The 105,383-nt window shown below is 41.3% G+C and overlaps 8 protein-coding genes and 2 pseudogenes across 17 annotated transcripts; 5 read left to right on the forward strand and 5 right to left on the reverse strand.

Annotated features, from left to right (window-relative positions):
- The first annotated feature begins 2,170 nt into the window (after positions 1-2,170).
- On the forward strand, positions 2,171-3,588 carry LOC103722658 (mannose-specific lectin 2-like). The gene has a single exon (XM_008813295.4). It carries the CDS (start codon positions 2,230-2,232, stop codon positions 3,352-3,354), a length of 1,125 nt encoding a protein of 374 aa, XP_008811517.3. The 5' UTR covers positions 2,171-2,229; the 3' UTR covers positions 3,355-3,588.
- A 9,097-nt stretch (positions 3,589-12,685) lies between these two features.
- On the reverse strand, positions 12,686-13,810 carry LOC103699277 (protein MIZU-KUSSEI 1-like). The gene has a single exon (XM_088702075.2). It carries the CDS (start codon positions 13,774-13,776, stop codon positions 12,946-12,948), a length of 831 nt encoding a protein of 276 aa, XP_088558201.2. The 5' UTR covers positions 13,777-13,810; the 3' UTR covers positions 12,686-12,945.
- Positions 13,811-34,855: 21,045 nt separating this feature from the next.
- LOC148702594 (putative receptor protein kinase ZmPK1) lies at positions 34,856-37,222 on the reverse strand. The gene is made up of 2 exons (XM_089924649.1): positions 37,097-37,222; positions 34,856-36,867 (listed from the first exon to the last, which is right to left on the reverse strand). The coding sequence occupies exon 2, from the start codon at positions 36,825-36,827 to the stop codon at positions 35,091-35,093; it is 1,737 nt and encodes a 578-aa protein (XP_089780775.1). The 5' UTR covers positions 36,828-36,867; positions 37,097-37,222; the 3' UTR covers positions 34,856-35,090.
- Positions 37,223-44,293: 7,071 nt separating this feature from the next.
- Positions 44,294-61,187, reverse strand: LOC148702595 (putative receptor protein kinase ZmPK1). Of its 8 annotated transcripts, XM_089924643.1 has the most exons (10): positions 61,051-61,187; positions 59,970-60,193; positions 59,764-59,851; positions 59,387-59,446; positions 58,936-59,019; positions 51,192-51,309; positions 50,993-51,096; positions 50,553-50,625; positions 50,088-50,461; positions 44,294-49,990 (listed from the first exon to the last, which is right to left on the reverse strand). In XM_089924643.1, the coding sequence occupies exon 10, from the start codon at positions 47,356-47,358 to the stop codon at positions 44,857-44,859; it is 2,502 nt and encodes an 833-aa protein (XP_089780769.1). In that variant the 5' UTR covers positions 47,359-49,990; positions 50,088-50,461; positions 50,553-50,625; positions 50,993-51,096; positions 51,192-51,309; positions 58,936-59,019; positions 59,387-59,446; positions 59,764-59,851; positions 59,970-60,193; positions 61,051-61,187; the 3' UTR covers positions 44,294-44,856. The 8 variants fall into 8 exon arrangements, with proteins under 8 accessions (XP_089780769.1, XP_089780772.1, XP_089780768.1 ...); XM_089924646.1 differs by having other exon boundaries at positions 50,553-51,096; positions 58,936-59,014; XM_089924642.1 differs by having other exon boundaries at positions 50,553-51,096; positions 51,196-51,309.
- LOC148702596 (uncharacterized) lies at positions 55,960-56,728 on the forward strand (annotated as a pseudogene).
- Positions 57,010-57,838, forward strand: LOC148702597 (uncharacterized; annotated as a pseudogene).
- On the reverse strand, positions 61,057-62,136 carry LOC103715693 (putative glycosyltransferase At5g03795). Its single transcript, XM_089924612.1, has one exon. It carries the CDS (start codon positions 62,134-62,136, stop codon positions 61,057-61,059), a length of 1,080 nt encoding a protein of 359 aa, XP_089780738.1.
- Positions 62,137-66,802: 4,666 nt separating this feature from the next.
- LOC103715692 (PRA1 family protein A1-like) lies at positions 66,803-72,216 on the forward strand. Its single transcript, XM_026807926.4, has 7 exons — positions 66,803-67,302; positions 67,791-67,831; positions 67,937-68,015; positions 71,309-71,395; positions 71,481-71,569; positions 71,680-71,751; positions 71,850-72,216. The coding sequence occupies exons 1-7, from the start codon at positions 67,145-67,147 to the stop codon at positions 71,951-71,953; spliced, it is 630 nt and encodes a 209-aa protein (XP_026663727.4). The 5' UTR covers positions 66,803-67,144; the 3' UTR covers positions 71,954-72,216.
- An 18,152-nt stretch (positions 72,217-90,368) lies between these two features.
- LOC103715691 (putative mannose-1-phosphate guanylyltransferase 1) lies at positions 90,369-94,084 on the reverse strand. Of its 3 annotated transcripts, none has more exons than XM_008803414.6 (5): positions 93,844-94,084; positions 92,476-92,607; positions 91,806-91,868; positions 91,459-91,698; positions 90,369-91,383 (listed from the first exon to the last, which is right to left on the reverse strand). In XM_008803414.6, the coding sequence occupies exons 2-5, from the start codon at positions 92,584-92,586 to the stop codon at positions 90,712-90,714; spliced, it is 1,086 nt and encodes a 361-aa protein (XP_008801636.4). In that variant the 5' UTR covers positions 92,587-92,607; positions 93,844-94,084; the 3' UTR covers positions 90,369-90,711. The 3 variants fall into 3 exon arrangements, with proteins under 3 accessions (XP_008801636.4, XP_008801637.4, XP_008801635.4); XM_008803415.6 differs by having other exon boundaries at positions 91,468-91,698; positions 92,476-92,610; XM_008803413.6 differs by having other exon boundaries at positions 92,476-92,610; positions 93,844-94,083.
- Positions 94,085-97,872: 3,788 nt separating this feature from the next.
- LOC103715690 (uncharacterized) lies at positions 97,873-104,702 on the forward strand. The gene is made up of 2 exons (XM_008803412.6): positions 97,873-98,310; positions 103,886-104,702. Exons 1-2 carry the CDS (start codon positions 97,971-97,973, stop codon positions 104,416-104,418), a joined length of 873 nt encoding a protein of 290 aa, XP_008801634.1. The 5' UTR covers positions 97,873-97,970; the 3' UTR covers positions 104,419-104,702.
- The last annotated feature ends 681 nt before the right edge of the window (positions 104,703-105,383 follow it).

Genomic DNA, 105,383 nt, shown 5'->3' on the forward strand with positions numbered 1-105,383 from the left:
TTGCAGCACTTCCATCCGATCCGAGCACAAACCATACCGCTGAACCAAAGATAAAGGGTACCATCAGGGGTTTGATTGGGTGAGCATGGGATAACAAGTAGGGATTAACCCTTCTGCTCTTGAACATAAGAAAAATGTCAGTGGGGGCCACCCTTTACTTCGAGATATTCGGGCTACGATGAGAGAGGAAATAGCCTTCCAGGCTAAACATGTATTCAGAGATGTAAACGGGACTGTTGAGTGGGTGACGTCTTACGTGGCCAATCACTTCGGAGGTATCTTGTAGGTTGGAAAGGGGAGCTGTTTCAGGTCCTTTTATTTTCTAACTTTATTGGATGTATCCGTACCAAATATATATGAATCATCCGTTTTAGCAAAAGAAAAAAAAAAAGAGAAAGAAACATAAGAAAATCATCCAACACAAGATGAACATAGGTATTCTTTCAATTTTATGTTGGAAACCGCTTGCAGGCTAAGTAAAGCAGTACAAATCCATCAGAATAAATGATGATGGTGAGCTTAGGATAAATGATGATGTTGGCTTCTATTGTCAGCTCGGGACTTACAATTACACCTCCAAATTGGCTCGACAGCACCTACTCCCCCCCACCCCTACCCCTAAAGTATCTCGGCATGCAAGCCTCTTCACACCAAAAAGTCCTCCAAAGCGGATTGGCAGTTCCATCCAAAAAATTGAATCAAAGCTGGCTTCTTGAAAAAGTAATCTACTCTCATTTAGTGGCAGGCTTACTCTAATCAATTCGGCCCTCTCGGCAATCTCCATCTACAGTACTCGTTTTACAACTTGCCGGCCTGGGTCATCAAGAGAGTAGAAAAATGCGGAAGGGATTTTCTTTGGAAAAAACAAGCTTCCTCTTCTGAAATTGCATCCAGAATTAACCAGAAAATGGTCTGCTTGGAAAAGGAAGGAGGAGGCGCAGGAGAGAAGGTTCTTAATTACATGAATTGGTCACTTCTGACTAAATGGGGATGGAGATATCTTAAAAACAACCCGGGTCCTTAGCAGAAAGTAAATTCATCGGAACGACTATAAGAAAATTAAGTTGTCTCTATATATGTTGGAAGCCAAAAAGGAGGTGCTCAAATCTCTGGCCTGATGTGATTAACTTACTACAACCATTTTGGAATAGAACCCATTATGAAGGTGGAAATGGCCTTGGCATACCATTTTGGAAAGATTGTTGGCTTTGTGAAATTCCATTGAAGTCATTATTCCCCACCTTATTCAGTTTGAGCAGGCAAAGAAATCTGGTTTGGTTGCTCCTTTTTTCACGCCCACCACTAATTCATGGAAGCTACACAGCCCTTCCTCGGCCTTATGAAGATCTCATGAAGAAATAAAGCTACTAGCCCTTGCTGTCTAGCTATTACTTGCATATCTTTTCTATCTCAACAAAAAAAGGTTTTCTTGAAGCATGAACTTGAAAGGCAGCATCGATGTTTTTGTCTTCAAGAACCCGCATCCCCGTATGTGGTGCTGAAAAAATTTACACAGACTTCGAAAATATTGTCGGGAAAATGTATCAGCCCTTACTGTATAAATGCACCCTTAAATTTGACCGATGGTTCATTTCTTATAATAAAGAATGAAGGGGTGGACATAGGCTCGATCTAAAGTTACTCAAACGTTGTGATGTATTCTTCCTGCTCCCTTTGAAGTCGTACTACGAGACACCTGAGTTCCTTTTTGGAGTGATTTTAATCTGAAGTTACTCATAAACGTTGCGTTGTATTCTTTCTGATGGTTCATATTTTTGAAAAACGTCAAGCATTTGGTCAATCCATCCATTCACTTTATTTCACATATATGGGTGATGGGTGATAGCACGCGTGCTGCTTTCAGATGCATTAAAGCCCATTATTTGTAGCCTTTTGAAGAAAAAGTATAGGAAGGACCTAGCTGGCACAATCAGGGAAACAGATCCACCAGCAAATGGAGTTTCGTAAGTAATCATTTTTCCCTTATTAAGGAAGAGGATTTCCACTGGCTTACACGAAAGTACCTATGGATGCAAATATGTATTTGCATACGTATCATGTTGATGGGGTATCAACGTGGAATGTGTCGATCATGACTGACACTGGTATATATATCTATGTACTTGCATATAATAATTGATGGATGTGTATATGTATGTATATGTTAAGCTGAATCAAAAGCCTTAATCTGTGGGGTCCAAGCCCAGCCCAACTTCGAGGTGGACGTAGATGCTTCAGGCAGGTCCTGCCCTCTTTCCAATCGCACCGTTTCAACGACTTTGGTGTAGTCCTGTCGTCCAGATCAAGCCCATAATTTCCACGAACTCCGATGGAGGTGCATATCGTACGATTTCGTATATATATCGTGTATATATACCATCGGATGCGAACACGATGCAGTGCATAAGGCTCCAGAAATGTTTTAAACACCACGGGCATCTTCCGCCACGATGCAGCCTAGAGCTCCAATCAATGAATAGAGGCTATAAATGGCCGACGCAGAACGAAGCAATTGGACGTATCCTTCCAATGGCAATTCTTATTCCTTTTGCCCTCCTCATCCTTCCGGCCATTTTTGGCCTTCTTCCTCCTCACGCCACGGCGGACCACGTCCTTTACACCGGCGAGGTTCTCATGGCGGGCCAAAACCTCACCAACGGGCAATACCGCTTAGCCATGCAATCCAACTGCGACCTTGTCCTCTACGAAGGCGAGACGCCGACATGGACCGCCAGCACTGCCGGCAAGGGCAACGACTGCTACCTCGGGCTGAAGCACAACGGAGAGCTAGTCGTCCGCCGGAATGTCCACTACACCCTATGGTCCAGCTCAAACAAATCGAAGAAAGGCAAGTATGCCCTCGTGCTCGACGGCCACGGGAAGCTCGGCATCTACGGCCAGAGACGGTGGGCGAGTAGCAACCAGAAGGAGACGGGCGTCCTGGACAGATCGGTGGTCTCGACGGAGTACGTGCTCTACTCCGGCGAGAGACTGGCCCCTCCGAAGAAGCTAAAGTATAAGCATTATGAGCTGGGATTTAAGAAGTGCAACCTGGTCATCAGTGACAGCCGAACAGGGAAGGTGCTGTGGCAGACTAGCACGGAAGCTAACAGTTGCTACGCGCAGCTGGAGGCGGATGGGGAGCTCACCGTCAAACATCGCAATAACCGTCTTTGGAGCAGCAACAAGAAGTCGGAGAACGGGCCTTACGTAGCCGTGCTTCGTTTCGATGGGAGGCTTAACGTTTATGGCCCGTTGATATGGTCCCTTGACAGAAAGGACGACTCGCTCTTGCCGGATGCTTCTTCTTCTTCTTTTCCTCGTACGGGAGATTTCATGGCGCCCAATGAGTGAGCCAGTGTACGTACCCGTTGGCTAAGAGGCAGGTATATTAATAAGATGGGGGAGCGCTCGTGGTTCGAGAGAATTTGCGTGTCGATTACCTGTTTGTGGTTTTCTATCAGTTAATCTTGTCTCGTAAAATAAATTTTATGATCCTTCTTTTTCGACCCGAGATGAACCTTGTAAAGTCAGGAATGCTTGCGATGCATGGCTTCAGCTTTAGAAGATTTTTACCGGTTTTACCGATGTAGCCTGTGTTTTTGGATTGTCATTTTTATTTTAAAAAATTGAAAACAGAAATTTTATTTTTATTTTTTATATATTTCTATCACCACTTCTACCAGGTTGTATTTAGCTTGTCACTTTTTTTTTAAAAAAAACCAGAAATTCTATTTCTAACTTTTCATATTTTTGATAATAAAAAATATGTCTGATTTTTTTTTTAAAAAAAACGATGGCTAATGTTATGGCCAACCGCCAACAAGCAAGAAAAGAAGAGGGGAGGGAGCCAACAATCTAGTCGAAAATGATGAAGAGCATTGTATTAGGCGGAGAGACAATTGAGAGAGAGAGAGGTAGCGGAGAGGAAGGAAGGATATAATGCGGTCGGGCGTGAGGGAGCTAGCGAGGTTTGGCGAGCCGGCACGGTCGAGCATAAGTGACATGACCCAGAGCAAGATTGAATGGTAGAAGAGGGGCTAGGAGAAGAAGTGTGAAAAATAGAATTTTAAGTGGAAGCACAAATTTTATTTTTATTTTTTTCCAAAAATAATAAAAATTATCTAAAAATATATAAGTAGAAACATAGCAACAAAAAAAAAATTTATAACATTTTTCAATTTTTATTTTTAAAAAAGAAAAAAACAAACAAATTCCCAACTACCGTGCAACACGACCAGTGAACTGAAAACTGATTCATAGCATAGTAAGAGGTTAAGAAGAAAAGATGCAGATCACCACCTGGCGCAAGATGAAGCAACATCTGCGTGGCCGTTTTCTTCCGCCTGACTACAAGCAAGCGCTCTACCATCAGTACCAGAACTGCCGACAGGGCCCCCGGACGGTGATCGAATACACTGATGAATTCAACCGCCTCAATGCCCGCAACAACTTGTCAGAAACAGAAAATCAGCAAGTGGCAAGGTACATCGGTGGGTTGAAGCCGGCCATCCGAGATCAGGTGGATTTATATCCGGTGTGGAGTCTGACGGAAGCTACAAGTTTGGCTTTAAAACTTGAGGCGCAGGCGACACGAAAGGCACACCAATTTCAGCCCATGAATAGAGCATCGTCCTCGCGCTCCACCATAGCCAAGCAGAAGACTGTTGAAGGGGCGGCCCCCTCGAGTCAACCACCACCGACATCCACGCCGAGAGGAACCGGAAATTTCAGCAAGCAGCAGGCAGCCCCAAAAAGTAGTGGCAACCCCTATGAGAGACCAATGCCTATAAAATGTTACAGATGTCAGGAGGTTGGGCATCGGTCTAACGAGTGTCCGAAGCTGTGGTCAGTCAATGTAGTCGAAGCTGAGGATGAAGAAGAAGTGCCGCATGAGGAGGAGGAGCATGAAGAGGAGCAGACCGACGATGAAGACGTCGAGGTGACGGCACCGGACTGAGAGTTCCGGCCTCCTTTGTAGTTCAGCGAATTTTATTTGCCCCGAGGAATGAAGAGAAATCGCAACGCCACAGCATTTTCAAAACTTGCTGCACTATCAACAAAACTGTGTGCGATTATTGACAGCGGCAGCAGCGAAAACATTGTTTCCTCCGCGTTGGTTCGTGCGATGGGATTGAAGACAGAAAGGCACCCGTCTCCTTATAAGATTGGATGGATTAAGAAAGGAGCTGAAACGAGGGTAGAAAATGTTTGCAGGGTGCCCTTGTCCATCGGGAGGTACTACAAGGATGAAGTGGTATGCGATGTGGTGGATATGGATGCATGTCATGTTCTACTCGGGCGTCCATGGCAGCATGACACAAATGTTACATTCAGGGGCCGAGACAACACATACTTGTTCCGATGGCAGGGTAGGAAAATTCTGTTGGTGCCCATGAAAGAGAAGCCTACCCCCAAAACTTCTCAAGTGGAGGGGAAGTCTTTCCTTGCAGTTTCTGGTGCGCAGTTCATGGCGGAACTCAAGAGGGCTGAAGAGATTATAGTGTTGGTTGTTATGGGGTCGGAGATGCCTATCCTGCAGCAGGTGCCCGAGGAGTTCAAAGAATTGCTGACAGAGTTCAAAGACATCACCCCTGCAGAATTACCGAATGGACTGCCTCCCATGCGAGATATTCAGCATCATATTGATTTGGTGCCTGGTGCAAGTCTTCCCAATCTGCCTCATTACCGCATGAGTCCTAAGGAGAGCAAAATTCTGCAGCAACAAGTTGAAGATTTAATCAAGAAGGGGCTGATTCGGGAGAGCATGAGTCCGTGTGCGGTGCCGGCACTTTTGACGCCAAAGAAGGATGGGAGTTGGCGCATGTGTGTGGACAGCCGTGCGATCAACAGGATAACAGTAAAATACCGGTTTCCCATACCCCGTTTGAATGATATGCTCGACATGTTAGAGGGAGCCAAGGTCTTCTCCAAAATTGACTTACGGAGTGGCTACCATCAGATCCGGATTCATCCTGGTGATGAGTGGAAGACGGCGTTCAAGACGAAGGATGGGTTATATGAGTGGATGGTCATGCCTTTTGGCCTATCCAATGCACCGAGTACCTTCATGAGAATAATGAACCAGGTACTAAAATCATTTATTGGGAAGTTCGTCGTCGTCTACTTTGATGATATTCTGATCTATAGTCGCAATGAAATTGAGCATAAGGAGCACTGGAGAGCAGTTTTGCTTGCTTTACGGGAGAATCAGTTGTTTGTTACTCTTAAGAAGTGTCATTTTGTTACAAAATGCTTGGTGTTCCTGGGATTTGTTGTTGGGGCTGATGGCATACATGTTGATGAAGAGAAGGTAAAGGCAATACGGGAGTGGCCGATTCCTACAAATGTTAGCCAAGTCCGCAGCTTTCATAGGTTAGCGACGTTCTATCGGCGTTTCATTCGGAACTTCAGTACCATCGTCGCTCCCATCACCGAATGCATGAAGAAGGGCCGATTTCAATGGAGGGAGCAGCAACAAGCAAGTTTTGAATTGATAAAAGAAAAGCTAACCTCTGCACCAGTACTAGCATTACCGAGTTTTGAGAAGTTATTTGAAGTGGAGTGTGATGCTTCTGTGGTTGGCATAGGGGCTGTTTTGACTCAAGAAGGGCGGCCCGTGGAGTACTTCAGTGAAAAACTTAGTGAAGCACGGCAAAAGTGGACAACCTACGAGCTAGAGTTCTATGCCATCATCCGTGCATTGAAGCATTGGGAGCATTACCTTATTCAAAAAGAATTTGTTCTATACAGCGACCATCAAGCCTTGAAGTACATCAATAATCAGAACAATTTGAACCGAATGCATGTTCGATGGGTAAGCTTCTTGCAGAAATTTTCCTTTGTGTTGAAGCATTGGTCCGGGCAGCAGAATCGGGTGGCAGATGCTTTGAGTCGACGCAATGCTTTATTGACTACCATGCAGGCAGAGGTCGTGGGGTTTGAATATTTGAAAGAGTTGTATGCAGAGGATGAGGATTTCAAAGATGTATGGGCAAAGTGTACAAGTCATCAAGCAACTGGAGACTTCAACATTCAGGATGGCTATCTATTTCGAGGCAATTCCTTATGTATACCCAGATCCTCACTGCGAGAGAAGCTGATTAGAGACCTTCATAGTGGCGGTCTTTGTGGACATATGGGTCGGGACAAGACCATTGCCAGTCTCACGGAAAGGTATCATTGGCCGCAGCTGAGAAGAGATGTTGGAAAATTTATTCAAAGGTGCTATACTTGCCAAACAGCTAAGGGGCAGTCGCAAAACACTGGACTATATATGCCTCTACCTGTGCCAAATGCTATTTGGGAGGATCTATCGATGGATTTTGTGTTGGGACTTCCCCGAACACAAAGAGGAGCAGACTCAGTCTTCGTGATGGTAGATAGGTTCTCCAAGATGGCGCATTTCATCCCTTGCAAGAAGACATCAGATGTATCCCACATTGCAAGGTTGTTCTTTCGAGAGATTGTTCGATTGCATGGAGTGCCACAATCTATAACATCTGATCGGGATTCTAAATTTTTGAGTCACTTCTGGCTTACTCTATGGAGGATGTTTGACACTTCATTAAATTTCAGTAGCACTGCGCATCCTCAGACTGATGGACAGACGGAAGTGGTTAACAGGACACTGGGTAATTTGATCCGTTGTATTTGTGGGAGTACCCCGAAACATTGGGATTATGCCTTGGCCCAAGCAGAGTTTGCTTACAACAATGCTGTCCATAGTGGAACCGGAAGGTCGCCTTTCTCCATTGTCTATTCAAAGGCACCAAAGCACGCATTGGATCTGGCGCGCCTACCGAAAATTTTGGAAAAGAGTGTGGCAGCAGAATATTTGGCAGAGGAGGTTCAAGCTATACAGTTGGAGGTGAAGAAGCGCCTAGAGGACACAAATGCTAAGTACAAATCAACGACAGATAAGCATCGAAGGCACAAAGAATTTCAAGAAGGCGACATAGTGATGGTTTTCCTGCGCAAAGAAAGATTTCCCGTGGGAACTTACAGCAAATGGAAGCAAAGAAAGTATGGCCCATACAGAATCTTGAAAAAGATCAATAATAATGCTTACGTTGTGGACCTGCCAGATGATATGGAAATTTCAAAGACTTTTAATGTCGCTGATATCTATGAATACCATAACCCGAAAGAGCAGTTATATCCAGATGCGAACTCGAGGACGAGTTGTGTTCAAGTGGAGGGGACTGATGCAAGACCATAATGAAACCCAGCCGTGGAGCCATGATTAGGAGTTCTTTTTTGTTTTAGAATTATGATTTGGTTGAATCAAGTGTGGAGTCTTTGTGTATTGCTTAATTAAGTTTGTTTTGGGTTTGGATTAAGTTGGGATTAGGAGTCTTGTTGGTTTGGGTTTAGCTTTCTTTGAGTCTATTTTGATTAGGATTTGATTAGGGATTTAGGGTGTGTCGTGAGTCATATAAAAGAGGGGAAAGGAGCCGCCGTTCCCTTGCTTCATTGTTATTGCTTTCCTTTCGGTGAATAGAAAAAAAAAAAAAAAACTCTGCAAAGCTCTGTTAAGAGCCCCAAAACCCCTGTTCTTCCTTTGTTTGGGTGATTCAATCCAGCCGTGGAACAGAGGGTCATCTTCTTCTCCACGCTTCCCCGCATCAGCCTCATCCTCCGGCGAGCTTATGCTGCGGTACTCCAACCCGATAGTAAGCTTACCATTTATGACCCGGAAGTCTGGTCCACCTCAGTCTTCAGCAACTGGTGAAAAGTGCCGGCCCTTTTTTTTTTTTTTTTTTTTTTTTTTGCTAAAGTGAGGAGCGTCCCTTGGTTAGGAAAAACTTTTCTCAGGCCAAAACCCTTCGTTGGGAACAACTTTTCTCGGGCCGAACTATGACAACGCTAATCCTGTCGGTATACACATGGCACAACAGAATGCTGTGTAGCCATAGATAACTATTATGAAAAGATGGATGATCACTAAACAAAGCAATCTATAAGGGCATGCTGTATCATACACAGTGCGTAATATTTGATGGCCATTCATCTTTTTATGGCGGCCATATGGGATGCACAACATTCTGCGGTGTACAAGCCACACCACTAATAGAGCATGGATCCTTTGTGGTGTATGTGCAGCATCGTAGAGTGCTGTGCAACCATGGATGGTTACCATTAAGACATAGATGGCTATCAAACAAGGCAGTTTATGAGCGCATGCCGTGTGATACATAATGCACATTGTTTGATGGTTGTCCGTCTTGTAATGGTGGCTATCTTGGAATGCACAATACTCTACGGTGTGTGGTTTGCACCGTAGATGATTCTGGCTGTTGTCATGAAGCATGGATCCTCTACAGTGTGCGTACAATTCTGTAGAGTGTTGGAGAAGGGCGGATACAATCCCAATTGGCAGCGGGACAAAGGGCAATAGGAGATACTACTTCTTAAGGCTTGGCCCCCAAGGCAAGATAGTTGTCAAGAACAATGCCTATCAGTTGTCAAGAACAATGCCTATCGAACTATGTATAGTAGCTCACCCACCTCGGAGGAAGAAGACTACATACTCGTCCTCCAAGCGAAAAAGCAAGCAGTCATCTATGGATCTTTAGTCTAGTGTATTGCTTCCAACCGTGTCAAAAATGGAGAGATAACTTTGTTCATCATAGAGTGAAGTAGAAGCATGTTCGTGTGCTAACCTAGATTTTCTATATGCTAGCAGAGCTAGGTGAAATTTTAATATAACATCAGAGTTAGATGGAAGTTCTACATTATTATATTGCTACAATGTCAGAACGTGTATTTTATTTCGAAGAGTTAGCTCGTCATTTGTAGTATTAAAATATTTACAAGAGAAGGGGAAAATAAAAAAGAAAGAGAGAGCAAGAGAGAAAGAACTTTATGTTTGATTTGTTCCATCATATTTGGTACATTTCAGAGGTTATATATACTAGTATATACACTCTATATAAGAAAAATAATACAGACTGATACAAAATCATGTTAAGAAAAAAAAAAAAAAATTATGGGTTATAACTATGTGATCCCTAAAATCATTTTAATAAGATCATGCTAATAAAAAAAATATTATAGCCTAATATAAGTTGTTATATTCATCAAACCATTTGAAGAAACAGATTCATGGGTTAGCTGTTGGGACATCAACTTTTCAGTTTTCATTAGAAAATATTGTGAACTTAGTATGTGCTATATATGCTAATGAAAACTAAAAAGTTGATGTCCCAACGGCTAACCCATGAATATGTTTCTTCAAATGGTTTGATTAATATGGACTCTCCATGAAATACTCACGTTGTATAATCCTTTAGAAAACCATTTCACACCAAATAACCTTCAATAATTTTTGGAGCGAGAGAAGAACAATTTATACATTTTCGACATGGACATAAAATTTTTCCATTCATATTAGCTTTCTCAAAAACAAATTTAATGAAATTCTAAACTCTATTCAAATATTCGTTGCTAGATCTCGACTTATTTTTCCAACTCTTGTCCATTCTATTAAAATACTGATTGAATTGCAACTTATCAAAATAAAAGATAAACAAAATTAAATATTTAATATTATATTTTCTATAAATTTATAAGAAAAAGGATTTAGCAACTGACATGCACTTTATAAACTTTGATTGCAGTATCTATATTAAATTCTCGACGCATGAGCCATTAAGTTGGTAATTGATGAGAGGACAAGAAATTTCATTCTTATCAACGCATGCCAACCACATAATATAAGTATCTACTATTTAACATAGTTCAACATATTCTGATGCATCCATATCATGCAATAATTATGTTTTTTTACAGGTAACTCTATGTCCCTCCCTTGTTTGTAATAAAGTAGGCCCAAGATATCCTTTGTTGACAAATGAAATGCAAAGGGCCCAAAAAGGTATATCAACCATGACAGAAGGGTACAGTGGTAGTGCTATTAATGTTTGCATGTTTCTTATGGCATTTAGCATCACTTAGTGATTGATCATTAACTTGTGATAGTTGTTGAACATAACCTTAGTGGGAGGCTAATTGAGAGCTAATTGAGAGAGAGAGAGAGGCTTAAGGAACCAGTAAGGCTGTAACAGCTTCTAAAATAATATTTTCTAGAATCTAGTGATCTTGCAAGTGTCAAATTAGTTGATTACACTTGTATAAAACATGGTCCTATTGACCTTGAGCATGGATACAGTTGTATGCTTAACATAACATAGATAAATGTTTTATTTGATTACTAATAGGTATGATTTGTCAAATCATATGCAGGTATGCTATGACTGGCCAGCTAACCCAGAAAAGTGACGCATATAGCTTTGGCATATTTCTTCTGGAGCTTCTGACTAGCAGGAAACCAGTGGATCATACGATGCCTAGAGGACAACAGAGTCTGGTTACTTGGGTAAGCTATTACTACATATATGACTCTTTATTGCTCGCATAACTACAATTATTTTTGTAGATAATATTATGTGATCAAAATAAAAGAAGTCTATGATAGGAGCATTTTGTGGTCCATGACCTACAAACAGGTTGCCATAAAGCGGTTTAAAACATGCTAATGTATATTTTTTTATCAATTCTTTTTTCTGAGGGACTAGGGCAAAACAAGACGACCTTAGTCTCCCAAACAACTGATTCAAAGACTATAACATGCTCCTACCCTTCTCATTTCTAAGGTCTTGAAATGGCAATGCACGAAGCCAAATGGTGGAAGAAATGCCATAAAATTACTCAAGAATGACTTTAGAAAACCGAAAACCAGAGGAAACCCGCTTCTACTTTGACAAAGCTTCCAACATCTAAAGCTATGGACTCATTTTCTAGTAATTCATATGAAATCTTCAAAGAAACAGTAGAGATAATGCTTAAAACTAAACTTTCTCCAAAGTACATGAATCCCGCTCAATCGAAACCCTAGCACCATCCAGATTGATTCAGCATGCGCCAATGCCTCTGACTTTGGAGCCTCTCCCGCCTTAAATCTCCAAGAAACCTCAAAAAAAAAAAAAACGAGCAGAAACCCCAATTGAGCAAAATCTCTCTTCCAAACCCTCTAGCTCAAAACCCACTAGATGAAGGAGAATGGGGAGAGAAGTTTCGAAGAACATTGCAGATTGGCGGTCGCTACGAGCAGAGAGGAGACGGAGAAGGACAAGAAGGATGAAGAGAAGCTTGCGAAGGAGGAGAATGAGGCTGGCGGAGAGTCAGAGGAGTAGAAGGAGACCGGTGGAGAGCTCAGTTCCATGGAATGGAGAAGAAATGGGGTTGATAGTGTGTCGGATAGGGATTTGAAAAATATATAGCTTCCAACAATGCTTATAACCGTCGTTTTGTTATTGGTTTCTGACGACACTTATTCATATCGTCTTATTATTGAATCCAACGACGCTCAACAAAAAACGTTGGTAGAAAACCCACTAATTTTAGGCTTCCAATGATGCTTACAAAAAAGCATCAGAAAAATCTCGACCACTATTTTTGGTGCTTTTAAGCGTTATAATCTATTGACGCTAATAAAAAACGTCAGCAAATTTTGGTACAGTATTCAAATTACGGACGCTTCTTTCTTTCTGGCATCGATTACAGTCACCATTACCCATATTTTCTATAGTGTAGGAATATTTGTGCATGTCATTAAATTTGTGTATTCAAGAATAAATTTGATGGACATTAATTACTCCGAATAATTTGGAGATAATCTGTATTTAATCAAGAAAGAATCATGAATATTTCAAGAATTTTATAATCTGCTGCACGCTGTTACGTACAAGTAATGTGAGCATGCATCTTCCCCCCATTTACAGGATAATATATGTATAATGTCACGGACTTCCCTGAATGCCACCGGCTAATGCATTACAAATGAAACCTAGCTTTGATACCCATAATAGCCCTGTAGATCTTGAAACTAAGCCACGCATGCCGGGCCTGGAAACCCCATCCCCATCATCGTGCTGAGATCGATCACCCACTCCGGAGCAAGAAGACGCTGAGCTCCTGAGCCGGGCTGCCCCCGGGGTTGATGAGGTGGTACGACACCGAGTCCCTTGAGCCCACCACCCGCTCGTAGGTGGCCCTCATGTACATGAGTTCTCCTAGCTCCTCCGGCCCGTCCCCGACCTCGCCGGGAAATAGCGCCCCCGCCCCCGCCGACATCGAGCGCACCATCTCCAGCACCCGCCGATCCTTCTCCGTCGGCCGCCGCCGTACCGCATAGCCTACCTTCCGGCCGTTGCAGTAGGCCTTCCACGTCCGCCTGCCGCTCCGGTGGCACTCGAGGGAGACGCGGAGGAGGCCGGAGCGCATCTCGCGGGCGAGGAGTTGGGTGGGGATGGAGAGCTCGAAGAGGAAGGGCGGGGGGACGGCGGGGTCGTGCTGGACGCAGAAGGCGACGCGGCCGCGGCGATGGCCGAAGATGGTCCCCACGATGACGGACCTCGATGGGGACGACGGCGGTCGCTCGGCGGCGTCGATGAGGCTGTCCTCTTCTTGAGGGGGTTCTTCTTGGCGGTCCTTGAAGAGGTCGGCGAAGGAGGCGCTCAGCCGGTTCTTGATGGTGGCGGACGAGGAGAAGGTGCCGGCGGCGGCGGCGTAGGAGGCCTTGGCCTTCTTGGACTTGGGCTTGGTGGAGGAGGGGGTGGCGAGGCAGGAGCAGAGGGAGCGGCGGAGGTAGTCGATCACCTTCATGATGCTTTCTCTGGAGAGAGAGAGAGAGAGAGAGAGAGAGAGAGGATGGTTATTATTCGTTGGAAGAAAGCAACGGTTAAGATTCAAGAATCGCAGGATGATAAACATTTGGCCTTTTGGCTGCAGCGAGAGGCCGCGGGAAGTGCCACGCCGGTGTCAGCATGTACTTGAATACAGCTGGACTTTGAAAGTGGTGCTCTGCTTAGATTTTTCGGATTCCACGCCTCCGGTTAGGCGGTTACTCATACATTCTCCCGCATCCCTCGAGCCGCGTTGGAAACCGACAAAGCGGATACGCTAACCGGACCTGGGCTGGCAACGTACACGGATATTGGAGCAAAATTTGCAAAGAAGTAGATGGAGATTTCGGGCAAACGCCTAATCTAAATTCCTAGGTTTTTTGGTCTGCCTTTTACTGGACTTGGGCTTAGTCTTCCATGAACTTAGCCCATGTATAGCTGGAGAATGAATGCACGCACAAATGTTAGCAAAGCCTACGTATTTCCATATACAAGATATCAATTAAATAATTTGGTTGAAGGAAAAAGCCATATCAACTGCTAGGTTGGTTCAAGTCGAAGTTGAAGGTCCCTAATCCAAGCCCCAAAGTGTATGGCCTGTATCTATATGCAATAATTAAGAATCCAGCTTTTACTAGCTGGACCCATGTCCCGGTCCACGTGGGTCCAATGCAAGTTTATTCACACAAAATTCTTGAAACAATACATTGTCATTAACTAAAAAGACAGGGCACCCCAATAATTTATTTCATGAGAAAATTAAACAAAATCTTACAAGGAAAGAAATTCTCATCAACGCTTTAATTGGACAAGTGTTTGGTGGGAATCGCCGTACATGAATCGTTGCCTTCTTCACACAATTCCTGCACCGAGACATCCTTGGCAAATTCTAACTTTATATTTTCCCTGTGTTAACCGAGGCGAACGTATGAAAATGGGTGCATCAAACTGCGTTCTCAGGGCCCAAAGCATATGCCCTGGTTTTATTAGGTATGGCATTTTGTCCAATTTACAGCTCGTCGAAGAAAAAGTTAAAACAAGCTTTTTTGGTAAAGCCAGGTTAGAACTGCTCAAGATCATACGGCACTCTCGTTTCCGCTTCCGCTGTGTCGCACGTACATCGTTTTCATGGCATGATTACCTGCCACCACCTAGGTTGCTGTGATCCATTCCTGGCTTCCATCATTAGTCCCCCTGGCCGCTGCAGCCCCGGTGAATGGCTCAAATTATAGTGTCCTCGCATCCCGTCATCATAGCTCTGATCTCTGATATCTGGCATTTTCCCTAAAATATTGCCTTGCTTTTACAGCCCCAACCGCCTTCGCCGATGCATTTGTACCAACGGGCTTGCTTTTTACCTCACCACGCTGAAATTGTCCTAGCGGTAATTGACCCTTCAGTTGCCATCATCTGCGGAATCTCCTCCATCGAACCAAATTTGTTCCCCTCTCCCTTGAATATGGGAAAGAACAGACGTGGGCATAAACTTCATGTGTGGCTCAGCTTAATTACTGGATGCATGCAGCCAAGGAACCAGATGGAAGGTCATAATACCTGATGCAGTTGTAATGCATGGCCCGGATGATCGATCCACTGAAAATAAACACAGCAAAGAGATCATAGGCTCTAGATGTATTTCGGCCAACATCGTCTCCTAACGTACGTGAAGCAAATAAAACCAGACTGCATCTTCCAATACAAGTGCAGAGACGAATAATTTCTAACACCAAGCAGCACGAGAATAAGCGACATCTAACGCGCCTCGCCGAACTAATTCAATCCATGAAACCTCAATGAAGCAGCAGCCAGCAGGCCTTACCCCCTCAGTCAAACAATCACTCTCAGCCTTCGCCATTTTGTGGCGGCAATTCCTCGTCGCACCCGAGGAATAAATTCTAGGCCCTTCTTCACCTTCAGCCATTCCCTCATAATAATAGAACGTGCTCATTGAACACCCGTCCACCGCCTAGGTGCGCGGCTCGTTACGTGTCACGCCTAGCGGGCTTCTAAATGCCCGGATAGCGCCGAGCCCATCTGCGCACCCATGGACCCAGTGCTCTTTGCCTTCCGCATGCAACTAACCTAAGCACCCGGACACCGGCTATAAAAAAAGCCCCGCTACCTCTTCGGTTTTCGGAGGGGCAAGAATGGCTCTCCTAGAGACCATGTTTTGGTTAATAGTAGCGTCGGTGCTAGGGGGAAGTATCCAATCCGTCGGAGGTGCTTCAACGTTGGAGTATCTTCGTCTGCCTCCTTTCTCCTCCAGTCCACAACATGAACGACTGACACCTCCACCATCCTTCAATTGGTCACCTCCACCATCATACGGCCAGCCTTCTCCACCACAGTATGGCCAGCCACCTCAACCCAAGCACGGACAGCCGCCTCCTGAGTACTCGCCATCTCCACCACAGCGAGGAAAACCATCCCCGCCCCAGTACGGGCATCCGCCTCCCCCTCAACATGGACAACCACCTCCAGTACGGCACAAGCTGCAGCCTCCACATCGGCAGCGACCACCCTCTCACAAACCACCTCCAACACCGCCACCACATCGGCATCGCCCACCACCTCTCAAGTGCCCACCGCCGTCTCAACAGCATCCACCTCCACAGTACTCGTCCCCGCCATCTCATAAGCCACCACCGCCATCTCATAAACCACCTCCTCACAGGTGCCCGCCACCGTCTCCCAAGCACCCACCTCCTTCCCCGCAGCATGCACAGGCGCCGCCACCACCACGACACAGACAGGCATCCCCTCCAAGAGCACACCACAAGCACCCGCCACCCTCTCAGGGAAACCCTCCACCTCATCACAGACACTCATCGCCGCCCCTGTCACCACCTCCACATGGGCACCCGCCACCACACCATGGACGCACCCCGCCACCTCATAGAAATCCCCCACCTTACCACCTGCGCCAGTCGCCTCCTCCACCTCCCCGGAGACGAACACCACCCTCTCACGGGTACCCACCACCGCAGCATGCACAGCCACCGCCTCCATCTCATGGAGCAGCACCACCTCGCCACAGACTCACCCCCCCATCTCCCATGCCCCCCCCACCTCATCATGCTTACCCACCACCATCTCACAGGCTGCCCCCACCCCCGTCTCGAGGAGGTTATCCACCCCCTTCTCACCATGGGGGTCCTCCACCGCCGCAGCATTACGCACCACCTCCGTCGCAGATGCCATCGCCACCATCTCCATGGCAACTGCCACCGCCACCGCCGTATCTCTAGAAGCTGGCAACATGCTCCTGATCTTGTATTAAAAATACTACTATGGTTGCTGAGAGCCATCAAGCTCCCTTATTCGGTAAAGGCTATACGCCCCTGTAATCGGATGTCCGCTTTTCTATGTATGCTTGGCGCGGTTCGATCTATCGATCTTTTGCTTCTAGCAGATCGTATGATGAGAAATTAAATAAATGAGTTTCAAGCTGTGATCCCTCTCCCAACCGGACAATTAGGGAACATACCGTTAGAGCAAATTTGGATAGTCAAAATTTACTAGAAATTAACAAATAAGAATGTAAAGACATTGGTACACCCATATGTTCATGATCATGCAAAATATTTCCAGCAGCAGCCAAAAAAAAAAAAAAACCATAAGTTGAATAAATCGTGAATATTCTGAAAAAAAAAAAATCATCATAGGAAAAAAAAAGTTTCATGATTGGTATACAAATTGATTATTTCAATAACCAGAGAAATTTTCAGAGATCGTCCCTCAGATGGAAAAAAGGTGAATAATCCAAGTTTTTTCTAATAATTTGAATAATGTCGTTGGTACTTATTATGCTAGAAAGCACATAAAATAGAAAAACAAAATAATCTGAAATATACTCGATACCGTTTCTTTCACCGTAAAAAAAAATGATAAAGCTGCGACTTACTCATCATTCATTTCCAGAAAGAAGCTGCCATATAGAAGAGCATTTATACAGAAACTAGCATCTGATTAAATTTACAGCAGAACATGAGCTCTCTTCCCTGAAAGAAGCGGAAATAATCAGAACAAAACGCAACAATAAACCACCATAGCTAGCAGGAACTGATGCAGCATCAGCTTGTTTGTCCACAGGCAACGCCTCAAAGACTCAACCAGCGGTTACCACTCCGATTGAGGATAATCCATACAAGTGTCAGGGTAATAAGGGGAGAGGAGGAATAGCTAAATGGGTTTCTGTTGCGTAAAGAAACAGGTTTCTGAGCATCAAGATTGAGAATGATTGTTTCAGGGAACATCTCTTTATGCCGGCCATAAAAATCCCAAAAATATATGAACTCAAGTAACTGCACTTAATAAACTGTAGGACCAGACATAATCAGATAAAATTGCATGACTTATCAAAGACTTACCAGAGATGGACAGCAATGGCTATGACTTGAGCTATATACCAAGATCTGTGTAGAGAAGATTTGCAACCTAAATTATTGGTTTATCAATTTATCCAGCTGCTACTATCTTTGCTACAAAATATTAGTGAAACAGCACCGCCACAAAATCAGCACAGTCAATTTGCAAGCCAAGCAACATGGAGTGATAAGGTGGGGCTTGCAAATCGTAACAACCAATCCATCCAAAGAGAGGCGAGATGTATGATAAGATTGAATCAAGGCAAATCTGTCCCCAACAAAGTCGAAAATCGAGCCAGCAAAGAAGTTGCTCCAGCTCAGGAAAATCTTAAGGCAAATCCATTGAATGATTTAAATTCCAATTCAAGAGCAAGGTTGTTGCAACGGCAAAACCAGATGGAGTCCAATTCAAGAGTAAGGTTGTTGCAACCGCAAAATCAGATGGAGTCCAATTCAAAAGATCAAACACCATTCGATGATCAAGAAATCACAACTGTATAGGAATCAAATCTTGTAAAAATTTACATGTACTTGTACTTGTTAAATACTTAATGATAGAAACCTCTTGGGCTCACGTTTTGAGCATAGAAACTCAAAAATACAAGTTTTTCAGTTTGGTATCAGAGCAATTGTGAGCACCGAGAGTTCCATTCTTTTGCTACCACCATGGCATCCATCTCACTCAGTGTCAGCAACTTTGTTACCCTTAAACTCACCCTAGATAACTATTCCTTATGACGCAAGCAGGTCATTGCTCTGGCCGAAAGCCAAGATCTCTATGGTTATCTCACTGGGGATGTGGCGCCTTCGACCATGTACACTCCATAAACATCAACAACGGACAAGCCTTAGTTCAATGTAGATTATCTCCACTGGAGAAAGTCCGATCGCTTACTTTGAGGGTGGCACATTGGCACCCTAACAGAGGAAGCACTTGACCTTGTTGTGGAAATTCAGACCGCCAAACAAGTATGGGACGGTCTCCAAGAAGCCTACGCCCAGGATTCCCAAGAACAGAAATTCACCTTAAGACAACAGCTGGCATACCTCAAGAAGGATTCTGCAACAGCTCTGACTAATCACCTTCATGCCTTCAAAAAACTGTGCGACAGTCTTGCAGCCATTGGCCATCCAGTTCATGACAGGGAGAAGGTATATTCACTCCTCACTAGCCTTGGTTCTTGATATGAGACCTTTGTCACCACCATGCTCAAACCTCTGATGCTAGGCTACTCTGACATGGTGTCCCTTTTCCAAAGGTATGAGCAAAGAACTCTATGACAGGAACCACAACAAATGGCTTTCTATGGCCAACAACAACACCATCAGCATCGTGGGACCTCCAAAATTAGCAAAGTCGATTTCTCCTCCAAGGGACGCGGGTTCAAGCCGACCAACACCGTTGCTTCAGCATCTCGAGATGGAGGTAACCGAGCCACTGGACCTATCCTTCCAGATTGAACATGCCTCCAGCGCATGATACCTACAGAGCGAGAACGCTACTGAAATGAAACATGTCTGTAATGTCCGGGCCCAATACAGACCGGGCCCAATACTGTAGGGCCCAGTTAAATAGTATTGGGCCAGGGAAGGGTTAGCAGGCCTTGCAGGCCCAAGAAGAGTAGGCTGCCATCTCCCCGAGGGCTGAAAGGACAGTACCACCAGGTGGCCAACGGAGAGAACCCCCCACAGAGCATGCACAACAGAAAACCGCCACCTCCTCCTTCCCTCGGCAGCCGAGCTGTGAGCTGGCCGGAAGGGGAGGGCAGCTGGTGGCTCCCGGGGCTCTGAGGAAGGAGAGGATGCCACCTCTCCTTGGGGTCAAATCCTAAGCCAAGTTTTTATAGCCCTAAAACCTGCTAACCCTGATTTTTGATATACCCTCCTAAACCTCTAACCCCCTGGAATTACTGTGCCAGAGAGCTTGGCCCTGGAGCTGGAAGCAGAAGGTACCCCACAGCCCTAGGAGAAGAAGGAGGGACTTTGCCGAGAAGGAGGCACTGCCCAACCCCAGTCTACTGAATCAAGGTAAGGGCCCTGTAAGTAGGTCTCTAGGCAAGGGACAGGGTGGAGGTACCCCTCTGTGGGTATTTTCCCCTCTGTTTCATTGATGAAACAGAGGGGAGGAGACCGGCACAGAGAGGAGGAGACCGGCACGGGAGAGAGACAGGAGGGGGACTGTGGGCCGGACCCAGGGGCTGCGGGCCAGACCTACAGGCCGCGAGCTGGCCTGAGAACGGTCCGAACCCGAGCCCAACGCCACCCGGGCCGAGCCCAACCGGACTCGGCCTGCGGATGACCGGCCCCGGCAGGGACCGCCCTCGGACAGAAGGGCAGCCAAGGGGTCGCCGGGTCTAGCCGTACCGGCGACAGGCGCGGCCCCGAGGCCGCCAGCCTCAGCCGAGCCCCCCCCCTCTCCGCCGGCGAAGAGGTGGCGGCGCGGCTCCCACACACAAAAAAAAAAAGAAGAAAGAGAAGAAGAGAAAAAAAAAAAGGAGAAGAGGGTGAACGGAACTTACCTCGGACCACGGCCTTACCTCGCCGTGGTTGGAGCCGGTGAAGACCCGGAGGAGATCCGGCGTCGATCTCCCCCCCCCCCCTTCGGCTTTTCCCTTCTTCTCCGGCGTCACTTCGGAGAAAGGGAGAAAGGGGACCGGCCTCCCCCGCCGCTGTCCTGAGAAGGGAGCACCACTCCGGCCGGCGGATCGGAGGGCGCTCTATCTCCCCGGCCGCCTGCGAAAAAGAGGGAGGAGACGGGAGGCGGTGGGGAACCGGAGGAAGGGGGAGAGGGAGAGACGCGGGCGAAAGGGGAAGGGGCAGAAGCCTCTGGAACCTCCCGGAAGAAGAAAAAAAAAAAAAAAAGAGAAAGGAGGGCCTTAACGGGCTAGCGGGTCGGATCCAAGTCCAGATCCGAAACCCGTTAGGCCCAAATGGTTCAAATCGATTGGGTGAGCCCAAATGAAGGGTCGATCCAAGCCCAATCAGATTGGATGGGTCAATTAGGCCTAATTGGTGTTGGGTCTGAATCCGACCAAGCCTGAATGAACCCAAATTAAGTAAATTGGGCTAAATCCGGACCCAATTAAACCCAATTCAGCTGGGTCCGAACCATGTTCATAACAGGTTGACCCCAGCAAGCCCAATCAGCCCTAAATCAAGCCCATACCAGGCCCAATTAAATTGGCAGAAGGCCAAATTGGCTAGAAAAAGTGGACTTAACCACAAATCAGGCCCAACCTTTCCCTTAGAGGCCCAATTAGGCCTGGTAGACTCAAATTTACTTTAATTGGGCTAAAATTTATGATAATGTGAGTCTTATAAATGGTTCCAGGAATTAAAGACTCGTCGTCCGGATCCAAGAAATTTAAATACTACTTATTGTAAGTAACCTGATCTAATCCTGTTATGGATCATGTCATGTTATTAATGTTTCCTACGCATTTATTTTAAGTATATATGTTTCATGCATGACATGTTACTATGCATAAATAACTTGCATGATCTCAGAAGCTATGACTATGCATGCAACATGATGATGCTGATATTTTAATCATGCATGTAAGTTTATAAAGTCTTAGCTAGCCAAGAGGCACTATAATGGGCTCAAAGATGCTACTGCTCGAATGCAACTGAGCTGGCCTTGCTAGTGGCCGAGAATAACTTCGCTGGCCTTGCTAGTGGCCGAAAATGACTAGCTGGCCCCGCCAGTGGCCGAATGGACTTCGGAGTAGCATCCGAGAGAATGGACCACGGCATGCCGGGGGCACGGTTTCATATGCATATCTATGAAAATTTTGTGACTTGCACTGCTGCCTTGTTTAATTTGCATACATATTATGCCATGATGATTATTAGATAAATATGCATGTCAGCTTCTCAAACCCTGATATACATGTTTAGCGTACTAGTTGATCCGGTAGGATTATGCAGGATTACTTACTGAGCCGTGTAGCTCACGTCAGTTTATGCTTCGTTTTCTTTCAGATCCTCACCAGTGATCGCCATCAGATATGTTTTTGTCTATTTTGTTACAGAGCTTCGTTATTTTTGGAGAAGCTTATATACTTTTGTATATTTGAATAGCAAGAAGTTCTGTATTTTTGGTGTCAGACTTAAAGGTTGTACTGAAAAATATTTTAATATATAAAAGTTTGAATCCTTTTTGGCTACCTGTTACCCCTGTATGAGGCTGCGTGCTACTGTGGGCGATAGTCGGCAATAGTACGGCCGTGTCACGGATCTGGGTTCGGGGCGTGACAATGTCAACTTTGCGGGAAAGAAGGCCATATTGCAACTATCTGTTGGGAACGATACAAAAAAAGGTCTGTTCAATCTAAAGAAATTCCATAGGCCTTAAGTGCTCTCACACTTGATACATTAGTGCAGGATACAGAGTGGACAACTGACACAGGCGCCTCCAATCACATGACATGTAACTCAGACCTCCTATTCAATTTACATTCTTATTTTGGAAATGATTTAATTCTAGTTGGTAATGGGAGTGCTCTATCCATCAAAACAATTAGAGATACATGGATTAAACATGAGAACATGAATTTAACATTGCGAGATATTTTATTGGTTCTTCATGGGCTCGTAATCTTCTTTCGGTGAGCCAACTTACAGATCAATTTCCATTAAATTGTGAATTTTCTAATATGTATTTTTGTATAAAGGAACAAGAGACAGGTCGAATTCTGATGACAGGACAATGCAAGGGTGACTTGTATGTGCTATCACCTCCCCATGAAGCTCAATTTTCAAATCGGTTCGCAAAGACAATGGAGGAGGTGTGGCACCAGAGGCTCGGGCATCCACAAGCTGCCACCATCCATAATTTAAAGTCTAGTGGTTTAATTAAGAGCACTGGGTCAAATAAAATGACCACTCTCTGTGAGAGTTGTCAATTAGGAAAATTAAGCAAATTTTTCTTCAACCATTCTGAGTCTGTTAGTTCTGATTAGTTTGATAAAGTTCATTGTGATCTCTGGGGTCCTGCCCCAGAGTTATCAATTGAAAAATTTCGGTATTATGCATGTTTTGTTGATGATTATTCTAAGTACTATTGGTTAATTCCTCTGCGTCTCAAATCTGATTTTCTCTCTGCTTGAGCATTATATCTGCAGGCAGTTTGACAAGAAAATAAAAATATTTCATTCAGACAGAGGAGGAAAATTTATAAATGTAACACTGACATCACATTTCAAAAATGAAAGGATAATATATCAGATCTCATGTCCAAATACCCCGCAACAAATAGGTTTAGTTGAACAACGACACCGAGTGATAAGAGAACTTGGCATGACCATGCTCTTTCACAGTGGTGTCCCTAAGCAATTTTGGGTGGAAGCCTTTCATATAACAGTTTTCTTAATAAATAGATTACCTTGCTCTACAATTGAGTTCCATACTCCTTACTTCAAGTTGCATAATCGACATCCTGACTATTCCAGTCTAAGGGTCATTGGCTCACAATGCTACCCTTATACGTGGGAGATAAAAAGAAACAAATTTGACCCTAAAATAATTCTTTGTGTCTTTGTAGGGTACAATGACAACTACAAAGGTTACAGATGCTATCATCCTCCTACATAGAAATTTTTGGTTTCATGACATGTTACATTTGCCGAGAATATCTTCTCCATATCGAGCAACAATGCAACCAATCTCTCTTTATCCCTCAACACTATTAATATCTTAATTTAAAGATTTGATTGATCAACATGACACTCACGATAATGATTGTTTGTCTTCGCAAGATAAATCACACCTAGACAACCCACCTCTTATATCCCCCGGAGATATCACCATCTCAAGCACTCCTCGCCCATAAGCTCGAATTACTTCTCGTGAAGACAATACACCCATAATAGTTACCAGCGATATCTCCAACCTAACCGCAACTCCAGAAGGACATAGCCCTACAGCTGCACATGTAGACATGCTCGACACTTCACCAAATGATCAACAACTGCTGCAGTCGTGTGAAGACCAAAGTTAGATTTCTGATCCACATTCAGTAACTGCAGCAACTGAGTCACTTATAGAACCTTACCACCTTATGCCTGAGCAGCCAGTTTCAGATACTCCTATGCACCCCATGATCACAAGACTCAAAGCTGGTATAGTAAAACCTAATCCCAAGTATGCTCTCACTGTAGCTCGACATGATATTCCATAGAAACCCAAGACAGTCAAAACAGCACTGCAACATCCTGGCTGGTGAGCTGCAATGGTTGAGGAGCTAAACGATGCTTTGCATCACAACAAAACATGGAGATTAGTCCCTTGCACGCCAGACATGCATGTGATCGGTGCCAAATGGGTCTTTAAACCAAAGTTAAAAGCTGATGGTTCCCTTGAAAGATTGAAAGCTCGTCAGTAGGTAAAGGATATCATCAAGTTGATGGTGTCGATTACTCCGAAACATTCTGTCCCGTCATCAAACCAAGCACCATTCAACTAGTCATCAGCCTCGCGCTTGTTCATCATTGGAAAATACGTCAGTTAGATGTTAAGAATGCCTTCCTCCATAATTAAATCACCGAGGACATATACATGATTCAACCATCTGGAATGATAGATCCCGCCTATCCCAACCATGTGTGCAAACTTGAACGTGATCTCTACGGCCTAAAACAAGCTCCAAAAGCATGGTTTGATTGGTTCAGTTCTTTTCTTTTGCAATTTGGTTTGTTTTGCAGTCTGGTTGATCCGTCCTTATTCATCTATCACTCATCACATGGGACACTAATCTTACTTCTTTATGTTGATGATATGTTAATTATAGGTTCCAGCCCCGATTTGTTGACCCAGTTCATTGCAGTCCTGAGCCAAGAATTTGCTATGAAAGACTTCGACACACCACCACTTTCTCGGAAAGGAGGCTTTCAGAGGGTCTTCACTTATCTCAAACTCACTATACACTCACAATTTTGGACAGAGCACCAATTACGGACTATAAATCCATGGGGACACCAATGGAGACTAAAACCAGTGGCCTCAAGGATGACACACCACTTGAAGATCCGAGCTTCTTTTGTGGCTTAGTTAGAGCTCTTCAATATCTCACACTCACTCGACCAGATTTAATATTTAGTGTTAATTTTGTATCACAATTTATGCATGCTCCTTGCTACTCTTACTTAAAAATGGTTCAGCGTATTTTGTGATATGTGAAAGGAACATTGGATCTTGGATTAAATTTTAGCTCGGAGTCTACACTTGATCTCTTTGCCTTTTCTGATGCAGATTAGGCAGGCTATCCTACCATTGACGATCAACCACTTGGTATTGCACCTTTCTTGGCCATAACTTCATCTCCTGATATGCCAAGAAGCAGAATGCAATGTCCTGATCTAGCACAGAAGCAGAATACAGATCTATGGCTCATACACTGCAGAACTTACATTGCTTACCTTCATCCTGCATGACTTGTGTGTTCCTCAACGAGCTCTTCTAGTTCTTTTTTGTGACAACCTGAGTACTCTTTACATGATAGTCAATCCAGTTTTTCATGCCAGAAGCAAACACATTGAGCTAGATTATCACTTTGTCCGGGAACGGGTTGCTCTTGGTCAACTTGTCACCCGCCATGCCTTCTCTACTGAACAATTTGTTGATATCTTCATCAAATATCTCTCCAAAGTAGCCCATCGTCATCCATGCAGCAAGTTGTGTCTCACGCCCCGACACAACTTGAGGGAGGGTATTAAAGAAACAACACTACCACAAAATCAGCACAGTCTATTTGCAAGCCACACGACATGGAGTGATAAGGTGGGGCTTGCAAATCGTAACAACCAATCCATCCAAAGAGAGGCAAGACATGTGATAAGTTTGAATCAAGGCAAATCTGTCTACAACAAAGTAGTCAGCGAAGAAGTTGCTCTAGCTCAAAAAAATCTCAAGGCAAATTCACTAAATGATATAAATTCCAATTTAAGAGCAAAGTTGTTGCAACTGCAAAACCAGATGGAGTCCAATTCAAAAGATCAAACAGCACCCGATGATCAAGGAATCACAACTGTATAGGAATCAAATCTTGTAAAAATTCATATGTACTTATACTTGTTAAATACGTTATGATAGGAACCTCTCAGGATCACGTTTTGAGCATAGAAACTCAAAAATACAAGTTTTTTGGTTAGAAATGCAGTGTAAACATTGCCATTGACACTTCAAATGGAGAACTTTTATTGTGAAACACCTCTAAATTCTTTCTACTGATACAAATGCATGTCCAACAAAAAGAAAAAAGGTCCGGCATCACTTTCACATTTTATTTTCATCTGACATACAGAGAAGTAGAGAACCATCTCAGACAGAACCAGGAAACACATAATTAATGCACACACGATCGACGATAGTTTATGCTGCTACTAATTTATTGCGAGTTCCTCGCGGGAGCTGGGCTCATCATCGTATGTCAGGAGCGTATGGACTACAGAATCCATCGTCGGTCTTCGGTTTCTGTCTTCTTCCAAGCAAGAGACTGCTATCTCCACCATCTTCTCTGCTTGCTTGCAGTTGAACTGCCCATTTAATCTAGAATCCACCATCTCTTCGACCCATGATTCCTCTCCACTCTCCAGTTGAAATCTCAGGCCCATCGTATATGAGCCTGAGGACGTTATCGTTGTCGAAATACAAGCTATAGTAGCCAGAAGAAAGTGATCGTGGAGCGGCTCCAGATACTACATGTATGGTTTTAGTAATCGGTTGCGTAGGGAGAAGAGTGTCCGTGGGAGAATCAAAGCTTTGCCATAGAATGTTACCGCTGGGGTCCTTCACGACAAGATTGCCGGTGTCCAATAGCTGCACTCGATCTGCTTGCGTCGAGATTGTGTTGGTGCTCCACACAACCGTGCCATCGATGTCTGCTAGAACCATGTCTCCATCCTCGCGGAAGCTAATTTTTGATCCATGACCATTTACCGGATGATCCCGGTTTGCGGTCCATGCGACCGTCTTGTTGGCGAAGTCGGAGAACCAGATCGAGAAGGCATAGGCATTAGAACCGACGTTATAGAAGCCGCATGAGAAAGACTTGCTCGGGGAGACGAGGAGGATATCCGAGTCATCCCCTACGGAGAGAGAAGACCCGCTTGAAAGAGAGCTCGGTGCTGCTTGTGATGCAGAGGGAGAGAGCAAGAAGAGAAGGAGGAGGAGGAGGAGAGGGATGAGGATGCGTGTAAGAGGAGATGGATTCTTCATGGTCTTCTGCTGAATGGACGCGAGGAGAGCGTCTCGTCTGTTGAGCTGTTGGTTAAACTGGAGGATGGGGGGAACTAATCGTCTCCCTTCAGCCAGTAGAAAACTCTTGCGTCTGGTCCATCACCACCCAGTTTTCGGACATGACTCGAATGGACTGCTAAAATGGACCGCACAGAACTCTTACGTCTGGTTTATCACCGCCCAGTTTTCAGATATGGACTCGAATTGACTGCTGAAATGGACGGACCAACGGCCAAGCGTGCTTCGCGCGACGATCGCAAATGTCGGTAGTCGTATGCATTACCGAGGGAGTCGGGCACGGGCTGCTGAATTGCGTCCGGCCACAAATAATTTTCTCCTCGAAATGGACTGCTGAAATGGACCGATCAACACGTCTGCACATGGCCACACAGGTGGTCCGTGCAAATACGCCCAAAATTAATTCGAACCGAAGAATTCGATTCAGCTAACAAAAACCTAATTTTCCCACTCAAGCAGCCGGAATCCCTCCCAGACGAGGCCAGGCCCTAAACATGAGGGACATGTTTCTATTCTCCCACGCCTTGATTCTTTCCTTGGAACGTTTTTCTTACCCTGTTTTTTTTTTCAGGGAGAAAAAAAATTCATTTCTCGATATCATGCGGTGCGTGGTTTCAAATTGATGCTAATATGGTCATTCGCCATGACTAGCTAGAGCAAGAACCAGCCCAGTCATGCCTGAATATAGCTAAGGTCTAATCTAGTCCTTCCTCGCCATTGCTAGCTAGAGCAAGAATCAACGCCAGTCGTGCTTGCATAAACTAATGTATAATGTAGTCGTTCCTCGCTATAGCTAGAGCAAAAATCAGTGCCAATTATGTCTGCGTTTAGCTAAGGTCTAATGTAGTCGTTCCTCGCCATGGCTAGCTAGAGAAAAAATCAGCGCGGGTCATAACTGCATTAAGTTAAGGTCTAATCTAGTCGTTCCTCGCCATTGCTAGCTAGAGCAAGAATCAGTGCCGGTCATGCTTGCATTTAGCTAAGGTCTAATCTAGTCGTTCCTCGCCATTGCTAGCTAGAGCAAGAATCAGTGCCGGTCATGCTTGCATTTAGCTAAGGTCTAATCTAGTCGTTCCTCGCCATTGCTAGCTAGAGCAAGAATCAACGCCGGTCATGCTTGCATAAACTAATGTATAATGTAGCCATTCCTCGCTATAGCTAGCTAGAGCAAGAATCAGTGCCGATCATGTTTGCATTTAGCTAAGGTCTAATCTAGTCATTCCTCGCCATGGCTAGCTAGAGAAAAAATCAGCGCGGGTCATAACTACATTAATTTAATGTCTAATCTAGTTATTTTTCACCATAGCTAGCTAGAGCAAGAATCAGTGCTGGCCATGCCTGCATTTAGTTGAGGTCTAATCTAGTCGTTCCTCGCCATTGCTAGCTAGAGCAAGAATCAACGCCGGTCATGCTTGTATAAACTAATGTATAATGTAGTCGTTCCTCGCTATAGCTAGCTAGAGCAAGTATTAGTGCCGGTCATGTTTGCATTTAGCTGAGGTCTAAATTCTAATCTAGTCTTCCCTCGCCATGGCTAGCTAGAGAAAAAATCAGCGCGGGTCATAACTGCATTAAATTAATGTCTAATCTAATTGTTTCTCACCATGGCTAGCTAGAGCAAGAATCAGTGCCGGTCATGCCTGCATTTAGCTGAGGTCTAATCTAGTCGTTCCTCGCCATAGCTAGCTAGCTAGAGAAAGACTGGTCATGACCGCATTAAACTAATATCGACTAAATTTAGTCGTTCCTCGCCATGGCTGGCTAGAGGAAGAGTCATCGCCGGTCATGCCTGTATTAAGCTGAGGTCTACGGTCATTTATGGCAGTCTTCTGTTCAAGATGGTGTGGGACGGTGAGCCATCCAAGACCTGCTCAATTTCCGGAGAGAGGGCCCACTTGGGTAGCCTCGACCCCAGGGAACCGAAAATTGACCTAGCAGAGCCAGTCGGAGATGAATCGAGGCGGCAAACACCCACGCATATCGCGGAATTTCTCCTTCGTTCCATTCCGAATGTGATCCATGCGTCCAGTAGCATGCATGGCATTGTTCAAGATATGGCGCAAGTTTATCATCTCGATGAGCGGGTACATGTTTTTCTCCAAACATGGATACCATGAATGAGATATAAATTAAATATGGCCATCAATAGTAAGAAAAGTTGCAGGCCCGCAATCTTCGCACGATCATGCGTTCTTTTGCTTTGAGAAGGAACATGCTTGGTTTTTATGCACCGCAACAGTCCCTCATCTACGGTGGGCTGTGTCATCATGGACATGGACATGGGCATGTATCAATTAGATTATTTATATCAATAAGAGACATCTCATTGAGAAACGTACAAGAAGCTGGTCGGCGATGACTGTATGGTGGAGCTCCTCGTCTGTGCCAGCTGATTAAATGCAGAAGAGGCTAAGATCAAAAAATAAGCAACCGACAGTCACGGGAGAATGTACCAAGAATCTACGATGCACGAACAGATAGAGTCAACCAGATCCAATCATCTCTCATCGTTGGCGAGCCTGGTGATTAAGTAGCCTTTATTTAATTTCATTTTAATGCGGCAAAAAAAAATCACTCGTCACTGTTAAGAAACCACAAAATGAGAAAAAAAAGTGTCTGCTTTACGTCTTTGCTTGAATTAGCATGATATGACGGCACTCATATATCCCCGCATCATCCTAAGTGGCACCTAAATCACCTCATTGATGATGGTGAAAAGTGGTTTCTTGGCCATAATTTTGCATCGGTATCACGAGAAATTCTAAAGTAACTCAGAAAATTCACTTTTGCAGTCACTCGGCTGCCTTACACCGAAGGGAGCGATCATAATACGGCACACCAGAAGTTTTCTTGGGAAACAAACCTATGATATATGGAACCACCAGAATTGTAACGTAGGGTATCCACCGACGTGAAGCAGCTCGGGCATCTTTTAAATCTGAAGATTCTTGTATTTGCTACGTAGCAGGACTAATTCTTGTGGGCGGTTGTTTGATATTCAAGGAAGAATATGGAACAGCCAGCAGGCGGCATCGATCCGAATATGTGGGGGACAATGGTGGGCTGAGGGCGAGACAGGGGAATGAACCAAGAAAAACTAACGAGCCCGGATTGGGCCGACCGGAGTTGTCTGTTTATGCCAAAAATACATCAGTCCCGAATCCAAGTTAAACTTAATGTTTCATAATATTGCTTTAAAAATAAATAAGCTAGTTCAAAATTAGACTCTCTTCTATAACATAAGTAAATGATATATTATTATCAGCTAAATTTATTTTAATTTATCATTTACTTCTTTATTATTCTTTCTAAATAACAACATAAAAAATAAATCATTTGGACCTGAATTCGGGCTCTGCTTTGGGCCTTTTTCGGATTTGGGCTCGGGCCGAGCCAGGGCCGAGCTAATGGCATACCCGAGCCCGGCTCCAAAAACAAATTATTTCTCCACGTAAGCCCTAAAAGCATATAGCTTAGCTTGCAAAGTCAACTGGCAAACGGTATGTTTGCATAAGGGGGAAGTGGCGTAGGGATCAAGGATGTTGCTGGAAATTGGACCCGGGGGCCGCCGCGAAGCCGGAGAAGGAGGAGCTCCGCTGTTGCAGGAGGCGGACGGCGGTGCGCCGGCCGGCTGCGTCCTCCGCCGCGGGGGGTATGCAAGTCCGAAGAGGGGTGGTGCGTCCAGTCCTGTCCTGTCCTGCAAAAAGCCGGTGGCCGGGCTCCCCGGCGCCGGCCCTCCGATGCCTAAGTCAGAGGGGGCAAGTATGTGGAGAGAGCGGGGGAGAGGAAGTGTATGGAGAAGACACAGTATTTTATCAGATCAAGAAGACAAAGGGAATGATGTTATCAATTGTGTCTGTGCTTCTCGGAGGGTTCAGTCCCGGGGGTCTGTTTCCGTTTTTGTTGTCGTCCTTTCCCTTGGTTCTCCCAGGTTCCCTTTTATAGGAGGGGATTACGTTACCTGGGAGGTGACCGGGGGATTTATCCCTGTCCGTAATAATTGGGCACGATTTGGCCCATTTATGGCGTAGTGGAGAACGGGGCCGAATCAGACCGGAACCAGGGAGTTGTCATGGTCGATCGGACCTGTTGGAGTGGTTGAACCGCCGGCCGTGGCGGGCCTGGGGTCTGTGGATGGTAAGTGCATTTATTACCGAATGAACCGGCGGTCAGATAGAGCCATGCGCTCTGATGGTTCAGTGATCCGGAGATCGTCTTGGGCCGTGTTCATTAAATGCCTGAGTGCATCGGGGACTTGAGGGAGTCTCATGCATTAATGGCAGGTCGTGCCGAATGCCTGCGGAGATCTTATGCCTTGATGGCTTGGAGATAATGGCAGGTCGCAAGCCGTAGGAGTTGTCAAGTCCCTTGGACTTTAGGCGGAGGTTGAACATTTGGTTAAGGCATCGGCTCGGCAAGGGTGCCGAGCCGAGCTGGTCGCCCAATGGGGCGCCCTGTGGCGGGGCTGCTTTGAGTACTCCTGGTCGGCGCCCTTTAGGCGAGCACCTTCTAGCAGAGTGCCTCGGCGCTGTCTTTGGTCGACACTTTCTAACCGAGCAGCTTATTTTGGTTGGGCACCTCTTGGCATGCACTCTGGTCGGCGCCCTCTAGTCGGGCGCCTTCCTAGTCGGCATCCTTTGGCCGAGCAGCTCTCTGGTCGGCGCTCTTTGGCCAGGCGCCTTTTCGGTCGGTACTCTTTGGCCGAGCGCCTCCGTTATGGCATGACTTGGGGTTTTTCCCCCAACAAAGGACATTACCCAATTCAACAACACTTTGCTAGCGAAGTGGGGGTGAAAAGACCCAGGCCTTTGGAGTAAGCAAATTGAGCATGCCTATCATAAGAAGGTAAAATTGTTCATGAGTTGGAACTTGGAAGCCCCCACAGAGATGTTCAAATTTTTCGAACGACATCATCAGGACACTCCTAGCATTTTGTAATAGAGTCCACTTCCATATTGGAAACGGTTGAGGCACTTTGTTTTCGAAAGATAGCTGGCTGTGTGATGCTCCCCTCAAGTCGGTCTTCCCTGCCCTCTATGCTCACAGCTCATGAAAAAATAGATCAATGTCGGATTTCTTCAACCCAAGAACCATGTCACGGAAACTCAGATCATCATCCTAGCAATCTGAGGAGATAAGCTCATAGCTCAACCACCACTTGCTCTCCCTACATTCAATAGAGAAGAGGACAAAATTGTCTGGAGATCAAACAGTACAGGTACCTTCTCATCATCATCCCTCCATCAATTTACCAAGTCCAGAGGAGTGAGATGCAGGTTCGCATCTTCTCTTTGGAACCTCAGCGTACCCCTAAAGATAAAAAGCTTCCTTTGGCTATGCTGGAAGAGAGCTCAATAAAAAAGACATCCTTAGCCGGAAACTTGGAAAGAATATTGCTGGATGTGTTCCTTTGGCTTTCTTTTCTTTGTCAACAGGCAGTGGAATCTGTGGATCATATTTTCTCCGAGTGTGAATTCTCCTCTACCTTGTGGAAGTCTATCTGCTCTTTGCTTAGTGTTCTTCAATCCCATTTACCTTTGAAGAGTTGTGTCTAGAATGGAGAAAAAAGAACTTCACTAGATCAGCACAAGTAGTAGTTTTAATATTGATAGGGGCCATGACCTGGATGTGTTGGAAAGAAAGGAATGCTAGAGTGTTCTTAAATAGACTGGCCTCTTTAAGCTCAACTGCATTTGAAGGTATCCAGCTTTTTAATCTCTGGTCTTACGTGTGTAACATCGAATCATTGCTGGAGCATGGGAAGATCTGGCACAATGTGAAAAATTGTTTGATTTTCTGAATGGTGTTGGAGAAGTCTTTTGGTGTGATGGAGGAAGACGACCTACAATTACTCAATTCAAAGAAAAACAAACGCCGTTGGATAATTACAGAAATAAAGTTGCGGAATTTCATCTACTTCTAAGAAGCTAGAGTATCTATTATATTTTGTCATACTCTTTTCTCCTTGTAGCCTTACTAAGTGAAGAGGAGCTTGATGTCAAAGTGCTGAAGCATCTTCAAACTTTGAATTTTTGTCAGCATCTCTCTATTTCCATATTTTCAAACTCTGTTTTTTCCCCCTATTTGTAACACAACAAAGCCTCTTTTGATTGCTGCCAACTCTTGGCAGCAGCAGGCTTTTGTATTCATTGAATCAAATCAATAAAATATGGGTGGTTTTAACCTCCCTTTCAATCAACAAAAAAAAAAAAAAAAACCTTGCCGGAAGCACAATAAAACCAGTCTTCTTGCAAATGGTGAAAAGTGCAGGCGTTGAGGAGTGCCCCTTTGGTTAGGAACAACTTTTCTCGGGCCAAACCTTATATGGCAATGCCACTATAGCTTTATTAGGAGAGGACGGATCCTATGTGGCATGCATGTGGTACTGCAAAGTGTTGGATGGCCACCATAAAGAGATGGACAATTATCATACAAGGCAGTTTACAAGTGCGTGCTATATCATACACGTTGCATATTGTTGATGGCCATCCATCTTCTGATGGCAATCATCCAGGTATGCATTGTAGACTACACCATAGTGGATCTTGGTTGTTGTCGAGGAGCATGGATCCTCTAGATGCATGTGCAGCACCGTAGAGTGCTGTGCAGCTTTGGATGGCCACCATAAAAAAATAGATGGCCATCAAACAAGGTAGTCTATGAGCGTGTGCCGTGTCATACACTATGCATATTGTTGATGGTTGTCCATCTTTTGATGGTGGCCATCCAAAGATGCACAGCACTTTGTGGTACATGGTTCACACTGCAAAGAATCCTAGTTGCTGTCATGAAGCACGAGTTCTTTGCGGCATGCATACAACCTCATAGAACGCTGGAGAAGCGTAAAATACATGCATGTTACAAAAGGCAGGGCCACAATATGTGCAAAACTATGAGATTCTAGTTGCGATAAGCCTAAATTATGGTCAGCTCCACATTTTAACCATGTACACTTCTATTACTTAACAAGCAATCCTCTATTATTTCTACTACTTATGCCGGTCTTCATAATTTCAATGAATGGTTTATTCTGCGCAATCAAAAAAACCTAGCAACCTTTGAAAGAATTTGAAACAAAATAAAGAATATTTCTTGCTCTCTTTCTATTGTCTCTTTTTTATTTTGGTTCTTATTATTCATCCCTATTTTTTTCTAACTGATCTTGTCCTCACTTCCAAGTTATAAATTCTTTTATCTTTCTTAATGAAGGCCTGATGGCTCCTTTTAACCTCGCTTTTATCGTCAAAAGAAAGAAAAGAGAGAGACAATCCCTTGTCGCAGAAAACATTGAGAGAGATCGATGTATGAAGGGCAGGACGAAGGATAAAAATTTGAAAATATATATGCATAAAAATTGTTTGGTCTCACATCATGGTTTTTCTATGCTCGATAATTACTAATGCAGTTCCTTTTTCCTCAATATTGATGGATGTACTGAGTATGTTCCCATAACAGAGTTCTAGATACCCTTCGTCAAGCAAGTAACAGATGGGACATTGGCAAGCGAGATGCTTATTCATCCATCTACTGATGAAAATGACAACGAACAGAACAAGGCCTGCAACTTACACATAATTATAAGAACAATAGCGAGCTGGAGAAGCAGCATCTTCTGGATACATGCCTATCATGCAAGACTTGAGCATTAAGTCAACTATATTGAAATTTGCTAGGATGAAATGTAATGTATCCCAAATTTTCATCTGGCATACAGAGAAACACCTCGGAGAGAACCAGGAGACATAATTGCACACACGATCGACGATAGTGGATGCTGCTACTAATTTACTGCGAGTTCCTCGTGGGAGCTGGGCTCATCATCGTATGACAGGAGCGTACGCACTACAGAATCCATCGTCGGTCTCCGGTTTCTGTCTTCTTCCAAGCAAGAGACTGCTATCTCCACCATCTTCTCTGCTTGCTTGCAGTTGAACTGCCCATTTAATCTAGAATCCACCATCTCTTCGACCCATGATTCCTCTCCACTCTCCAGTTTTCCCTTCAACATCCTAACCAAACCTATCAGCGTTCCTTCAACCTCCTCTTGATCCCCACCAACCATCAAATTTGAAACCCTGCTTCCCTTCACCATCTCCAGAAGCACGACTCCATAGCTATAGACATCAACCTTCGAAGTGATCGGAAGATTTGTAGTCCATTCAGGAGCCATGTATCCCCTGGTTCCTCGAATCCGTGAAGTGTCCGAACCAACTCCACCTCTCTTCGACAGTTTCGCCAGTCCAAAGTCTGCGATCTTAGGCTCAAATTCACTGTCCAGGAGTATGTTTTCAGGCTTCACATCGCAGTGGATGACCCACTCGAGGCATTCATGATGAAGGTATGCCAATCCTTGGGCCACACCGACAGCAATCTTGAACCTCTCGCTCCATCCCAAAACACTTGCTGTGCCATGTTCGTCGAAGATGTGCTTGTCCAAAGAACCATTCGCCACATACTCTGTAACTAGCAGCTCGTGCGGACCTTCTGAGCAGAATCCCCATATTCTCACAAGGTTCTTGTGATAAATTCTCCCTATGAGACTCAGTTCAGCTCCGAGCTCTCCTTGGATCACATCTCCCAACCTCTTCACCGCCACCGCCCTGCTATCATCCAATACTCCCTTGTACACAACACCTGAGCCTCCCCTTCCAATCTCATCCATGAATTTCCGAGTTGCTTTTTTGAGCTCTTCATATGCGAACTGCCTGAATTGGCTGGATATCAACCTGTACCCTTCTTCCAGGGATGCTGGCTTCTGTTCTCTTCTGAAAAGAAACCACCATCCTGATGCGATAAACAGGATCTCGATGCCACCGAACGCTGATACGAAGCAATAGAAATACACCCACCTCGTCTTCCCGCTGCTGCTCGCGTACATACTGGAGGAACTTGCTGCTGTAGGTTCCGAGTCCGTAGCAATGCAAATGGGCTCATGCATTTGAGGAGCAGAGGACCCGGATGTTGATATACTTGCGGGCATCTTCAAGTACATGACGCCTGGGGTGCTCGGAGAAGTTCTCCCGTTAAAGAGAATGCTCTTACCATAGCAATAACCACTATCATACACATAATGCATTCCTTGACAAGAACAATCATCATCGCATATCTTCCTGCATGCCTGCAAGGAAATGGAGGTGTTGTAGTGGAGATCGTAACCCCAGAAATCGGTTTGGGGTAGCTGTAGATATGTAAATCGCTGAGTGGTGTTGCAGCTCACGTCGATCTTTCGCTTGCAACCTTTGCGCCAGTCGCTTGGATCGCTCATCTCGTAATGAGCAGGGCACGAACAAACCTCTTGGGATGGCGAATATGTGCAGATTCCGTTCCTGCCACACAGCCCGTGTATCAAGCAGAGCTGCGGAAGAGCTTCCCAGGTAACCGACCACGTTCCTATCGATTCATCTAGGCTGTAAAGCCTGAGATTGCCATCGTAGTCCAGAGTCAGCCTTCTTAAGATTCCAGAAGCCATGTCGGAAGCATTGAATGCGACCTGGTCGCTCGAAACGAACTTTCCCATCTCATCCAGCACTGCATATCTGCTGCTATTGTAGGTCGTCCTGCCGTTTTGAAACACTGTAAAATCAGGATTGGGCCAGTAGATGCTAGAAATCTCGGGCCCATCGTATATGAGCCTGAGGACGTTATCGTTGTCGAAATACAAGCTATAGTAGCCTGAAGAGAGGGATCGTGGAGCGGCTGCAGATACTACTTGTATGGTTTTAGTAATCGGTTGCGTAGGGAGAAGAGTGTCCGTGGGAGAATCAAAGCTTTGCCATAGAATGTTACCGCTGGGGTCCTTCAGGACAAGATTGCCGGTGTCCAGTAGCTGCACTCGATCTGCTTGCGTCGAGCTTGTGTTGGTGCTCCACACAACCGTGCCATCGGTGTCTGCTAGGACCATGCCTCCATCCTCGCGGAAGCTAATTTTTGATCCATGGCCATTTACCGGATGATCCCGGTTTGCGGTCCATGCGACGGTCTTGTTGGTTGAGTCGGAGAACCAGATCGATAAGGCATAGGCATTAGAACCGACGTTATAGAAGCCGCATGAGAAAGACTTGCTCGGGGAGACGAGGAGGATATCCGAGTCATCCCCTACGGAGAGAGAAGACCCTCTTGAAAGAGAGCTCGGTGCTGCTTGTGATGCAGAGGGACAGAGCAAGAAAAGGAGGAGGAGGATGTTTGTAAGAGGAGATGGATTCTTCATGGTCTTCTGCTGAAAGGGTAAGACAGGAGAATCCCTTCCGTAGAGCTGTTAGTTAAAAAGGAGGAGGAAGAAGAGGAGAAGCAGCAGAATGAGTTTCATTCTATGAATTCATCCCATGCGAAAGCACCGGACATTTGACTCTGCCGCCTCTAAAACTTTCTAGCATGTTTGAAAACTAATTTGTCCTTTGGAACTCTCTCTCTCTCTCTCTCTCTCTCTCTCTCTCTCTCTCTCTCTCGTTTTTTGTTTTTTTGGCTAAAACTCTCTCTCTCTCTCTCTCGTTTCAAGTACTTGACAAATTCGTTGTTTTTTTGCCCCAATGTAAGTTGCGGAAGGAGGACCTTCCCCAAATTTATTAATAAAGAATAAAACATATAGAGCGGACAAAGAAAGTTGAGAGGAAAAAAAGTGGAAGATTTGGAGATGACAGCTCATCATCTATTTGGGTCAATCCCTGCTTCAAACTTTCTGCAATTAAAAATTGAAGAACTCCAAATCCACTAGCCTAGCGGTGGATTAGCCCAACTAAAACGCGACAGATATTTCTATTCTTTCCTTCCTTCGCCATACAGAGTTATTAGGGTTATAAAATAATCCTTCCTTCTAGGGATTTGCCCGCTCTCTCGTCCTCTTCATGCTCCTATGGCCGCTACCATCACCGCATCCGCCCTTTTGACCTGCATCTTCTCTTCAAAAATAGAGAGCTATGTCCACAACAAGCAGCACGATGTCATCCATTAGGCCAACATGGCTGCCGCCCATATGGTGTTGAACATCGTGTGGACTAGCCTCAGCCCGTATAGTGCCACGCCCCGAACCCATTACGTAGGTCGACTATATGACACGGTTGTATTTGCCCTAAGCAATGCCCTAAAAATCATGCAAGACCTAAGATGAACAAAAAATCTAATAAATCCACAGTTAATCTATTAATCTAAATAAATAAATCTATTATATGCATATATTCAAATTGGTTTAGTTAGAAGATCTTTAAATGTTCATCGGTATCGAAGAAAAATAAACTAACTAACTGATAACTATGATACTTGAACTCTGTACCCAACCCATCCAAAACTATGCATTCTGCGACTCTAAAAAAAAGAAGAGAAGGCGCGAATTTTACGATCCCGTAAGAATTCTCACACATCCATACCAACACAATGATATAAGTTTAAAATAGCAAAAAATCGTCACACAAATAATAAAATCACAAACTGATTATCAATAATACTCGAATAAACAATATACATATGTACATCAAATATCAATAGAAATCCAGCTACTCAAGAGTGATATATCATATGATATCTTGTAATTCTTCAATAGTATCTTCATTGTTTTTTATTCAATTATTTTTTAACTTGATCTGGATTAATTATGTTTTCGACTTTGGGCTAAATTTCGGTCACATTTTCTGCACGTGACGGGGCCATCAATAGGTGTCACGTTTCCAGCTCGTGACAGGGCAACCGATAGTATCACATTTTCATCCTGTGATGCATGGGGCCTTCGAGGGTATCACATTTCCATCCTATGATGGGGCTTGAGATAGTATCACATTTTTAGTCTATGACGGATCTTCGATAGTATCACATTTCCAGCCTTTAACGGGATAACCGATGATAACGAGATCAGCCTAAAGTCCTTGTTCATTCAATCAAGTTCACACCACATATCAATTCTTTTTTTTTAGTTCCGACTCTAGACTAACCACGGTCACGTTTTTCGTCCGTGACGGGGTAATTAATATAACATTGGTAGTCCAGAGCACTACATCCATGAGTCCGATTATGCAAGTGTAAGTTATGCTCATATATGCATCCATCATACTATCGATCATAAGCATACATAATCAAAATATAATTTAATATAAAAATCATTATGAAACTATTCTTACTTCTTACTTATGTTGATCATTTTCATATCATACATATATATGTATAAAATATCTATATCATGTAGGTTAGTGTACAAGAATTCTTATATCTTTACTGACAATTTAAATAGACTAATCACCCGCCCACACCGCGATCTACAGATTAGGGTACACAGAAACCTGCTCAACGTTCTCTTGCCCAAAAGATTATTCTCCTACAAAACCAAATCAACATAAAAAATTATCCCAGGTATTCGATAATCCAGAACTCTCTACTGGTCCACTAAAGGATCCACCATCACATAGTAATCAGGACTACCCTCTGAGTCCTTTTAACCAAAATTTTCTCGTATCAAGCTAGAGAGAGAAAATACCAAGAGAAAGAAACAAAAAGAAAGAAAAATTAGAGTATAAGATCTCGTTGGGCTTCTTCGTGTCCGGATGACTATAGCCCCATATGAAACTAAGGTTGACTATGAAAATAGATTCATATAAGAAGATATACGAGGCCAACTAGATAATAACGCGTAATTATTCGAATCAGTCAGCACAACGTAATCCAATTCATTTGATCAAAAAATATATATCAAATCAAGAGAATAGATCAGGGGTTATCAATTATGGGTCCAAATGGTAGCTGGCAATAGTAGGGTGTAGGACGGATAGGGTCGACTAGGTAATAGCGTCCGACTATCTAGGTTGGTCCGCTCTGGCCAATCAAACCAATTAAATAATGAAACTAGAATCAGATCATGGTATAGGTAACACAATAAGAATTTATGATGATAGAGTCCAATGGTGCTTGGCAATGGTCGGGGTAAAGCTAGCGTGACCAGTAGTTGGAGCAACACTAGACCTGGACCCTCTATTGGGGTCAACCAGATAGTAACATCCGAGTGCTCAAATTGATCGGATCCAGTTAGTCTAACAAGTCAACTCAAGAGTCAGACTACAATATAGATAGTTGAATAAAGATTGATGATGATGATATTCAGATGTACTCAGTAAGTGACGCGGTGGGGTGCCAGCATGTCGCCCGATGACATGGACTAGGGCCTTTCACCAGAGCCGACTAAAAGTAGGGGTGGCAAAATATGACCCGACCCGCCAACCCGACCCGCGTTCGACCCGCCATAAACAGGTTTGGGTTTGGTCTAAACGGGTTCGGGTCGGATACGGGTTTTAAATGTCTGACTCGTTTATTAATTGGGTCAGATACGGATTTCAGATGTCTGACCCGTGTAATCCGTTTAACCCGTTTAGCTATTGGGCTGATAGACCCGCTTCAGCCCGTTTTATTTGCATCAGCCCAACTTCCCGCGTCGGCCCAATTTCAGCGCGACCCGTTTAACCCGTCCACCGCCCGCGACTTCTCGACTTCGTGAGTTCGTGGCCTTAGGGATTTAGGGTTTGTGCTGCCGTCGCCTCTCAAGTCTCAAGTTTCTTCCCTAGTCCCCTCTCCTCTCCTCCCGATTCTTCGCCTCCCAAGCCCTCTCCTCCAGACCACCGCCTCCGCCCTCTCCTCCTCCGTGTGGATAAGTTCGGCCTCTCCATCGACGGCCACCGCGGCGGCTCGAGGACCACACTCCACCGTCCGCGACTTCTCCTTAGTTAGGGACTTAGGGTTAGGGTTTGTGCCCCGCCCGAGCTCTATTCCCTCCCTCAGTCTCTCTCGAGTCTCTCCCCTCTCCTCTCCTCCGGATTCTTCGCCTCCCGAGTCCTCTCCTCCGGACCTCCGCCCTCTCCTCCCCCGTGCCGACAACTTCGGCCTCCCCATCGACGGTGACCGCGGCGGCTCAACGGGTCCTGGGAACCAAGGTTGAATCTCTGCTCGACTGCTCCTAAAGAGGTCGGATCCTCTGCTCTACCGAGGTAAAAATGATCCACCTTTTTTTCTTTCGGCTGGGGTGATCTTTTTTCGGTTCCTCCCTTCTTCTATTCTCTGTGGGGTTTATCCTAGGCTAGCTTCTTCTATTCTCTTCGGCTGGGCAGACGGGGGCTCGGATTGGGAGGAGTGGGCCTACGCCGGGACCAGCCGTGCTGCCGTGGACGAGGCGGCGATGGGGAGCAATAGACGGGTCGGGAGAAGGCGGCGGGCGGCGGCGATGGGGAGCGGCGGACGGGTCGGCAGAAGGCAGCGGGTGGCGGCGATGGGGAGCGGCGGATGGGTCGGGACTCGGGAGAAGCCAGCGGGCGGCGGCGATGGGGAGCGGCGGATGGGTCGGGACTCGGGAGAAGCCAGCGGGCGGCGGCAGATGGGCCGAGAGAAGCCGAGAAGGCAGCGGGCGAAAAAGGTCCTCTTTTATTTTAAGTATTTTATTTTTGGTTATTTACAGTAATATTTAGTTAAACGGATAAGCATAAACCAACCCGACCTGTTTAATAAACAGGTTAAACGGGTCGGGTCGGGTGACCTGTTTATTAAACAGGTCGGATTCAGGTTGTAATTTCTGACATGTTTAATAAACAGGTCAGGTTCAGATTTATACTTTTCTGACCTGTTTAGCATCTGACCCGACCCGTTTATGCCTGACCCGACCCGATTGCCACCCCTAACTAAAAGTCACTGAGAGATGCCCTTACCAAGTCCAACAATCCTAGAGAGATAATCCAGGTAGAGAGAGAAATAAGAGAGAAAGGAGATAGGGAGAGAGAGGAGAGAGGAGAGAGAAAGAAGAGAGAGGGTTCTCTTCTTCCCCAAAATAGGGGAGAGTCGTACTCTCTCTCTCTCTCTCTCTCTCTCTCTCTCTCTCTCTCTTCTTAGATCAGGGTGGTGGTGGCCTGCTCCGATGGCGGTGGGCCAAGGCAATCCTTCGGCCACAGCCTCACCAACGACGATGGCTGGCCGGCATTAAAAAAAAAGAAGAAAAATCAAGGAAAAAAGGGTTGATTCATGGTAACTCGGCCTAGATCACGACTGATCTCCCTGACCGACGACCACATGAACTTAGAGCTCTAAGGAGGTGGTGAAGCTCAGCCAATTCCGGCGGCCGGCGGCAGCGAACACGAGAGGAAGAGTTGCCAAAATAGGGTACCCCTGTTTCGGATGCATCCCGACGACTTGCCGGCTTAATTCAACATGGCAGCAGCTCTAAAACCAGCAAAAAAAAAAAAGAGAAGGAGGCATAGGGCAATTACCTCGGTCCGACAAGGTTCCAGGGGCGTCCGGTGGTCCCAATTTTTGACGAACACAATAATGAGCAACCGCGAGCTCAACGGGAAGAAGAAGAAGAACGAGAGAGAAAGAAAGGAGATCACTCGGGGTGGAGGCTTTAGAGGGAGAGAACTCTCCATTTATACAGAAGCTGTAGGTCCCGACAGCCCTAAGATTCTGACTAGGCCCTAGGACTTCGACTCCTGGTCGGAAACATCGGAGGAGAAGAAGACTCCAACCGGAGTCTCTTCTCCCCTACCTCGAGCCATAGGGCATGGTGGCCTTGGGCCTGGCCTCTTCGGGCCGGCCCATAAGCCCAAGGACTAGGCTAGGCTGGGTAGGGTTGCTACAGGAGGTATTCCGGCCCATGTGCCACAAGGGATATGTTTCTGTACTCACAGACCTTGATTTTTCCTTGGAACGTTTTTCTTATTCTGTTTTTTGTACCCAGGAGGAAAAAAAAAAAAAAACTTTTCTCGATATCATACATTGCGTGGTTTCAAATTGATGCCAATGTAGTCGTTCCTTGCCATGGCTAGCTAGAGAAAGAATCAAAGCCGGTCATGCCTGCATTTAGGCTAAGGTCTCCATGCATTTATGGCAGTCTTCTGTTTAAGATGGTCTGGGACGGTGAGCCATTCAAATTCCAAACAGGGCCCATGCTGTGGTCTTCCGTCTTTCGGTCGACTCGACACAAGGGAACCGAAAATTGACCTAGCAAAGCCAGTCGGAGATGAATCGAGGCGACAATCACCCATGCATATCGCGGAATTTCCCCTTCGTGCCATTCCCAATGTCATCCATGCGTCCACTAGCATGCATGGCATTGTTCAATCTATGGGCATATGGCACAAGTTTATCATCTTGGGCTTATGTGCCATCTCGATGAGCGGGTACATGTTTTTCTCCAAACATGGATACCATGAATGAGATATAAATTAAATATGACCATCAATAGTAAGCCGGCAATCTTCGCACGATCATGCGTTCTTTTGCTTTGAGAAGGAACATGCTTAGTTTTTATGTATCATTATGGACATGGACATACATCAATTAGATTATTCTAAACATATCATTCAGAAACGTACAAGGAGCTGGTCGCTTAAGAAAGCGATGATTGTATGGAGGAGCTCCTCGATTGTGCCAGGTGATGAAATGCAGAGCCTAAGATCAAAAAAAGGGATGACTGCAAATAAGCAACCAACAGTCACGGGAGAAGGTACTAAGAATCTAGGATGCGCGAAGATATGGAGTCAACTCAGATCCCTTCATTTCTAAAATATTGGGTCCATTCTAACATCGTTGGCGAGCCTGGTGATTAAGTAGCCTTTCTTTATTTTTTTTTTTATGCGAAAAAAAAATCTCTCGCAGACGTGAACCAAGATGGTCGATGACTTGAGCGGATCTCTAGGAATAACTTCACATGGTTGCCGATAGACGGTCCAAAAACTGGGCCTTTGCTGAATTTCAAATGGTTCCTAATGGTGGATTCACATGAGAAGCAACTTCCATGTCTATTGAGCGTTTTGAATCCAAGGATTAACTTGCATGGTAGACTTGTGCACCTGGACTGCAACTTACACATGATCATAAGAATAATAGTGTAAAGACCCGTGCAGGTATGTGTTTAGTTTGCCGAGGTGATCTTGGATACTTATACTGGACTAAGAAACAAAAAAAAAAAACCTTCCGTCTAATTAGACTAATCACATCAGAGCGAAGCCGATATGGATTAGGAAACACTGCAGCATGAGTTCATAGAGACTGACCACGAGCCGATCGTAGTAGTTGTGATTATATTTGAATGAATTTGAACCCTTAGTCTGACGAGGACGTCAGGGCTTCAACAGAAGAAGTATATGAGGATCCCCGGCTAGCTCTTTTTGGATGAGATCCATAGCCTATAGTTGTGATTAGATTTGAATAGATTTGAATCCTTAACCCGACGAGGACGTCAGAACTTAAACAGAGAGAGTATGTGAAGACCCATGCAGGCGCGTATTAGTCCTACATCGATTATTCGTCGAGATCTTGGGTACTTATATAGGATTAAGGAACCCAAAAAAATATCTTCTAGCTAACCATTTTGGGTGAGATCCTAAGTTGCGACAAATAGCGAGCTGGAGAAGCAGCATCTTTTGGGTACATGCCTATCATGCAAGACTTGAGCATTAAGTCAACAATATTGAAATTTGCTAGGATGAAATGTAATGTATCCCAAATTTTCATCTGACATACAGAGAAACACCTCGGAGAGAACCAGGAGACACATAATTGCACACACGATCGATCGATGGTTGATGCTGCTACTAATTTACTGCGAGTTCCTCGTGGGAGCTGGGCTCATCATCGTATGACAGGAGCGTACGCACTACAGAATCCATCGTCGGTCTCCGGTTTCTGTCTTCGTCCAAGCAAGAGACTGCTATCTCCACCATCTTCTCTGCTTGCTTGCAGTTAAACTGCCCATTTAATCTAGAATCCACCATCTCTTCGACCCATGATTCCTCTCCACTCTCCAGTTTCCCCTTCAACATCCTAACCAAACCTATCAGCGTTCCTTCAACCTCCTCTTGATCCCCATCAACCATCAAATTTGAAACCCTGCTTCCCTTCACCATCTCCAGAAGCACGACTCCATAGCTATAGACATCAACCTTCGCAGTGATTGGAAGATTTGTAGTCCATTCAGGAGCCATGTATCCCCTGGTTCCTCGAATCCGTGAAGTGTCCGAACCAACTCCACCTCTCTTCGACAGTTTCGCCAGTCCAAAGTCTGCGATCTTAGGCTCAAATTCACTGTCCAGGAGTATGTTTTCAGGCTTCACATCGCAGTGGATGACCCACTCGAGGCATTCATGATGAAGGTATGCCAATCCTTGGGCCACACCGACAGCAATCTTGAACCTCTCGCTCCATCCCAAAACACTTGCTGTGCCATGTTCGTCGAAGATGTGCTTGTCCAAAGAGCCATTCGCCACATACTCTGTAACTAGCAGCTCGTGCGGACCTTCTGAGCAGAATCCCCATATTCTCACAAGGTTCTTGTGATAAATTCTCCCTATGAGACTCAGTTCAGCTCCGAGCTCTCCTTGGATCACATCTCCCAACCTCTTCACCGCCACCGCCCTGCTATCATCCAATACTCCCTTGTACACAACACCTGAGCCTCCCCTTCCAATCTCATCCATGAATTTCCGAGTTGCCTTTTTGAGCTCTTCATATGCGAACTGCCTGAATTGGCTGGATATCAACCTGTCCCCTTCTTCCAGGGATGCTGGCTTCTGTTCTCTTCTGAAAAGAAACCACCATCCTGATGCGATAAACAGGATCTCGATGCCACCGAACGCTGATATGAAGCAATAGAAATACACCCATCTCGTATTGGAGGAACTTGCTGCTGTAGGTTCCGAGTCCGTAGCATTGCAAATTGGCTCGTGCATTTGAGGAGCAGAGGACCCCGATGTTGATATACTTGCGGGCATCTTCAAGTACGTGACGCCTGGGATGCTCGGAGTTCTTCTCCCGTTAAAGAGAATGCTCTTAGCAAAGCAGTTACCTGCGTCAGACACATAATGCATTCCTTGACAAGAACAATCCTCTTGGCATATCTTCCTGCAATCCTGCAAGGAAATGGAGGTGTTGTAGTGGAGATCGTAACCACAGAAATCGGTTTGGGGTAGCTCTAGATATGTAAATCGCTGAGTGGTGTTGCAGCTCACGTCGATCTTTCGCTTGCAACCTTTGCGCCAGTCGCTTGGATCGCTCATCTCGTAATGAGCAGGGCACGAACAAACCTCTTGGGATGGCGAATATGTGCAGATTCCGTTCCTGCCACACAGCCCGTGTATCAGGCAGAGCTGCGGAAGAGCTTCCCAGGTAACCGACCACGTTCCTATCGATTCATCTAGGCTGTAAAGCCTGAGATTGCCATCGTAGTCCAGAGTCAGCCTTCTTAAGATCCCAGATGCCATGTCGGAAGCATTGAAGGCGATCCGGTCGCTCGAAACGAACTTTCCCATCTCATCCAGTCCTGCATATCTGCTGATATTGTAGTCCGTCCTGCCGTTTTGATACACATCGTAATCAGGATTGGGCCAGTAGATGCTGGAAATCTCAGGCCCATCGTATATGAGCCTGAGGACGTTATCGTTGTCGAAATACAAGCTATAGTAGCCAGAAGAAAGTGATCGTGGAGCGGCTGCAGATACTACTCGCATGGTTTTAGTAATCCGTTGGGTAGGGAGAAGTGTGTCCGTGGGATAATCAAAGCTTTGCCATAGAATGTTACCGCCGGGGTCCTTCACGACAAGATTGCCGGTGTCCAATAGCTGCACTCGATCTGCTTGCGTCGAGCTTGCGTTGGTGCTCCACACAACCGTGCCATCGGTGTCTGCTAGAACCACGCCTCCATCCTTGCGGAAGCTAATTTTTGATCCATGACCATTTACCGGATGATCCCGGTTTGCGGTCCATGCGACGGTCTTGTTGGCTGAGTCGGAGAACCAGATCGAGAAGGCATAGGCATTAAAACCGACGTTATAGAAGCCGCATGAGAAAGACTTGCTCGGGGAGACGAGGAGGATATCCGAGTCATCCCCTACGGAGAGAGAAGACCCTCTTGAAAGAGAGCTCGGTGCTGCTCGTGATGCAGAGGGAGAGAGCAAGAAGAGGAGGAGGAGGATGTTTGTAAGAGGAGATGGATTCTTCATGGTCTTCTGCTGAATGGGTACGACAAGAGAATCTCTTCCGTAGAGCTGTTGGTTAAAAAGGAGGAGGAAGAAGAGGAGAAGCAGCAGAATGAGTTTCATTCTATGAATTCATCCCATGCGAAAGCACCGGACATTTGACTCTGCCGCCTCTAAAACTTTCTAGTATGTTTGAAAACTAATTTGTCCTTTGGAACTCTCTCTCTCTCGTTTCAAAGTACTTGACAAATTCGTTGTTTTTTTGCCCCATTGTAAGTTGAGGAAGGAGGACCTTCCCCAAATTTATTAATAAAGAATAAAACATATAGAGCGGACAAAGAAGGTTGAGAAGAAAAAAAGTGGAAGAGTTTGGAGATGACAGCTCATCATCTATTTTGGTCAATCCCTACTTCAAACTTTCTACAATTAGAAATTGAAGAACTCCAAATCCACTAGCTTAGCGGTGGATTAGCCCAATTAAAAAGTAACATATATTTCTATTCTTTCCTTCCCTCGCCGTACAGAGTTATTAGGGTTATAAAATAATCCTTCCTTCTAGGGATTTGCCCGCTCTCTCGTCCTCTTCATGCTCCTATGGCCGTATGGCGACTACCATCACCGCATCCGCCCTTTTGACCTGCATCTTTTCTTCAAAGATAGAGAGCTATGTCGGCAACAAGCAGCACGGCGTCATCCATTAGGCCAATATCGTCGCCGCCCATATGGTGTTGAACATCGTGTGGACTAGCCTCAGCCCATATGGTGTCACGCCCCGAACCCATTACCTGGGTCGACCATGTGACATGGTTGTATTTGCCCTAAGCAATGTCCTAAAAATCATGCAAGGCCTAAGATGAACAAAAATCTAATAAATCTACAATTAATCTATTAATCTAAATAAATAAATCCATTATATGCATATAATCAAACTGGTTCAGTTAAAAGATCTTTAAATGTTCATCGGTGTCGAAGAAAAATAAACTAACTGATAACTCTGGTACTTGAACTCTGTGCCCAACCCATTTAAAATTATGCACTCTGCGACTCTAAAAAAACGAAGAGAAAGTGCGAATTTTACAATACAGTAAGAATTTCCACACATCCATACCAACACAATGATATAAGTTTAAAATAGCAAAAAATCGTCACACAAATAATAAAATCACAAACTGATTATCAATAATACTCGAATAAACAGTATACATATGTACATCAAATATCAATAAAAATTCAGCTACTCAAGAGTGATATATCATATGATATCTTGTAATTCTTCAATAGTATATTCATTGTTTTTTATTCAATTCTTTTTTAACTTCATTTGGATTAATTATCTTTTCGACTTTGGACCAAATTTCGGTCACATTTTCTGCACGTGACGAGACCATCAATAGGTGTCATGTTTCCAGCTCGTGACAGGGCAACCGATAGTATCACATTTTCATCCTGTAATGGGCCTTCAAGGGTATCACATTTCCATCCTATGATGGGGCTTCAGATAGTATCCCATTTTTAGTCTATGATGGATTTTCGATAGTATCACATTTTCAGCCTTTAATGGGATAACCGATGATAATGAGATCAGCCCAAAGTCCTTGTTCATTCAATCAAGTTCACACCATACATCAATTCTTTTTTTTTTAGTTCCGACTCTAGACTAACCACGATCATGTTTTTCATCCGTGATGGGACAATCACTATAACATTGGTAGTCCAGAGCACTGCATCCATTAGTCCGATTATGCAAGTGCAAGTTATGCTCATATATGCATCCATCATACTATCGATCACAAGCATACATATCAAAATATAATTTAATATAAAAACCATTATGAAACTATTCTTGCTTCTTACTTATCTTGATCATTATCATATCATACATATATATGTATAAAATATCTATATCATGTAGATCAGTGTACAAGAATTCTTACCTCTTTGCTGACAATTTAAATAGACTAATCACCTGCCCACACCGCGATCTATAGATCCCGGTACACAGAAACCTGCTCAACATTTTCTTGCCCAAAAGATTATTCTCCTACAAAACCAAATCAACATAAAAAATTATCCGAGGTATTCGATAATCCAGAACTCTCTACTGGTCCACTAAAGGGTCCACCATCACGTAGTAATCAGGACTACCCTCTAAGTCCTTTTAACCAAAATTTTCTCGTATCAAGCTAGAGAGAGAAAATACCAAGAGAAAGAAACAGAAAGAAAAAAAAAACTAGAATATAAAATCTCGTTGGGCTTCTTCATGTTTGGATGACTATAGCCCCATACAAAACTAAGGTTGACTATGAAAATAGATTCATATAAGAAGATATACGATGCCAACTAGATAATAACGCGTAATTGTTTGAATCAATCAGCACAATGTAATCCAATTCATTTGATCAAAAAATATATATTAAATCAAGAGAATAGATCAGGAGTTATCAATTATGAGTCCAAATGATTGCTGGCAATAGTCGGGTGTAGGACGGATAGGGTCGACTAGGTAATAGCGTCCGACGATCTAGGTTGGTCCGCTCTGGCCAATCAAACCAATTAAATAATGAAACAAGAATTAAACCATGGTATAGGTAACATGCACTTAATGCACTAAATTTTGGATATGCAATCGGTGAGCTTTTTGATTCGCATGGTGACTTACGTGACAGGGAGGCACTTGCTGAACAAGATGACATCTCCAGGGGTGGTCCAGGCACAAAGACGTAATCATGGTCAACAAACTCCAGAGAATCTACGGCTGTAGAATCCATAAATCAAAGAAGAGATAATCAGTGTAAACTAATAAAAAAAAGTAGAAAATAATATAAAGAGCAAAGAAAGACGGAGGTTGACACCTTTCAGAGAAACATTGGTAGGCCTTTGTTCCGGAGCTAACTTGGTATCTTTGGCATTGACACCCAGAGATCTGTGGGAACCATGCCTGGCTATAAGCAGCAGCTTCTAGTTTTGCATGGAACTATATCCAGAAACAAAAGTTCATATTTTTGGACGGACGACAAGCTAGATTTGTCTAATCTGATATTAACAGAATCCATAAGTGGCTCTCATTGAGCTCGTTTTCATCGGCATAGATGGAATTCCATCTTGCCCACTGTATTCATCATCTAAAGGGAAAGGCAAGCAGTTTTCATGAGAACTTTCTCCTGGTGGCCTAGTTGGATTGCATTCAACCATTGGAGGGCCATCTCTCACATTGTATGATGTCTGTCTTCTCATGCAATGAAGAAAATTACATAGTTTAATATGTTCCAGAAAATGGTTTATGGTAATGCCGGAGCATCAAATTCAGGATTCTTTACCTCAATCTTTCATCTAAAGGGTTCTCCAAAAGAAATTGGTGGTTAAAGAACTCGTCAAATGTTAGACGCTCCACTGAGAGCATGGGCAGTGTCACAATCATAAGTAATACACCTTTATCATTGCATCATAACACTTCATATGAGTGAATAGACATGCAACGCAAAATTATATTAGGCAGCAGCAGTGGAAACTGAAAAGGACACAAATGAAATTTCCAAGATATGCAATCTCCAATAAGAGCACAAATACTATTTAACAATAACTTGGAAACTGCACAAAAGCCTTGTTTGCTCTCTCTCTCTCTCTCTCTCAAACACACACATACACATTACTAGTTCCCAAATCTGAGTGTCGTTGAGGTCTAAATAAAATCAGTAATAAGTCTGGTCAGACGCTGGTTGGGGAAACAAGATAACAAAATCAATTTAAGAATCAAGACCTTCCAGTCTTCGATATCTGTGCACTATTGCTCGATGAAATCCACTTAGTTACTAGCCTGCTTGTACTTCAAGAGCCAGGTTGTTGCTCATTCTTTAGATATCACTGAAAAATGGCATAAAGAATTTTAAAAAGGAGTTCCACAGTTGAAAAGGGAAGCATAAAACATGGAAGACTCAAAGCACAATGAATCACACAACCAACAATGTGATTCAGGTCCAGTCCCACGGCCACTTCCCATCTTCCCCGAAACTCCAATAGAAATGCATCCCTATCATAACACTACTTCGTGGCCACCTCAATCTTGCATGAACTCACCTGAAAATGGCAAATACATTGTTGGTCATGCATCAATACATGCGCCTCACGCAGCCCCTACTAATACAAGATTGCAGAACCATCAAACTGACATCCCCTAACACTAATGCTGAATCAAACTTGATTGCAAGTCAATAGACTCTTCAACAGTACATTGCTAGGAAATCCAGATGCTTTCCGGGATAAAGCATTCTTAAAGCCTCCCAAGATACCCTCCCCCTTACTCTCTCTACAACTGTTCAACCTTACCATAATCCATATACGAGACAGAACAAGTGGGCAGAACTATAATCAGGATACAAAGATAATATCGTGCTGGGATGCATCAAAGAAATATTCTATTTCATGGTAAAAGCACAGGTATCAAGTAAAAACATAAATTTCCAAGTAGCTTGACTTGCATGCACCACACATCTCCAAAAATCAATGCTTTGATAACTCAGTGAGCTATCCGAGTGTACAGAGTCCTAAAGACTTAACTTCAACGAGTTAAAATGCTTAGTATTGACTTAGATCATGAAATTCCAAATTTGATGCGGGAACATTGATAAGATAATATAATGAGCCCTTATCCAACCTATAGTTGATTCATTTCAACCAATGAAATATCAATCATGTATAATAGCATAAATGATTTTTAGAATTTTAAGGCACATCCAAATTAGATCATAAAGTCATAAAACATTTTGGTGAAAAATCTATAACTGAACACAATAGCATTAGTGAGCACCATGTTAGTTGCATCAAATTTCCCTCCCAAACCAACCTCGAGAATAGCAACATCTAACTGCTTCAGCGAACATACATTGTTAAAATAGTGATTCAGTTCTACAAATTCCATCTGTATGGGAAAGTTTGATGCACAACGATTGCAAACTTCAGTATCAATAGCCAATATAAATGTGATAAAACAAGAAGAAGAGAAGATGAAATCAATACAAAAACTCTAAATGGAAAGAAGCATTATCACAAGAAAGTAGAGAATGCTATTAAATGAAAGATCTTGCAATATACTGGTCTGTGATGCAACACATTTTTTACTGAAACTAATATGCATTCATGCCAGATTGATGAATAATAGTTAGGCAAAATGCAAGAATTAATTGTAGTGGTATAAGGCACATGAAAGTCGAACTTATGATGGCAAGAGGAGTAAACAGCGATATTGTCATACACATCCAATGAGGCCTCTGCTTATATATCTCATCCTGTCCTAACATAAAAGGAATATAGGAGCTTCACACTATATAGGCTAGAATTAGCCTTCAATTTAAAGGCCTAGTATACTTGGAATATTTTGAGAATCATCACGTGATGGAACTTTGAACAGGTAGCATTCCAATACGTAAATCCTCTTCTCGAATTTGATTCTTCTTGCTAGGTGAGCAATAATTCATAACTATATTATCCAGAAAACCATAACCCGCAAAAGAGATTATTTTGAAATCTTTTACTGGCTTATATTCTATAGGCTGAAAGTAAAACCAAAAGCTTCAGAGAGCTACCTCCCAGATTGCTGGGATGAGGCTTGTTTAGTTTTGTAAAAGGCGCTTGTCTAGGCACTTGGGCAAGGTGATGCAGCCCTGTGGCACCTGAGCATTACACAAGCGAGGTGGGATTGCTAACGTGCTGCCTAGGCTAGCACCTGGTCATGAGAGAGAGGCATTCAAGCGAGCGGCTTTCTAGATCAACAAACTTTTTTTTTGGTTTCTTCCATTTCTGCCCATCTTTCTAAGCCGTCCTATTCAAAGTTCTACAACCTAGATCACCGGCCGGTTGAACCACCAACCGGCCAGGCTTGCAGTCCGGGCAGACCGAATCCCATGCCTCCTAAAAAATCATTTAATTTTGGAACAACTGTAAGAATCATCAGTTGAATTGGCAATCCATCCAAACCGAAACGATTCCCATGAACAGCCTGGTTTTCCAACACTAATAAAACCTTGTTTCACGCTTAGGATTGGGAATTAGGGCAAGGACTTCAATCCTTTGATTTAATAGCCCAAGGGGCGACCACCACAAGCCTCTTGCTCTTCATCCACGCTATTAATGACCGAAGGGTGGTGATGGTCAGTGCCAGAAAGGTAGGCCATTTATCCTCTCTATCTCTATCTCTCTCGTTGATCTCAAGAGTTGTGGCCTCGAGCTTCATTGGCAGCTGGTAGCGCCTAGTCCGCCCACTCTCAGTTCTTGATGCTCAAAACCTCAGCCATGGGCTTCAACAGTGATGGTGGACATGGAGGTCTCAACCTAACCACCTCCATGATTTGCCCTAGTCTCAAGGCAGCAAGGCCTTGGACTTCAAATTACCTCAATCTCCAATAGAGGGATGTGGCATGAAGGCTTTCTTTTGTCAAAAAGAATTTTGGTGGCAGAAGAATTAGAATATTTTATTCCTTTGGCTGGGATTTGGGATTAGAATAAGGTATAGTTTGTTTTCTGTCCACAACAATTTCATTGGTATATTAAATTTATAGGGTGATGTTATATTTTTATTTATAAAATTATAATTCTTGATTTGTAATTTAGTTTCCCAAGCAATGAAAATCTAAATCTATTTACATTACATTTTTTATAATCAAAACGGGAATTTTACCGAGGTTGTACCATTGTAAACAATGTTGGATAGTATTAGAAGAATGCTATGAAGTTTTAAAATATATAAATAATTTTATTATATTTGTAATTTACATAAATATTTAACAATTAATATATTATTGCATCATAATAATGTCACAATCTATTTTCAGTCGACCTGATGGCTGAACCAATGACCCATGACCGAATCATCTTTCAAGTATCTTTCAGGTTGGAACAACGGTGTGAGTTTTAAAATATTGATTCTAGTTAGGGGTTGCAATTTACTCCACCCCATCAAGTACCAACCTGATCCTAATAGGGTGGGTTTTACCTGACCTGGAGCAGAATTGAGATGGTACGGGTACTAGTAAAACCCACCCCAAACTCAACTTGGATTATATATAACTCTTCACAAATCCCCTCCTTGAGGCAAAAAAAATTTGATTTGTATGCCAAAAAAAAAATATTGTAGCTTTAGCTGATCCGATTCATCCAACCCGACCTCCATCTAACTCTACCTGCCCTACCCCGAAGGCAAGGACGGGTGGGTACGGGTAATGGCCTACCCAAGTTATTCTAGTTTTATCTTGAGTATTACAGTTGATTAGAGTCCTCATAAATAAAGGGCTTTAGGAACAACAAAGAAGCCACTTCTTTTATTTGGCTAGAGTTGAGGTTTACTTCCCCTCTCTCCCTCTTCCCTCTCTTTGTTTAATCGGCATTTGTTTTTTTTTCCTTTGTTCTTCTGCTTATGTTTTTCATCTCTCTCTCTCTTTCTATTCTTTTCCTTTATACTATTCATATTCTGACTTGTTCTCTCTCTCTCTCATCTTCTGGTTTTTCTCTTTTTCCCTGACTTTTCCTTTCTCTATTTTTTCTTTATTTGTACTTGACACGTTTTTGTACTGTTCATGATGTCTTTCTCCCTTCTTGTCCTTGTTCAGACCTTTTCCTGCATAGTTTTCCTTTTCTCCTGTCCTGCTTCTCTTTGTTTAATGTTTCTCATCTATTTTTTTCTTTTCCTTGTTTCTTTTTCCCACTCTCTCTCCCTCTCTGTTTAATAATGGAAACAGCCAGCATAGACATTCCATTTTCCTTTTCCCCCCGTTTCTGTGTCCTCTTAGTTTATTCTCCCCCAGTTTTTTGTTTTATTTCTCTTCATTATATTACCCTTTTCTGCCTTTTCATTGAGTTCTCTTATTCTTTTTTATTGTTTTTGGTTTCTGCATTCTGACTAGTGATTTCGACTCTATTTTCTCACAGTGTTCTTTTTTCATTTATCTAGTTTCTGATTAACAGTGTATTATATGGGTTGTAACATGTTCTATTACCATATTCTGTTTTTAATGCATGTCTCGTAAATATTTTGTTTTTTGAATTTCTGTCCATACCACTTTCTATTTTTATATTATCCTAATTTCTTAGTTTATTTTTCTTATATTCTTAACTTCAGATTGACAATGTCATTACGTAAACAAAGATCCACAATGTAACCATTTTCTCACTTTTTATCTTGGTACGCTTTAGTACGGTTCAGTACACCTCGGTATGAGTCGGTACATACCTTGGTACACCTCAATATGGGGCGGTACAGGGCAGTATGGATCCTGTACTGATCCGAACTTGAATTTCATACTGATTCCCACCTGGTACGGCATGGTACGTCCTGTACCGAGGGGTATGGGGCAATACAGCAATCCATAGACTGTATATCATTCATAAAATATGCTTCTGTATTCTAGTTACAACTCTATTGTTAGGGCTTAGAAAAAGTTTGAACATTATAATTGTTAAATAGATCATAGATTATGTACTTATTTTTTGTATTCTATATATCTAATTCCAGATTTAAATGGCATCAGAGGGCTCATCATCAAAATGTGACAAAAAATATCCAGGGTGAAAATATAATTACTTACAAGATCCTAAGGGCCTAAATGCTGTTATATGTTTATTTTGTGGAAAGGCTGCAAAGGGTGGGATTTTCCAAGCAAAACAACACGAAGTGGGGAAACATAAGAATGCTGAGGCTTGTCTAAAATGTACTCCACATGTTAAAGAAGAGTCAGAATGCTGGCTGAAAAGAAGAGTTTAGAAGAGTACTATGATATGTTGTTGGACTATGATGATCAAGAAAATATAATTGAAATTGATGAGGATGATGAAGATATAGTTGTTATTTCTCATGACAAAGGTAAAAGGTAATCACTTCAAATAGCAAGCAGCCCAAGTCAAAGAAGCCAAGGCAAAAGGGACCCTGGATGCCTTTGTTACCAAAAAACCAGAAGTAGCTGCATTCATTAAATCCGGAAGATTGAAGCAAACTACCATCACTTCATATGACAAAAATGCAAGAGAGAAACCATGTGAGTACATTGCTAGATTCTTTTATCAAGCTGTAATCCCATTCAATTGTTCTCATCTAGATAGCTTTAAGTGAATGATTGAAGCTATTGGACAATATGGTCCATATGGGAAACCTCCTGTCATCATGAACTAAGGGTTTCATTCCTTAAAAAGGAGGTAGATTATATGGAGGACCTAATGAAAGGTCACAAGGATGCATGGGCGAAGCATGGCTATTTTTTTATGTCCGATGGGTTGACTGATAAAACAGAACAGAACTTTGATAATTTTTCTGGTGAATTGCCCTCTTGGAACAATGTTTACCGAATCAGTTGATGTATCCTCTTATACGAAAACAAGGGAAAAACTGCTTGAGTTGCTTGACAAATTGGTGGAACACATTGATGCACCAAATGTTGTTCAAGTGATAACCTATAATGGGTCAAACTATGTCTTGGCTGGTAAATTCTTCTTTTTTAAGTCTAAGCCGTAATTCCATACTACAAATTCATCAATTATTGATTCTAATTAATTATCCTATTATTTGGTGATAGGAAAATTGTTGGAACCAAAGTGGCCACATCTGTATTGGACACCTTGCACGGTTCACTGTGTTGATCTAACGTTGGAAGATACCTGATCCCTCACATCAAAAAGATTTTGGAAAGGCCAATTTCAGCTAGTAGCTTCATCCACAACCCTTCAGGGGTGTTAAATATGGGTGTTATATATGATGATGGAATTTACACCAAAGAAAGAGTTGATTAGCCAACTATGACTTGATTTACAACTCCATTCCTCACAATGTAATGCATCCATAAGCAAAAACTCAATTTGAGAAGAATGTTCACCTCGAAAGAGTGACTGACTAGTAATGGGCAATGGCAGAATAGAGCAAGCAGGTAATGGAGATTGTTTTGATGCCTTCATTTGGAATCAAGTCGTATACATACTCTCAAGGTGATGGGCCCTCTAGTTAAAGTTCTCCATCTTGTTGATAGTGAAAAGAAACCGGCTATGGGTACTTATATGAGGCCCTGGACAGAGCTAAAGAAGCTATCAAGAAATCAGTTAATGAGAATGAAGAGAAGTACAAGGAGATTTTTGAAATTATTGATGCAAGGGATTGTCAGCTTCATCAGCCTTTGCATGCAGTAGGTCACTATTTAAGTCCGGATGTCCTTTTGACAATCCAAACTTGGAGTTTGATGATGAAGCAACAAAGGGATTATATGCTCGCAAAATTAATTCCTACTGTTAAGTTGCAAGACAAGATCATCGATGAATTGTCATTATTCAAGAATGCTGAAGGTCTTTTTGGTCTGCCATTGGCAGTTAGATCAAGGAAGACAAGATCTCAGCGTACGATTTTTTTTTTATTTACTGAACTATTTGACTATATATTAGATAGCTTAAGTTGTATTTTTTTATTATACTGCTGAATGGTGGCACTTACATGGAAGTTCAGCTCCTAATTTGCAGCAACTAGCAATCAAAATTCTATGCTTGACTTGTAGTGCTACTGGTTATGAACATGATTGGAGTGTGTTTTTCTATAGATCATAGGCCTGTTGATTCTAGTGGTCAGCTAATCATAAATTAACACATTATCATTTACTTTAGTTTACAGATTCATACCAAAAAGAGAAACAGACTTGACCAAAAATGCCTCGATGAATTTTCTTTCATTAACGACAATCAAGCTCTCAAAGCACGTTAGTATGTGTGATGTCCCTGGCCCATCTCACTGGAAAACAGTGATGAAAGTAATGAATGATTTGGGGGGGGGGGGGGGGGGGGGGGTGGAATGAGTGCAGATTTTGAATCTGAAGATGAATTGGTGTTTCATAATAATACTATGACATGGGGTGCAGTGGGAACTGCAGCTGGAGTTTGAAGTGGGAACACTAGGTCTCAAGCAAGAACAAGGGAAAATGCAATAGCTCCAGCTTCACAACCAGATTTCAAAGAGGAGGCTAATTCAGAAGAGATAGTGAGGAGAATGAAGAATCTAAATCTGGTGAAAATGAGAGCAGAGAGATCTCAATTAATGATTATGATGTTTGAAGTCCTGAAAATTCTTTAGGATGTTTGTGTTGATCTAGTGTCTTTGTTTCTAGTGTACTTGCTGCATTTGTTATCAATTAGAGCCTTGCTTTTTTGGGTGAGTGCCTTGTTGGCACCTTGCTCCCGAGCGACACAGGGGTCCTATCCCCTTGAGGGTGCTCTTTGCTTTTGACAACACTGGGCTAGTAAATATGCTTCTTAATCTAAAAGGATTAAATATAAAGTTATGAAACCATAGTTAACTGCCAAGTAGGTGAGGTCAAATTTATATTCAACCTGAGACAAGGGTCATCCCCTATCATATTTTAAGTGCTACTGTGATAATACCATCCCCCAAAAAAAGAGAGAGAAAGAGAGAGAAAAAGGAAAGACAAAGCCATGCTATCTCTCCTATGCAGCCAAAGAGCAAAGCTGACATCAGCATAGTAAGCACTTGATTTACATAAATCCAACACAGAATTCCAAATGAGGCTTCTAAGGATAAAAGGTACGTTTTAGACATGTTCGAATAAGATTACCCAGATATACCAAAGCAGCTAAAGAAAGACAGTGACAACAGCATCAGAGATCTATGGTAAAAGAAAAAACAAAAGGAGTAAAAGGGGAAAAAATAAAAAGCATTGCAAGAGTGACCTGCTCCGCCTGAACATATTTTGAATGCAAGCAAAGCAAGGAACCGGAAATAGGTTGGCATGGTACATCATCACTAGTTCTGTCCTGCAAGGAAGAGCACATACACCACATGCATCCATTATTCCTAAATAACGGGCAACATTTAGGGCTAGCTGGTATTGCTTTTATCTTCTGTTTTTTGTTTTCAAAAATCCAAGAAGAAAATGAATTAGACCGAATAACATGTAAAACAAACACCTTTTTTATTTTTAATTGTTTGTGAAGTATTCAGTTTTGGGAAGCGGAGATTTATTGTTTCAAAAAAGAATGAAAATAAAAGCAAGAAACTGCAGAATTTTATGCAAATGTTATTTTATGCAATGGCCTTGCTCCAGTTATTTGTTGTCGGCAGCCAAAACACAAAAGGTAGCTCATAAGCTAATAAATCTGACAGCATTATAAATGCACATACCAGCAGCTTGTTCCAACACCATCAAAAGTATTCCAAAGACTTCTCTTCCAAATTTACATCCTAAATTCTCAGGTCAGGAAAAAGAAGAAAATCAGTATTGGCTGCAGCTAAGCTTAAATATCCTATAATTATGCAAACCACGATTTAATTTGTTTTTAAATAATTGATTACGGAAAGGCACCGCAAGTGCATAGATGAAACCCTACACAGCAAGTTGTCCCGTAAAAAAAAAACAACCATATACTAGTTCTTGCATTTGACAGAAAGCTTTGCATCTGAGAAAGAACAAAATCAGATCCAGATCCCTGCCGGGGTCTGGAGCTACAATACTTGCAACCAGCGATAAGAAAACTACGGAGTGGAATTCAAAAGCTTACCAATGCTCCAGGACATTAATTGAGGGGATGTAAAGAGCCCAGTCCGAAATCTGCAACAGCTCATAACAGATTCCGCAAATGTTGAACCCTGTTGAGATTTATTCAAGATTTCACCAACAATCACGTTATCCAGAGAAAATCCACATGTGTCTGATCCTGCAGTGAAAGTTAAGAAAAGCAGAGGGAAGACAAATGATTGTATCCACCTTTTCATTAGTCCCAGTGCCATGGATAACCTTCAGCTGAGGGATCAGGCCATCCAACTCTAACATCTACCAATCCAAACAAAACGACACTGATATGAAGAAAAAATCAGGGAAGCTGACTATAAATAGAAGAACAACAAAGGCAATTCAACGACGCATAATATGACGTTGGCGAACTGTCACGCTCCGGCGATCCAACGTTCTCTGATAGATATTATATCAACCTGGAAGGACGGATTAATGAATTACCTCTGCCACAACAATAATAAGAAAAAATGCACACTCAAATCCCTCCATCTGGGCAGTGTTCCATTTCTTGATTGTTCCAAAAGCCAAACTTCCATCAATAACAAATGCAAAATAAACACCAAAAAATTCACATTTTTCAAAAGATAAATGAATATACACCCCACACACTACTCATCTCAGTCACTGCTACCTCCGGCAGTGCAAGAGTCAAAAAATACAAGCCAAAAAGCAACAAAAGGACAAGCAATTAAGATAGTGTTAGTTTGCCGAATAAATTCGAGGGGGAGTATCTCATGTTTTGGTATTTGATTGATGAATAAAGCAAATAAATGAAGAGAATAAAATATTTTTAATATATATTAAATGTTGTGATGTTTAAATCTTATATAAAGACAAATTATTTTTTATTTTTGTATGATTAAATAACATATAAGTAAGATGATAATTGAAAGGAACAAGATCAATCTATTCCATCCCATAAATCTATTTCACCAAAATGGTATGGAGAGATACCCCTTCATATTGTATATATCTAAATTTTTGGATGTTTGACAAGAATTTGGAAGGATATCCTCCAACTGAGGGATATCTCTCAACTTATGTCACAACAAAACATCACCTAAAAACATAGCACTGCACAGTAAGGTCATTTATTCCGAACGATGGATCAAATTAATCCAATGATCTACGGAGGGAAAAAAACAAATAAATAATGATCCAATACATTCGCAATACAGGACCTTTGCACTGCTAGGGTGCTTTAAGATTCAGGGATCACAGGACAAGATCGACCATCATGATTCGTGTACCAAAGAAAGAAGATCGGACGGACCTACTACTACAGTTCGTTGTAGCGCCGGTATCTGATGGTGTGCCGCCGCAGCCAGAGCTGGTATATCACCGTGTGGAAGAGATCGAACGGACGTGGCCCCGTGCTCAGCTTGAAATGGATGCTAGCCTTGCCGCCGGCCACCCTCATCCGTTCGTACGTCTCCCCGCACGTGCGATTCATCGCCCGCCTCACCTCGCCAGCGCCACCGTGCAACCCCACGAAGAGGGCGATATCGGTCCACCGCAGCACGTCGGAGAACGGCAGGTCGAGGATCGGACAGCCGGAGATCACCACCGGCACGCATCCCATTGCCAGCGCGTCCCCGATCGCGAGATCGCGACGCGGGCGATCACGGTCGTAGTAGAACAAGCAGAACCTACTGACGGACATCGTCCCCAGGCGGCTCACGGGATTCGACGGCCAAGAGTTGATCAGGAAATCCGGGATCCTGCGCAACTCGTCAAGAATCGGGGAGATCACCGGGCTCCGGGGGGCACCATCGTAGAAAGCGAAGAATTTGGAGGGTTTGGCGCTGGGAATCGGGAGGTCGGCGAGCTGGAACATAAGGGAAGGGAGGGTGAGGTCCTTGTGAGGGACAAAGCGGCCTGGGGCCGTGGGGAAGGGCGAAATCTGGATGGAGTTCTTCTTGAGCTCGACCAGGTTGCGGTCCGATTCGATGCCGAGGCCGTCGATGGAGCGGAAGAAGTGGTCCGCGCCGAGGGTGCGGTTCCAGAAGGGGTACTGGGAGCGGATGGCCCGGAGGAATCTTGCGATGGAGCGGGGTTCCTCCGAGGGGAAGGAGAGGTAGAAGAGGTGGGCGCGGTGGGGGTCGGAGGTGAGGAAGGGGCTCCGGAGGAGGGAGGCATCGAAGAGGGCGGCGGAGGAGGAGGCTTCGACGAGGGCGGCGGGGTCCTTCGGGGGGGTGGGGTAGGCAAAGATCTTGAAGGATTTGAGCATCTTCTGGTAGCCTGGAAGGAATGTGGATGGTGAGAGGTAGGGGGAGGATGAGGTTTCGGCGAGGAAGAGGGGCAAAAGGACGAGAAGCAGGAGCAGGAGCAGGAGTAGGTGGAGAAATGGGACCGCCATGGTCGCCGCGAGTTCTTGGAGTGGAATCTTGGCTTCTTGGCAGGAGAGGGAGGAGACGGTGGTTTTCACTGGGTAAGGAAAGGAGGGATTAAGGTTTTTAAAATTCCAGATATTACTATCAGCAATATATGATCCGATTTCGCCCTTCCCCACGGTCTCCAAAATTATAAAAAATAGAAAGAATATCGTAGAAAAGCCCTCAGAAAAATATCCATAAAATTAAAAAAAATAAAAATATATCTAAATATATCTAATATAATTAAATATATTAGAAATTATCATGCTTAGAAAAAAAAATAGAAAACTATTTATATCTAAATACGCTAGAATTCACCACATAAAGGAAATAAATTATTTTGGGAAGCTATGTTAAAATTAATTTCAAAAATTTTTATTTCAAGAATATCACCCTCCTTGTAAACCACTTTGACAGGGGACTTGTAGATCTCCCCACCCTGTATCACAAATATATACATATAATGGCAAAAATGAGCCAACTTAAGAAATTGACAAATATATCTTTCCGCTGGATTTATGACATGGATGTAAAAAAGAAAAAATATTTAAATGTTTTCCTTTATGGATCCTAATAAACTTGTTTGATGTGATTATTTTCTTTGCATTGCTTCAGAGGACCAGTTTGGAGTCAAGGATTGCCGTGAAGGGAGAGACTTAATGCAGGGCAAGCTCTACAGAGCATATCGCCTCCATTTATGCATTGTATGCACCGAATTCATGCGTATGCTAAAAGAATGACGATTTTTACCGAAAATTTATGAGATGTATGCATATTTCATGGCTAATCGAGATTTTGGAGCTTTGCTCCATTTTGGATCCCGGGAGACCTCCAAATTATTATGGACTCATAGCCCAAAAGCTTATATGCTGCTTGGGCCGGATCAACGAAGCTATTCAAGAAAGGCCGTAACTTGTTTGCCAGGACTTTCGTGAATAGATATCTTAATGTAGCTATGTATGAGGCTAATGGGCGAAAATCCATTAGAGCTTTTGCTGCATCTTTTTTTTAGAATCAAAGAGAGAATGGCATAGTTCAGTCTATCCAGGCTAACATTGCTATCATAAATCTGTTGGAACAAAAACAAGATATCACCACAAACCACGCCCTAAAAGTGCTGGAAAAAACATAGAGAGAATCCATCTGGACGTGGACTCTTAACTCTTTTGAAGCTGAAGACCGCCGACTTGATTTCATCCATGGAGGAAGGTGAACCTAGGCACTCAAGATTGGGGCTATGAGGGTAAAGATCCTCCCAGTCCAAACCAATTTGGGGAAACACTCGGTCCATCAAAGATGCTTTTGATGAATTCTGTGAACGCCTCCTTAATTTCTCCTCTGTCCAAAAATTCAAACCCATTCCATTCCGCTGAGTTAATCCAGCTAATTTTTTTAGCTGAAAACTAACAGTTTTTATGGAAACAAGCAGTATTATTGACCAAGTGAAATGTTGACCCTTTAGTGGTAGGTAAATTAACTAAGCCGATCTAATGAAGGAGAGAAAAGCTCGAGAGATTTTGGAAGATTGTTGGTTGCCATTTTCTTTCATGGAGCCGGCATCGGGCGTTAAATCACCTCTTCCAGTCCACGGACTTTGAAAGGAATCTCCACTTAGATTCAACTCTCTCCAAAAGGTGCTTTTGAGATCATGCTCCGTGGGTCCATAAACAAGCATGAAAGTCCATGATGCATTTAGAAAACCTATTGATTTTTGGCTCAAGACATCGAATCGAATCTCCCGTCATTCTATTCAAGAAGAATGTCTCTTGCCAAACGTTTAGCATCCCGAGAAAGCCATTTATTGATTTGGCCGCTAGAAACTCATCTATGGATTGAAGGAGAGGGGTTTTCTAACTTACATTCTTGAATCCCAATGGCACAACAACCACTTGATTCAATGGTTGGACAGAATCCAACTACGGTTCGGATTTCGATCGCGGCCAAGCTCTGTTTAAAGATCCTCCTCATCCTTTCTTCCGCCCCACCAAAGAGCTAGCCCCAATCGAAGTTCATTGCCGAAGATCTTTTCGGTTTTCTCTTCAAAGCTCGGTCGCTATCGCACTGTTGCTGCGTTCAAATGTCGTCAAAAATCAGGTAAAAATCTGGCCCCCCTCGAGCCACCCTCTCTCTCTTCCTTTCGGATTCTTTGAAATGTTGATTTCGCCCGGTGATCATCAAATTTTGGCCGAGAAGGGGCAAAACCCATGTTTCTCTTATTTTGACCGATCGACCTTTGTTTTTCCTCATCACTAGCGAGTTCCCTTGCCGACACTCATTGCTGGGGTTTCCTCCTGATCCCCCATGATAGACTACGATCATCATCGGTGATTCAGACACCAAGTTTGCCCTGTTTTATGACTTGATGGGTCGGAACCCCTATTTTTTATTGTCTTTGGCGCCGTCGGCCACTAGTCACTGTCAGCCCTCCTATTGGTCGGCCATAGGTCCCCTAACCTCGGGCACCACTCGCAGTTTTCCCATTCCTTCCTCTTTCTTGATTAGAAAAAAAAGCATTCTTTCTGTCTTTTTTCTCTCTCTTCCTAATCCTTTCTCTCTCTTATTTCTCTATGATGAACTTTCTCTCTCTATTCTCTCTAAAAACGTTGGATCTAGTATGGTATCTCTTTTCGTGATTTTGGATCAATCTTAGTAAAGGGTCATGATCACGATCGTCGGGCGGCATACCGGCCCAGTACCTCAATCCTGTCAAATACCCATAAAATTTGGTTACTGATGACTTTTATTGAGATACTTAAATTATGACTAATCTTGACTATTTGAGTTCATCATATTTAGATTGATTTATGTAGTCAAATGCCATCGCCTGATCGGCCTTGCCTTTTCTTCATCCTGATTTGGGTATGTGATCGCATCCTCAATAGTATCTGAATTTTTAACTTTGCTTGGCTTTTAAGATAATGATAAAATTAATTATATTTTAATGATATTAAAGCAAACGAACTTGAGCCATCTAACTGAAGTGGAATTTTGAAGCAAGAATAGGAACCTAATGTTTCAAAGCATGTTTTCTGACCTTTGGCAGTGTGATAATTAGTTTATTAAATTTGATTATGATATCTATTTTATACTTGATGAAAAGGGTCAGACATGTTATTATTTCGATAATAATTATTTTAAAATATGTTATATGATTTGAAAAATATGATCGGATAAATTATGAAATTTATTTTATATATATGTGTGTGTGTGTTCTCAACAACGGCTATGATTTAGCTCCGCCAATGAAGATTATTCGTTGACCCCGTCAACTTGTAATCTTAAAAACTGATTTTAACATGGAGCCATCGGTGATTAGAATAGTGATATCTGGCATTTTGTGCATTTTGTATCTGACTCATACCACTGAATTATGTGGCCATAACCTGATGTTGGGTCTCTAGTATCAGTTTATGAAAATATTAATAAATTTTAATATATATATATATATATTATTCGAAAATTGATTTATTTTCTGTCAGTATTATGCTCTTTAGTTATTTATTTATTTAGTATGCTTTGACCCAATTTTTTGGTGTTATATTGCTTACTGGGCTAGCGTAGCTCATTATTCTCTCTTTCTCTATTTTTAGATTCTGAATCATAATTACTCGGGACTTGAGAGAGTGCGCTAGATCTTCTGAAGATATTCGGAATTATTGGAGTTCTAGTTTAGACTAGTTTAGTTAAAACATTTTATTTGATTTGAATTAGTTAGCATATTTTGACTTATTTCACTCAGGAATAATTGATTATGAGAATGATTTGTTTTCAAATCATGATTAAATAAATTTTTAAGAATCAAAGAATTATTATTGCTTTGAGATTATAATATGATCTGCAGCCTTGTATGCTTGCAGGATCCACTTTGCAAGTATGCGGCATCTGTTGCACTTCGACTTCTGGGCAGAACAGTATATGAGTTAGGTAGCCCATTATCTACACTCATCATATACTTGTCTTGGACCGAGTAGAGTTAGACGGGGCAAATTGGATAAATCGGGTTGAATAAGGCTGCAAATTTTTTTTACAAATCAAACAAATAAAAAATATAAAAATATATATATCAGTACTTTATATAATATTAAACAAAATATGAGTCGAAGACATAGAACATAACAAACTATTTTTTCGACATAAATAGAAAAATAATAAACAAAAAATATTATTCTTTAAGAAGTCTAATATTTTTTTAAATGAAAAAATAATCAACTAAACAACTAAATAACTAAGCATGAGAGCATGTAATCTTTTACATGTTTAATCTTTCTCATGAGTGAAGCAACTTGGATAAAGAATTGAGAGGAAATTTATGAAGAGTTACATATATTTTGGTTCGATTCAGGACAAATTTTACCATTACCTGTAACTATTTCTAACTCGCTGCAAGTTGGGTAAAACTCATCCTATTAGAATTGAATTAAAAAAAAGGTACCTAATGGGGCAGAATAAATTACCACCTTTAATTATTTATTTTTTTGCATTATTGTCTGATATTTGTAAAAACAAATTCCATTATTGCATTTCCAAGAAAAAAGAGACAGAAGAAAATAATAATAACAATAATAGTAACAGTAACAACTATTATTTTTATCTATATAGATGGATTATTTTTCTTGAATTAGAATAACAGATGGTACCATAGTTACTTTCAGCACCGAGCGTAGCTTTAAGGAACGTGTAGACGGGTAGACGAAGCAAGCCACGGAGTGGACCGAGTCTTTTTTCTTTTTTAGCAGGCAGCAGCGAAACTCGATCCAAAACCAGACTTTCTTCCTCTTTCTACTCACCCCTCAGGAGAAGGAGAGGCCGTATCTTTCCCTCGAATTCGAAACCCTCCTCTATTCTCTCTGTTTTTTTTTTTTATCCTTCTCCTCAGTCGGATTTCTTTCACACTCGCCTCTCAGTCTCCTTCGAGGTCGGAATCGAAGGACTGACGATATCTAGGGTTTCTTCCGACGCGCACAGAGAGACGGAGCGTCGTGAGAGTAATCGATGGATTGGGGGAACGTGACGACGGAGGATCTGATCGACGCCCTTAAAGAAGTGGACTGGTCTTCTCCTCCGCGCCCGGTCTCCGAATTCTTCTCCAGATTCACCGTCCCCAGATCCTACTCCAAATGGAACAGCCGCTTAAAGTGCAATCTCTACTAGTATGATCGCATCACGACCCTCATTGATTTGTTTCTGTTGTTTCATGACTCATGGAAACCCTAATTCGCGTTTTTAGATTTATTGGATTCTTGATTTACGTTTCTTGATCGATTAGGTTGTTTTCTTGATCGATGAGGTGACGTGCTTGGAGTTATTTTTATCGGCATCCTTCTTACATAATAACTTCTTGGATGAATGGTTCTTTTTTTTTTTTGATTATTAGAACTCTAAGAATGCTTGGCAATTCAGTAGCCTTAGTCTGCATAATTAATCAGGTGAACCAAAAATTGTGTGAAATAGTTTTGTTTTTCTTTTTGTTTTTTTCCTCCGATGCTATTCTAAATTTTAGGACATGGAATAACTGCATTGGATCTCATGGAAAAATTGTAGTTTGCTGGCTATAGAAGCAAATTCTTTTCTTGTTATCTGGATTCACTACTTTATTTGAAAGATTACATCTTGACTTTTTTTTTCACGTGAGTTGCAGTTACCGGACGAATTACTTCATCATGATCGTATTTATTCTTGGTAAGAAAGTTACTGAGGCAAAGCGCAGTTGTTGTGTACATGTATGTGTTGTTTCCTGACGTTTCTTTTTTTTCTTTTTTTGCCCTTCTTCTTCTTCTACTATAGGGATTGGCTTTCTTTTCAGGCCTCTTGCCATTCTTGCCACCATTTTGACAGGCCTGAGTATTGCATTCCTGAATGACAGGTAAGTTTTTCTCATCTTCATTGTTTGGCAACTTTGATTTGTTGACTATATAGCCATGCTATATGTTGATATAAAGCTAGTTATAGCTGATAGTGCGCTTCATGCAATTCTTTCTTACCTGGTATGCATTTCTTATTTGGCATGCATTTCTTATCTGGCCGTGTATTTGTATTCATTAAAGTAAATGCATTTCTCATATATAGAGTTTATGATTCATTATATAGCATAAATTGATGTTTTGTGTTTGCTTCTGTCCCCCTTAGGATACGATGCAACACAACCATTGATGCCACTAACATCAAATCGTTAACTTTTTGGCATTTTGCTTGATTATGAACATTTTTGTTCAATAACTTGTGCTTGAATCTTGATCATCGATGTATGCCCTGTTTTGGCATTTTGACACAGTACCCAGTCAAAAATCTTCTATAAGACTGGGATTTGTGAAGTAGAAAAACTGAAATTAAGGGAAAAAGAGTGCGCAGGTGAGTTGTTTATCAGATCCCTCATCCCGATGTTCTTGGATTTTGATAAGAAAAAACATTTGAAAGGTGATTCACATTGTTTGGAAAATTCTGGAATTTTGACTCCACCGCGCCTCATCCTTGATCCGATTAAGAAGAAGAAAGATTGCCCTCAACCCACTCAACTCGAATCTCTGCAAAGAAATTTAGAAGAGGATCAATCCGCCACCCAAATACCTTCAGCGTCTCCTTCTACCTTCTTATCTCTATAATGCCCATGCCACATGGCAGATCTTACCTGATGGATAATGTGTTGCTTCATCGAAATGGGGCCTTAAAATGTTCAGAAGATTAATTGCCTATTGGGTTCTGGAAAAACACAAAGGCCCGTACAAAAGCTTAAATAATCATTGTTATTTTGGTAAGAAAAATGAAGATTAGAGAGGTGTCACCGTTAAAATGACCTGTGGAAGACAGAGGAGTAAAAAAAAGAGGGCTACCTCATACATCGTAATTTATGGACTGTAAAGTTTCCATGTTAAAATTGAAAAGGTATTGAACTAGAACATGTTTGACTTTCACTGAAAGGTCTTGAAATTATGTTGTCAGCTTAAGAAGTGGCAGGTCATGCTTCACTACTTTACTGCCTCCATGGAAGGAGTCAGGATCATAATCTTCATGAGATCTTTTCATTGTTGTTTCAAACATCCCTAAAGGTAATTAGTGCTGATAGTTTCTTCATATCCTTGTTACCTATTAAATTGGTTGTATATTTGCTCTCTTAGTTGCCCACTATAAAGAAGAATATTAGAGTAGTTTGCAGTGCTTTTTATATATAATAGAGATCTCTTAGTAGGTGTCCATGCTTCTATATTTGACATTGTTGAGTTGCCTAAGTTACCATTTATCTAGAAAGGAAAGAAACCATAGTTTATCAGAACGTGGAGATCTTAGTAGGAAAGTGTAACATCACTTATAGACATGATTCCAGGGAGGAGAGTCGATATGAGTATTCTATAAGAGATCGAGTAAATTTAGCAATAATGAAATTGAGAAATGGAACAATTTATTTGTTACAATGAGAAAATGCAATATGACAGATGGGTTATGGATATGGAAATGTAGGTCTAAAGCATAAACTGTTAGATGTAAACAATAAGTGATAATATTTAAACATGTTTCTTTAATGTTATTTGGATGCATTTAATATTAATAATAATATTTAAACATGTTTCTTTAATGTTTTTTGGATGCATTAAATATATAAACATTGTGTAAAAATTTATTTTTTGTTGGATACTAATTGGTTATGTATGGTATGGCTGAAAGGAAATAAGTGGGTATATGGAATATAACACCTAGGGATAGGAAGAAGGAATGTAATGCGAGTTTTCATGCTTGTGCATTAGTGCAATATGATTTAGCAATTTGTGTGTTTACTTTGCAGAGAGATGGGCACTTTCTGATCAGTTAAGCAGAAATGCAGGAGGAATTTACATTTGGTCAGTTAAAGTATTGTCTAGATGCAACATACTGTGAATGAGTTTATATTGGCATGTTATCTGGCGATAAGAAATGCTTAGTTTAGAATAGATGCATTTAATGTTCATAATAATAGATCAAACTTGTCACAAATAGATTAAGTTATTTTAATTGAAAGGGGAGGGGCGTTGAACAACTTGCCAAAGTGAAATTGTTCCCAAATAAGTCTGCCGCTTGCTGCATAAACTATCAGGCATTGCCATGGCAGTATAGATGAGAGAGAGAGCTCAAAACAATTTTTGTTGGACAAGGTTCAGCATGTTATCCGTGAAAAATGTTGATGATTCAGAATGAAAAAAGTAAAACTGTGAATCATATGAAAGAATAGAACATGTGAGGATGAGAAAATCTGGTAAACATGGTTATTTATTTGGCTAATGGCGTATTGTGCAAGATTATGCTTGATGAAAGGTTAGGAAAGCAACAAACTTTTATGTAATGCTAAAGGGAGAGAAAAATGTTGTTTACATTTAAGTTTGTCTACAGGGATGGTTCATGGTTGGGAAAAACCTGCATGAAGATCTGAGGGAGCTAAAAAGAGATATACTGAAAGATATGTACTGGCTGGTAGACTAGCTAATTGTTTGTCATATTAATAGTTATCATGTCATGCTGTGGCTTAAATATCGAAGGGTGAGAAGACAGTTTACAAACTAGTAATATATGAGGGAGGAAGTGGAGATATAAATCAAATTGCCTATCATTAAAGTTTTAAATTTGTTGAAAGATGATCAGGTAAACTGAAGACAAACTGTATATTTCTCAAAATCACTGAACAAGAAGTTTCCAAGGGAACATATTTCGAAGGAGACCTACCTTCATGGTGAATTCGTTTGTTGCATTGGTAGATTAGGATGTTGTTTTAATTGGCTTTGACTAATTCTAATGCCTGCACAAATATCAATCATTAAGGAAGAAATTAGATTATTATGGTAACTGACGTGTTTATTGCACTCTCTTTACTAACTTGGTGGGTTAAGATTATATACAATACCGTAGCAGCAGCCGTGGTGAAATTGAAAAGATGCTGAAGTGGCAGTTGTGGAGCAGTGGTTATTAAAAACTGATCATAGTAAAATTTTAATCAAACTTATGGTAAAAATATTTCTCCTGTATTTATTGGATATGAAAGCACCTTCTGTAATCTCGGTTAAACTTTGTTTGCATCATTATTTAGCATCGTTAATTCGTAACTTTCTGATGCCTTTGGTCTTTATTTTTGTTTTGAATTCATATTTATCTGAATAATCTAATTGAGCATGTCTTCTGATTGTTTGAGTTTTACAGCTTTGCAGTTACTTTTAATGAGAAGGTAACAAGAACTGTCAGACAATTTTCTCCACATGTAGCTGCAAAGTTGAGGCCACCTATAACGTGAGTGTGCTGACCTCTTTCTTATGTAATTTGTGAGGCCTAGTTATTTCTGACAAATTTTACTGCTGATGGGATTGATGCTCAGGCCTGTTCTTCGTGGGCGGTCATCTGCAAAAAGAGCGATTCATATATGTGGACGGCCTCGTTGGGTTTTCGTCTTGGTATTCTCAGCAGGTTAATCGAAAACTATGTAAAGCTGTAGTTTTTATGACAATTATATATCTCTTGATCCTGAGACTGTCAACATATATCAATATTAATTGCTTAAATTCTTTGCTTTTCAGCCAGTTGCATCCTCTGGTTAACCTCTTGCAGGCTCCTTACCGTTCTTTGGGCACTTCTCATTGGACTGCTTGGTATAGACAAAACCCAGCTGATTTCTCAGTCATTATGACAATTTTTTACTCATGAACATTTTGATCCATTCTCATGTCCTTTCAATACTTCCCTGCAGCAACACTACTTCATGCAAGCTTTAGAACACCAAATCTGAAAGCACGTCTGAACACATTTCGCGAGGAATTTCGAGCGGTGTGGCGCAACTACAGTGAGCTGTAACTGTAGTCCTGCTGAGATTATATGATGCAAGTAGCATGCATTGTTTCTTCCTGGCCCTTTAGCTTCTACACATATGATTAACTGTGGTTTATCTGTTGATGCATCCAGCATGTATAAACATCAATTAAGCTTTTAAATATTTTGCAAGGCATCATCATCTTGTCGTGTCATGACTTTTTGAAACTTTGCCTGTCTCTTCATGGTCTGTTGGAATCTAAACTGAAACTACAATTAGACTGGAATATTTTTAGTATTTTGATAAACTTGGGATTGCAGTATCAGTGCCTCGTTGATCCCACCAAAATCTCCCTACCTCTTTCTCTTATCCTCAGATAATCCGGAAGCATGCATTAGAGTTGTTTTGCCACTGATAGAGGAGATCGTACTTATGTGGTAGGTGGGCACTCAAACCAGTTCTTTTCTTGAGCCAGTCCACTGATAAAACTAATAATCTGATACATTGAATTTGGGATCTTGTAAATATTTGAATTCTATAAGCCCTAATTACTTTATAGATATAAATTTATATCTTCAGAATTCTGCAACAAAATAGAATCTAAAATGCAGCTAGTTGCTTGTATGTTTTATATGATTACAAGTTTTCAAGTTATCACACAGGTAAGAAGCATATTCTGCAAGAACTGATTATGTCATATGGACACGATTGAGATTTGTATGAATAGGAAGTGAACACATGATGATTGATTAATAGAAGCTGGACAAAAGGCTTATAGCATGCAAGTAGGGACGTGCGTATAGAGGGAACAGTTTCACATATGTAGTGATCTGGCTGGCGGAGCAGGGTGTTGGACAAGTGCATCCTTGATGAATGGGTCAATAGTGTTGGGGCACCACCTGTAGTATTCTGGGAATTAAATTAGTTGATTGTTAATTTCCATCCCGTTCGGTCATGTTATGCACATTTTGTAGTTGCTATTTATATACGTCGTGGGACTGGACCATGCATTGGCATTGTATATGTCATATGAAAGTTTTTGTTCTGACATTCTTTAGAGATTGCAAGTAAGGTGCTTCTCACAATAAGCTACATGAAGAATTGCTTCTATAAAACCAGATTAAGATACAATAAATTTCGAGGGTTGGTTAAATAAGAAAGTTCAACAGCGTGCCTAGGCATTATCGCAATCTGAACCGAGTAAAAGTTAGGTGCTCTTCATAGAGGTTGCCATGTAGCAAATGTCTCATTCCATCTTTTTATAATCTCTGTTCAAACTAGTTGATGCTTTTCTTCTTCTGCACTGCTTATATCTATCATGCTTGCTTTTCTTTTCTTTTCTTTTCTTTGTTAATAAAATATCAAAAAGGAGGAGACAGACCTTTACATGGAGCTTTAACCGGGTCATTCGTATGCATGAGCCATAAAACACGATCAACTCCTCTTTCTTGCTGGATGTCTATGTAAAGATTTTTTTTGGCCCATTTAGAGTCGAGAAGTGGAGATGGAGAGAGCGAAATTGCCGACTTTAGCACGGGAAAGGGAAACCTGCGACAACAAAAAAAAGGTGTCGTCAATGCACACAAAACCTTGCCAGGGTAAAAAACATCAGTGCCCACGCGAAATCGTAGCAGCCCGACCGACTGACTCTAAAATGACGACCGATGTGCTCTCATTTTGGGTACACATACGGGCCCGAGAGGTTCCGACTGCGCGTGCCATCAGTGCTGACGATTGACACCAGCTGGGATGTGAAATCTAGCTATGAGCGATCACACAACGAAAATTTGAAGCAGTTTGATCATCAACAAGATGCATGAGATGGATATACGTCAAAATATGACACAGCTTAGTGCCCGACTCTTGCATCTCGGTGCATGATCAATTATCGCACTGAGTCTTTGGTCATCAACTTCATGCTGGATTCTTATTAATTACTTTTAGAAAATGTGTGTGAAGCATATATTGCACACACTGATTATCACTCATAAGAGCACGTACATATTCATGGATGGTAAAGGTCTCCTAGTGCTTGTTGGTACCTAGGGTCACACTTAGGGCAGGCTGCTTGGCATAATTCTTGTGATCTATAACAAGGTTTACCGGGCATGGTTACACAGCAGTAGCAGATCATCCCGTCACAAACTCGCCTGAGGCATGGTATAATCACGAATTTACTGCTCTCGTCCATCCTTTCAACGACTTGACCTATCCAAAAGACGTCAAAGATTAGAAATAATATTGGCCTGTGTTGAAAAGCCTGACAGAAAACTTCTAAATTTGGCCATGAGTTAAAACATTTTTGGATGATCACCCTATACCAAATGCCCTTATAGTATTACCTATCTTCAATTTTTTTATGAAAATTGATAGATAGACTGATAATTAGACCCGCACATACATACATACATACACAGAGAGAGATAGGCTGATTAAGAGAGTAACTTTACTTACATTGATTATGAGCAAAGAGGCCTACAAGGATGAAGAAAATCAGAGCCAAGCACTTGGTCTTAATGGTTAGGGCGCTAAAGGGAATTGAAAAAGACAACGACCCCATCAATGTCCAAGTTTCCTGACCCCTTCGATGCGATGAACCCGTAAGTGGCCGCGGCTCTCACGCTTTTGCTGAATCCTAATGAAAGCTTTTCCCACTTTGCTTTACTGGATATGGAGAATGAGGAGGAGAAGGAGAAGCAGATCAGATAGAGGCAGGTGGAAGAAAGGAGTTACAGCAAAAAAAAAAAAAATGGTTTGAGAGAGAACCTGGATGGTGGCTCCAGTGATGTGAGGAGTAAAGAAGGAAGTGCGACGCTTTCCCCGGCTTTAACGAAGGAGCTGGAAATCTGTACGTGGCCGGAGAAAGGGTGGAAGGGAGGTGAGGTGGGAGTGGATGGATGAGAAACAGAGGAAGTGATGAAGATGCATGGAAGAGAGTCTAAAGAGAGAGAGATGCAATGCACTTACCTAATGGAGAAAAAGGAAGTGGCAGTTCATCATTAAAGTTCATTGCTTCATATATCATACAAATTTGTCATTAAAACTCATTGCTTAATATATAACAGAAATTTTACTAGTATATTAATGATGCTGCTATTATCAAAACACATCATAAAGAGCATTGAATTCTATTTACCACTCAAGGCTGCATGTGTGGATGCAAGTATTGGCAGCCTCATTATTTAATACGGTGGGATTCTAGTGAATGAGAGTAGCCCACAAAGAAAAGAGACATGAAAAAGAAAAAAAAAATTGTTCCACTTTTCTTTTTACTACCACTTTGAGAACTAGCTCCACTATTTTTTTTCTAGCATTTTGAAAACGAGATTCATAGTTTTTTTTTTCTTTTTTCTGTTATATGGTCGGCATGGTCCGGGGTTCTACAGAAACTACAACCAAAAGAGTGTGCTAATATGAGCTGCCAGCCCAAAGAGAAGACACCCTTAGGCTCGCCATCATCCCCAGAAGCGACAGCTACGGTGATATCAATGATAGAGAGCGAGGCCATCCATAATTGATGAGCAAAGGTGCATTGGATAAGAGCTTCGGTTGCATCCTCCTCAATGCCTGCACACAATATCACTATCCTCAATGCTTGGATTTCCATCAAAAAATTTGGACCCTTGGAGCTAGTTGCTTCCAAATCCATTTGGAGATGCTTTTTGCAGGTGTACTCGGTGCTGAGGTTGCTTTCCTTATAACTCCTTCAAGCTTATCTTCGAGTTGTTTGTAATAGCCCAAACCGACCTATCATCAGTAGAATTGACCATGATATGAATCGAGGATATAATTTCCACCAGATCTGGAGATCCAATATATGTTTACTCCAATTCCTATCGTCAGCGATCGATCGGATCAGCCGCTTTGATTTTATCATTACAATTATCATAATTCAGAGCAGCGGACAGCATATTCAAAGTCGTATCTGAAATCCATGGGCTGCTAGTCAAGTTGATAGAATAAACATTACCTGTGCCCCAGCAAAAACCAGTCTGCACTAGATGAGCACTTCTATATTGATATTATAAAATCTTCCGCTTATGCAAATACTTTCAGCACATCGATATTATAAAACCTTACTGATGATTTTGTAATTTTTTTGATAGTTATTTCATTGCTATTAGGCATGGATTCCAATCCTTTTTTTGGTAAGGTGATCTTAATATTTAAAAACTATTTGCTAACATATTTTATGGTATATAAGGATATCAAACAACATTTATTGAATGACAACATGAAAGGTGCCAAGCTAATATCGACTAATTGACATTCCTCTCTCTAAGTGAAGCCCTAGCGTTCAAGGCCTGGTGGAGGCAACTCTATTGTATTTTGCAATAGTGGAATGGATAATGTGATCCACCAAGGCCACAACTACAATTTGGTACACTTTTTTTGATTGTACTCTAAATTTTATGGTCAAAGATATAAAGGATGTTATGCAAGTTAATCCTCGAGCAATTAAATAGAAATTAAGTTCGATGTACTTTTAGAAAGTTGTCCAATTTCAATAGTTTTCTTTAGTATTTTGATCAGTATACTTCTTCACTCTTGAAAAAATGGCTGCCGGAGAAGTAAAACAGATGCGAATGAGGCTTCATTCCGGTTCATGGAAGTCAGGCCTCAACACTTTGATCTAGTCTGAAAATGAAACTGAAAATTTTGGTAAATATTTCTTCATCCATTATCAGCATAATTAATTCTAGAAATGATAAGACTTATTTTGTATTTGGTTAAATTTTCTTCGTCCCCCTCTCATGATTATATACACAAATATGTATATATTATCTAATATTTATATATTTATATATACACACATCTACGTATTCATACACATTTATTTACATTAGGCCGTCCCTTCGCTCATGCGACCATCGTGAACTACACCAAACCAGAATGGTGCTATGAGCATGAAAACAAGTGGCTTAAATTGCTAGGCTTGGCCTACCCCTGAACATAGGGAAGTGAAGAAAGTTCCTCCCCATCCTTGATGATGCACCCTAAAGTAAATTGGGCTATTAGAGGAGGCACATCTCGAAACAAAGCTTTATCGACTAGATTTAAGTCCGCGCATGGGAAAATTCTTCACTTCTCAACAATGAAATATGTCACCTAGAAAAGGAACGGCAAACAACTAAAAGCCTTTTTTTAAAAAAAAAAAAAATCTATTGGCATTCAATACGATCATGGGAAAAAATAGAATTTCCATCTAATTTTGTCCTTTAAAAAAAAAAATCTGCATATATTAACAGATAGGTTCTTGAACCCAAGACCAGATAAAGAATCCAAGCTAATAATTTAACCTAGCAGAGAAACAGCTAATTCATTTCTGGATTAACCTATGACATTGCTCCCACTGATTCGTTTATGAATTACAAAGCATCCATTGCGTTGTTAATAGTTTCAAAAGAATGCAGGAAACTAATTCCTCAACACTCGAATAACAACAAAGCGATATAATGTGATACCAAACGTTATAAAATGCATCAGATTATCTGCTTCTCAATGTTCTATATCATGCAACTAAGAATTTCTGCCCAACCAACAGGCAAAATTTTCCTTGGAAGCAGAAAAGCATTACTTTAGGGCAAAAACAGAAGCTCATTACTATAAATGCTAGGATGCATTCATTTATCCTATTCCACACAATGAACTTCTAATTAGAAAGTCAACAAGGTAGAAAGCTCAAAATGTCCCAACTCACTTGCATACGCAATGGCAATGGGAAAAATTAGAATTTCCATCTAATTTTGTCCTTTTCAAAAAAAAAAAAATCTACATCTATTAACAGATAGTTTCTTGAACCTCAAGACCAGATAAAGAATCCAAGCTAATAATTTAACCTAGCAGAGAAACAGCTAATTCATTTCTGGATTAACCTATGACATAGATCCCACTGTGATTCGTTTATGAATTACAAAGCATCCATTGTGTTGTTAATAGTTTCAAAAGAATGCAGGAAACTAATTCCTCAACACTCGAATAACAACAAAGCGATTTAATGTGATACCGAACGTTATAAATGCATCAGATTATCTGCTTCTCAATGTTCTATATCATGCAACTAAGAATTTCTGCCCAAAACAGGCAAAATTTTCCATGGAAGCAGAAAAGCATTACTTTAGGGCAAAAACAGAAGCTCATTACTATAAATGCTAGGATGCATTCATTTATCCTATTCCACACAATGAACAGAATATAATTGAACTTCTACTTAGAAAGTCAACAAGGTAGAAAGCTCAAAATGTCCCAACTCACTTGCATACGCAGTGGCAATAGGAAAAATTAGAATATGCATCTAATTTTGTCCTTAAAAAAAAAAAAACTGCATATATTAACAGGTAGGTTCTCCCTTTCGAACAAGGGAAAAGATAAGAGGAAAAAGAAGAGAAAAAAAAAGATCAAATCATCTCCACTTCACTCGTGCTCATTTGCTCCGGGCGGGACAGAAGAAAGACTGGAAGCGCCGGTCCTTTGCTCCAGGTGAGTGGTATCATGGTTTATTTATTTATTTATTTATTTATTTATGTTGTTTTGTAGGATGAGAAAATGGAGAAATTGAGGGAGAAGAGAGAACTTCCCTCAGCTGCCGCTGCAACTGCCCTTTCTCCGCGGGTTTGGAGGGTTGGGGCGGCGGCGGCGCGGCGGAGGGAGGAGGAAGTGATTAAAAAGAAGAGCGAGCGAGAGAGAGAGAGAGTAGATGAGGAAGACCTTGGGAGAGGAGAGGAGTCGGTGGACGGCCTCGTCGGGGTCGATGTTGCACTCCTTAAGCATGGAGTAGATCTCCGAATCCGGGCGGTTCACGACCTCCTTCGCGCCTCCACATCGTTGGGATCGGGCCGGCCGCCGGCCCGTTACCCCTACTTCCCCCTCCGCCGTCGCTCATCTTTCCTCCTACTCCTCCGCTCGTCTCCAGTCGGCGGAGGAAGCGAAGAAGGAAGAGGAGGGACGGGAGGAGATCTAGTGGGAGCCGGCGCGGGGTTCGGGTTGTATCAAGCGAGCGTTTCAGAAAGAAGGGTCTTGACATTGTCACCAGACCTTACTTGGAATTGAGGAGGAAAGGATGGAACGAAAAAATTTTGATGTTTGAAAATTTTTTAGTGAAAAAAAAAAAAGAAAAAAAATAGGGGAAAAATTTTTGGGCTCCAATTCTCTCATTTCTTTCCTCCCATAAGTGGAAGAGTTTAGAGAGAAAGATATTAGAACTTAATAATTTTTTTATAATACCTATTTTATTCTTAAATTAAATAAGTACCAAATTAAAAGAATAATTCTTCATCTCCTATCCGATCCATTTGCACATCTACTCATTAGCATGCCCCTTTTATAATAAGGGTATTTTAGTAAAAGTGTTAAAAATGTATGCTTTTTTCTTTTCTCTCCAAACTTCCAAATAAGACGAAGGAAAGTACTTTTTCTTCCCTCCTAAATCTTACAAACAAGAGAAGAGAAAAGTCTATTCTATTCCTTTGTTTTCTTTTCCCTCCTCATTAAAGTTTTCCTTTCTTTTCTTTTCTCCTCAAAACTCCCAAACGGAGGATTAGTGTTAACGCTTTCACTTCAGGCCTTGTGATGACATGAAGTTATTGTTTATTTTTGAGAGGTTTTATAATGTTATAATGGATGAGCTGCATTAATTTATCAACTAATCTAGCATTAATTTATAATGGATGGTTTTATATTGTTTCTTTCTTGAATTAGATTCTTAGCTTATCAACTAATCTAGCATTAATTTCTACTGGTTCATAGCAGGAGAGGATGAAGGTGATCGGGAGCCCTGGCACCGTAAGCGGGCTGCTGCTGAGGATAGGCCGGTGCATTTTTTCTATCCCATCAATTTGCTTCATGCTCTCTGATGGTTGGAATGTTAGCTTCACGGTGATCATGTATGATCTGATACCTTTTCCTATGAATATACTTTTTGATTAGGAGGTCATGTGCCCACATATTTAAACTTACTTTAGTTGCTAATATCTTTTATTTTTTTTTTCCTCTTGTTCATAATTCATTGCATCCATTTTATTGAGCCTTTTCCTATCTTAATTTTACTAGACGGTGATTCCAATTTGTCTTGTAAGTATCATTTCCATTCAAATTTCAAATAGATGCATTGCTAAATCAATTTAAGGTCTTGACCATGTTAAAAGAAATTTACATGTTTCGCTTATGCAATTACACTCATCACATTAATATATAAAACCTTTCTGATGATTTTGTTATTTTTTCATGGTTCTTTCATAGGTATTGGGCACGGATTACTATCCTTTTTTTTGTAAGGTCATCTAAATATTGAAAAACTATTTTCTAAAACATTTTATAGTATATAAAGATATGGAATAACATATGTTGAATGATAACATGATAGGTGCCGACCTGAAATCCACCAATTGATATTCCTCTATCTAAGTTGAATGTCTAGGGTTCAAAACCTGATGGTGGCATCCCTATGGTATTTCCAAAAAATGATAGTAGAATGGATAATGGGATCCACTAAAGCCACAACTACAATTTAGTGTATTTTTTGATGATTGTACTCCAAATTTTATTGTTAAAGATGGGTGTTATGCAAGTTATTCCTCAAGCAATTAAATAGGAATTAAGTTTGATGTACTTTTAGATGATTGCTGAATATCCCTAGTTTTATTTAGTATCTTGAGCTTTACAAATCTTCGCTCTTAAAAAAATGGATGCTAGAGAATTAAAACATTTATCAATGCTTTAGATGTGAACGAGGCTTCATTCCAATTCATGAAAAAGTCATATATGATGCCAAGGCCTTGACACTTAGACCCATTCTGAAATTGAAATGGAAAATTTTGGTAAATATTTGTTCATCCTCTATAAGTAGAATTAATTCTAGAATTGGTAAGAAAAGACTTATTTTTATTTGGATGATTTGTCTTCATCCCCCTCTCATGATTATGTGCACAAATATGCGTATATTATCTAATAGGTATGTATGTATGTATATATCCATACATCTACATATTCATGCATGCAAGCACCTGGTTAGAAAGGAAGATAGACGGATATATTGTTCAAGGCCGAGGATAGGTTTGGCTGTATTTATATATCATCAAAGCATGCACCAAAGTTGACAACCATATCATAGCCAAAAGCTGCATGGTACTAAGAGGTGAGATTAAGTAAGTTAATCTTATTGATATAAATTTATAATGGTATATATAGCCCTTGTAATAGGCAACCAAATAGGTTATGATACTATATAGATTGTTAGTAAGTCCTTTTCATGATAGATGACTCTGTTGAACTTTTATATATATATCAAATTTCAGCAGCATATATATTTGGTCTTCTTTTCATCTTATAAGTTTTATACTTTTGAATTATTCGATAACATATGTAGCAGATTCTATTTGAACATTATAAATATAATTTTCATTGCAATGCATACACTTATGGTTATACCCTTTTCCTTCAGCTTTTCAATGGCAGCCATGTGCACCAACGTTTTATGGAGTTTTTTTGCAGCATGTTATGATATAGTTAGTTTGCGGAAAAGAATTGAGCATCATAATCGTGCAACATTGACTGTAGCTGTTATTGGTGAATTGGTAATTATCTTTTGCAATTTAAATCATGTGCATAAAATATTTACATCTCGAATGCAATAGATGATTATTATTTTTAATGTATGAAAGATTATGACAAAATTTGTTATATTTATCAAGTACGTATTATTTATTGAATTGTAGCAACAATTTTTTTAACCATTTTGATCTAATGTAGCTTACCACGAAAGCGATGCTTGCTGCCGTGTCTTCATCTTTGGCGACGACAATCTATCTTGCTAGAGATACCGGACTCTGTGGCTATATGACAACCACATGCCATCGATATTTTATATCTATATGGATGGCTGCTGTTGCGCTATTATTTGGCATTATAACTTGTCTTGGCACTATGTGGGATCTTGCATCAAGCTGAGGTATTGAACCAAAGATGTAGGTTTATGTTGTTGGCAGCTAATTTTCAATACGATACGTACTTTTCTATTGTACTATCTCTCATTATTCACCTGATACTTTAGAAAAAATACCATGCAACGCTAATAGTTGTTGGCCTAAGTTCCAAAAATGTGCAAGCCTCTTAGAATAAATTACCTGCTTGTCTCATCTAATATATTTTCATCATAGGAAGATTTGGAGGAGCAGAGAATGAAGAGAATAATGGAATCGTCAAGAATCAGGGGATGGGTGATCCTTTTTGATTAATATTTTGGTTTCCGCACATTTTAGCTGAATGATGACTTATTTAATACTATGACTTGGGCATTCATGCAATGAATGTGACGAATGTATGGATATATAACAAATATATGAATATATGTTTCCATCGCCATTACGTGCTTATTATTGTGTATATAAGTTTGACATTGTTAAGAAAATCAGAAAATGGTTAAATCGGTATTATAATTCAATAAATAACCAATAAATCGGTGCTATAATTCAATAAATAACTGATTAAAGACTACGACTGGGGGGCCTCGTCTCAACCCTTTTTACAGAATACAAGAAATATGGTTTCCTCTCATCACCAATGATCCCTCCCTGGCACCTAAGCTAATAAAAGCTAGCCTTTTACCATAGCCATCAGATCTTGGACTCGCCTTCCCTTTAATTAATCCTAGCCCTTGCTCCATTCCCCTCCTTTTATATATATAAATCATATGATTGATGTGAGGACTTTAATCTAGATTGTGGCGAACGAATGCTTACAGCAACATTTTTATTTTGGGGGCTCGTCATCTATTTTGCCCTTTTGGGATGATTCTCGCACACCGACATATAGTGTAATAACCTGTCTTAGGATGATGTGTATTTGATGCAGTACTCCAAGCATATATACTCTTAAAATCTAAACCGTCGGCTACTCTGTACTTCTTCTTCTTCGGCTGTCGGTAGTTGCATGCAGTATGCACCTTGCATGCTCTTAACTTTTCCTTAATTTTGGTGTATATGTAAATCTTTTATCTGCTCGGAAGCATACTCGGTATTATGAACTTGGTTGCTTAGCATTTTGATTGGTTTGGTCAATTATAAAGATGGGACTTTTTTTCAGTATTACTTCACGTAACTTAGAACCAATGCACCATCATGTCAAGCACCGACAGCTAATTGAAATGATTGGCAACCATTTGCATCGAGCACAGGCAGCTGCCACTCCATTGTCCTCTCAGTTATAATGCCATGCTTTGTGCTGTGGCAAGTATGAAATTCCCATAATTCCATTGCATTAGCTTTCAACACATGGCTTCTTGTTGAAAGGTTTCTAGCATCAGATTGTCTACTCTTATACTGGTTTAACGGATGCCATTTTTTTTTTTTTTTTTTTTTTTTTGAGAGAGAGAGAGAGAGGCACATAGCCTGTTATATCTGAACTTGAGATATTTTGATCTATAATCTTTTATTAGTTTCTCCCCCCCCCCCCCCCCCCCCCCCCCAAAAAAAAAAAAAACATCATAGCTGATAGGAGGCAAAATGGATTGTCCTATTTTTGGCATGAAGTTACCCAATTCTGAATGGAACAGTAACAGCGGTGCGGCTGGGCTCAGTATCGGGGTAATTTTTGACAGCATCCTGGAATACGGACATGTCGGTGGATTCAGACCTCTTGGGGAACCATCGTTTGATATGTATCCTTGGAGAGGAGGAGACAGGAAAGATTAGAGGAGACCCACATGCTGGTATTTAGAGAGGAAAGAGAGAATGTACTGAAATTAAGGAAAAGAGGAAAAGGATGGATATATACAGGGTAAATGGGAACGATGGGATGAGGGGGAAGTGGAGATATGAATCAAATTAATAGTTATCATGTCATGCTGTGGCTTAAATATCGAAGGGTGAGAAGACAGTTTACAAACTAGTAATATATGAGGGAGGAAGTGGAGATATAAATCAAGTTGCCTATCATTAAAATTTTAAATTTGTTGAAAGATGATCAGGTAAACTGAAGACAAACTGTATATTTCTCAAAATCACTGAACAAATTCGTTCGTTGCATTGGTATAATAGGATGTTGTCTTAACTGGCTTTGACTAATTCTAATGCCTGCACAGATATCAATCATTAAGGAAGAAATTAGATTATTATGGTAACTGACGTGTTTATTGCACTCTCTTTACTAACTTGGTGGGTTAAGATTATATACAATACTGTAGCAGCCGTGCAAAATTGAAAAGATTCTGAAGTGGCAGTTGTCGAGCAGTGGTTATTAAAAACTGATCATATATAGTAAAATTTTAATGAAATTTATGGTGAAAAGATTTCTCCTGCATGTATTTTTTGCATATGAAAGCACCTTCTGTAATCTCGGTTAAACTTTGTTTGCATCATTATTTGGCATCGTTAATTCGGAAATTTCTGATGCCTTTGGTCTTTATTTTTGGTTTGAATTCATATTTATCTGAATAATCTAATTGAGCGTGTCTTCTGACTGTTTTGATTTTTACAGCTTTGCAGGTACCTTTAATGAGAAGGTAACAAGAACTGTCGGACAATTTTCTCCACATGTAGCTGCAAAGTTGAGGCCACCTATAACGTGAGTGTGCTTACTGCTTGGTATAGACAAAACCCAGCTGATTTCTTAGTCATTATGACAGTTTTTTACCCATGAACGTTTTGATCCATTCTCATGTCCTTTTAATACTTCCCTGCAGCAACACTACTTCATGCAAGCTTTAGAACACCAAATCTGAAAGCACGTCTAAAATATGAAGCAATTTGATCATCAACAAGATGCATGCATGAGATGTACGTCAAAACATGATACAGCTTAGTGCCCGACTCTTGCATCTCAGTGCATGATCAATTATCGCAGTGAGTCTTTGGTCATCAACTTTGCGCTGGATTCTTATTAATTACTTTTAGAAAATATGTGTGAAGCATATATTGCACACACAGATTATTACTCATAAGAGCACATACATATTCATGGACGGTAAAGGTCTCCTAGTGCTTGTTGGCACTTAGGGTCACACTTAGGGCAGTTTGCTTGGCATAATTCTTGTGAGTCATAGCAAGCTGGACCGGGCTTGGTCATACAGCAGTAGCAGATATGCGTGCGATCACAAAGATGCCAGAGGCATGGTATATCACTAATTTACTGCTCTCGTCCATCCTTTCAACGACTTGACCTATCCAAATGACGTCAAAGTTTAGAAATAATATTGGCCTGTTTTGAAAAGTCTGATAGAAAACTTCTAAAATTGGCTGTGAGTTAAAACTGACGATCAAATATTACAATCCACGATGATCTCCAAGCACCGGTGATCTTTATTATGAAATAATGTGATCTTCGATAATTTAAGATCATCATGTTTGCTATACTATATTATAGTGATTAAAGATTTTCAAATATTCATGAGTAACATATTTGGTATTCCTCTAAAATTAAAGATCATTGGCCATATAATACCAAAACTACCTCTGATAGAACCCATAAAATATATTCATCTACAAATATATTATAATAAACTATTAACATGTTTATTAATATATTAATTATTAATATATTCTAAAAAATATATATTAGTTCTATAAATTATTAATCCTATAAAAATATATTAATTGTTATTATATATTTAATATTTTTATTTATACTTGTAATTTATTATTTTTTTAATACTAATATTTATTTTGCTTAAAAAATAAGGCAAATAGAAATAATATATTAAATAATTTTATAAAAATAGAGTACTATAATATATTTCTACAATAATTTAAAACTATCACTGAATATTAATAAGACATTAAAATGATTACTAATGTAATATAATAAAATATACATCATAGGCATAGTATATATACTATCCATATAATATCATATCATATATATAATATTGATATAGCATATTGACGGTATATTTGATATACCCTTTTTTTACTAGCTTGAGGCGTATTTTTATTCTTAAATTTTAGCTTAAAATCATTGTACTAGGATGATCTTGGATTTTCGACCCCAAGATAAGTATTTGATCACAACAATATACGGTGATATTATCATTTCCAACCATATCATCCTTAATCTTGGGATGATCACTCTATACCAAACGCCCCTATAATATTGCCCATCTTTAATTTTTTTATAAAAAGGATAGATAGACCGATAATTAGACCAGTGCGCGCGCGCACATACATACATACATACATACATACATACATACATACATATATATATATATATATATATAGTAACTTTGCATACATTGATTGTGAGCAAAGAGGCCTAGGACGAAGAAAATCAGAGCCCAGCTCTTGGTCTTCATGGTTGGGGCGCTAAAGGAAATTTAAAAATACAATTACAGGGCTACCTTTTTCTTATCAAACAAGAGACAACAGCGAGACTTTTATAGCCATCTAAGGTGTGAATCAGTAAATATCTTTTCTTTATTTCAGCAGATCTTTGAAGATTTGGTTTATTTAAGCAGATCTTTGAAGATTTGGTGAGAAAATCTTTCAAGATTGAGAATATATTTGAAGATTTGGTGAGAAAATCTTTTATAGTGTGAATCAATAAATATCTTTCCTTAAAAATACTTGCTATAGATCACTCCTTATCACTACTCAATTGCCAAAAGCTGTAGACAGCTAAGATTGGTTAACTGCAGGTTCAATCCGACTGACACCAATAAATCTATTATGTTCAACATAGTTCTTTCATTGCCACATCTTGGATGAATTAAGCGGTGATCATTAGCAAGTAAACTTTTTGATGATAATCATTAACAGATAATCAGTAACAATATACCATAAAAATGTCTCTCAAAAATCTTGAAAATGCTTAAGTAATTCAAAAAAATCGCAAATCATATGTGATTGGTGAAAGACACTGAGTAATTTTTTAAGTGGTTTTTCTAAGCTACTATAGTATTGCTCAAAGTGATATTTATATGTTGGTATGGAATGTTCTTTTGGCATGCCACGTTAATACTTATTTTATGAGTAGAAAGGAGAGAGATATTAAAGTCTTAATTTGTCTCCTCTTTCCATCCTATTTTCGTTTCTCCTCTCTCTTCTAGCATCCATGTTTCTCTATTGCTCTCCCTATTGTTATGGACGAGAAGTCCTCTACCAAGTGACTTTTTTTTCAGCAGCCGCTATCAAGGGCCTAATCTCTAACAATTCTTTACTGATGGAAGTCCTCTACCAAGTGATCTTCATTGCAAATCGGGTGGGGATGGATCTGGGCAAAGATTGAATTTATTGCAGGAGTTCAAAGGTGGAAGGTTTCAGAAAATATAGTTTAGGAGGTCTACAACTTGAGGTATCGTATTAGAGGAGGCAGAGGATGTGGTAGTAAAAGAGGCGGAGGGAGACTTTGTGAGGATCCATGCGGGCGTGTATTAATCTCACATCGGTTATTTACTGAATAAATCTTGGGTACTTATACATGATCAAAGAACCCAAATAATACCTTATGGCTAGCCATTTTGAGTCTGGGTTGTAACAAATGGTATCAGAGCGGACCTAGCTCATAACCTATGTAAACTAAAAGACACTGCAGCACGGATCTATTGGGACTGACTACGGGCCGTTTGCAGTGTTTGTGATTAGATTTGAATGGATTTGAACTCTTAACCTAATAAGGACGTCAGGACTTAAATGGAGAAAGTATGCGAGGATCCGTGCGGACATGTATTTGGTCTGATATCGGTTATTTGCTGGATAAATCTTGGATGCTTATACAGAATTAAAAAATTTAAATAATACATTCAGACTAACCATTTTGGATCGGGTTCTGAGTGACTTATTGTTGGAAATGGGATGGATGATTATCGAGGGAGAGAGGCGATATGACACCCATTGTTGGAGCGGCTCCTCGGGAACTGCTATGACGTAAGTCGGAGAAAATAGAGAGAGACATTTTGGAACGAAGCATGGGAGTGGCAAGTAATGCTCAGGGCGATATTGACCAAAGAGAAGCAAGAGGAGATAGAGACGAGATGGGACTTTGCAAGCAAGCTACTTTTTTAGTGTTTCATCGAGCTCCATGCATCTCATCCTCCCCTTGCCATGATTATCCTGATGCGCTCAAAGGTCCCTAACTCCTTCGACAATGACCCCATCAATGTCCAAGTTCCCTGACCCCTTCGATGCGATGAACCTGTAAGTGGCCACGGCTCTCACACTTTTGCTCAATCCTAATGAAAGCTTTTCTCACTTTGCTTTACTGGATGTGGAGAAGGAGAAGCAGAAGGTAGATGCAGGTGGAAGAAAGTATAGGAGATAAAAGGAAAGAAAAAATCATGCCTCCTTTTTTTTTTTTTTGTGAACCGACATCTCACTTACACATAGATGTGAGTGTGCCACGAAAAATCAGAAAACAAAACACGATCAAGACCATGTAGGATGGGGCCAGTGCCATCCCATATAAACCATGCCTCCTTTGAGAGAGAACCTGAATGTTGGCTGCAATATCATTGGATGTAAGAGAAGGATGAGAGATCGAGAGGGCTGGGTGATAGGAAAATAGAAAGGTGTGCCACATGAGCATATCACATCAGCAAGTAAGTCATAAGATTTTTTTTCCAGTGATGTGATGAGTAAAGAAGGAAGTGAGACGCTTTTTAACGAAGGAGTAAGAAATATGTACGTGGCCAGAGAAAGCATGGAAGGGAGGTGAGGTAGAAGTGGATGGATGAGAAACAGAGGAAAGAGAAGATGGATGGAAGAGAATCTAGAGAGAGAGAGAGAGATGCAATGCACTTACCGAATGGAGAAAAAGGAAGTGGCAGTTCGAAAGAAGACAACACGAAAAGAACGGGCAGTAAAATAGAGAGAGATGAAACTATGACTATGTTTTAGCTATTAGGGATCTTAAATTTCTTGTTTTATACTTGTATTTGGAGAGAGAAAAGTATGAAATAATATTAGATAGATCAGCTTTCCAAGTCAACAATCTGAGACTGATTACTGGTTTCCTACCTTCCAAGCGTTAAAATCCATAGAGCTATTTAAAGCACAGATGACTTGACCGGCTGGCTTGAGTTGTTTTCTCAGTTTTATTTTTATTTTTTATAAATTTTGGAGAGAAGACGGGTTTCATTATCCATTTTGTTTATTATTATTAATGATAGTAGTAATAATAATGATATAAAAATAAGAAAGACATATTCAACATTAGATGGTTATAAAAGACCTTGTGGCGGTCTTTTGTTTGATAGGAGAAGGTAGTCTTCTAATTTTTTTCGCTTATTTAGAAAATATCTCATATCGTTAGCAACTCACCTTGGCACCTTAACCATGAACGTCATGCGCTTTGCTCTGTTCTTCTTAATTCTTGCAGGCCTTGTTGCTCTCAATCAATGTATGTAGTTTCTCTATTAGCTAGCCACTTTCTCCTTTTTTTTGAAAAACAAATAGGCAACTCAGCGAGACAAAAAAAAAAAAGTCTGGATATGGGTGCAAACTAGTATAGGTGATAAAGTCAGTAGGGTATGGTACCCAATGACCAAGGTTTAAAATGCACGTATACTTGGATTGTCAAATGATAGTAATCCTCTACCTTTTGTCAAAAAAAAAAAAAAAAACTTAACAATCATCTTTCATTAAAAAATTGAAGAATTTCCTTAGTAAAAGAAAAATAATCAAGTTTTATTTTTTTTTCCCTGCAACTTTACTTTATTTTCTTAATCTTTGATTTTTTCCCTACTAGGATCATAATCCTTGATTATTGATTTCAAATTATGGCCAACTTTAGATGCATTATATAGTTTCTAAATTTATCTTAAACGCCATTTGTGTAGGTCAAGTCACTGAAAGCATGGATGAGAGTAAAATAGTGATTATACCATGCCTCATGGTCATTTGTACTGATGGGAAACCCTGCTATTGTTGGCTAACTAAGCCAGAGTAACCCTGTTATAAATCATAAGAAGTTTGCAAAGCCAAGTGCCCTAAGTGCAACCCCAAGTGCCAACAACCACTAGCAGGAATTTTCCATCCATGAGCTCAAGGATCTAAATATCGCCCGCAATTGATCAAAATACCCGATTCTTAGTTGAAGGTTTATCGGCCTGGGCCCAGGGAATGTGATTCCACCTGACTATGTTTTTATGGTCGACCAGCCCATCCTTTTTTATTGAATTCGGATCGCCCCAGCGGTGGACCCACCCCCATTCTCTTCCGTGGGTGCACGTGGTAGGCCAGCCTCCGCTGCCAAATCCCTTTGTTCCCCCATCTTGCCATCCTCTCCGCGATGCCTTTGCTTGTTCCTCGCTACTACTAAAAAAGACTGGCGGCAAGATGGATAGCTACCAGCAGCACACAGAGAGCTTCCCTTTCGCACTGTCACTACCACCCTATCGCCAAGATAGGTGCTGAATGCCATTGCTCTGAGGAATATTTTATATTCTGCCTGTATATCATAATAAAATACAATGCTCTATCCATGAGGCATATCCTACCTGACAACAGGCTTCAAGAATGTAATGGCAAATGATTTTCCTGAGAAGAGAAAAATGACTATTCTCCATGTTTTTATTCTTGAAGAAGAGGTAAAAGAACAATAAATCAAGCGATACATATCAAACATCTGATGACAAAATAAAACACTAAACTTCAATGTTTAATATAGCATATTTCTATCTCCAGACTCAAACCAAAGTCCTAGCCCAAAACTCGCTTTCATCACCCAGCTCTAAAATAAAACATATATCCATCCTAATAGACCGACTGATGCCACACCGATGACACTTGCAGAGGGAAGGAAAAAGAAGAGGAACGAGACACATCCATAGGATCCGATCATCTCCTCGGCTGCTCTGTGTATTCATGTTAAATTGTCACATGACAATCTCAGGCTTCAGGATGCTAGATTTGATCTCTTTGTGAGGGCGAACAACACCACCATTGCTGTATACTTCATCACCTACATGCACATCCTCTCCAAGGATGGTCATGTTCTCAACCCGAGACCACCGCCCAACCGTGGAATGCCATCCGATGATGCTACTGGAGATGCATGCGTGCTTCTTAATGCGCACTCCATGCATCACAGTGCACCTCGACAGCCTTACTCCAGATTCCACCACACAACCTGGTCCTATTGCCACGTCTGGTCCAATCAGGCATCCCTCTCCAATAACAGCACTCCCATGCACCAACACATTCCCCGCTATATGGGGACCGACAGCTAGCTTATAGGGAGATTTCTTACGCAGAGAATCCAGATAGAGCCTCAGGCCCGTGATGTAGTCCCTTGGCTGTCCGATGTCCATCCAAAAACCTGGCAGGACCATGGCATAAAGCTTTTCATCTGCTGCAATTCTGGGGAAAACCTCCTTCTCAATTGAGGTGGGCCTCAATTCAATACGGTCTATGACAGACGGGTTCAACAAGTAAATCCCAGCATTGATCTTGTTGCCAACAAATATTTTTGGCTTCTCTACAAATCTATCTACCTTTCCAGTTTCCTCCTTCATGACCACAACCCCATACTTGGATGGTTCATTGACCTACAGGACCAAAAAGATCAGGTTACAGAAAAAAACAATCGGTCGAGGAACGACTTTCTAGGACTCTTAGTCTACCTTGGTTACCATAATTGTAGCCTCTCCACCATGGGCTTTGTGGAACTTGATTAGTTCAGAAAATGGGTATTCGCTGATGACATCACTGTTGAGAACAAAGAAAGGCTCACCAGATCCATCTACAAGATTGTCCCTAGCTAGAGCCAGGGGACCAGCCGTTCCCAGTGGCTCAGTCTCTTGGGAGCAGGTGATTTTGATGCCAAGCTTATCCTCAAAATCCTTCAAAAAGTTAAGCATCACCTGAAAAGACACAGATATTGGATGAGGGTGTGCGGAAACTTCCTGCAGATGATCCACTGAGATATACAAAGGACTGGAAGATATAGATGAAGGTTCGAGCTTTTTACCTCTGGTTGATAATTGATGGCCAGAACAACTTCTGTCACTCCAACATCTTTCAAAGCTTCAATCTGATCAAAATTGTTACACACAAACAACTAAGAATCCCTTGCTTCGGACTAAAACTGACTTAAAATAGGATGTATGGACCACTGGATTTATTTCAATTATCTGTTAAGTTTGACAACTTATTTTTCCCTCTGCCGGTAAAAAATAGATGTTGTACAAGAAGAAAGCGATTCAAATCTGCAAAAATCTGTAGAGATTGTTTGCAAAATAATGATATATATATATATATATATATATATATATATTACAGAAAGAAAGAACTGACTATAAAGATCCGTATACTTGATTCAGAAGCAATAAATTCTTAACAATGAAAAAAAGGTTAATTTTCAAGCACTATGCTTTGACCGGATATAAATTAAAGATAAATAAATAGAAACTAAGCAAGGAAAAGCCCGTAGTAATCTTCATTTCACACAAATGATCTTCTTAATCTAGCAGTAAGTGATGCATCCCATAGAAGCGAAGGCATGACATGCTGAAGTTAGATCAACAGCTCAAACAATCACTCGAGTACATATAGAAAAGAAAACTTTTATCCTTAAATCTTGCTATTCCAGTTTTCTTCTTTCATATACAAATATTAACATGAATAATCAAAGCACATACCTGATGCAGGATCATTGGTTTGTTGGCAAAATCAACAAGTGGCTTTGGGACACTGAGTGTCAAAGGCCGCAGGCGGGTACCGAATCCCCCAACAAGAATAAGTGCCTTCATGGTGGACTGCTTCCTTCTTCCCTGCTGTAAAAAAAAATTAGTAGAAATCAGTATCACAAAGATGCACTACCTACATTTATATGCCTGTCCTGCTAGAGAACATATCTCCTCTACAAAACTCTGCATTGATGCATATGAATGAAGAGAAGTTCTCCTTGCTCGTGAAGGACCCAAAAACCTACCGAGACTCACAGTTGGGGGTGTTAGCCAGCCTCAGGACAATCCCTTCCGAGCACAGTAGAAGACATAAGGATCATCGGGTCTTAATGAGGAATCAAAAACCCACAGGAATTGAAAGCTGCGGACAAGCAGTGGTGGAAAAAGCATAAAGGCTGTGCAGGTATCCCTCGAAGAAAGAAATTCAGCAGGGAAAATTATCATTATGCTCTAGCTGGAATGCAGCTTTGCACTTCAGGAAAAACAGTCTGGATCCATCAATGAGAAGCCAAACCATTGAATTTCCCAGTAAATGGATCAAAACACTGTTAAACTACATTCTTTTCACTTATCCAGGTGAACCATGAATAACCATAAGAATGACCTTGAAGCCTTAACTAAACTGCTTATGGTTGGCTTCATGAATCCCTCTTCCTCAAGCATTCCTATGAAGGGCTATAACATATATCCCATGTGACACTGCAAATGTTTGAATTTATCTATTTATTTTTTTCCAACAACTATGACACAAATCTGAATTCCGTAATCTTAAAGCAGACAATAAAACGAACAACATATCCACATAGCTAACAAAGTGAAGGACTGAACGTTAAGCTTCTGATCAAGTCCAAGTAAGGACAGGGCAAAGTTTCCTTCAATAATTTATGCGAAACTCATGATAAGAAGTCGTAAGAGGCAGCAAAGAGGGCAGAGAGAATTTAGAAGCCAACAAATCTTAAATCGAAAGTCAGATTAAGTGACATAAAGCAGCAAATATATACGAACCAGATTTTATCTCAGTCATCCGAAATTAAAGAAAAGAAAATTATTCGGATACAATTATAGAACCGAACAAACAGGTATAAAGATAAACGATGTTTTCAGGGTTTTCTTTTCGGAAAAAAAACTGCAAGCCAAGAGAAACCCCGCACGCCCGCCACAATGCAGCCTCCGTCTTGAAGACCAAGGATGGGAGACGCGCCTCAAGAGACAGGAAGACCTTGTGAATGAACGGGATTCGGAACCAGATCTAGCGAGCGAGCAAGCGAGAGAGGAGGAGAACTAGATGGATCGAATCGGAGAAGAAGGTCCCAATCTTACCCAAGATTCTGGTCAGATTCCGGCAAGAGAACGCAAATACCGGCGAGATCCAATCTCTTTTCCTCCTCCTTTCTACTTCCCCCAGGCCGCGAGAAAACTGGTGGTGAGGAAGAAAATGAGCGATTTTGGGCTTCTTCCGGGCGCCCCCCCAGCGGCTCCTAGCTTCCTCCACCGCGTCCCGGTGGCGATCCCCGTCCCCTTACAGGTATGGCAGCATTCTGGTTGTTCTTCAATGGAACAGCAAACACGGTTGCAAATCAATTAGAAGTTCAATACTGGGATGACGTGGCATGTTCCGATTCGGCAGCGATGGTACCGGAAAAGGGTCATTAGACCATTCCTTTTTCGCCCGGTTTACGGTTTTTTCTTTTAAAAAAAAAAAAATTGCCCGCCCATCCAAACTAGATGATATATAATGTAGCGTACCATACTAATTTGGTATCTCAATATGAATAATGTACCAATATTTTATATGTCAAAAAAAAATCATATCGTACCGTACTTATATTGTATTAGTATGGCATCAGTACGGAGTTCGGCATCGAAACGGTAAATTTTTACTCCCCATTATAAAGAAGATGATTTGAAGAAATACGCGAGCGGATTTACATGGCATATTCTGAAATCCAACGTTGCATATAAATATTTACAATACTTGGTCAATTATTATTATGTTATTGTGGATCCAACATGGACGGTTCTGTGAAAGTCAAGGAATCCTAAGCATCTTGTTCCCCCCTCACCGTGCAAAGAATTAATTATACTTGCAATGCCTCGCGTTTCATAGTCTCATAGATGAACCTCCCCTTGTATTTAGGTTAACATATCATTATCATACTAACAAAAACCACTTTAAGACTGAATCATATTGCCCATCATGTTGCGATATAGATTTATCGTGCAGACCGCAATCAAACAGCCTGTTTGTGATGGCCACATATGCCATAGCCTTTAAGACCGATGGCAAAATAGTTTCCCTCTGATCCGATTGTTATGTGTGTTTGTGATTCAGGAAATGCCGAGTTTCACGTGGTTATGGGTGCAAATCGATTGGATTTGTAAGGTTCTCGGATCACTTGGATCCATCTTGAGTTACCTTGGTAATTAAAGCCTACCAGTGACCTAACTATTCCAGGTAGCTCTTATGAATCATAGTTCAAAAATAAAAGGCTTTTTGAAAGAACTTTACATGGAGGACAAGGTGATGATACATTGATTTATGTGACTAAGAATGACACTATTCTCAGGTTGGATTTGCAGTTGTCTGATAGTCCAAACACTTCCCGACGTCTTCTGTCTTACCAAAAATTAACTAAAGAAGTCTTGGTCAATCAATTTTAAGTCCAAAAATATCCTGGTATAACAAGTAAATATTATAATTGGACTGAATCATGTAATTCAATGAGTGAGCTTCTAGGATGCTGGATCACAAACTATATGATGACAAACTATGACAAAGAAATAATTCTCTGAAAGCATTCATTATTTTTTGAACTATAATCTTATAAAACAAACTATAATGTCACATACCGCCTACTATGCAAATGCAGGAGGAGAATCTTCTTAATAGATTTTTTTTTTAAGTTATGAAATTGAGGGACTCCATATTTAAGATAGGCGCAAGAGAAAAAGTGTCAAAAAAAAGAGAACCGGTAATGTCAGCTAAAAGTTACTTGAGGTGTAGTTGTAGTTGCAAGTTTGGCCATTCAGATCTAGAGGAGTGGACAATTTAGTTGCAAATTATTTAAGAAGCAGTTGTAGTTATAGGGTTTTTTTTTTTGTGTGTGTGGATCGGCTACTCAAACTGCTCTCACATGAGCACAGCCAGCTATATCACTATCAAGAAATTACAGATTTTTTGTCCTAGCAAAATGTGTTGCTTGGCTATTCTGATCCAAAGGGCTGGACAGTTGGAGTTTATAGTCCAGATCCATGGTTCAATATCTGGAGAGCTACTTTCTGCTATCATGTTCTGCACTCTGCCCTGCTGCAAACGAGGGACCTTCCCAGGCTGACCTAATTTGTTCTGGAATAACACAAATATAATGTCCTTTCTTTAAAAAATAACATAATGAAAGCTCCAAGAGATGGACTGGAGTGCCAAGCCTTAATCTAAAGTTTAAATCAGGTCAAGTCAAGCATGGGCCAAAATTCCAAGCCACAAAAATTGTTTCACTTGCTTCCTCTTCATCATCTCTTTCTAGAGAGTGGATATGTAGACAAGTTAAAATTTTGATTAATATGCTTCTTTTCCTGATTTTCTTGGTTGTATCAATGAAGCCAATACTGGGGTTGATCTTCCATTTTATACAATCTTAGTTATGCATGGTAACAAAACGATGCTAGAGTTTTCTTCGAGATCACAAAACAAAGTTAAATCCAATCCAACATCTTCCATCAATCCAACTCTGGACGCATAGCCAACCTATTCGTCGACGTGTTCACGTCCAGAATCAAGTTACAGCCCTAACTTAGAAAAATTAGGTACCAAACTGTGGAACCCTGTTAATTAAACTTAACGCAAGAGAAGATCAAATTGAGGCAGTTAATAGAGAAGAAAAAATAAAAGTCCAGTCCTAAATTTTGTGCAAAGGAAAAAAGCGATAGATCTTATTGGAACATGCTTCAAAATTTTATGGCTTCTTCCATAGTTTTGTTGCTTTTGTGTTTTCAGCTCCCTGCAAATTAGTGAAATATTTTTGGAAGTGATTACCAGATAAGTTCATCAAAAGATGAAAAAAAAAAAGTTCAAAAATGCATCCTTGAGCGGTGGACAAAGAGACCGAACTGTTGGAAGGCAAAGTTCTTTGCCCTGATCTTCCCGAGCGTTCATCGGTCCTCTATGGTGGCTGGCCAAGCCTGATTTGCAGATCTTAGGGTTTAAGAGCCCCTCGATGGACCAAAGTCCAAAGGAAGCTATTCAAATTAAGAACATAGATACAATATCGTTAAACTGTAAGGCCTTGAGTGCAATAACGCGTGCAGCTTCTTCGAACTAGTCCCATCACACCCCTTTCAAATACTAGTTATGACCTTCATTGTAAGCAACGATATGTATTGTTGAACCATTGCAAAAAACGTTTCATATAAGAAGCGCACCGTCTATTTGAAGTGGTCTCCTCACTCCGCCTATGGTGACTACCTCATTTTAGATCTAAGAAAAAATTGCCCAAAACATCCTATAAACTTCAGTTTTACAAAATCATTTCCACAATAAATTATTACTTAGTATTTTGCATGATTTCAGTTTTATCAAAATTAAAAACAATTTTTTTTAAAAAAATAAAAATCCCGGTATTTGTTTAATGGTGAATATAGTGATGATGGCTACGAGGGCACTGGTATTGGACGATAATGATTGACGACTACAGCAAGTGATGGTAGCTAACAACTGAAACAAATAGTGGTGTTGATGGCCGGCAGTGAGTGGCGACAAGTAGCTGCAAGCTGCAAGCAAAGATGGTGAGGTTGAGGGTAGGTGATTTCCGAGTTTCAAAATAATCAAATTTATTTTTCTAAATTTTATGATTTCTAGAAATTTGTTGGCATTTTTTCTTCAAATAAAAATGGCAACCGGACTACTAAGTGCTAGTTTTGTCTCAGTTTCTGAGTTTCGGAAAAAAATCAAAGTCTGACAATTAGAAAGCATGCCAAAACAGGGATTAAACCAGTTCAGTCATGTCAAAAAAGAGAAGAACTTTAATTTAATTTGCCAATTGACAGGGTTGTTCATGCAATAATTCCTCATTGCAAGTTTGCACTAGTCTCGGCAGGCGGCCTGCTGAGACTAGCTCAAATCTACAAATATGCGCTTTTACGAAAAACAACCTATACGATTTAAAATATTTTACTTTTTAGGGGTATTTTTAGGGGTATTTGTCGCTAAAAGTTATCACAAAGTTGAAAGTAACCCGGCAACTATCCTGCCGGAACTAGTTTAACGAAAAAATTTGCTATTACAAATAAAACCCTATAGGATTTAAGTATTTGCAAATGTCTCTGATTGTAAATCTGGACCCATATATATATCCAGTCTGGGGGCTTCCACACGAGAGGCCGGACACGAGCGTGAGCGAAGCGAAAGGTCTAGGGTTAGGGCGAGTGTTGGTCGGGAGAGAAGAGAGACGATGGCGGTGGACGCGGCCCGCCCCCAGAAGCTCCGATGGGGAGAACTTGACGAGGACGACGGCGGCGACCTCGACTTCCTGCTGCCGCCTCGCGTGGTGCTGGGCCCCGACGAGAACGGGATCAAGAAGACGATAGAGTACCGTTTCGACGACGAGGGCAACAAGGTCAAGGTCACCACCACCACCCGCGTCCGCAAGCTCGCCCGCGCCCGCCTCAGCAAGCGCGCCCTCGAGCGCCGCTCCTGGCCCAAGTTTGGCGATGCCGCCCACGAGGACACCGGCAGCCACCTCACCATGGTCTCCACCGAGGAGATCGTTCTCGAGAGGCCCCGCGCACCAGGTTTGTTTCTTGTCCCTTTTTTTAACCCTCTCGAGATTCCACCTTTTCCTGTTTTTCTTAGGATTTGGTTTTGTTTTCTGGGATTACTGCTTGGATTGTATCTTGATCTCTCTGAAAAGCCTAGTTTCTCATGTTAAAGAAGAAAAAGATAAGGGAAAGACAGGACCCTTTTTTGTCTTTCCCTGGAATTGGTTGTTCATCGAGTTATTGATTGGATATTTTTGTTCATTATGAAGAAAGATAATCATCCCCGATGAAAATTTTGGTGAAGAGGTTGACGCATTTAGGTCAATTTTGATGGCTCTGTCTTGGACGGTGGTAGGAGGGGAGGGGCCGGATTTACTGTCAGGGGGCCGGGCGCTGATGCGTTGGCAGCAGGGGGCTGTCAGATTTTTGATACTTCAGTTCCAGGGGCAGAGCTGTGCGCGGCCTGGATGGGTCTGTCCTACGCGCGGCGGGTGCTCCACGCGAGCTCGATCCTGCTCGAGGGTGACTCTGCTATAGTGGTCAGTTGGATCCGTAGGGGCCCGAGTAGTCATGGTGGTGACCATCCCTTACTTCGTGACATCTGGATGTTGGCGAGGGAGGGAGTGATATTACAGGCTAGGCATGTGTATCGGGAGGCTAATGGGGCGGCCGACTGGGTCGCATCGTATGTAGCATGCCACTCGGGTGGTACCCTTTGAGTTGGGGAGAGAGATATGCCCAGCGCTTTTTGGGACATTTTGTATTCTGACTCTATAGGGTGTATTCGTACCCGCTATGTATGAATCGCCTGCTTTAGCAAAAAAAAAAAAAAGAGGTTGACGCATCTAGGGTTCATGGGAATGTTCATTGCTGACTATCATTGCTCAGGCAACTTGAAGGTCGTTTCTAGTGATTCAAAGAAGAAAAGGAGAAACAGGGTAGTTTTTTCTGTTTTTGAAATTCATCATATATGCAGCTATTGATTTAACAGTTTTAGTCGTAGTAAAGAACAATCCTTGGCAATGAAAATTTTGGTGAAAAAGTGATGCAGCAGTGTTCTATGAGAATGTTTCGTACCAACAAGTCTAAAATAAATTACATATAATTCAGATTCATTGATGCATGCACCTTCAATTGCTTGTTCTTTGTATTCTGGTAAAAATGGTCTTTTTTGGGTCTTAAATGTGGTCTTCAGCCGATTGAGCAATTTAGAGTTTAGAGCAACAGTTTATTGCCTTATCCTGTTCAGCTGATTGAACAATTTAGAGTTTAAAGCAACAGTTTATTGCCTTATCCTCTTCAGCTGATTGAACAATTTAGGGTTCAGAGCAACAATTTATTGCCTTATCCTTCAAAAGAATCTTAAAGAATCTTTACTACTTAGTAATATTTGACCTTCTCCAAATCTATATGCATGGTCTCCTTGTCTGTATATGCTGGTGCTGCGAACTATACTGCCTCCATTGTATGAGGTGATCAGGAAGAACTGACTTTAATACTCAAAACCATGTGACCTAGTAATTTCTGAAATTTTGAACAAACCTTAGGCTACAAGGATCCTTGAGCAAGTAGATTTTGATTTGAATACAATAGATGCTAAGTCATAATTTCAGTTAGAGTTTGTAACCAGCTGTCGGCATAGGATTAATAAAATCGCGATACAAGTGATAGGGTGTATCGTTGGTTGCTTGTTTCTAGTTAAATTGATTATGTTAATAGTATGAGGGGATCACAGGTGCTTTGGAGTTGCTTTGGACTCTGATTTTGCATGTGTGCTCCGATCAAGAGGGCATAGTGTAGCTTGTTAAAGAGGCTTCAGAATAAAATTTTAGCTATACACCCTTTTAATTGTTTTCTGCAGTCTAGAAGTCTTTCTCTCCAACAAGAGGAGGGCCATTGGACTCCACTAATTAGTATAGGTTAGAAAGTTGTCTAAAAGGCTCGCATGAATGCATGTGTGCACTTGGGGTAGTTACAAATTTCCGGGGTCATGGGATGTTTTCCAACTAAGTGGTGTACTTTTAGTTGGAGTCTGGATATGGACAAGGGAGAAGATGTATGTAATGAAGCTAAGAGTAAACTTTGCAAGCATAATTACTGAGGAGATCTAAAACAAGCCTGAAGGGGCTCTGCAACTACTCTTTAAGCATGCTGAGATCAAGCCAAAAGATCAGACGGTTGAAGTGCAAGCACTCCTTAAGTCATGGCCATGAACAGGATGCTTCAGCCTGTTTTCTAAGGTTTGGTAGGAGGAACTTCAAACACTTGAGTGGCCAAGTAAGATGTCTGTGATTCCCAGGAAGCTATAATGAGTGATTGAGGCTATGTCACATATCCAGATAATGGGAGTTTGAATCTCTCCCTCTAGCATGAAAGTAGACTACAGAAAAATCTAAAGACAAGAAAAATCTAAAGGCATGAAAACATTTTTTTCCAACTGATAAAGTGGTCTGTGACATGATTTTTGAAAGAACATTGGAATTGTAGATGGGGAAGGAGACATACAATTTATATAAGAAGGTTTACAGGGGAATATGGAATGTGAGTTATAGTTCTTGGGAGGAACAGGAGGAGCCAAAGTTTATGGATATGGGATTCTGCATTTTTGCACATAAACATGGATGAGGGTTCCATAAGGTATCAATTCCTATTTATTGTTGTAATAAATTTGGTCATTACCAATACAAATGCAAGAAGAAGATGTTTAAGAGTATTATTGCTAAGTGGGATGCTAAGGAAGATAACAATGAAGAAGCATGGGGCATGCAATTCGGTGAAGTAGTTGACAAGTACATAATTAGAAGACTTTCGTTGGCTCAACTACTTTTGTTGATGACTAGCCTGTTTTTGTTATTCATGGATGTGCTGAGTTTGCTTCAGATAAACACAAGTTTGATGATGACGGATTGAACGAATGGTATAGATTTGAAGTGCTCCAAATATTTTGTAGATGAAAGTGAGCAGCCTCCTCTTGATGTGATCAAGGAAGCATACTGAAATAAGGAAAGCTGAATGAAAAAGCATGATGTCAAAGCAAAACAATTTCTTCATGCTCAGTGATACAGTATTTCCTACTACATCATGGTCATTCAAAGGATCTCATGACATTTAAAGTTCATAGACAAAAAGTAATCCCATAATTATGATGATGCAAGGAACATGCGTGGTGACAACGTGCTAGATTCTGTGGCAGTTATTATGCGTTGTTTGATATTGTGGCTCTATCCAATAATATTAGATCATCATCATAGTACATGATCGAGTTTATGCTACATCAAAGTTCTGATAGCACACAGGTTAAGGTTGCATGAGAAAGATTCATTGCATAGTCTGACCATTGAATAGGCGAACCAATGCTTGTGCACGACACGTTGATGGAAATCACATGCTAATTTGGCCCTTTTTTTGGAATTGGAGTGCTGCTGTAAGGGATGATTCAAAAAATACTTAGCTGAACAAAAATATTAAAAATCCTTAAGAGAGAGACTTTTAAATTTGAATAAGTTAGCTTTTAAGTTGTTGGTTGACATAAAGTTGGTGGAGTATTTTTTGCATAGGATTAATAAAAATTGAAGAGTTTGGGATAAGTAGCAAAGGAAAGGGAGTAAATAGTCAAGAGAGATGCTTGTTTTTCAGTGAAAGAATTAGTATTTTAACAAGTTAAGGAGATGGCTGTTTTGTTGGGGTTTCTTTTGAACTTGAGTTATATTATCCTTGTATACAATTATAATTACTAAGTTATAACCTGATGATTAAGGGTTGGCTTTATGAATGTTCATATGTCAATTATTCTCATCAAAGGCTTCCTTGGCTTTTTACATGGATGTTCTCACAAGCATGAAATATGCATACCAATTTAAAGTTCATTTGTTGTCTGATTTTGTTTTAAAAGTTTTTGACTGAATATCATCTCATCATCAATCGGCTACCTCCTCTGTTGGTCTTCAGACCCCAGGACAACTTTCATGAGAGCCCCTAAATGGAGGGCGAGCATATTATAGCATGTAGTTTAGTGAGGTTTCTGAGTACAAGTTTAATGTGCTTGTGGCACATTTTTCCCTCCTCTCTTTACCCATCTTCTATAGTAATTAGTTGGTTACATGGGAAAATGACTTCTTCAGTTAGCACTCTACATTTTTGCCATTGTATATTTTACATTTATCTTTCCTTGTCAATGTTTTACCATGTTAAGAATGATTTTGCCATCACGGAGTTTCCAATAATTGCACTAGCTCATTCCTGAAACAACAATGATTGTAAATTGTGTAGACAATTATACCTATACCAGCAGTGTTTGTTATTTTATTGTTCGATCTTTGATTCCCTCGTGATAATATTGGTTTTATTGCTGGTGGCATGCATCATGTGATGATCATTCTTTGGTTCCTTTGCTGTTTGGAGTTTCCATTCTCAATTTCAATCAGTTTGAAGTTGTTACTTGGTTAATTTCCACCTTCTTTATTTTGAATAAACCTGCAAGAGTATTTTGGCTTCTGTTATGGAATCTACAGCTGTAGCCATCTTGATAGCCTTAAAATCTGATATTCTTTCAACTTTGATGGCATAACCAGCTATTAGTGTACTGTCTTAAGATCACGTGACACCTAATATGGCTATTTATTCATCAAAATAATTTGTTTAGTTTAGCAGTATCATTGAATTATAGCAGCACCATACTGTTGTTAACATCATTCATTGATAGCATGTCTGCTGTATGTGTACTTTCAGCTCTAACAACATTATCTTCATAAGGAACATTAAAAACCACAAGGTTGTCAGTTTGTTTTGACTGGCATTTTCTTGTGGCAAAAATTTTCTTCCCTATGAATTGCTGCTTCAGGGAAACTTTAATATTCCAGAGGACCAAATAAACATTGAATTAAACAACAGTCTGATACGTACAGGTCATGACAGTCCTATAACAACTCGCCCTTCTCTCTCTCTCTCTGTCTCTGTTTCTGTTTGTCTGTGTGTTTTTTGCTGCTGTTCATGGTGCAACTTATGTATGTATGTGCCTTTTTCTGTATGTTATTTTATTTCATCCTTGTAAAAAATTTACAAGCAAATCTTCTGCAAGATAAGCATGCTGTAGAGTTTTCTCTTAGTTGGTGATGTTGCATTCAGGAAGAGATCATCACCGCTAAAATCAGCTGCATGTTTGGCAAGTGTTGAGCTCTAGGAGCCATCATGTATAAGTAGGATATGTAGTTGTTTTTAAAAGGATACTTGACGCAATTCTATTCTTTTAGCATCCTAACGTGAGTGAGACGGGGGCACTTTGACACCATTAAACAATGAGTTTCGTATTGAGAGATGCTTTTTGCTACTCTGCAGAGGTTGTTACATCCCCTGTGGATTTCTTCAGTGGTCTGTTTAACAGCATGATTACGTAATGTGGTTTGCCGAATAACTATGCAATACAGCATCGGTTATGAGAAACCTATGGCCAGAATGATTAAATTATCAAGTATTGCTTATTCACTATTTTTATTACCAGTTTTTTATTATTTTTATCCCTTTCTTCTTATTTCATACATATGTTCCCTTAAACTAAATCTTTAATCCCGAGTTTCATGTGAGGTTTAATGACTTGGTACACTGGCTACAGGTAGCAAAGCTGAGGAAACGAAGGCAGCAGGAGACCCGTTGGCCGCTATTGGAAAAGCAGGTGCTGTTCTCATGGTATGCAGGACATGTGGCAAGAAGGGTGACCACTGGACATCAAAATGCCCTTACAAGGACCTAGCTCCACAAACAGATAGCTTTATTGACAGGCCACCAGCTGCAGAAACTGCAGCTTCATCTGGCCCTAGCAAGGGTACTTATGTTGCCCCTAGTTTGAGAGCTGGTGCAGAGAGGAGCGGAACTGAGATGAGACGTAGGAATGATGAGAACTCAGTTCGGGTGACCAACCTTTCTGAGGATACCCGGGAGCCTGACCTTCATGAGCTCTTCCGTCCTTTTGGCCCTGTTACTCGTGTCTATGTTGCTGTTGACCAGAAGACTGGAGTGAGCCGAGGCTTTGGTTTTGTGAACTTTGTCAACAGGGAAGATGCAGAGAGAGCTATCAACAAGCTTAATGGCTATGGCTATGATAACCTTATCTTGAGAGTTGAATGGGCTACTCCAAGGCCAAACTGAATCTGGTGGTCGATTGCAATTGTTTGGTGTTTGCACAAGTGCTTTGTTTCGCTAGCAGTTTGGCATATTAGAATTTGCTATGGAATGTCTGGGCTCTTTAAGTGGATATTATAGCTATTTTTGCTGTCAGCAGATGCGATATTGCATAGTATGCGATTATCAACCTTTACTTTTAGCTACCACAGTTTAATGTGGGGTCTGTCTTGATTTATGGAAATTTGGTTAATGTCTTATGAAAAATTGGATGCTCGAAATGCTATTGTTGGAAGTGCATATTTTCATTAGTTTGTGGACTTTATGGTAAATATAAAATTAAACGGCTAGTGGAAATGTATCTTTTCTCCATGCACGTCTTGTTGGATGTTTCGTCAGCAGAAAGGGTCTCCTCTGTTATTATTTTGTATTTGGGTCTATGAGATCGGGCCTCATTTCCTCTTTTATGTGTTTGAGCACGCTTTCATTATGATCTTTCCTTATCTTATTTATCCTTTCTCGAGCTATTAACAATAATTCACCTCCTCCTTGTCGCCCATCAAGCCAAAACTATTCGCAATCATCTCGTACGATCATGAAATATAATACCACAAAGTATGCGCTTTCTCTCTTCACAATAAACTATATTTACAGAAATTTCTCACATTTGCCTGCTACCTTAAAGCATTCGCAGGGCGCCTTTGGCAGACCCTTACCTTATTGAAAAAAAAGAAAAAGAAAGAAGCTCCTTCACATGTCGTCGAATATACCCGAGTCACGTAACACATCTAGGAAGAGAATTATGAAGCCAAGCAACACCCCGGACCATATCAGTATCACATCTAGCTGGAGAGAGAGCTGGAGAGATAGGGCACGAGCTAGCCTCGATCACCTTCGTGATCATTAGGCTTGCCGGCGGGCGGTAGGCCGCCGGAGAGGAGACTGCTTCAGAGTCGCAGCAGGCGGCGATGGTGCCGACGAAGCGAAGAATT

Source organism: Phoenix dactylifera, chromosome 8 (genome assembly GCF_051530095.1).
Source record: "Phoenix dactylifera cultivar Ajwa chromosome 8, Ajwa_hap1_PhDact_Kaust_v1.1, whole genome shotgun sequence".
NCBI lineage: Eukaryota > Viridiplantae > Streptophyta > Magnoliopsida > Arecales > Arecaceae > Phoenix > Phoenix dactylifera.

Coding starts and splice junctions, on each gene's coding strand:
- LOC103715690 (XM_008803412.6), top strand. CDS start 97,971: ATGGCGGTGGACGCGGCCCGCCCCCAGAAGCTCCGATGGGGAGAACTT. Junction 98,311..103,885: donor CGAGAGGCCCCGCGCACCAG/GTTTGTTTCTTG, acceptor CACTGGCTACAG/GTAGCAAAGCTGAGGAAACG.
- LOC103715692 (XM_026807926.4), top strand. CDS start 67,145: ATGGATTGGGGGAACGTGACGACGGAGGATCTGATCGACGCCCTTAAA. Junction 68,016..71,308: donor ATTGCATTCCTGAATGACAG/GTAAGTTTTTCT, acceptor TGAGTTTTACAG/CTTTGCAGTTACTTTTAATG. Junction 71,396..71,480: donor AAGTTGAGGCCACCTATAAC/GTGAGTGTGCTG, acceptor ATTGATGCTCAG/GCCTGTTCTTCGTGGGCGGT.
- LOC148702595 (XM_089924646.1), bottom strand. CDS start 47,358: ATGAAACTCATTCTGCTGCTTCTCCTCTTCTTCCTCCTCCTTTTTAAC.
- LOC103715693 (XM_089924612.1), bottom strand. CDS start 62,136: ATGGCGGTCCCATTTCTCCACCTACTCCTGCTCCTGCTCCTGCTTCTC.
- LOC148702594 (XM_089924649.1), bottom strand. CDS start 36,827: ATGGGAAAGTTCGTTTCGAGCGACCAGGTCGCATTCAATGCTTCCGAC.
- LOC103715691 (XM_008803414.6), bottom strand. CDS start 92,586: ATGAAGGCACTTATTCTTGTTGGGGGATTCGGTACCCGCCTGCGGCCT. Junction 91,869..92,475: donor AACCAATGATCCTGCATCAG/GTATGTGCTTTG, acceptor AATTTTGATCAG/ATTGAAGCTTTGAAAGATGT. Junction 91,699..91,805: donor CCATCAATTATCAACCAGAG/GTAAAAAGCTCG, acceptor GTGTCTTTTCAG/GTGATGCTTAACTTTTTGAA.
- LOC103722658 (XM_008813295.4), top strand. CDS start 2,230: ATGCTTCAGGCAGGTCCTGCCCTCTTTCCAATCGCACCGTTTCAACGA.
- LOC103699277 (XM_088702075.2), bottom strand. CDS start 13,776: ATGTTTATCATCCTGCGATTCTTGAATCTTAACCGTTGCTTTCTTCCA.